At 37.0% G+C, this 144,179-nt stretch overlaps 1 protein-coding gene across 1 annotated transcript; it reads left to right on the top strand.

The window, feature by feature from the left end:
- Positions 1-26,733: 26,733 nt before the first annotated feature.
- On the top strand, positions 26,734-108,909 carry 2mit. The gene is made up of 3 exons (XM_067762088.1): positions 26,734-26,776; positions 86,571-89,841; positions 102,615-108,909. The coding sequence occupies exons 2-3, from the start codon at positions 88,417-88,419 to the stop codon at positions 107,910-107,912; spliced, it is 6,723 nt and encodes a 2,240-aa protein (XP_067618189.1). The 5' UTR covers positions 26,734-26,776; positions 86,571-88,416; the 3' UTR covers positions 107,913-108,909.
- The last annotated feature ends 35,270 nt before the right edge of the window (positions 108,910-144,179 follow it).

Raw genomic sequence — 144,179 nt, forward strand, 5'->3', positions numbered from 1 at the left:
GCTGCACTGTATGCCATACTGCACATTCAATCTGTATACCTGGTAGCAAAGAACATAGCTTTAACCAGTGCAATGAGGCTCAATGCCTCGGGAGGTGGATGGTTGGCGCAAGGGTGCTCAAACTGCGGTCGAGCCGATACATGTGTACACAGATGGTTCCAAAGTAGTGGAAGGGGTAGGGTCTGCTGTATACTGCGCTGATCCGGAAATAAACAGAACCTACAGGCCACGTAGAAACACTGGAAGAGCAATGCTTAAACTGCAGCCGTGTTATCTTTTATATTGACAGCGAAGCAGCAATTAAGGCAATCGTCTCTCTTTGCGCAGCATCTAAAAGTGTGTTAGAGTGTATGAAATCCCTGGAAAGAATCGGGACGGGGAGAAGTATACATCTATGTTGGGTCCCAGGGCACCTAACCAATAGGGCTATAGTTTTCTTACAGGGATCATTCTGCCCTTAGAATATATCCAATATATTTAAATACTGCAGCTGCAACTTTCCAGTCATCAAAAAAGTGCGGAACCATCGGATTGCGAAAACCTTTTGCTCAAGTTTCTCATATATTTGCTTCGATTTGGCTTACTTTTTTTTGGCATAGTCTGACATTCCGCTTCCAGTCCATTGCTTTGCATATTTATGGTATTTTCCATTTCCTACAAATATCGCACAGAGTTTTTCTTAACATGCTGACTTAGTTACTCAATACACGTTTGCGTCGCATATTTTTTGAATGTCCCTGCTACATGCATACATACTTTTGCACATGTGTACGTAACTACTACTAACAAGTAAGGAAGGTTAAGTTCGGGTGTAACCGAACATTACATACTCAGTTGAGAGCTATGGTGACAACATAAGGGAAAATAACCATGTAGAAAAATGAACCGAGGGAAACCCTGGAATGTGTTTGTATGACATGCGTATCAAATGAAAGGCATTAAAGAGTATTTTATGAGGGAGTGGGCCATAGTTCTATAGGTGGACGCCATTTAGGGATATAGCCATAAAGGTGGATCAGGGTTGACTCTAGAATGCGTTTGGACGATATGGGTATCAAATTAAAGGTATTAATGAGTATTTTAAAAGGGCGTGGACCTAAGTTCTATAGATGGACGCCTTTTTATCGTCGTAAAGATGGACCAGGGGTGACTCTAGAATGCGTTTGTACGATATGGGTATCAAATGAAAGGTGTTAATGAGCATTTTAAAAGGGAGTAATCCTTAGTTCCATAGGTGGACGCCGTTTCGAGATATCGCCATAAAGGTGGGCCAGGGGTGACCCTAGAATTTGTTTGCACAATATTGGCATCAAACGAAAGGTGTTAATGAGTATTTTAAAAGGGAGTGGGCCTTGGTTCTATAGGTGGACGCCGTTTCGAGATATCGCCATAAAGATGGGCCAGGGGTGACTCTAGAATTCGTTTGTGCAATATGGGTATCAAACGAAAGGAGTTAATGAGTATTTTAAGAGGGAGTGGGCCTTAGTTCTATAGGTGAACGCATTTTCGAGGTATCGCAATAAAGATGGACCAGGGGTGACTCTAGACTTTGTTTGTACGATATGGGTATCAAATGAAAGGTGTTAATGAGTATTTTAAGAGGGAGTGGGCCTTTCTGGGTATCAAATGAAAGGTGTTAATGAGTATTTTTAAAAGGCAGTGGGCCTTCGTTCTATAGGTGTTCGCCTTTTCGAAATATCGCCATAAAGGTGGACCAGGGGTGACTCTAGAATGAGTTTGTACGATATGGGTATCAAATTAAAGGTATTAATGAGAGTTTTAAAAGGAAGTGGTGGTAGTTGTATATGTGAAGGCGTTTTCCAGATATCGCCCAAAATGTGGACCAGGGTGACCCAGAACATCATCTGTTGGATACCGCTAATTTATTTATATATGTAATACCTGCCAAGATTCTAAGGGTTTTTTATTTCGCCCTTAATATGGTAGGTGTCACAACCATTTTATAAAGTTTTTTCTAAAGTTATATTTCGCGTCAATAAAACAATCCAATTACCTTACCATGTTTCATCCCTTTTTTCGTATTTGGTATAGAATTATGGCATTTTTTCATTTTTCGTAATTTTCGATATCGAAAAAGTGGGCGTGGTCATAGTCGGATTTCGTTCATTTTTCATACCAAGATAAAGTGAGTTCAGATAAGTACGTGAACCGAGTTTAGTAAAGATATATCGATTTTTGCTCAAGTTATCGTGTTAACGGCCATGCGGAAGGCCAGACGGAACTCTGTGTATAAAAACTGGGCGTGGCATCAACCGATTTCGCTCATTTTCACAGAAAACAGTTAACGCCATAAAATCTATTCCCCTACCAAATTTCAAAAGGATTGGTTAATTTGTGTGCGACTTATGGCGTTAAAAGTATCCCAGACAAATTAAATGAAAAAGGGCGGAGCCACGCCCATTTTTAAATTTTCTTTTATTTTTGTATTTTGTTGCACCATATCATTACTGGAGTTGAATCTTGACATAATTTACTTATATACTGTAAAGATATTAAATTTTTTGTTAAAATTTTACTTTAAAAAAATTTTTTTTTAAAAGTGGGCGTGGTCCTTCTCCGATTTTGCTAATTTTTATTAAGCGTACATATAGTAATAAGAGTAACGTTCCTGCCAAATTTCATCATGATATCTTCAACGACTGCCAAATTACAGCTTGCAAAAGTTTTAAATTACCTTCTTTTAAAAGTGGGCGGTGCCACGCCCATTGTCCAAAATTTTACTAATTTTCTATTTTGCGTCATAAGTTGAACTCATGTACCGAGTTTCGTCGCTTTATCGGTCTTTTGTAATGAATTATCGCACTTTTTCTGTTTTTCGAAATTTTCGATATCGAAAAAGTGGGCGTGGTTATAGTCCGATATCGTTCATTTTAAATAGCGATCTGAGATGAGTGCTCAGGAACCTACATACCAAATTTCATCAAGATACCTCAAAATTTACTCAAGTTATCGTGTTAACGGACGGACGGACGGACGGACGGACATGGCTCAATCAAATTTTTTTTCGATCCTGATTATTTTGATATATGGAAGTCTATATCTATCTCGATTCCTTTATATATGTACAACCAACCGTTATCCAATCAAACTTAATATACTCTGTGAGCTCTGCTCAACTGAGTATAAAAATGTGGAATAACGAGTTCGATTTTTCAAAAACGTTAAGATAACAAGCAACTAATATTAAGTTTGTGTAGTTGTTGCTATGGCAGAAGCGGTGCTTAAAAACTTATGTACAAATACTGGCATTCATAAACGTATATGCTAAGGTATTCCTTTTTTCAACAAATTTGTTTCACTTTCGCAGACGTCCTCCAATGTTTGAACTTAGTTAAACACCCAACCGAAAAAGACCTGCGGTTGCTGATTTTGAGCCAAAGAAGAACTTTCATATCTATTTTTTTTGTTTATAAAGGAGCTTTTCGGCCAACACTTCTGAAACAAAAGCTAATTTTTTCCTACTACTCGTTTCGATGCGTTTATTTGAACACAAAAAATAAAACCGAAGGGAACATTAGCATATACTTGAATTTTGACAACTGCATGTTAAAATAGGCTCCCGTTGCAATTTTCGTATAGAACTTCTAAGCAATTTAACAATGTTTACTTCTTTTCCCAAAGAAGCCCAAAACAGAACTGTACCTAAGGGTCTGATCTTCAGTACATTTATCGATTGGAAATTTCTTTTTCTCAGTTTAGTTCAACTTTGGAATAATGATTTCGGCAAGTGTCAAATTTAGGAGATTTTCTGTAGCTCAATTCTACAGATAATAAAATCACGTTGGGCATAACAGCGAGGATAAACTGTTATTGGAAATTACGGACACCCTAATACCCACATTCTAAGTCACTAACTGGTTGGTAATATGTATGGGGGAAAATCTTTATCGCTGGTGTCATATTGTAACTCAACTTTTATATGAAAACAGAGCACACGAACTGAAATATATACATACATGCATACACAGCCCAAAGCCCACCACAAAGTTATGTAAGTAATTATAAGAAAAAACATTATAAGCAAAGTTATGTGAAGTGATTCCCAAAAAGTTCAGCAAATCGTGGATTTAAAAATTGTTTACTTATGAAGTATATATGTGTGTGGTTGTGTTATGAGCGCAGTTTGTTTTAGTGCATATTCGCAGTGGATTTTACGATCCTTTTAGTAAGTTTTGATTTTTAGTTGGTTCGAAGACTCATTTCTATATGCCTCAATTAACCTCACACTCCCTATATAACACAAAAACCGCTCCCATTTTCGAACGTATGCAAGAAACCACCCCAGTTTTGAATACATATGAAAACAATATGAACGCACCTGCCTTCATAATATTTATTTTTATACTCACCGTGCTTTGCACACAGAATAAATTAACTTTGATTGGATAACGGTTGGTTGTACAGGTATAAAGGAATCGAGATAGATATAGACTTCCATATATATCAAAATCATCAGTATCGAAAAAAAAATTTGATTGAGCCATGTCCGTCCGTCCGTCCGTCCGTTAGCACGATAACTGGAGTAAATATTGAGATATCTTCACCAAATTTGGTACACTAGCTTACCTGGACCCAGAATAGATTGGTATTGAAAATGAGCGAAATCGGATGATAACCACGCCCACTTTTTATATATATAAAATTTTGGAAAAGACAAAAAACCTAGAATGTTGAAATTTGGCATGTGGACTGATGTTGAGACTCTACATAGAAATTTGGAAACATTTTTTAAAATGGGCGTGGCACCGCCCACTTGTGATAAAATCAATTTTACAAATATTAATAATCATAAATCAAAAACCGTTGAACCTATCGTAACAAAATTCGGCAGAGAGGTTGCCTTTACTATAAGAAAGGCTTTGAGGAAAAATTAACGAAATCGGTTAAGGACGACGTCCACTTTTATATAAAAGATTTTTAAGAGGGTCGTGGACGAATAAAATAAGCTACGTCTTTGCCAAAAAGGACTTTATATCAATGGTATTTCATTTTCCAAGTGGATTTATAACAATAAATAAGAAAAACTTTAAATTTAAAAGAATGGGCGTGGCACCGCCCCTTTTATAACTAAGCAATTTTCTATGTTTCGGGAACCATAACTCGAAGAAAAATTAACAGATCGTAATGAAATTGTGTCCACATATTTTCCTTATAGCAGAAAATATTTCTAGTAAAAATGGACGGGATCGGTTAAAGACCACGGCAACTTAGATATAAAACAAGTTTAAAAGTGTCGTAGACTAGAATAATAAGCTATATCTTAGCGAAAAAGAGCTTTGTATCAATAGAATTTTACTTTCTTAATTGAATTATAACATTAAATTGGAAAAGACAAAAAGTAATTTATCTGAAATGAAATGTACAATTGAAGCTTACACAGATTTTTGACAATACCTGCTCGTGTAACTACGAACTAGAACCACATTACAAACGATAATGGCACTGAAGATGGCACAAAATAGATACCAATAAAGCTTTAACTTTAAATCAATGAGACATCTGCAACTCGTCGAAACAAGCCGATAAGAAACCAATAAAAAGCTTATGACTCACGGATGACATGCCGATAACTCGACGACGCTTTTGGATATAAACCGCCAGTAAAAAAATAACTTGTCGAGAACGATTGTTACCGTTAGAACCAGACGAAGCTCATTTCAAATAGGCCGAATTTAATTACTTCAGATAAAGTTACCTCTGTTTTTTTATACCAAGCCTTGGACTAGATAGTTTATCCATTGTGTTTACACACCAAATTTCACGAGTACTTGCTATTTCATTCTTTTTTCTCTGCTTATTGATATTCAGCTATGAAATTGTCTAGTATTAATTTTTGCTTTATCTGCAATGGCTATCAAGAATTTACCTCAGCCTTATTGTTCGGCCTTTTCCTGGAGTAAGCGACAGTAACTCTGCCATAGGTTTCTCATAACACCGTTAGACTTATCTTAGGTCCAAGTTTGTTTTAACCGGAAACTTACTTCTGTAGCGCAGAGTTTCGCAAAGTAATGATCGCTGGAGTGATATCAAATAAATTTCTCCTGTTTAAGAATAACCGCTCTTTTACCTAACCATAGTAATGGAATGCTATAGCGGACGGTCCTTACAACTTTTAGGTCTGGTCTTGCCATTAAATCATATAAACTTTATACGATGATCAGATTTGTTTGCGGGTGTCTCTACAAAAGTGCATGTATGCGTAAATAAAGGTCCATGTATGAGAAAAATATGTCTAAAGGAAATTTTTATTACGTGCCACTCCAACACCTTAAGGCTGTTTTAAGAAATACCCAACAAAAAATGTGTAAGAAGTAAAAAGCAAGCAGTAGTTCATAAGGTAAGACCATAAACCACATCCTAAAGTTTGTTATATTATGTACATTCACATGGCGCCATAAACCGGAGTTTGTGGGCCATTTTGAAGTTTACCAGTCCCGTTCAATAACACTTTACACATTTTATGGCTTATGTTGTGAAGTTTTTAATCAATTCAAAAAAATCCTTATATAAGGCGTGAATTGTATGCACCTTTTTGTTGGAATTCGTTTACTCATTGAATTATTGTGAACGTACATACATACTACATACATATGTCCATGATAATGAAATACTCGTACAATCTCATTATATATCAGAAAAGTAGGGCACCCAGTGCACTAAAAACGCAAACATATACATACAAACAAGTTATACCAAAAGTTTGTGCAAGTGTAAGTTGATTTTACTGTGTTTTCTTCACAAACGTGTATTGTGTTGCTCATTTAGAAGCATTTGTAGTGGTGTTTGGTGTTATGCGTATGGCATGCCATGTTTTTGCCTGTAAATTGACAACGAAAGTTGAGCAACTGAACTAAAGTCGCCTGAGGTTTTACTGTGTTTGACATTTACATTAAAAATAAAAATAAAAACAAAAGCATATTCAAGAAAAATTAAATACTGAATACTGAGTTATATTAACGTAAAACATGATAAAAACAAAATACATTTTGCAAAACCAATCAAGTAAATAGATAAAAAAAAAGGTTTGAGTACCAAGTGCTCGTGAAGTTCGATGTGTAAACATCTATCTTGAAAACCAATATTTTTATGTGACTGTTAACTGAGGTACCTTTACCAGAAACAAATAATTTTTGGGCTTTTTCAGAAGAGCTTGGTCAGCTTCTTATCGCTAACAACCGACAGCGACAAGTTGTTGTTTGATTGTAAGTACTCGATAACTTTCCGACAGAAAATCGATATATTTTCTATAATTATTAGATTACTTTTCAATAAAACATCTATAATTCTTCGCGAATACGCCGACAACAAGTTTGGAACACTCCGATAACATGTCGATAAATGTTCAATAAAAAATGTTACAGTTTTAATAACATATCGATAACTTTTCGATAAACAATCGACCACTTTTCGATGGCTGCCACCGTTGTGTGGTGCAATGGTGCTTTACCTACCACCTGGGCAGAGCAACCTTAAAAATTCAGAAAGCAGTTTTATCAATTGGAAAGTTGTTTTCTAAGCGGCATCGCCCCGTTGCAATGGTTCGTGGGAAAAAGTAAAACATGACGCAAATTGGAAGAGAATTTCCTCGGAGGTAAGCATATACAAATTATTTATAACATTTCGATATTAGATCGATGAGTTTTCGATAGCAAACTCGTCGATGAAAAACTGATAACTCCTCTATAAACTTTGTTATCGTTAGCAAAATTTCTAAAGCTGAATTAACAAACAAGTAACTAGGCAAATTGATTACTTCTCATTAATTAATTGATAACATTTCAATGCCATGTTTATAATTTGTGTTTACTATCAAATTGGCAACACTGCGATATAAAATTGATGTATTTTAAACAATATATCGATAACATTACCATAACTAATCGATAGCTAATCAATCACTTTTCGACAGAAAAGTTATGATTTTTCTATAGTTAACGGACAACTTTCCGATAGAAAATTCGTCGATGAAATTATCAACATAAAACTTTTATCGATAGCATATTTCTAGCTTTTTAACAACAAATCTGTAATTTGGTTATACCTCGTCAATAACATACCAATTGTAGCAGTAGTATTTTATGCTGTTTGGTCATGTGGGTAATCTGGTTTTGTACTTGTAATATTTTTTTCTCCGCCGCCATTTCTTCTTTCTTTTTCTTTTCTTTTGTTTTGTTTTCTTTTCTTTTCTGTTCTTTTTTCTTTTCTTTCTCCCTTTTTGTTCTCTCTTCTTTTTCTTTTCTTTTCTTTCATTTTCCTTTCTTTTATTTTCTTTTTTTAGTTTTCTTTTCCGTCTCTTTCACAAGGATTTCGGTCGCCGGAGCCTCGGCTGCTAAAGAAACAGGATTTGCAACTAGTATATGAGGTTGACGATTGAGTTGGAGAAGTTAAAAATGGCGCTGTCATCCCCGCGAGAGGGTTAAGTTATCCAACCCTTGAATCATTTGGGTATTTAAGTCGCTTCTTATAACAGACATACTTGCCGTGGGTTTATTTTTCGACCTTTTATGATTTTCTTGGTCTATCATCCGCCTTCTTCTACGTACCTACCTCACTCGAATCGCACCATAAATCAAATTCTCTTGAAACATATCACTCACTGGTCTATTTTACAGAAAAAAGGCATTCTCAATATTCACCTAGGCAAAAACCTATCTTCATTCCAAAGTTTTGAGTCAATTGCATCATAAATAAAACTTTTCGAATAGACGGGTCCCTGTTCTTATTCGCAGAATGTTTCGTTTACCTACAAAGCATCACGAAGTATGCTAAGTCACCCGTCCTCTACTCTCTCGCGTTCTTCGCCTAGTTCTTCTTTCACTAACTGACTTTCTTTTCTCTTCTCACTTTACTCAATTCTTATTCTTCTAACTTTTCCTCTCGTTTTTGACTCAGCTTTTTCTGTGATTTGACTTTGCGCCTCTTTCTCCACATCTCTCTTTACCTTCCGTCACCCTCACCGATCCCCTTAGAACAGTAAATTGCATTATTTTCTAAGGGGTCGGTCTCTGACCTAGTTGAGAAAAAAAATATTCTAAATCATTTTAATAAACTCTTGTTTAATTGGAACTACGCCAGTGGTAGTTAATTAAAATTAATTTAGTTAACTTATTTTACAAACTTTTTTTTTGAACTTCTAACTAGATTTAATTAATTGATTTTAATTACAGAACTTATTGATTTTAAAATTGAATTTTATCCCAAACGATTTGCTTTTAAATTTGTTTGACAAAATTTAGTTAAATTTAATGTGGTGAACGATTTTACATAAATTAAACTGAATTTATTATGTTCTTAGTGTTGTAGCACCAAATAATTTGAATTGCAGCAAACCTTAAATAAAACTAACTTAATTAGTTGTGACGGCAAAGAAGTACATTTGTAAAATTTATAGTGCGAATAAATCATGTGTTGGATATATGGGTACGTATTAGTGATGTAACGCATAAATGATTTTAAACATCCGTGTATAGGGATGCGAATGCAGGGCCGTTCCACGATAGAGATTTGGCATTTATTGTTTACTTGAGTTAGCCCAGTGGTTGAATTTCATCCACTCATTCTCCTTTCCTCTTCTCTGTTCTACTCTCCTCTCCACGCCTCTCCTCTCTTCTCCTCACTATTCCCTTCCCTCTCTAGTTTCCTTTCCTTACCTTCCCTTTTTCCATCTTTTTCATCATATCCTTTACTTTCATTTGCATTATTTTCTATTCCTTTTGTTTCCTTTCCTTCTTTTCCTTTATTTGTTTTACTTTATTTTATCTTAATCTTTTTTTGTTTTATTATAAATCTGATTTTATGTTATTTTATTTTATTTCATTTTATTTTCTTTAATTTAATTTAATTTCCAATTTTTTTTTTAATTTTACCTAGTTTTAATTTATTATATTTTATTTGATTAACTTAGTGATTACAAAAACAAACGAGAATATTAAAGTTTAAGGTGGAGGTTTATTCGTTTTTTCTTACGGCATCAATTTTGTGTACTACTTTGTCACAAAATTGTTGCAATAAAAAAAAACGAATAAATACTCTACTTTAAACATTAATATTCTCGTTTGTTTTTTAATCACTTTAAATATCAGCAAACAAAATTACACATTTAATCGTATTTGCTTACTCTCGCGCTATATTTCAGACAAAGCAACTATGTGCACACTCTTCGGTCATTTGCTCGAACGATCAAATCTAATCTAAGTTCGTTGGCAAGAGGCCTGCCGCTTTTCGTAACACAACAACATCAAACACATGTTGCGTTTGTAGTGTGGAGTGTAAATATTTTCTTAGTTAAAATACTTGTGTGACATTGAAGTTTTAAATTAGTATTTTATCGCTATGTTTAAAATTTGTTTAATGACCTGTACTTCTCCTTGAGAAGACCTGTACAGTACCTCAACTATTTGATCACATGTTCGCGATGAACAATTATTTTTGTTGTTATGTTTTTAACAATTCACTATTTTCAAAAAGCCTAAGCTACCTTAGTAGTCCTAGAGAAATAAGCGTTACTGTTTGCTGAGTTACTGGAAATATAAAATTAAAAAATGTATTCAAGGCAGGTGATCAATTAGTCGAGAAATGGTGAGTACCTTACCCCAACGATATTTTGGTGTTCATCTTTTAGTGTTTACAAATTATCACTCAAATTATACTCACTTATTAAATTTTTGCTAAATTTGTGTAAGCCCTAGATGAAGAAACTCAATTCAACAAAATTGGAAGAAATAAAGAGGCTATTACAATTGAACACCAAACATCGCGAAATAGCAATGCGGTTGAGTGTGTCTGTAGGTATGGCATCAAAAGTGCGCAAAACTCTGAGTTAAATGGGTCCAAAAAACAAGCCTGGTCGCAAGCAAATTTTGGATGCCGCACTTGAAAGGCGTATTGTGAGACAAATAAAGTTCGGTTTACATGAAAATGCAGCCCAAATCATACGTGATCTCTTTCACAGTGAAGGAATTAGCGTAACAAATGAAGCTATTAGGAAAAAACTTCGTACACATGGCTTACACGAACGCGTCAAAGTGAAAGAACCCCTTTTTATCAAAACGACATAGAAAATTGAGACTCCAGTTCGCACAGAAATACAAAAGCTAGTCCCAAAATGACTGGGCGAGAGTAATTTTGTCAGACGAAACAAAAATTAATAGATTAGGGAAAGATGGACGCCAATGGACACCGCCTGAGCCGTTAACTAGCCGTATTGTTCAACCAACAGTAAAATATGGTGGAGGAAGCATAATGATGTGGAGAGGTATGAGGATGCAGGGGGTTGGAAAGTGTATCAGAATATCAGGTAGAATGGATGCGAAACAATATGTTGATATTTTTCGACAAGGTTTGCACGGTAACTTAGAAATGTGGGACCACAGTGTGTCGGACGTCATCTTCCAGCAAGATTATGATCCGAAACACACTTCCCGCGTGGCTCAGACTTGGCTCCAGGATCACGGCTTTGAAGTACTTGACTGGCCTCCTCAATATCCAGACCTCAACCCAATCGAACATGCATGGGTTGAGGTCAACCGCGCAATTTCTGATGCTCCCAGTGACAGCCCTAACTTCGACGATTTATGGCAAAACGCTCAAAACGATGGGCAGAACATTAGTACGGATTTTTGCAGAAATCTAGTGGAATCCATGCCAAGAAGAATTGCGGCGATTATAAGAGCAAAAGGAGGCCATTTTAAATACTAAATAAAAACCATGTTTTTATCAACAATTGATCACATGTTCTATGGTAGTTTTTTAACCAATATCTTCAAAATAAAAATTTAATTCAAAAAGTTGTATGTGTTTTCTATTCACTTTAGTATCACATATTTATAATCAACTCACTTCAACCAAAAGATAATTTCAAACAAAAACTAGTTCGTGATACGAAAATGTGATCAAAAAGTTGACGTACTGTATATTATAGTTACCTGAAAATTATAGTTTGGGCAAAAAGGGGGAGCGAAATTTTACACTCGCCTAATTTTAAAAAGATCGTGCAATAAATACAAAGTTGAAAGTACAAAACATTTATATAAAGGTAAAAATTTAGCAATAAGAGAATTAAATTTAAATTGATTAACCACCACCATTAATGAGCATCACTATTCACACACACTTAGCTATATTTATTAATTTAGGATATTGAAGGGAGGAAAATGCAGTTACACGCACAAGCGTTAATGAAGTAATGAATACTTACATACTAAATGGTAAGAGATATGATATTTAATGAAGTGCTATTGTTGAATTTCTCATTAACGAAAAACATTTCAATAGATACATGAAAACGTGTATTCAATTGGTTACAACAACAATAATACCAACATTTTTGAGCTTGGCACAATATCATTGAAAACAAAGAGTTCGCGGAAGGCAAATTAGATAGGTAAAGACGTTTTGTACTTGTTTTGATAATCATTTTTATACCTTTATATTAACAAAGTTCCGCTAGGTGGCGTGCTAAGTGAGATAACTACAAATTCCTGAAAAACGAGGGTAATCTTGCGATCGATTTTTGAGTAACTTTCCGGTGAGCTAGAGACTTGAAACTTGGGCCGTGGGTCGGAACCTGGTGACAATGCAATATTTTATCAAAAAAATTCCGCTAGGTGGTGCATGGATCGAGATATTGAGAAAACTAGTTTTATATTGGGAATCTTGCAATCGAGTTTTAACTAACTTCCTGGATATCTAGAGACTTGAAACCTGAAATATAGTTTAAAACACGGTGACAGTGCAATGTTTGATCAAAAAATTTGAGCTACGTAACGTACGAGTCGAACTATTTAGAAGATGAGGCCATACCTTCATGGCTAACCTCCTGAGTGTTGCAGGCGTTGTAGAATTCCACCTCGTTGAAGGCCCAACTCAGTGCACGTCCTTGCATACTTTTAGGCGTACGCGACTTTCACCACGATTCTTCTAGACTTTCATGCGTATGCGAATTTCACCACGATTTCCAGCTGTGTAAATTAAGTAGCTGACAAACGAGGTGGAATTCTCTTGTTATGATGCGAGGTGGAATTCTGTTGTTTTCGCCAGTGTTGTCAGCGAAACTTCCACTAATTCTATTAAATCTTGTTATTTTGAACAAATAAATAAAGATAAGAATTTTCACTTAGGAATTACTTAAATTACTAATCAAAGTTGCAATTGCCTTTTTGTAGGCAGTACTAAAAAATTTAAAATAAAAAGATGATACAAAAATTTTAAGGACTACCTTTATATAAATGGACCAAAAAATAGAAGGCAATTTTTCCTTTAATACAGATATAGTCTTGTTGAATCTTGAATAAAAGCTTTAACAATAGCTCTTGTAAGAATTTTGGGATTTAAAAGTATAAATATAGAGTGCGTGTTTAAATTTTAAATAATCAATTAGTTAATCCAAAATACATGGTTTGCCTTAAATTGAAAGATTGCGCTCCATCTTTATACTTTTAAATACCAAAATTCTTACAAGAGCTATTGTTAAAGTTTTTTAGTCAAAATTTAACAAGACTATGTCTGTATTAAAGGAAAAATTGCCTTATATTTTTTGGTCCATTTATATAAAGGTAGTCCTTAAAATTTTTCATCATCTTTTTATTTTTTAATTATTTTATAAAGCGCGTTTTAACTGTACATGTGCCTTTGATACTCACTGAATACAGCAAAAGTCATGATAAATTTATTGCTATTTCATCGACTGAGAGTTGAACAAATTTAATACTCTTCTTTAAAAACTCATTGAAATTACACTTTTTGGATTTACACTTTTATTGCATCGAAGTTTGCCATAGACTCACGATTTCCTCATAATAAAATTTATATTGAAAAAGCTTTCAGCCTATTCTCTCGCTCAATTTTTAACTTCATTGTTTTTTTTTTTTAAGTGATAAATTATCGAGACATTTTCTGAGCTACGAAGTAAAAATATTTTTTTTTAGATACGAATCCTTTTAAAATTTTTCCTCATGTTTTGATCTATTTTAGCTAGACCAATAGTGTTTAGCATTCAAGGCATATTTTTTGTGGTCTAAGTATTTTAAACAAGTTGACAGTACCAGCCTCTCCTTCCTCTCGCGGACTATTTGCGGAACTTTAGGGATCTCGTCTTGCCTGCTTCGAATCATTAAGAAATTTCTTTGAAATCTTGTTGTGGGAGCATTTGGGGACCACTTTCTTATTGTTTCGGAATTGCTTTCGGCATCAATTCGGCGCTATTTATGGAAAGTTTTGGAACACTTTGCGGACTATTTAGGGCAAGTTTTCGGGATCAATTAGGAATTATCTCAGAAAGGTATCGGAAGTATTTCGCGATCGCCCCTGAAATATTTTCCGAATAATTTGGTTACTATTTCGGGATAATTTCGGCACATATCGATGTTATTAAATACCGATTCCACCCATTTTAACTAAAAGCCTTAATCATACTAGAAAGAAGAATTATGCAAAATTCAATTTAAAGTCGTTGTCTAAAAGAAAGTTATTGCAAAAACACATGTCACGATAAGCCTTCGGAGGAAAAGGCCGACGGATAGTCGAACGGATGGATGAGATTTCGGAATTTTTTGGTCGAGGCTTCGGTTTTTTTTTTTTTTTGCAGGATTTTATGTACTTTCGTCAGACGCGTTATGCCAATCACGTCTTACTAAATAAAGGTAGGTACAAAAACTGCAGAGACAAAGAAGATAGCTCCTTATGAAAAAGCACAGCTTCTCTATAGAAAATTCGGGTCTATTGCTTTTATTGTGCAGTCGTCTGCGTAAGAAGCTATGGTGACTTCGTGGAAAAGAAAGTGGGGATATGCCGAAATTAAACTCCCACTTTTTTCGGCACTCTATGGAAGGCCCTTACTTTTAGAGGAGTGGTTAAAAATTTTGAAATGCTTAATTATAACTGTAAATTTCTCATAACCATAAATTTTTAAACCCAGATACTTTTTCAAATTGTTACCTTTTGGAGCCGGCTACTTTTATCAAACGGTTTCTCCTCGTATCTGGTTGATTTTTTAATGAAATAATTTTTCGTAAGTCTCTTTTTCGGAACGGGATACTTTTTGGGAACTGGCTACTTTTTTGCAGCTGATTACTCTTCTAAACGGTTACTTTTTGGAATGGACTACTTTTTCGAAAAGGGTTACTTTTCTGGAAGGAGTTGCTTTTCTGAAACAGGCAACTTTTTTGTAACGGTTTTTTAGAAACACGTTATTTTTTTGAAACGAGTTACTTTCATGAAACGGTTTACTTTTATAAGATGGGTTACTCGTCCGAAAAGTGCTGATATGCTTATGGAGTTTAGTTTTCTAAAAATGGTTATCTGCCCGAAACGGGTACATTTCTTAAACGGTTTGCGTTTATGAAGCGGGCCACTTTTATAAAACGGTTGACTTTTCTCAAACTGGTTACTTTTCTCAAACGGCCTACTTTTTTCAAACTTGTCACTGGTCTAGATGGCTTAGTTATCTGTTCTTATTCTATTTCTGTTTGAAACAGGTTACCTGTTAGAAACTGGTTACTTTTATGAAACGGGTTACATTTCTGAAACGGGTTACTTTTATTAAACGTGTTTCTTTTCAGGAACGGTTTGCTTCTATAAAATTGTTTACTTCTCTGGAAAGGGTTACCTGTATCGGACGTTTTTGAACCCGGTTCCTGTATTGCAAACGTTTTTTTTCTGAGACCGGTTCGTGTTTTGGAAATGGCTACTTTTTTAATCTAGTTACTGTTTTGGAAGTAATTACTTTTCACTAACCTATAACATTTTTAGAACTATTTACACTTTTAAACGTTAAATTTTTGATCACCATTTCCATGAGTGTTATCTTTGCGATGCTCAATGGAAAAGTCATAGCGTTATAGTCGGTCGGTCCACCTTGCCAACTGACCTTCTGAATTAAGGAACTTCAGGAGTCATTTCAACCTTGATGTACTTGTGAAAATATCGAATGCACTCTACCAATGCCAGCAGCTCCCTCCGTCTAACGCAATAGCTCCTTTCTGGTTTACCAATTCTTTTCCTTTAACAACTTGTGGCAAAACGGTTCCTATAGCATATTCAGTCTCATAAAATGTCAGTGCCGTGCACAATTCATTCTGTTGCCTAAAATTATGCAACGACCATCGCTACTAACTACCCCTGTCACCTTGTCTCTATATCAACCTTTTATTGCATATCCATTTTCATTTTCACTATTTCATAATTTTTCTTATTTTAAGGTTTCTGTTTATTCGCTTTAATGAGTTTAATTTAATTTAATTTAATTTAATTATTACTACGGCTGTTTAGGCCTAAAACTTAAACTACTAAGTACAATTCATTATTATATCACTTATTTCTATTGAATATGCTGTTGGAATGCCATGTGATTCCGATCAGCATATTTACTGCCGTGACAAACGGACGAGTCTGGGAGCCAGTCATTTAAGGAAGGTTGGAAAGGATGCGTTTCCAATCCTCCAGTGCTCCCAGCTTAAGGCAACAAAATTTGGAACTTATATTTTTCAATTATATTTGTATTTTAAGTTGTCGGAATGTATTGGTCTCCGATCAACACAGCTAAACATGTCTTTGGATGTTGGAAATTGAAAATAACGTGTACCCAATCACCCCTCAACTTTGCTTAGTAAAGACGCTGTCGGAATGCATGAAGATTTCGATCAGCACAGCTCAAAATATAACGGGAGGTTGAAAAGTACGTGTTTCCAATCCCCCTGCTCCAACATTTGTTTGACCTTATTTTTGTTACACATCATTTAATTTTATTGTTATATTAATGATGTCGGAATGCGAGTGATTCCGATCAGCAACAGTAAATGTAGGCTGAAAATACCGAATTCCAGCGAAATTAGTTGTTGCAACTGGTTGGAGTTACAGGTGGCGACTGATTTTCTTTTCCTTAGGGCCGGGTGCATTGTATTTTGCTGCTATCAATATTACCATTCCCTTCTCGCGCTCCAGTATCGGTATATCATGTAAAAAAATAAAAGAAAAAAAACTTTATCTTATTGGAAGGGTTTTACAATGCTCCAATAAACTTTTTTTAAAAGTATTGAAGTTATTACTACTTTTTATGTGATTAGGAAGTTCATTAAAATATTTCAGGCCCTTATAAAATATATTTTGCTTGTCCACTTCTGTTTTGAAAAGAGGTAATCTAAAATTATTGTTTTCTCTGATTAAGTATGAATGCGCATCATCTACATATATAAGCTTTTCGCTGAGGTATGTTGGTAATTTACCGTGCTTAATATTAAATACAAATTTCATACTGTGGTAGAATATGAGCTGTTTTATACTCAACCAGTTTAGTGCTTCTATCATATTATTAATGGGAGTATCATACCTCATGTTTAATATAAATCTCATAGATTTATTTTGCATAACTTGTAGCTTATCTACCTGAGATGAATGCTTTAGTAAAAAAATTACACAAAAGTTAAACGATGTTTTCAATTTTACAACAAACATAATATTAGGCCCTGTCAATTTTATTGTTCTTAAATGGTTTTATTTCAACATAAAATCAAAAACAAAACCGCCAACAAAACTTTTAACTACTTAAAAGCCATAGCAATTTCGGGCTACTTAAATACATTTAGGCGCATATTTACAATTCGCTTTTGAATTTTTTATTATTTTGCTATTGGCTATTATTATACCTTACTGGACTTGGCGCCGCGAACTATGCTATATTTTACGTGAGCTTAAAACTTTAGAAAAATTGTTTAACATAAATGATGATGATATTTACAACAACAACAACATGATATTTACTGTCAGGTACATCTTTTCAAGTGACGATGCTTATAAGAGTAGGAACAAAATGCTAATAAAAAAAAGTAAGGAAGGCTAAGTTCGGGTGTAACCGAACATTACATACTCAGCTGAGAGCTTTGGAGACAAAATAAGGGAAAATCACCATTTAGGAAAATGAACATAGGGTAATCCTGGAATGTGTATGACATATGTATCAAATGGAAGGTATTAATGAGTATTTTAAAAGGAAGTGGCCCTTAGTTGTATATGTGAAGGCGTTTTCGAGATATCGACCAAAATGTGGACCAGGGTGACCCAGAACATCATCTGTTGGGTACCGCTAATTTATTTATATATTTAGTACCACGAACAGTATTCCTGTCAAGATTCCAAGGGCTTTTGATTTCGCCCTGCAGAACTTTTTCATTTTCTTCTACTTAATATGGTAGGTGTCACAACCATTTTATAAAGTTTTTTCTAAAGTTATGTTTTGCGTCAACAAACCAATCCAATTACCATGTTTCATCCCTTTTTCATATTTGATATAGAAGTATGGCATTTTGTTTTAATTTTTCGTAATTTTCGATATCGGAAAAGTAGACGTGGTTATAGTCCGATTTCCCCCATTTTCAGATAAGTACGTGAAATAAGTTTAGTAAAGATATATCGATTTTTACTCAAGTTATCGTGTTAATGGCCAAGCGGAAGGACAGCCGGTCGACTGTGTATAAAAACTGGGCGTGGCTTCCACCCATTTCGTCCATTTTCACATAAAACAGTTACCGTCATAGAATCTATGCCACTACCAAATTTCAGAAGGATTGGTAAATTTTTGTTCTACTTATGGCATTAAAAGTATTCTAGACGAATTAAATGAAAAAGGGCGGAGCCACGCCCATTTTGAAATTTTCTTTTATTTTTGTATTTTGTTGCATTTCATTACTGGAGTTGAATGTTGATATACTTTACTTATATACTGTAAAGATATCAAATTTTTTGTTAAAATTTGATTTAAAAAAAACTTTTTTTTAAAAAGTGGGCGTGTTCGTCATCCGATTTTGCTAATTCTTATGTAGCACATATATAGTAATAGGAGTAACGTTCCTGACAAATTGCATCATGATACCTTTAGCGACTGCCAAATTACAGGTTGCAAAACTTTTAAATTACCCTCTTTTAAAAGTGGGTGCTGCCACGCCCAATGTCCAAAATTTTACTAATTTTCTATTCTGCGTCATGAGATCAACCCACCTACAAAGTTTCATCGCTTTATCCGTCTTTGGTAATGAATTATCGCACTTTTTCTGTTTTTCGAAATTTTCGATATCGAAAAAGTGGGCGTGGTTGCAGTCCGATTTCGTTCATTTTAAATAGCGATCTGAGATGAGCGCCCAGGAACCCATATACTAATTTTCATCAAGATGACCTCAAAATTTCCTCAAGTTATCGTGTTTACGGACGGACGGACGGACGGACATGGCTAAATGAATTTCTTTTTTCGCCCAGATCATTTTGATATATAGAAGTCTATATCTATCTCGATTAGTTTATGCCGTTATGGATTGCCGTTATGCGAACAAAGTTATTATACTCTGTGAGCTCTGCTCAGCTGAGTATAAAAATTACGAAATTTCTTTTCACCCTAAATTCACCCTAAATTTTGCTCGCTGCTATTACTTTGTTTATGCAGTATTTTTCTTGCGTTGACTCACTTTTGACGTTACTATTTGGTTTCGTTAATGTACAAAAGTCCAAAACTTTATTTCAAGTGATTTCCTTAGCAAGTCCCTCAATTCGGTAGCGCATATTGCATTTTATAGAACATCGTCAATACTTTTCCATTTCTTTCTCTTTAGCATACTTCTGTTTTATAAATAGTATCTGCAGGCAAGACAGGAATATCTAGCAAGAAGCTTGCATATTTCTAAAATTGTATGTGGACTTTTTTACTTAATATTTTAGCTTTTGAAATTTTAACAATAACATGTTACATATTTAATAAAAAAAAAATGTTTTCAAGTTTATTGTTCAGATAGTTGAAGTTTTAAGACTTTCTTGTCTCTCCTGTCGCCACTACACTTGAAGGCATCCTACTTCCTTAATTCACTGCCAACCTGTGGCTTGCCAATCAGCAGCATGGCTGTAGAACCACCACCGCACTAAACGCCATCAACACACACATAAATTGTAGAATGAATCAAGAACATCACCATAGAACAGTACTCGTAGCGCTATACTAGTCAAATGCCTTTGATACAGTCAATCACAGCACGTTACTGCATAGTCTAAAACGATGGACCGCTAAATATCGGTGAGATTATCAGGCATCGGTGTAGTTCAGGAGCGTTACATCAAACCCCAGAAGAATTTAACAAGGAGTGCCACAGATTGGTTTCTTATCCCCACTTTTGTTTAACTGTTACAAATCGAAGCTCCCATCCCCACGAGAAGCAGTTACTATTGTGTCCTACGCCGATGACTGCAAGATATTGGTAAAAGATCCCGGCCCATCCATCGATGATATATGTTTTAAAATCAATGGCAATCTCCCTAGTATTTCCAGTTTTTTTACCTCGCGTATGTGAAACTGTCCCCGACCAAATCCTCGACGACCTTATTTACAAAGTTCACAAAGCAAATATCGACCACATTTGACATCCACGTCGTTTGCTTTACGCTGCCGACTGTCGTACTTCCAAAAATACTGGGTGTGAGGTTCGATCAGAATCTACATTTTGGCGAGCATGCAGCCGCAATTGAAGCAAAAGTGCAGAGCCCTAACAAAATCCGCAAATTTCTTGTCGGCAGTGCCTGGGGCAGAGATAAAGTGACGCTCGTTACCACCTATAGAGTAATTGGTCGGCCGCGTGTATGCTATGCGTCCCCAATATGGTCACCGAACCTATAAGAAACACCTTGGATGAAACTGCAGTTCTGTCAAAACACCGCTCTCAAAACTGCTAGGGGATATCTTCATATGTCCCCAGCAGATAGTCACCACATAAAGGAGAGAAATGATGAATGCTGAACAAACCGTTCCTGCTGCATACACAGAAACCTGAGCATCCCAACAGACATCTCATTTAAGAGTGACCACCTATCAGGAACTTAAGTAGTTATATCCGTAAACACCATTAAAAATCCGGTACTAAAGAATTCATCCGTACGAAAACAAAAAGCTTAATAATACCATCAGGGATATCCATAAAAAGTCGTCGGACTAACATTTCAGGGATTGTCCGATGAACACCGTTTTTAAAGACAAAAATACTAAACTCGCAGTTGAGGAAAATAACTTCCCAAGGGATATGGATACAACTTCGATATGGATACAGTAATAGGTTAAACGACTTTCTGCATCTAAACAACCTAGCAGATTAAACGGCGTAGAAAACTGCCTATCTTAAGAAGCAACCTATATCCGGATTCCCCAAGTTTTAAGTAATACAAAAATTTTTTTTTCGAAGTAGTCGGGCTGATACTAAGTATAAGGTGCTAGTACTATAGCGTATAGGACTCAGTTCTGGCAAAATGCTGAGGACCGCCTTGAACCTTCGGGGAGTGTTTTGCTGTTACAACAAGCCCAAGTGCATTAAAGCAGGCTTCAAAGGAAAGGCTTGGGAGAACAATATTGCAGTTGAAAGTTTTCCTGCAGGAAAATCAGCTTACCTACTTTAGACATATTTCTTTACCTCACTCCAACTTCTATGCCCTCTTCCGCTTCTACGCTCACTCACTCTCCACTCCAATTCAATCTCTCATTACCAGTCCCAATTCTACTCAATTTCTATTTACCAATCCCAACTCTATTCACATCCCACGCCCACTCCCAGTACCACTTCCAATCCCAATCCCACTCTCACTCACACTTCTACTACCGCTTCCACTGCAATTCCTACTATATGTTCACCTTGTTACAGAAAACAAATTGTTTTTTCTCAAATCTACCACCGCCGTGAGAAAAATCCAATCCTATGCTGACAGAAAGTATTGACAGTCGGGAGTGCCCTCTGTACGTAATAACTGCTACAAGAAATAAAAACTTTGTTCAAATCAAATACAAATTGGAGTTAAGAGAAAATGGTTTTAGTATTTTCTAAATCAGATCCTCTCCAGCCTTCGAGGGCAATATTTTTAAGTCCTCTCACTTTCACCATGCCGAAAGCATTACATCCCTGTTAAGAATATAGTGCTGCCACATCTGTGCGAACCCCATATATGGCAAGCGCGAAATAGGCAAATATGGATACACACATACATACATATTAAGTTAAGGGAAGAAAGTTTTACACTCAATTTAATTGCCAAGACAACGAAACCGCTTAAAGACTTAAGGCATTATTGTGTCCAGAGTATTAGAAATGCAGCTACGGAAATTTCAAAACAAAAAATAAAAACTTTGATACGAAAAATACAGTAAGCACAATTTGAAATAGCTTCTTGATGTTAGAGGCATGAATGGACGATAGAATATTTCAGCGAAATTAGAGCAAAATGAGAATGGTAAAAGTACAGAAGACTGAACAAATATGAGAAAGATATATGTTATATAGTAAAAGATTAGAACTTGATATACTAATTGGGCTTAAACAATTAAGCAGTTGAGTTTTTGAGGAATTAGTAAATTTGTGGGGTACTTTTAGGCGCATATGCATTAGGCAATATGTAACTAATAAAAAGCGATAAAATTCTTGCAAATGGCGTAATTTTCTTTTCTTCAAAATTCAAGCATATTGAACGGCACTTTTTGTCTACTTTAATATAAATTGACTCAACCCATCAATAAATTTCGCTATCCACAATTCTTTACGAGCTTTATTGCCTTTGTAATGACTTAGTTAATATCTTTATGAATATTTTAAATTCAGTTTCCCGCTAGAAGTTAATTGCTATAATAAAATTTTGCTTTATTAAATTCAATAAAAAAAAATCTTAAAAATACTTAGCTGTGACGTGTGGAAGTGCGCTCTAATGCCTAGCAAGTACTGCTACATTGTTTTAAATTAAAAGCTGGCTTTTTACATACACATTTGCTTGAAAGCGTAATGGTATGTTTTGTATGTACATATATTATTTGCACTGTATCCATTCGTTTCACTAGCAGTCCCTCGCCTCTTGCTACACTAATTTAGGCCACTTGTCACTAATAAGCCTCATTTGCATTTACGCACATTTAACACTTTACAATTTAACGTCCCATTTGTGCATATTTTTAGGCGCACAAGCATACAAGCCGCAGCACAGTGTATTATTTTCATGTTCTAGAAAATATTATTTAAAAAAAGTATATCAATTATTTTGAAATTCTATTTAGAAATGCGTAATTAAGCGAAAAAAATAAAAAACTAGGAAATTTTAACTAAGTTGAATCGTCTAACGGAACTTTATTTGGAAGCATATCAATTGAGAAAAAGTTTTAACTCGAATTTTTGCCATTGAATGTGAAAGTTTAAATTGCTGGCCTGCTGTGAGTTATACTTCAATTGCTAAAATATTATATTGTTTTCATTTTCTGAGGTATGCTAATTTAGTAAATATACATGTTTGTGATTTTAATTGAACAGGAATTAGTTTTTCATGTTATAGTGGGATAATGTTAAATTAAGTAAAATTTTTGAAATGTTTTGAATTCATAAGACCAGCAATCTCGTTATCCGCGTTTATCCGCTTTAATTTTTATCTAAACTTATTTGCTACTATTCGTATAACTAAAATAGTACAACTTTAGTTGCAGGAAAATGCAGGTTTTCATGTAATACTTTGTTTTCAGGAAATATGGCAATTTCAAAGGACTAACTTTTCGAGCTTCGGTATAAGCAAAATAACGTAAAAGAAAAAAATGACAGCTCAAATTTGACTCCAATAGAAAAAGCCGTTTCAAAATTTGTGAGTGGAAAAGTCGCAGACATATTTTAAAGAAGAAGGGATTACCAGTGATATCTTTTTCGGAGACTAATCATCAGACCAAAAGGAAAAAGTTATCACATTTGATAAGAAACTATTCAAAAGAAGAGTTGGCTTTTACAACTGCTTCTAGCTTGAGGTTATCAGGTCAGCGGGATGCAGCATTAATGGTAGAAGCCATCACCAAAAATGCAGACGCAACTAAAATATAACATGCCCTTATTCGTCCAGCCTCAGTGATAGTTAAATATACTCCAGAAGGGGCAGTAGCTCTATACATTAATCGAAAGTTTACAGTTAAAACGAATTTAGAAATACGATCTGGGGCTAAATAAAGTTACGCTGACATTTACCCAGCATATGAATTCCTTAGAAAAGAAAAAATTGCATGCTATCCTCCAAAAGAATCCTTTCTTATAACTGATCTGTAAGCGGAAGTCCACCTGCAAGCGTTGGTGAACAAAACTCTTGAGGGAACGGAAAAAAAAGATTGTTGAATAGATAAAAAAAGATTTAAAGAAGACATGGGGTTATTAGTAGATCTTCCAAACCAAGGCTTTGGGACGACCAATGATGGCAACTCAGCCAGACGTTTTTCCAATGCCCTTCAAATGCTGCGGAAATAGCGGAAGTTGACGAAAATCTAATTAGGCAAATTGCTTTCATACTTCAAACAATGTCATATGGATTCGCCGTTAAGTCCGGAGCATTTCGAAAGTATGCCATTTTGACCAAAAAATTTTTGGTAGATTTGTAGCCATGGTATTACATGCCATCGAGCATTCACAAAATTTTGATTCGTGGGGCAGATATTATTAATAAAGCGTTACTTCCAACAGGAAAGCTCTCAGAGAAAGCACTGGAGAATAGAAATAAAGATTTTAAGAGCTACAGGCAAAACATTATAATAAAGATGTCTCGTAAATATACAATGGCAGATTTATTCAATATTTGTTTTTTGTCGCGAACCCCTAATTTACTCTATTTCAGAAAAGAATTCGAATGAATTTGAGGCAAATGAGGCATTCGACAAAGAAGTACTTAAACTATTGTCAAACCCAGAAGCAAATTTTGATCAAGGTTCCGACATCTCAGACCTAGATGAAGAGTTCGACTTAAGTTTCAGCGATTAACTTAACGTTATCGACTTAGGTTTTATTTATTTAAGTTTATTGCAATTACTTATTACTACATACAAAAATATGCTTTTCTTTACGATAATACGTTTTATCTAAAGAATTTTTTTAACTTCGGTATAACCTTTCTTAATTTAAATTTATTTAGCTCAATGAAAACTTAAAAAGTGGTGAAATAATAATAAATGTTTACAAAAAATGTATTTATTTTTATGTAAAAGCATCAGTTGGAGAGTCGAATGAGAAAAATTAATTATTTATTTCAACCGTGACTTTATATCAGCTAGGTTGACGATATATCACACTGTGCGTAGCCGGCAATACAATTTCACAATTGAGTGCTTTCGCTCGTAAACGTTAGAGGCTGAATGCGAAGCTTTGGTTGTGTTGTATTTTATGATTTTGTTTTTAACCAGCCAGGCGTAGTAGCAAATATTAAAATTTTACGACACATTCCTAGCAATATTCAAGTGGGACTTTGATTGGGAAAATGAACGAGTGGTGAATGAACGTTAGATAGCAAAGATTTTATACTCAGCTGAGCAGAGCTCACAGAGTATATTAATTTTGTTGGCATAGCGGTACCCCGTAACGGCATAAACTAATAGAGATAGAAAAACTGAAAAATTGCGATAGTTCATTACCAAAGACGGATAAAGCGATGAAACTTGGTAGGTGGATTGACTTTATGATGCAGAATAGAAAATTAGTAAAATTTTGGACAATGGGCGTGGCACCGCCCACTTTTAAAAGTAGGTAATTTAAAAGTTTTGTAAGCTGTAATTCGGCAGCTGAGTATGTAATGTTCGGTTACAACCGAACTTAGCCTTTTTTACTTGTTTTGAATATGTTTTTTTTTCATTTCCATCTGCTATCACTGACAAGACGTGATTTAAAAGTATTTGACGCCAGAAGGCAGTGTCCAATCAGAATACCTATCATGAGCCTGTAGGCTCTTCTTTTGAGTGATCTCGTTAATCAAAGGTTGGAAGACCTGCACATGATCTATGTTCTTCGGCGCCAAGTCTACAGGTGTAATGTGAGTAATGACATACAACGCCGTTCGAGGGATTTTGCAGGGCTCCCGTTATGCTAAGCATTGATAGGTTACTTTTCCACTCTAATTTTTTGAGGTATATTCTTTTTTGAGTGGTCGCCCACCAAACAAGGAAGCCATAGTATAGGATGAGCTTTACATTCGCTGTAAATATCCATGAGAGACCAAATAAACCCCAATATTCTTATGCATGCATAAAGTGCCGTCGATGCATTCTTCACTCTCTCCCCCACAACTCATTGTCATGAATTATTCCTAGATATTATTTACAAGGTTTCTATTGCAGCGTCACACCTCCTGGCTTAAGCATAGGCAAATTCGGCAACTTATACTTCCTAGTAAATAATACCATATCTGCCTTTTTCGCGTTGGCGCTCAACCCGACATAAAATACTCAGGTGTGTATGTATATCCCGAAGCGCCGTATGCAGAGCTAGTTGTTGGAGAGCACTTTCTACTTCTGACAACTGCAACGTCATTTGCGTAAAACGTATGTTTGATGGGTCCCACATAGAACCACATAAGCAGTTGGTTGTGGATCAGCGCCCACTGTAGGGGTGAAAATACCACGCCCTGCAGCGTGCCACTATTCACGGATTTTCTGATCTCACACAAGCAACTGCGAAGTAATCTTCCTGCAATTAAGCATGCAGCCGATCCATCTGGTTAGGGCTGGATGTACATGTAGTTAAGACCTTCATTATCGCCATCAGAGATATTGTTGAATGTCCCGGCAATTTTTAAGAAGACTTTTAAGGAGTACTCTTTATGTTACGTGCCTCCCATCAGACTAGCTAGAAATAATTGTTGTTTTTGTATTGTCAACTTATTAGATCTCCTTTTAACTAACTTAAATTAATTAAACAAAAATTTTTTTTCAGGATTCTTCAGATACAGCCCAAGTCGAATGCATCTTTATAAGGTAAGCAAAAATAAAAATTAAATAATTTTGAGCTCTGATTATTTGTGCTTATATACTATCGCTATGCGATTATTTGACCACCCATACATAATTTTTATTAGTCGCAACTTAATTACTCAATCGCTTAATACTCATTTTTGATTAATCAAACAGAAAGTTTACGTATGTGGTGAGCGTTTTAATTAACAAAAAATTTAAAATAAATAAATTAGTCGCAATCTCAATTAATCTAAGTTTGAACAAAGCGATTAATATCATTTTTTGTAACCATTGATTGTTTAACTGATTCAATTAAATCAATTTGTAAAAACCGATTCTCATTTCAAAATTTAAAGCCGTCAACATATAAAAAGTTGCAGGCAGGTAAGCGATCATCATGGCTGACAGTCTGTCAAACATAATTAGGGTACTAGATGAAAATGGCGTTGGAAGAAAGGTACCGCAGAGAACACGATAATAGAAGTGCCGGCGGCCTAGGTTTGCTGGTAGAAAATGTAGAAAAACTTGTTTCAATTACAAATAAGTATTTCTTAGCGGAGTCGTCCCTCGGCAGTGTTTTGCAAAGAACTCAGATTGTATGCCTGCCATGAAAAGCTTCTATGTGAAAACTCATCTGACTTGCAGTTCGGAGTCGGCACAAAACATGTAGATCTCGTCCCTCCAATTTGTAGGGAAAATTAAAAAAGAGTACGGCGTTAATTGGAAGTGAAGCACGGCCTTCTTCGGGGGTAACTCGCGCCAAATACTTATTTTTTGAGTTTTTAAGCGGATATTACCCTTATTGCTTTAAATGTATGAAAATATTTATTTGAAGCAATTTTTAATTTATAATTTACTAGAAGACTCGGCAGACGTTGTCCTGCCCTAAATTTGGCCTATCTGCATACATTTTAATAAGCTTTGTAAGTCTGACTCTGCCCCCCCCCCCCCTCTTCACTTTTTCCTAATCCTTTTATTCACTCTTCCCTCCGTCTTTTTCGCTTCATCTATCTCCATCTTCGTCTCATTCTATCCCCTTCTCAATCTCCTTCCCTCTCTTCTCTTCTCTCAATTTCTTCTCATTCTTCTGCATCCCTTATTGCCTGTCCCAGAGGGTGGTATGTATTTTATTCCAGTCCCAGTCCCACTCCAAGTCTCAGTCCCAGTCCTAGTCCCAATCCCAGTCCCAGTCCGTCTCTAGATAATATATTACTCTGTACTAAAGCACTCATCAAGAGCTTTCATTTGATATCCATATTGTATAAACACTGTCTAGGCATTCACTGGCCCACGTTTTGGCCTATATCTCGAGACCCTAGTCACCCAGGGGTATGAAAATTACCCTCTACTAAAGCACTCATCAACAGCATTCATTTGTTATCCATATTCTATAAACACATTCTAGGGGAACTCGGGGCCACGTTTCGGCCTATATCTCGAGACCCTGTACGTCGATCGTAACCAAACCTATGTAGGAACCACCGCGTGAGGTTTACGCAACTTGTGTGAAAGTCTGGACAAAATCGATAGACGCATCTCTTCAAACACCGGTGACCAACTAACACACATTTTAGCCTTTCTTTTTATATATATAAATTTTTGAATTTTTTTTGAAAACGGTTTTGAGATGGGTTTGGATAATGATTCAATTACCAGATGTTTGTTCTGTAATAATGGCAGAGCTTTAACACTCCCAAAGTAAAAAATCAGGACGGGTTGCTTTTACGAAGTACGGAAAACGGGGAATAATTCAATCCCCTACAACGATAATTGTAGTAGAAAACTACTTTTAGTTGTATATTAGTACTGATACTAATTTTGTTAATGCCAAAAGGTTTTGGGAAAACTATTTATTTTTTACTAAATATTCTTGAGAAATATTAAAGTTATATTGGCTTTGATCACTCTTTGAGAATTTGTTTGAAGAACGCCGAACTGCATAATTTTATGGTAAAATACACTATCTCAAATTTTTTTTCAAAAACTCCCTACCAAAGCATAAATTCAATACATTTTCAAATAAGATAGGCCATTTATGAAAAACATTCTGCGATATGGCATTCTTCAATATATTTCTGTTAAATTCTGAAATGAGAAACTTTTGAAAAATATTTTGAGATAGGGCAACCGACATAGGATACTTCACACAGCAGGTGCAAAGAACTCGCAAAAAAAAAATTTATTAAAATGGCTGATTGCCTTAGAACTTCATGTTTCTTCCTTGACAGAAGAGTTAACATATTTGCTGGGTTGCTACACAGGAATTGTTTAGCTATTTATTCTGAAACTTCGAAAAGCTCTTGAAAGCAAGCGTTACGGATAAACCGTTAATTTGGAATACTCAGAACATGTTCCTTTGATACTACGTCATGAGGTCCGAGTGTGCCAAATATAAAAACCATTCCATAAATACTTAAATACAGACGAATGTACCGAACATACGGTATGAATAAGTTAATACACTCAATGAGTAAAACATTTCGTTATAGCATTTCTAATTTTATTTTCAAATGAATCGGTTATCTTGTCCAATTTTTACCGTTCAACCATGAATTTAAATTTCTATTTAGGTTTCGTATGTTCGCAGGTTTAGTTTTCATATAAATTTCCTTTGTTCAGCCCCACAAATAGATGCAGGTATATTTAATAGATTTGCCAAAGAATCGAAAAAAGTAATACTATGGGATTTTGCAGTTCAGGCCAATTGAAAATTGGTTGCCTTCTATTTCTACTACTAACATTTTTCTTACATTTGCGAAGAAACAACATAGTTAATTGATAAGAACTGATTTGGGAGCAGAATGGCTGCAATTTTAAAAATTTCATCAGCTGAGCAAACCTCGTGTGATTGAATCAAGGTTTTGTACAGTTTCTGTTATAAAATAACAGAAATTTTTTCTTCACATTAACAGAAATAAAAAAAGAAGATTTATATGGCGAAATTTTATAAAAATTACCACTGCTATTTGACAAATTGATCTTTCAAAGTTATTCAGCTCATATGCAATTCCAAAAAAAAGTCTATAAAATTACTCCAAGATGGATCTATCATAACCTAAACTTCTTACACGCTGTAGGCTACCGTGGAATTAAAGCCACAAGGAGGAAGAATTTTCTACGTAAATGAAGCTTTCATAAAGGTCGACCACTCAGCGTCTTGATAATGTCCGCATAGCAATTACTTATTACACAATTTTGTTGGTAGTGGTATTCGTAATACTCTCCGTTAATTATGCATTACACAAATAAGTATGTATCATACGAATTTGTGTATTTCCCCCCATCAGCATTAAAATCATTACGAAATTTGTGATTGGCTCAACTTCTTTTTGCACAATTATCAAATTTATATACAGCCCAATTCTAAACGAAAATTCCGTGCAAGTTTTCTCCCTTCTCCCATTCCTCGTATTCTAAATAAAAATTCATTGTGAGTTTTTTCACTTCTCCCTTTCCTCCTATTTTGAACAAGGTTCGAAAAAGCGGAAAACGGTTATGGGAAAAGTAGGTATTATAAATGTGAGGGAGAGGGAGATTTCTCTGCCATTTCATAGGAGTTTTTTCACTTGTTAAATTAAAGGGAATGCATCAAAATAGTTAAAGGAAATTGGTTATTTTAAGAAAGAACACTTACTTGTACAAATTTGTGCTAAAAGATGTATTTATATTCTACCACAATATTCTCACTTCTAATACAACAACAACTACAACCACAATATTCTTTATTTTAAGTTGAAAAGTATATCATAAGCAACGGAAGAGCTCTTGGTATACAAATTTGATGCAGCCATCCAGAAATTGCGCAAGGATTTTTTAATAAGGCTTAAATAGATTTTGGCATATGATGAAGGACGAATTCAACTCAACTTGGCCGCCAGAAAATTGCTTTGCTGAATGAAAGCAGGCAACTCCGGCAGATTTGTGTTACGCGGCCGTCTTCTTCTTATGTTCCGCTGTTGATGTTGCTGTGACACCAATTCATTACTCATTTCAGTTAATACCACATGAAATGCAATAAATACTGTGCAATGTTTATATTTTATTTCTTAATTTCCAACAAATTTGCAACAATAATTAAACTTTTCAATTTTTTAAACAAAATAAGAAATGTGCAACGAAATTTCAATTGACAAAACAGCTGACTTCGAAAATTCGAAATTCCTATTCCCCAATTATTGTTCTCCCTAGGAGAACAGAATTGGAGGAATTTTTCCGCGGGAATAAAAAAATCCGCGAGAACAAAATTCCGCGAGAATATTTAGAGTTGGTCTGATAATGTTATTACTTACTTGTATGTCTGTATTATATAGTATTTCATAGACATATTTTAATTTTTTTTTTGTATCCCCTGCGTACCCTCAAAATCAAATATTGCTATTCTCTTAACTTCTGCCTTCCCCAAATATTTTTTTCAGATATGCTTATCTGACCCTCATCTACATTGCATAAATTTCCAGAGTCATATTAATTTATGTATATATGCATATAGTAAAAAAGTATGTGTGTAAATATGTACATATGTTTGTGAATCATCCCACCCTCTATAGACATACTTCAGAAACATTGCTATCGGTAAGGAGAGCAATTTTTCGATTTTATACTATGTAAATATGATATTGTTTTCGCATTCATGGCAATGCTTTGGTTTAATTTCATATACGATATCAGGAAGAAGTTATTTTTTTCATTGTTTTGTTATGTTTTTCAGATATGAGTATGTCAGGCAGTCAGAAAATTGCATGATTGATAGAGCAAAAGGTTGCGACAAATTTTTTGCTCAATTGCAAACTTTGTTTGGAAATTTTCGCAAATATTCTTTGTTGTTACGTACATATATATATAATATTAAGTAGTATGATATTGACAATGTTTTTTCGTTGGTAAGGGTCATATGCTAGCTTCATATGGCCCTTAATTAGACGGAATCTATCAATATACACAACATACTTCTCGCAATCAATCATCTGCTTTCGTTCACGATAACTGCCACGTTTAACTCCCGAAACCTCTTAGAAAACAAATAAACATGGTGACTTTACCGTAATATTGGAAGGGTCAAGCATGTTGGTCCGCGGTAGTCGGGTTAATAGCAGAAACTCAGGTATGTAATTCATATCCGGCAAAGGATCGCCCTCTTTGTTAACTAATGCATCGTGTAGTGTTTTGTTATGAATGCAGGAGATTTCTAATTCAAAACTCATCTTCCGAAAAGCTTGTTGATGAAGATGTGAAATTCAGAAAAATGTCCTAGTAACGATCGCCAAGTGCAAATTTTGTAATTTTTCACTAATATTAGTAACAATAAAGTTTTAAAAGCAATATGAGCCCGTCTCGCTAATAAAATACATATAAATGACATTGATAACTATAATAGTGAACAGAGGAAGCATTGCTAGAAAAGCCAGTGTCACTAATCAAGTTCTGTTGAACAAACCTAAAAATATTCCGACAATTTGGATAAAAAACACCAATAATACAAACATATGTACCTAATTGGGTATAAAATGAATAGCTACGAAAAAGGTAAGACTTGGAGACAACTGATGAAGCATGCAGCGAGGAATTCATATGGCTGAGTGGATAGAAGCAACCGGCTTAACACCAATATGAAGTAATCTAATATCAATAACAACAAGTAAAGGTGTCTAAGTTCGGCTGTAACCGAACATTATATACTCAGCGTGAGCTTCAACTGCACATTTCATTTCAGATAAATTACTTTTCTACATAATACGTGGCACCGCCCGTTTAAAAAAAATGTCTCCCCATTTCCTTTTACAATAAACCTTGATAAGTGAAATATCATTGACTCAAAACTATTTTTTGCTAAGTTATAGCTTATTATTCTAGTATACGACCCTCTTAAACCTTTTAAACTTGTTTTATATCTAAGTTGCCGTGGTCTTTAACCGATCTCGTCCATTTTTCTAGAAATATTTTCTTCTATAGGGAAAATCTGTGTAACCAATTTTATTACGATCCGTTAATTTTTCTTCGAATTATGGCGCCCGAAACATAGAAAATTGCTTAGTCATAAAAGGGGCGGTTCCACGCCCATTTTTTTAAATTTGACGTTTTTCCTATTTATTGTTATAAATACACTTGTGAAATGAAATACCGTTGATATAAAGCTCTTTTTTGCAAAGATATAGCTTATCTTATTCATCCATCACCCTTTTAAAAATCTCTTATATAAAAGTGGGCGTGGTCCTTAACCGATTTCGTATATTATTCTTCAAAGCGTTCCATTTAGTAAAGGCAACCTCTCTGTCGAATTTTGTTACGATAGGTTTAACGATTTTTTAATTATGAATAATATTTGTAAAATTGATTTTATCACAAGTGGGCGGTGCCACGGCCATTTTAAAAAATGTTTCCAAATTTTTATCAAGAGTCTCAATATCAGTCTACATGTCAAATTTCAATATTCTAGGTGTATTATTTACTAAATAATCAGGTTTTTTGTGTTTTCCAAAATGTTATATATATAAAAAGTGGGCGTGGTTATCATCCGATTTCGCTCATTTTCGAAACCAATCTATTATGGGTCCATATAAGCTCGTGTACCACATTTCGTGAAGATATCTCAATATTTAATCCAGTTTTCGTGTTAACGGACAGACCGACGGACGGACAGACGGACGGACGAACATGGCTCATTCAATTTTTTTTTCAATCCTGTTGATTTTGATATATGGAAGTCTATATCTAACTCTATTCCTTTATACCTGTACAACCAACCGAAATCCAATCAAAGTTAATATACTCTGTGTGCAAAGCACGCTGAATATAAAAAAGCAATAGTAGCCTGCCTCGCTAGTTAAATACAAAAACAGGCATACGTGTCCATTTTACCTCAAAAGACGTGTACCGGTGCGTAAATAAGAAATTTGTATATTATTTCGTACAAAAAAGGCGACGTGCACGCAAACAAGTGAAGCTAATCCTCGTAGTTTGCAACTAGTAAGGCTCTAGGTAAGTTTTTTGCTTTATTTTCTTCTTCGCACTTATTAGCGATACTTTGATATATTTTGATATCAAGAACAAAAAAAATTGTGTAAAATTTTTTTAACAAAAACCAAAAAAAATTTTCTTTTTGCAACTTACTAGCGTTAAGTTAGCGGCAACATACTACTGAGTTAAATTTCTATCGCTAAAGCACAAGTCAGCTTTTACGAGAGTGATTCCATAACTTCACGAGAACTTGGCGAAATACACAACAAAAGCACTTAGAAAAGTACGACACATTTTTTTCACTCCGCATTAGAGGAAAAATAGCGACCTAGAATTTTTTTACTCCACCGCAAGTGCTTCGCCAACTTCACGTTCACGTATTCTTTAGAATATTTGCGGGAGTCGTTATCAGAAAACAATCTAACTAAACTGCAGCTTTTTATTCGATGTTTCATTGGTAGTCTTTCATAGCTTATTTCAGTCCACAATCCAATCTATCAAATGGCCGTGACTACTTCAGAACAAACTACGACTTAGCGAGCAAAGAGCGCTTCTAAAAAGTCTGCAAAGCTGTTTTGTTGCCATTTGATAGGACATAACAATATTAAAAGTGCCAGATGAAAGCACTGCGAGGGGACAGAATCAGCACGAGTATAGTCTTTTAATAAACTATTTCTGCGCTAGTTCGAAACTAATGCGATTCGCTGCAGGGAACTTTTTTCAGTGCTTTCTTTGTCAACACAGCTGCGGTTGTTTTCGATGGCTTTTTTGTTAATTTTTACTCGCATTTACGGTTTTGTCCTTACAATAACAACCAATCTTTGCACAAGTGACACAATGATTTTCTAATAATTTACCAAATTGCCTACTGTCGGCTTACCATTAAGTATATGGGCTGATTAAACTGTAAGGGACAGAGTACTTGTTCATGCATACGTATGTATGTATGTGTGTGCGGTTTTACGGACAGGAATTTCATGGACGACACAAACATTAATCTCACAAGCAGAGTGTGGGTTTAAGCACACAAAAAAAGTATATATGTATATGTTTTGGCTCTTCTGTGACTTACTGCCAGGTCCGCACAATTGAGGCTCCCGGGCGGTGTTGTCACCTTTCGATAAAGGAATCCAAGAGAATTTCAAAACTATTTTCTTTAGTATTAGCACTTGGTGCACGTGAAAGGGTAGGAGGAAGTAATGGCGGAAACATATAATTCATATAATGTGCCAAAATGAAAATGTTGGGAAATCGAATTTCAAATTTTATTGCTACGTCCGAATACGCTATAAGAATTGGCCCAACTGGTCATGGTATGGCCTTAACTTCAAAACCCCCAAAAAAATTCCTGCAGGCCAATTCCGTTGGCGGATTCGGGTTCAGAGCATCACAATACTTGGGAAAAAATCCGTGGCTGTGACTCATAGAAAGTATGTAAATGAAAAAAGTTACACATTGAATTAAATTTCATATACTCTAATGTGTTTTATCTAAGATATTATTGCAAACTTAGAACTAGTTATCATTTTCGGAGTCAGAATCTTCTGAAATGTTGGGTTCGGGTAAAGCGTCACGAACCTCACTGTTGCCATTTAGCTTTTTATAAAAATAATGATATTCTTTTAGTATAACCAGTTTTTCGCATATTTTTCTCAAGCCTTTTAGTTTTGCCTCGGCGATAGGCAACTGCTTCGAATAAACCGGTTTGCCTTCCATTTAACAACGACGAACTTTTTTTCGAATAGCGTTGTTATAGCACAGTAATTATCAGCAAAGTAGTGCCAAACACCATTTTTATACCTTTCATGAACACGAAATAGTATATCAACTTTGGTCCGATGTTTGTAACGTTGAGAAATATAGAAGATAGACTACCATTAAGTATACCGAATTGATCAGGGCGACGAACTGAGTTGATATAGCCATGTCCGTCTGTCCGTCCGTCCGCCCGTCTGTCCTTCTGTCTGTTTGAACGCAAACTAGTCCCTCAAATTTTGAGATATATCAATGAAATTTGGCACAAGGATGTATTTTTGTATTATATTAGACATTTGTCGGATCCGGTAGGATCGGACCACTATAACATATATCTCCCATACAATCGATCGTTCAGATAAGACGATTTTGGTCATTCCTGCCGCAATTTAAAAAGAATAAACGTGAAACTCGGTGATATATATTCTAATATATCATAGAAGATATCCTGAAAAAATCATTTCGATCGGAGCTATATATAATATATATCCCATACAACCGATCGCTCAGATAGAAAGATTTTTGGCTATTTCTTCCTTAGATTCCAATATAAAAACGTAAAACTTGGTGATATATATTCTAATATATCATAGAAGATTTCCTGTAAAAATCATTTCGATCGGAGCTATATATAATATATATCCCATACAACGTTCAGATAAGGGGGTTCTTTGCCATTTTTTATTTTATATTTATCTTAAAAATCGTTAAGATATGCACATCTATTATATATTTCTTATCTTATACATCCGATTATTTGGAGATTACAAACGGGATAAAATTATTGTTCAGCCCCATTTATGAAAGGTATGAAGTCTTCGGCACAGCCGAAGACAGTCCCGTTCTTACTTGTTTTAATTATTATAGAAATAATTAAATATTTAAAATAATTAAAATTATTAGTAAATATCAGTACGAATGTGTGCTATTCTTACTGTTTTTCAAAAATTGTTGAGCCATATCAACGTATATGTCGTACAAACAGGAACAGCATTCCTTTCTTGCCAGCCAGAAACATGAATGTACCACATTAATTTTTCTGGCCCAACTTTATGTGATTGAATTATACATTCATGAAAACCGCATTGCAAATTATTGGGGTTACCATGTAAGGTAGGAAGCTGTAGATCTAAGAAGAACCTAAAAAATCAAAAGGGTAATCCAACGAAGCTTCTAACACAAAATCGGAAAATTTGCACATTCACGCTTCTGGCTAGCGCGCGTCGGTATAGAAAGATGTTTACCACCTCAGCAATTTCTGCATATCAGGATGAGTCAGATTTGAGTCATCCAAGATTTGTCGTATAAGCGTAACCCTCTTTAGTTCATCACGCCTACGAAAGTCTGGTAGCAAAACCGGCATAGTCATGTAATAAAACAATTCCTTACCTTAAATTAATGTTGAATCACTTCGCAAATTATCAGCAAAAGCTTTTTCAAATTTTCGCGCTATGTTCCGAACGCTTTTCGTATTGTTGTTCTACGCTTGAATTATATATGCAAATATATATAAAGTTATGTTTACAGCTTATATACATACATATTGAAAAACATTGCTTGCCTAAAAAATATTTTTTTTCATTACCGTTGCCATCCAATTTTCAACCAGCAGGTTAGCTCTTCATAAACATAATTGGCTTTTGACCTGCATTTTTTGTACACAATTCATATGCCAATAACTAAATATTGAACTTTGGCTCACTTTAGTAAAATAGCGGCGGCGGTTGGTCAACGACTTGGGTTCATGGCAAATGCGCACAGCATGAATTGTGACAAACTAAAATGGGTCGTTTGAAAAATATACGTACATTTAAATTTCAATATTTTTCTACTTATTTTATTAGAGAACACGGCTCATTGCGTTATACATTTTTTCTTTGTTATTTGTAATAGGGAAAGCTTATTAGGCCATATTTCTGAAATTCGCTTCTTCAGCTAGCTATTGCTGAGCTTTGAACTCGAGTACACCTGCATTCATCTGATGTTAAGATAGATAGATATTTAGGTATATCCACCCACCCAGCTGAATACAGCGCTGCTTTTTTACAATTTTTGTCTGTTTTTCTAACAGAAATTTTAGATTTTCTTTTAAGTTTTAGATCTTTTAAAAGTTGAAAAACTTCGAAATTTTCATAAAATTTTATGAAAGTTTCGAACTTTTTAGTCGGCGTTTTCGGAGTTTTTTTGAACCGTTTTTGAAAAAATTCGAAACAATTTCACAACAAATTTTAACTCTTTATTTGGAAATCTCTGAATTTTTGGAGTATTCAGTTTTATAGCCCAAAACATTGTAGTCTAACAAAATCAAATTTATAGGTGTTTCAAAATTCTCATTGATTTTTGAAAATTGTTTTCGAAAATTTCGAACTTTTTAGTCAGCGTTTTCCGAGTTTTTTAAAGCGTTTTTGAAAAAATTCGAAAAAATGTAACAAAAAATTTGACATTTTTATTTGGAAATCTCTGAATTTTTGGAGTATGCAGTTTTATAGCCCAAAACAGTGTAGTCTAACAAAATCCAATTTAAAGGTGTCTCAAAATTCGCGTTGATTTTTGAAAATTTTTTCGCAAGGGTGTTTCAGATTTTCTTTTATATAAAAAAAGCTGTGCGCCCTTCGTATGGAAGAAAATGTAGAGCAGTCTCCAAAAATAAATTGCCAAAAATCAATGCGAATTTTGACAGACCTATAACCCGTACTTTATTGGACTAAAATCTATTGGACAACAAAACTGAATACTCAAAAAAATTCGTAAAATTTTTATATAAAAAAGTTTGAAATCTTTATAAAATTTTCAAATCTTTACGAAAACGTTTTAAAGTTCAATTTTCGAAATTTCAGTTATAAAATTCGCGGAAGTTTTTCTCAAAACACTTTGCGCAAAGCGAGGAGTGCTGTAAATAACATAGATATCTGTTGAGGATCTATAAACGTGAAATCAGGTCAAAGAGAGAATTATCTATCGAAACGGCAAGACTGAAGGAAGTCCTATCTAAGGGAGATACAGTACAGGGACTGATAAAAAGGGACGACGGGAAATGGACATACAGTAGAGAAAAGTCCCTTGAGGTGCTACTTAGCACACACTTGCCATCCGGAGATGACGTGGAAGAATTGTGTAACAACGTCCACAGTTCAGATAAGGAGCGAGCAGTACCAGGATTAGTGACACATACAAGCATTTAATAGGCGATGAAAAATGTTTCCAAGTTCAAATCGCAGGGTCCAGATGAGGTATTTCCTACTATGTTGCATATAGCAAGTAAAAGGATTGTAAAATGACTTAGAATAATCTTTGAGGGTTGCATAAAACTGAACCACGTCCCGCAATCTTGGAGAGCGGCTCGGTATTCTTCATGCCGAAAGCAGGAAAAGCTAGTCATCTGCACCCGAAAGACAACAGGCCTATTACTTTGACATCTTTTCTGCTCAAATCCCTTGAGATATTAATAGATATATATATGAAATCGAATATGAATGAAGCTATACTCTCTTCAGCACAATATGCTTACACCAAAGGTAAGTAAGTTGATACTGGATTGCATAGCGTCTTCATGAAGATGGAGAGAGCACCGGAACGGAACACCGGGGATATGCTCTCGGTATTTTTATGACATTGCCGAGGCTTCCAACAATTTCATGAAACGAGAAATTATCGACAGTTTAAACTTTACTTTGGATGCTACTACGTATACCAAACAAAATTTGAGAGGGTGTGGTGATCATCAATGATTAGCGTAACGGGAGCAGTGAAAACTACCACCACAGCATCACTGCTGGCCTAATAGTTAATAAATTGCAAAGAGGCTTAAGGTCTCGGTGCTGCTGGGATGAATGCCGTATGGCCATAGCATTGTAGCGCCACTTAACATAGGACGAACGGAGTACATGGCCCCGCGCTGAGCTTCGGAACAGATCTTGGTGCCACAATAGAGCCGGAGGGTTGGCGCAAGGGTGCCGAATTGAGGGACCGCACTATACACGTAGTATAGTATACAGTTTAAACGGTTCCAAGTTAACGGAAGTGGTCAGTTTTACTGTTTACTGTATCGATCCAGAAATAAGCAGATTCTAAAGGCTGCCAGATCACTGTAATGTCTTTCAGGCGGAGGAGGATTGCTTAACTGTAGTCGATTCAGTATATATATATATATATATATACTAGAAGACCCGGCAGACGTTGCTCTGCTCTAAATTTGGCCTATCTGCGTACATTTTAATAAGCTTTTTCCGTCTGACTCCATTTACACGGAAGTATATCCGCACCACCTGAAAATATGAGTGCCGGTGCGTATACGTAACATATTATTATTACGTATAAACATATTAAAAAAATTGCAATAAAATAATATTGCGACTATAAACTGAGATATAACCTATCCTATATTCCAAGTTAGACCAAACTACACACAGGGTGCAAAACAAATTCCAAATCGGTTTAGTAGTTTAGGAGTCCATCGCGGTTAAACATAGTGACACGTGATTTTTTTATATAAAGATATATAGATATAAACAGTCAGGCGGAGATCAAGGCAATAATCTCAAACAATACTTCATCACAAAGTGCTCTGGAATCCAAAAAAGCATTACATATATCCATACTGGATTCTCGTTGATAAAAGGATAGCAGATAACGAGGAGGGCAATGAGTTTCCAAAGCAGGGTTCAGCAATCGATGAGTCGACGGTAGACGTCCCAATCGGTTTAGGAGAAATCAAAAGGAGGCTGGTGTTGCTTATGATCCATCAAGTAGGAAAGGTAGGGACAGAAGCACGAGGCTGCAAAACTGCTAAGATCTTGTGCAAACCCCCATGACGCTGGACTCATAAAGTTGCTCATATCTCTTAAGAGACAAAACTTGAGGCTCACTTTGGGCATAATAACAGGGCACTGCGTTTCGGCATCACAAGCTATAAGTAAGTTAGTCCATGTCTGTAACATTAGATGTATAAAGAGCGAGCTGCAGGAGGAAACGGTTGAGCATGTTCTGTGTTCATGTTCAGCGCTCGCGAGGTCAAGCCACCAGCTACGTGAGAATGTAGAGTTGCCACATCTCCAGGCAGCCATCAAGATAGGTTCTAGAAAACTTCTAATATTTGCCAAGAGGACAGAATTATTTTATAACATAGAAGTTTCTTTGTTTGGTCGTGAAATAAATTCTGGTAACACTATGGGAGGTCTTTACTGAACGCACAGTTCAACCTTACTTAACCTAACCTATATTTAATTTCAGTTTATTTTTTACTTATTTAATATTCGGGCGTCAATCGATAAGTTTTGGAGACTAAGGCATTATATTTATTTTTCGTCCTTGCTGTTCAATTTATTTCTTAATTGCCACAAAATTTGTGCAAATTTAAATATTTGTTTAGCAAATTTTCGCTTTTTCGGTTTATAACAATTTGTTTTTATTCTGCTAGCTTTTTTATTGGTGAAGTGACCATAAAAATTTGTTTGCCTAAAAATTTCTGAAAATTGTCAACAATGCAAACTTTTGGTACAAACTTTTACACGCACAAATTTATATACGCACAAACACACGAATAAAAGCATTGCATATATATTTGTGAAATATGTATGGTTGTATGTATGTATGCAAAAAGTAATAATGGAAAATTGTTAGGATTTGTTTGCATTTACTTTTGTGATCATCTGTCAATTGTCGCCTGCTTTCCGTTTTTCTCGTCGCTCCGTTGTTAGACCACCCCCCGCTTTCCTACTGGCCGTGCGCCGTTCGCCTACGCTGCTCTAACAAATCACATTCAAATTAAGCTTTGCCAAATTTTCACAAAACTTTCACACGCTTTCCTCCTGCATTTGCACTTACCACACACATCCCGCTTTCCACACGCCTTGCTAGCGCCATCTATAGCTCAAACAACGCTTGCAAATGCTGTGCTTGTGTAATTGTTTTGTCGGTTTCCTGCTCGTCGTCGGCTATCGAATGCAAAAGTTTTACAAGTCGCTTTGTTGATTTGATGTCAACAAATATAGCAAAGTGTTAGTGGATATATCAAATTAGATTTGTACGTTTTATTTGTGCATAGTTTTAGAAGTTTAAAATTGTCGCTTGCTACTGTCAATTCCACTTTATGTATCATCTCTGTCTCATTTCCTACTCTCATTGCCCTCCGTCCGGGCGCATAATCACGTACCATAGCAATTTTCCTGACAAATGTTTTGCTATTATTTTGTTTAATTGCGTTTCATAAAGTTGGACGGTTTGTTCTTGTTTTTTGAATATTTCAAATCTCAAAAATTAGTGGACTAATTTTATAAGGTTTAATTACGATAATTAGCGCTGTTTACATTTTGAAAATGATATGTGTTGGGCTGAGGTAAGCAAACAATATACTAAATCGAAGTAGGCTGGCAATATTTCTAGAAGCAGTGAAGGTTTAATGCCTGTGCTGGACTTGGTACATACAGCAGCGAACACGAAAACAACAGTGGTTAATTAACTCTGACATAACTTCGATAACTATTCAAACTTATCCCAGGCAGAGGCACTTACATGGGCCCCGTATCGTTGTCGATACGAAGAAATTTTAAATATGCACCAAGAAACCTCTTAACCAACTCCCTGCGATCAAAACGCTTTAAATCTTTCTCACTTACTTAGTTAATTGGCGCTTAACAGTTTAAACGATTATGGCCATTTAACAAGGCGCGTCAGTCGCTTCTTAACTGGGCTAACTGCCGCCTATTGGTCACACCAACCGAATTCAACTCGATGTCCACCTGGTCCTTCCAGCAGAGGACGACGTCCTCCCCCTTCCTTTGTTCCGTATGCGGGTTGCAATAAAATGCCTGCTTTGCAATAGTTTCATCTTCCATTGGCATAACATGACCAGCGTGCCCTCGTAGAGCATCTTCTTCCCTCGTAGAGCATGTGCGACCCAAGTTTCTCATAGATCTAGGGGTTTGAGGGCGGTATGGCTTTGAAGTTTTGGTCATACTAAATTGTACCCGGAGCTGGTGCCTTAATGATGCTTGTTACCGGAATGTACCGGATCTGCATCCGTCAAAGAACCATTTACACCGATAACACTCTCCAAGGCTTTCGGGGAGTGTCCTTATCGCTACAACAACACCAAAAACATAACCATAAAGCTTTTCCTTTATCAGTGCCTTGTGATTCTAGACGTTGTGTAGCGCAGGGTTCCAAGGGATTATGTAACGCAATGTTTAGCTCCTTCAACCAATTATAAGCCTCACCAACATATGGCGTGTCTCTTTATTTAGCAAATGAGGCTCTGATGATTACAAGTTCCTCATGGAAGGAGGTGGTTCAATGACCTAGAAATTTCAACGTGGCCATACAAAGTTGTTGCCGACATGTCTTGGGCTCGTAACTTAAAGGAGCTATTTTGCGAAAAGTACCGGATCGATATCCGGCAAAGGAGAATACAAAATCGTTACCGAAATATTTTGGCTAGTACATTAAAGCAGCTATTTTCCGAAAACTACCAACCAATATCGATAAAACACTCGAAAATTGTTGGGTTGTTTCCGTAACCATAGTTGTATCCATTACGGTTACCTTAAGCAAAGCCGTAGCACCTAACGTAGCCCTCAACGGAACCCTCGTCCGCAATTTAAATTTGGGATAACGTCGAATCAAACCTTGTTGGAAACAGATTCGTATTAATCAGTTCAATCAGAAAATCAAAATCTGATTTGAAGAATGTAATAAATTTACTAATGTTTGCAACTATCTTCAATGTAAACCATTGCAACAGATATTTGATTACAAATAAGTGAAAGTAGAAGAGGTCAGTGAAAAACACAAAACTAACTGCAAGCACAGCTGTGCAAATAGTTACGTTATTGAAAACTCAAAATGGAATTGTTTCACGAGAATCATTAAAAACGAACTTTATTACTATAAAAGCTTTAAAATGTTACGCAAAACTTATTGAACTTGTGTGCAAGCAATATACACAGTTAGTTAACAGCGCTTGAATGCCACTTCAACATGTTGCAGGAAACAAACATTTTAGTCTGTGAGTGTGTGTGTGTGTGTGTAAGAAAGGATAAAGTATACTTTTTTCCACATTAATTACGACACTTTAAGAACTTTAAGACCAATCAAGTGCACGTTGCAACAAGAAACACGTACACATGAAAATAGCGAAAAAAGGCAAAAGGAAATATAAAGAACATTGTATGCATTTTTTTGCGATTCAGTGCATGCTTGTAAGTGTGTAGGTTTTTATTTATGTTTTCCGACTTGAAAGCAAGCGCAATATGGCGAGGTGTAAGCACGCGAAGGTAATACGAATGACTGATTGCACAAGTGCACGACAAACACTGGAAATAATGTGGAGGGGCAAAAAATGCATAAAAAAGTAAAGAGCAGGAGAGAATGGTTTTCATAAAAAAAGTATTAAATTAAAAAATTTATTAAACTTTTAAGTTATACATATATTTAGTTAATAGTAGGGTATGCGACTAATCAATTAATCAAATATGATGATTATTCATGAATTGGCCTGTCATTTAATCAGAGAATAATTGCCAACGACTAAACCAAATATTTAATTGCATGATTAATCCTATTTTATTTTAATGTGTAAACATTTTTTTTAGAAGTATCACAAATTATTTCAAATTGCAGTATTTACATTCTGATTAATCAGTTATAATTAATTATAAGTATGATTATTTGTATTTTCTTAACAAACAAGGTGATATAAGTTCCTGATATTTAAGAATTTTGTATTTATTCTGGGTCGAATAACTCGAACTCTTATGAATGAATTATTGTTTATCAAAATTAGTCAGATTGTAAGACTTTATTTATGTAGCCAGCAACTACTCAGGATATAATAATTGTCCTTAAGAAATAACCATGATTAACTCTAAATGTGATTATTAACTTTCCAGCGATTAATTGTTCATACAAAAGACGCGAAAAAATCTTTTCAGTTTGAAACGCTTTTTTGTTGGTAGTAATCACTTAGGACTGCTTTGAGTGGTGATTATTTAAATTTGTTCAACGATTATTTAAGCATTTAAAATAATATTTGTTTGACGTAGCCAGCAATTGCTCAAGATCTGATAATTCTGCTTAATATATAATCAGGATTAATTGGACAAAAGATTATTTACATTTTTGTACGGTTAATCGAGCATTCAAATGAAAAGAAAAAAGTGCCATAGATTTAGATATTTTTTATATAATAAACAATTGCTCAGGATCTGATTATTCTGTTTAATAAATATTGATGATTATTTTAAAAGAGATTATTAAATTTTTTAACGATTTATTGGGCGTCCGGGAAATGTGAAAAAAAGATCTTCATATGTAAATACTTGTTCTTTTATTTGTAGCCTGCATTTATAATCACAAATAATTATAAAAGTGATTATTTAGTTTTTTTAAAGATAACTTATCGGACAACTAAAAGTTGTGAAAGCAAATATTCGAGTCTAAATACTTTTTAAGTATTTAGCAATTACTCAAGATCTGATAACTCTGATCGACAAATAGTCATGATTAATTTGTAAAATGATTACTTAATTTTTTTATCGATTAATCGGACATCCAAAAGAAGTGAAAAAACTCCACAGGTTTAAATATTTTTTATTTTGTGTCGCGAATTATATCATAACACATCGTATGCCATCATATCGTTCTATACCAAGCCATATCAAATCATAAGGTCACATACTTTTCGCATTTTATTACTTTTTACTTACAGATTTCTGAATTTTATTTGAGTATGCAGTATTGCAGCTCAATAAATTCAATTCATATTTTTTGTAAGGTGTATTGAATCACAGGAAAGACTAAGACTGAGCATTCATAATCTCTGGTTAATACTAACTGGCACTTTATTGGACAAAAATCGGTTGGTGAAACGGCCCTTAGTCATTTAGTGATGCACAAACACATCATATTGTAACACATCATTTGATTTAATTCCATATCATAATATCATATCAGGTCACTTTCCAACGACGGTAGAAGCGATTGAAGGAGCCGCATGAATATGAAGATCACTTTCTCGGTTCAAATATATCACAACATAGCATATCACGTATTATAGCGAACATTATTAGATATTTGCCTCAATACAAAGGGGGGAAAATTGTCAAAAATCAATGCGAATTTTGAGAGACCTATGGCTTGTACTTTGTCAGTTTTAAATTGATAGGGCTACAAAACTGCATACTTAAAAAAATTCTAAATAAAAAGTAATGAGTTGCTAAAAGTATGTGAAATTATGATTTGATACGGTTTGGCATACTACGATACGATAAGTGCGATGTCAATGTGTGGGAGGGACGCAACAAATTAAACGGGGTTACACTGAAATGACAGTCCTGGAAAATCCCTAGTCGCTCCGATACATAGAACAGACTTGCCTTGGGAAGCGACCATGGCACGTTACTGCAAGGCCGCAAATTATCTGGGTGGTCGGCAGGCGTCGGTGCCTGTCGGAACCGAAACATCAAAACGAAGAAGAATTAAACAAGGGGTGCCACAGGGTGGTGTCCTATCCCCACTTTTCTTTAATTTCTACATATCTAAGCTACCTTCGCCACCAGAAGGAATTACTATCGTTTCCTGCGCCGATGACTGCACAACAATGGCCACAGGCCCAGGCCGACAGATCGATGAGCTTTGCAGCAGAATAAACGGCTAGGTCCCTGACCTCTCCAGTTTTTTCGCTTCGCAATACCTGGCATTATCACCGACAAAATCCTCCGCGACCTTATTTACAACATGGCCGTCCCAAATGTCGACCATTTTGAACATCCACGTCGATGGCACTACGCTACCGACTGTCCTACACCCCAAAATCTTGGGTGTGACGTTTGATCAGGATCTAGATTTTGGTGAGCATGCAACCGCAATTGTACCGAAAATCCAGAGCCAGGAAATGACAAAGAAACGCTCATTACCACATACAAAGCAATTGGCCAGCCGATTGCGTGCTACGCGTCCCCTATATGGTAACCAAGCTTAAAAACTACTCACTGGAAGAAGCTACAGGCCTGCCAAAATACTGCTCTCAGAACCGCCACGGGCTGTCTTCTTATGTCCCCAGAACACCATCTACATAATGAGGCGAGAATACTCCCCATCAGTGAGAGAAATGAGATGCTAACCAAACAGTTCCTGTTGAATACCCAGAAACCTGGACATCCCAACAGACATCTGATTGATGAGCCAACACCGCCTAGGGGCTTAAGGGATCATCTCCGTAAGCATTATGAGGAACTACGGCACCTGAGAACTCAGCCGTATGAAGCAAGACAACACAAGTAGGTCTTCAGTGAACTCCACAAACAGGCGTCGGACCTTTATGCCAGGAATTGCCCGGTGAATCCAGTACTCAAAGAACAGTACCCAAAACTTGCGGAAGAGGAACGTATATTCCCCAGGGAAACGCGAATCACTCTAGCACTACTTCGTTCTGGATACTGTAACAGGTCAAACTCCTACTTATCCAGAATCAACCACGACATACAAAATGTATGCCCCGCTTGCAACGTGTCCCTACATGACACCAACCATCTCTTTAATTGTAATGTGGAACCAACACCTCTAACACCCCTTTCATTATGGACCACCCCTGTTGAAACAGCAAGTTTCCTTGGACTCCCGTTAGAGGAAATTGATGACAATTTGTGATCGGTCGCACCTATTAGGTGGGGCGAAGCACTGCTACAACAACAACATAGCGATGTGTTTTGATATAATTCGCGAAATATAGCTTATATATTAGGTCGATTTGTGGAGAGGCCAAAAAATTCGCCCATTGCTCTGTGAAAATCATATTCTAGGGATCAAAATAAGAAACTTTGCCGAAGGAACCATACCTCTAAAACGAATTCTGATGTCCCCCCCTATGGGTCGTAGGGGCAAATTTTGAAAAATCCCACTTTGAAATGCCTATGTTTTTTCTTTTTGGAGTTTATTTTTCTCTTTAGAAATTTATTTAGTCAGAACATATGTAAATGAAAAAATGAATTTAACTTAGTAATAGAAAAGAAATTAAAAAAAATTATTAGAAATTATCGTTTTTACAACCCCCTTTTAAAACCAAGGCATCACTGTGATGCATTTGCATGTCGTAAACATAGTTGTGTGGGTTTTTTATTCAACCGTTTTAAAAAATGAAGGTATCACTGTAACACAATTGCAGATCGTAAAATTGCTTGTGTTGTTTTTTTAAGCCACCACAAGACACAGCAGGTAGAATTGAAATTGCCCCTACCCAAAAGTTCGACCCAAAAAAAAAAGGGGGGGGGGGGGCATCAGAATTCGTTTTAGAGGTGTGGTTCCTTCGGCAAAGTTTCTTATTTTGATCCCTAGAATACGATTTTCACAGAGCAATGACCGATTTTTAAATCGACACGCCCTATTATATATGGATTGTCATATTTTTAAACTGAGAAAGTCATTTTCGCTTTCATGCGCCTCATTCAATCGCTACTACTGTCTTATTTGGAAAGTGATAGACATGATATGATATTACGATATGATATTAAGTCACATGATGTGTCGGCTCCAGCTTTCTATAAAAAATCAGAAAACTCTAAATAAACTTTCAAAAATTTCGTAAAGCGTTTTCAACTTTTTGCGAAATATCAGTTTTTTCTTAAATAATCTAAAAAGAAATGAAAAAAGAAGTTGATTGACCAAACCTGATAAAAATTGTTAATCCAATTTTCGTCTTCGCTGCTGTACGTAGGCAATATTAGACATTTTAAACTTAAGCAAGTTTAAAAATTAATGCTTAAAAAAAGTAATTAAAAAAAAATAAACAGAATTTTCAAGAAAAAGTACAAGCGTACATACATATATACAAAAACTATCCAAATTATCAATGCGCATAAGCAAGCGCACATCTTTGCTATTTGCTATTGCAACAACAACTTTTGCTACAATCGTAGCTCTATAAAGCTGTACAAACAAAAACAAAGATAGAGGCTTGATGTTGATGCCATATTGTAACTTATCTAAAAGTGAATTAATTTCCAAATTACATCAACTCCGCTTTGTTGCAGTTTTGTTCTACATTTACCTTTATTATGAAATGAAATGAAGGTAAAACATGTGTGCACCTTAAAATATGCAAACATGTTGCAGGGTTCACATTCTCACGTGCATGCTTATGGTCTAACAGCATATGTATGGGTAAACACCAACCAAAAAATGTACACCTTAGATAAGGCTTATGAAATTCGATGAGGACGCTTGAAGTTTCTAAGAGCAAGATTTAATGCAGCATTCCATTTAGTTTACCTATCAGCTTACCTAGTTAAGGGATATGATACATTCACACAGAGTTGTTGTTAATCACGTGTGTCTTGTATAGATACTGCAAATAACTAGGGTTATGTGGTTATCCAACCGCATTCCAGAAAATACAGCATCAAATACGAAAAGAGCAGTGGGAATTTCGATCATATTTCGACAATTATATTCTTTTGCTTCCTTTTTTATCGACCGTCGTGTGATGGTAGCGTGCTCCGCCTACCAGGGTTCACACCCCGGGCAAAACAACATCAAAATTTTAGAAATAAGGTTTTTCGATTAGATGAAAATTTTTCTAAGCGGGGTCGCCCCTCGGCAGTGTTTGGCAAACGCTCCGCGTATATTTTTGCCATGAAAACCTCACAGTCAAAACTCATCTGCCTTGCAGATGCCGTTCGGAGACGGCATAAAACATGTAGGTGCCGTCTGGCCAATTTGTAGGGAAAATCAAGAGGAGCACGACGCAAAGTGGAAGAGAAGCTCGGCCTTATATCTCTTCGGAGGTTATCGCGCCTTACATTTATTTTTTATTTTTTATTTAAGAAAAAAATTCTATGAATTTGCTAACTGAAACTATGAAAACCAGTGTCTTATAGCTCAATAAATTTTAGTCTAACAATGGCAAGTTAGAAGTCTCTCAAAACTCGAATTGATTTTAGAAAAATGTTTTCCCCCTAAGGTGTTTTAGGTTATCTTCCTTATAAATAATATATAATATAAAAAGACTAAAAACACGCGAATATGGTGTCATTTTATCAACAATCCACTTAGATATTTGATATTGATAGCACCGTAGCACAGAGATTCTTGTCTCCGCTACTAAGCACAAGTCGTTTTGTAGCCCGTTATTTAACCACTTTATTAATTAACGTTAGACTGGTCTAACTCTCATTTGCGCACCTAACCTAGAGCGTTAAAAACAAGCATATATTCAAGTGAAGCTAATATAAGTGTGTTAAAAATTAGGCTACATATGATATCTTCTTATAGAACAAATATGAAACACTCTTCGAAACAAAAATTGTCAAAAATCAATGCGAATTTTGAGAGACCTACGACTTGTACCTTGTTAGACTAGAATTTGTTAAGCTCTAAGACTGTAAAATGAAAAATTCATAAACTCTAAATAAAAATTCGAAATTTTCCAAAAAGTTCTCGAATTTACGAAATTTTTCGAACATGTTTTTGAGGTTGGTTTTCACAGTTTCATTTAAAAAAGTCATGGAAGTTTTTACTTAAATAACCGAAAATAAAAAAGAAATTAAACTTATAAAATTTGGTACTGTATTTGCAACTGTAGATACTTAAAGTCTCATAACCAGATTCGAACTTTTGATCACTTGAGCTGAGAGATTCCGCCAAATGCCTTATTGATTATAATCACTTACACAATTTTTTGCCATATGTGTTTAAGCTCAATGAAAATGCATATGTACGCTTGCACTTTCAACTAAATTGAAAATTTTTGTAATGAAGTGGAAGTGCAGGGCTACGTATTAGTATTAAATATTTAGTGACTTGATTGCATGCAACGTAATAAAACTGAAACAAATGTGCCTAAGAGGAATGAAACGTGTAGTATTTTTTGGTTTTTCTCTTAATTTTGAGATTCATGGTAATGCAGTTTTGTATCTTAAAACTTCGCACGTGGTTCGGGTCAAGAGCACTCAAGTTAAATTGCATTAAATTTTGTAAATTTAGCAAAATCTCTAACTGCGTATTTTAGATGCTTTTTAGTTTAAAAATTGTAAAACTCAGTCAAATATTTGGCATCAAAGCTCACACCCTTTAAGACACTCATCGTAGCTGCCCTTATATAAGGCTCAAAATAATGGACAGTGTCGAAAGAAGAGTTGATTGCCATTAGAGTATTAGGCAGACAATTTCTCCGGAATGGTGTTTTTGCAGTTCAACATAAAGGATCGGCGTAATTACCTAAAGAAATGGGTCACTCAAAAAAAAGTAAAATAAGCACCTTCAGGTGGAGCAGGTGTCGAGTTATTAAATTATCCAAACCTCTCTCTCTAATATTCGACCGTCGGTGTTCAAACGTCTGTATCGCCTTCTGTTTTGTTCCACTAGACAAGATATGCGAAAATTGATTTCGAAGTTACACACATGAGGTAAGCAAAGGTTCCAAATTGGGATAAGCCGGAAGGGTTGAATCTGTAGGAGCAACCCTGCACAACATATCTAGGAATCATAATAGATAGTAAGTTGTCAAGGAAGCTCAACGCTGAGGAGAAAGTAAAAGAACGATGGGGTGTACGTGGGGTCTTCGTTCTATCTCTCTTATTCGGTATTTACAGCATTACGGGAACCCTAAAAAATACCTTTGTAATTCTGCACATTCCTCTTGTAACAACTGCAACGAGGCTCAGTATCTCGGGGCGAAAGCCATACAGCTATAGTAGTATAAGGTCATTAACAGACTATCTGATTCCCTACCTGCGCTTAGAAGGTGCTCTTAAAACCACACAAGAGGTGGACGGTTGGGGAATGATGCCCAATAGGCAGACGAGGCGATACACGTGTACAAACAGTCCTGAATGAATCTGGATAGGGAGAAGCATACCGTGGGTCCCAAGACATAAGGGAATATATGTGAACGAAAAAGAGGATGAGCTTGCTAAAAAGGGCGCGTCCATCGAAGCTTGCCCCCTAGGCGATGAAATCAAATTGGGCGAGGTTAAGAAATGGCGAGGGCTGCACATGATCGACCAAGCGGGAAAGGCGTGAACCCAAGCGCTGGGCTGTAAAGTGTCAAAGATCATGTGGACGTTTTTTACTTTAAGACTATGTTACTATTGCCGCTAAAGAGATAGGATTGTAGGCCAATGACGGGTTTTCTGACTGAACATTACTTTTTGCCATCACACGCTTTTAAATTAGGCACAGTCAGTGATAGCAGAGAAAGGAAGTGCGGGTTGCGCTTACCAGGCTAAGACCCCAGCTATTAGAAGTGTTACAACTATCAGATCTAGAACGTGCAAGTGGCATGCGTTTTAAAATGGTGCTAGTATTTGCCAAGAGGACGGCGTTATTTTATAACATAGCTGCAACTTGGTCGTTGAACAAAATGCTGGTAATACTATAAACTCATTCAGTCTATGTGAGGTCCTCACGGGCCGGCCAGTTTAACCAAACCTAACCAGTTTAACCTAACTTAACCCTTGGCACTCAAAACGTATGTGCGATGTCGTCTTAACTAAAGAAGTTAATTTTTGTAACGCGTATGGAGCTCACTCTGGTATCTTAAAATTTCATTGGCGGCCGCGGTGGTGTGGTGATAGCTTGCTCCGATAACCCATCCCGAAGATTCTGCGTCCATTTACAAATAATGAAGTCTTTGAATATTTGCTTATCATATTTTTATTCAATTAATAAGTTTGAAACTTAGACTTGAGACTTAATAAATATGTAAGTACCTAATATCAAATACATAATTCGGCGCATTTCTTGTTCATTTCTACAATCTATTCATTGGCGGCCACCGTGGTGTGATGGTAGCGTGCTCCGCCTATCACACCGTATGCTCTGGGTTCGCACCCCGGACAAAGTAACATAAAAAATTTTAGAAATAAGGTTTTTCAATTAGAAGAAAATTTTTCTAAGCGGGGTAGCCCCTCGGCAGTGTTTGGCAAGCGCTCCGGGTATATTTTTGTCATGGAAAGCTCTCAGTGAAAACTCATCTGCCTTGCAGATGTCGTTCGGAGTCGGCATAAAACATGTAGGTCCCGTCCGGCTAATTTGTAGGGAAAATCAAGAGGAGCACGACGCAAATTGGAAGAGAAGCTCGGCCTTAGATCTCTTCGGAGCTAATCGGGCCTTACATTTATTTATTTTTTTTTTATTGAATTCATACAATCATACTTATTTTTTTGTGGCTCCTTTTTGATAGCTCAAGTATTATTTTACGAACAAAAAGAACTCATAAAAGAAAATCAAAGCTTCTATTTCTTTAGCAAAGTTTAAATTTTCTTATTTATTTAAAATTTATATATTTTCTTGTTAAACTTTCGATGCGTTTCTTATCGTTTTTGCAAAGTTTCGTAATCAAAAGTTTTATGTTTTTCTATCATAACTAACATTTCCAAACACCATGCATTTGTCATAACTCCCTTTTTGCTCTATGCTGTTGCAAGCACATGCACACATACATACAATCTAGTAGTAGCAGTGATTTGTGTATTAAAGAAAGAATGTTTCCATGATTTTTCTTGAGTTATGTTTGCTGCTTTTGTTATTGGTGTTGGACATTATACTACTCGCTACTCTATTTTGAAATATATACACATGTACAGTGATGTTGTATGAAATAGAACCAGGTACATTCAAAATCAAATAAAACAAGTAAAGGTGTCTAAGTTCGGGTGTAACCGAACATTATATACTCAGCGTGAGCTTCAATTGTACATTCCATTTCAGATAAATTACTTTTATACATAACACGTGGCACCGCCCGTTTAAAAAAAATGCCTCCCCATTTCCTCTTACAATAAAACTTGATAAGTGAAATATCATTGAGTCAAAACTATTTTTTGCTAAGTTATAGATTATTATCCTAGTCTATGACCCTTTTAAACTTGTTTTATGTCTAAGTTGCCGTGGTCTTTAACCGATCCCGTCCATCTTTACTAGAAATATTTTCTGCTATAAGGAAAATATGTGTACACGATTTCATTACGATACACACCTCTGTGTGCAAAGCACGCTGAGTATAAAAATCTTAGCAAACAGTAGCTTACATTTTTTTGTTGCCGTAGATAAGGTTCATTTATGTGTTAAATGTTGATACGTTTATTAAATAAAGCTTAAACCGTAGTTACGAGAATTCAAAATTCATTGAAGTGCCCTAATGTCGCCAGGGGCAACTGCTTAACTTAGGCAGCATCCTATGACATGAGTCTTTGAGTTTTGCTGAAAGGTCAATAAAGATGGATGATTTATAATGAATTTTAGCTCAACATATTGTGGCGAATATTAGCATCACTATGCTGTTAGTAAATAATCACAACAACAAAAACAGCAAGCAGCCACACCTATGTACATGTACACATACAAGGCGCTGTATTTCTCAAATATAACCAGCGGCTTAAAGCAAAGAAATTATCTCACATATACATATGTATGTATGTAGTCATCAGAAGAGCAGAATTTGTAACTCACACATTTACACGCATATAGCTAAATTACCAAGCAGGAGATACAACAGTTCTATAAGGTGAAACGTCTAGATATTAGCAGAAATATGCGGACGAGGCAACAGAGAGTATAAGAGCAGCGCAATCTGAGGAATGACCAATCAATTTGATTTAAACACGGTGTTAGTTGTGAAATGAATTATAATTGCGAAGTACTACTCGTAAAGTAGTCTAATGAAGACCATTTTGCAATACTGGATATTGGACTTATTTATTTGACAGTTCAGAGATTCGAATGTTAGTAGAAGGTGTATAATTATCAGCAATTCACACAATTCCTTACAATATGTTCTATTTTCCATTATTGTCGCTAGCTTCTGAGCAATTCTAGGACCTCCGATCCACTAGTTTTTGGTAGGTTTGCCAGGGAAACGTCCTATTCTGTCATCCCAGGTTACTGTTAATTCGCTGGATACCTGTCTATGCAAGCCACTTCACTCTCTGTTCGTATTGTGGTCCAAAACATCTACGACGCATTAGTTGCGCTATTACCCGGCACGTTTTGACTTGAGTTTTCATTTTTTATCCTGCTTCTATACCCAGCGACGCGATATACTAAACTCCGCGAATCACAATATGCTTTCACTCAAAGTCCTATCGCACTGTAAAGCATTCGGTATAACTTCGAAAAGCATTATGAGAGAAAAGTTTTTGTGAATAAAGGGTTATTATTTCCCTTTTATTAAGTCGGTTGGATGTTAGTCCGCATACTCAATACAAGTCTTGCAATCTATTTTTAAGTAACTTCACATTGAGCTACAAACGTGATACTTCACAGATAGGTCAAGACACCGTGACAAAGGAACAAAAGGGAAACAAATTCTGTTAGGTGGCGCACGGATCGAAATAATTAAATGAGAATTTGAAAATCTGATATTCACTTTTAGGTAACGTATGCGGCTTCATTTTCAATTCTATTTTATTTTCTAAATTTAGTGGTGTAAATGGTTTTAATGTAACAAGAAATTTGGTCCCATTTCTTGATTAAATTTTTCGTAGGTTTCGGCCTGAAATTCTTAGAGTAGACCCTCGGTTTCAAATTAGTCCGAAAGTCTTCAATTGGTCGTAACTGGGGGACTTTGGAGTGTTTTCCGTCTTACTTACGTAGGGTATCTGCAACGTAATCATAGCATCTAAGGTCTGTCTGGCATAGTGGCTTCTAAGTCGGACCAAAATATAACATTTACAAACAGTGGTCTGCATATCGGTTAGCATTGACAGCCAAGCCTGATCCCAAAAAAAACTGGATCCGACATGTCAAATGGACTGATGGCGAGCACCAATAGTACCTTTCTCGGAAACTTTGTGTGCTCTATATACTTCACTCTATAATCAGAAGGATTTTTTCCTTCAATATAATGGTTACCTTGCCATTCATTTCCATCTAGAGTGAATATGACGCATCATCCATGATACCAACGATAACATTTCTTAAAAAAAAAACGTTTTCAATCAAACTGGCTGCAAAGGAGTTGCAGAATTGTCCGAGCTTCGACTACAGCTAATTTCTTCTTTCTCGATTTCTTAGGTATTCTCATTGCATTGAGATACTTTTTAATGGATTTTCCGTCGCACTGAAGTTTTTCGCCCAGCTGTCTGTAAGACTTCGCGATTAACTCAGTAAGTCTCCTCAATTGAGCTCTATTGGAGGAATAGCTCAAGTTGCAATGCTTTCCAGACCCCGGTTTTCTTTCGGCAGTTTTTGTGTTCGCATACCTTGCTAGGATTTCGTAGATAGTTCTACAACTTTCACATAATTGGAAATAACTAAAGGGTAAGTTTCTCCTGGCTCTATTTAAACTCACACTCATAGCAGGACACTGCAACAAATTATTTTTGTGGAAATGGTTTAAACTTTGAGTTTAGTTGATGTATCAATGATGTAAATCCTACAGACATACCATTTCTGCCTATTCGTAAAAATTTTTGAATTCATAGATTCCCTAGATTCTCTATTTATACGATTTTGATAGCGCCTGGCTCAATTTCATGGAATATCAGTGTATTTCAAATGTTTTTTTTATTTATTTTTATTACGAAAAGTAAACTTTTATCGTTTTTGCAAAAATATGCCTAGTGATGGTGTAAATGGTAAATTCATGTGAAAGGGCTGAGGAAATATATATAAACTGCGTAAATGTTGACCTAAATAAAATATTTCTTTCTACATAGTAATGGAAAATAAGCAATAAAGTTGCAAACAGCACAAAAGTAGCATATCAAAAGGATGAGTAAGAAAAGATGAAAGCGAAATGCTATAAATAAAAATTACGCATGAAAAAAATAGTACATTGTGACATGTAAACTTTTGATTTAACTCTGATTTCACTGACATTGTAAAAGATGTAGAAATTTTTATGTATTTTCCCTGCTAACACAACAATTTGTTTAAGCGGTAGCTCGTGAGCATTTTCATATGCAAATGAACGAAATTTCACCTTATGCTAATGCATGTGTGTGCGTATGAGATACTGTTAGAAGATAACTGTAGCAAAAAATAATAAAAGTAAACATTTTATTGAAAAAGTTTTTCAATTTGTTAAGAAGCCACTATTCGTTTGTTTATGCATACGCGAGCACTCTACTAATACAACTATACTAGCTTGCTGTCGTCGACAATTCAAGCCTTTTTTACAATGCCCAAAGCAGCAGCAGCTTAGGGCGCCTAAATATAGGCTTTGCTAAAAAGTTAACTTTTATTAAATGCATACGCGTGTAGATGTAGTAGGTGTTTGTAAATGTGAGTAACCAGTTCGGTTGTAAGTAGATTTTAGTCAGTTTGAAGGCATACAATAAAATATTGTTTTTACATATCAAAATACTTAATAATAACATAGTAAAATAAAACTAGAACTGTTTTTGCTTCACCGATATCATGATTCTTTTTATACTCAGCTGAGCAGAGCTCACAGAGTATATTAACTTTGCTCGCATTACGGTAATCCGTAACGGCATAAATTAATCGAGATAGATATAGACTTCTATATATCAAAATGATCTGGGCAAAAAAAGAAATTTATTTAGCCATGTCCGTCCGTCCGTCCGTCCGTAAAAACGACAACTTGAGTAAATTTTGAGGTATCTTGATAAAATTTGGTATGTAGGTTCCTGGGCACTCATCTCAGAACGCTTTTTAAAATGAACGAAATCGGACCATAACCACGCCCACTTTTTCGATATCGAAAATTTCGAGAAACAGAAAAAGTGCGATAATTCATTTCCAAAGACGGCTAAAGCGATGAAACTTGGTAGGTGGGTTGACCTTATGACGCAGAATAGAAAATTAGTAAAATTTTGGACAATGGGCGTGGCACCGCCCACTTTTAAAAGAAGGTAATTTCAAAGTTTTGAAAGCTGTAATTTGGCAGGCCGTTACTGCTATTAATATATATGTGTTAAGTAAAAATTTGCAAAATCGGATTACGAAAACGCCCACTTTTAAAAAAATTTTTTTTTAAAAGTCAAATTTTAACAAAAGAATGAATATCTTTACAGTATATAAGTAAATTATGTCAACATTCAACTCCAGTAATGATATGGTGCAACAAAATACAAAAATAAAAGAAATTTTCAAAATGGGCGTGGCTCCGCCCTTTCTCATTTAATTCGTCTAGAATACTTTTAATGCCATAACTCGAACAAATTTCCTTGTGAAATTTGGTAGGGGAATAGATTTTATGACGTAAACTGTTTTCTGTGAAAATGGGCGAAATCGGTTGAAGCCACGCCCAGTTTTTATACACAGTCGAGCGTCTGTCCTTCCGCGCGACCGTTAACACGAAAACTTGAGCAAAAATCGATATATCTTTACTAAACTAAGTTCACGTACTTATCTGAACTCACTTTATCTTGGTATAAAAAATGGCCGAAATCCGACTATGACCACGGCCACTTTTTCGATATCGAAAATTACGAAAACTGAAAAAAATGCCATAATTCTATACCAAAAAATGGGATGAAACATGGTAAATGGATTGGTTTATTGACGCAAAATATAACTTAAGAAAAAACTTTGTAAAATGGGTGTGACACCTCCCATATTAAGTAGGAATCAAACGCCCTTGGAATCTTGGCAGGAATATTGTTCGTAGTATTACATATATAAATAAATTAGCGGTACCCGACATGTGATGTTCTGGGTCACCCTGGTCCACATTTTGGTCGATATCTCGAAAACGCCTTCACATATACCACTGACGGCCACTCCCTCTTAAAATACTCATTAACACCTTTCATTTGATACCCATATCGTACAACACACATTCTAGAGTCACCCCTTGTCAACCTTTATGTCATTATCTCGAATAGGCGTCCACCTATAGCACTAAGGCCCACTCCCTTTTAAAATACTCTTTAATACCTTCCATTTGGTACACATGTCATACAAACACATTCCAGGATTACCCTAGGTTAATTTTGCTAAATGGTGGTTTTCCCTTATTTTGTCTCCAAAGCTCTCAGCTGAGTATGTAATGTTCGGTTACACCCGAACTTAGCCTTCCTTACTTGTTTAAAAGAGAGCTTTGTACGGGGCATTTTAGGTGAACATACTTAACAACACGCCAATGAGCTTTGGTCAAAATATATAAAATCATTGAGTTTGCTTTTTGGTGTACAACAAAATACTGTTTCTTATTAAAAAAAAAGGTCAATTTGTAAACTTTGGACTAGGCCTAAGCTAGGACGGATGATCTTGCAGGAAGAACCATGCACAAAATATATAGGAATCTTTCTAGATAGTTAAGAGAAGCTCAACCTGGAGAAGAGAGTGAAGAGGGCCTCGAAGGCACTTTATAAATGTAAAAGTATGCTGGGGTATACGTGGGGTCTATCACTCTCTATCGCATCTGATATTTACATCGATTGTAAATCCTATCCTATACTATGGAGTCCTTTTTTGGTGAACAACGACACAAAAAAGATCCTACTTCAAAATATTAAACGGGAGTATTCAGGCCTTCAATGTTTAGTATTACCGATGGTTCTAAGAAGTGAAAGAAGGAGTAGAGTCTGTGGCATGCTACACAGTTCCCAAACAAACAAATACTACAAGCTGCCAGATCACTGCCGTGTTTATAAGGCTGAAGTAGCAGCCGTAAGCAATGCAGTAGAAACACTGGAAGAAAATAGCGTAAACTGCAGCTGCATCAGCTTTTATATTGAAAGCCAAGGCGTAATTAAGGCAAAAATCTTGCCTTGGGTCCCAGGGTATATGAGAATAAATATAAATGGAAAAGCGGATGAGCGCACCTCAAAGCTAGCTCTAGAGACGTTCCAATCAGATTGATCTTGGTTTTTGATAGGGTTTTTTCAGTTTGGTCATTGAGCAAGCTTATGGTAACATTATGGACTCATTCAGTCTATGTGTGGTCTTCACGGACCGGCCACTGGACTCATTCAGTCTATGTGAGGACTTCAGGGACGGGCCAGTTCAAACCAACCTAACCTAAACAGGTGTATGTTTAAATACCAATGTTTTCAAATTAACTAGATCTCACCCAGGGGTTGCAGTCACACTAAAACAGCGGTAACTTTAGGAGAATTAAATTTCAGGTTTTTTATCGATAACATCGTTAGTACGCCGGTAGCAAATTGGTAACACTCCGATAAGAAACCGATAAACCAAATCGATGGATTTTAATAATACATGAATATCTTTTCGATAAAAAGTCTTGAGCTTTTCGCTAACAAATAGATTTTCTATTATTGTTCCATAAAAAATCGATAAATAATCACGAACTTTCTGAAAATTAATCAATACCCTTTCATTAACCAGTCTACAACTTTTCGGTAACAAATTGTTAACTTTTTGGCAACATACCTAAACGCAAATTTATAACATATCGATAACAAATTGATAACTCGCCCATCTCGATGAGACAACTATAAAAAACCGATAAATCGTCGATTGGAAATGGATGACACGCATAAAACCAGTCGCTAACAAACTGATAACCCACCGTTAACCAATTGATATCATGCCGTTCGGTGCAGGTTGGGACAACCACACACTTTGAGGATATATAAGGGTCTGAACAGCCCACAGTCCTTGGTGCCGACCTTTGATATGCTACATATGACAACCTTCTTTGTCTCCACGTGCTCTAAGTTGCTTTCAGGGATAACGTTGCTGGACCATAGGACCTCTAAATGGACAAGATTAGTTCAATAAATACCTGAAGAGAAAAAAGGGCTATAACTGCGAAGACCACTGCGCTTAGTAACGAAGAATAGTAAAAAAGACACATGACGACCTTTACCCCAGCGTTTTCAGTCATAGAGTCGCCTTGGCGAAAGGATTATTCTGCTAAAGGAACGGGGAGATGATGGACTCCAGTAGTAAGCTTTGGTATCTTGAAGTACTGCTAAGCGTGAATCCAGCAGCGGGACTGAGAGACTCGTGTGGGGTTCGGTTTTATTAAGTAAATAACTAAATATATTTAGTCCTCTACTCGCGGAATCCGCTGACACAACAAAATAAATGAATGGAAAGTTATGATTTCTAAAATTTCTAAAGGTCCCAAAACGGTTAACGCTATTGAATTCAGAGAACCCAAACACGCTAGCGGAAAAACAGTGGTAAGAACTACTACAGTGTTATCTTAAAACGACATTTTTTGAACAGATTCGGTCACAAATTGTGTGTCAATATCTGAGTAAATAAATTACTTCCTTTTTGGTATTGACTTACTACATTTGAGTCATCAAGATTAGTTTGGCACTAAAATTCCTTGGACGCTGAATATGTCAAGGCTTTCGTCTATGAAAAAAATTCTCACTGATCACTGTTTGATAGAATGGGCTTTGAATCCTACTATTACTGCCGCAGCTGTAGATGTATTGATGAGAAGGAAAACGTGCAGCATCCTCTAAGATCATTAGCAGCACTAAGTAGAAGCAGGTTCGCTGCTCTCGGTTAACCATTTTTCAATGATCTTGCGGAAATATACAAGGTCGAACGAAATAAGGGCGCTAACTAAATTTATTTACTCCACGAAGTGATTTGATGCGCGGTAGCTCAGTAGTAAGGACGTATTACCGTTTAGAGTGCCACAATGGGCTCATAAGTCGTTTTAACCTAACCTCATTTAACCTAGTATTTGCCAAAGTGTAAAAGGTAAAATCGAAAGTAAGCCAAAGAAAGCGGAGAAGCCAGACTTAATTCGCTGTTTTGACAGGGTACTGATTCTTTTTTTTTTCAATTTGTTCAACTCCTCATAAGGTGGGTGCTCGAATGAGGGGGTACATATTCAAGTTTTTTGCTTGATACATCGTGATACGCTTTATTTCTAATATCTTTTGAATTTTCGGGGAGGGCTTTTTGCAAGTACAGCAACAACGTAAAGGATTTGTTACAAAATAATAAGGTTTCCAAATACACCAGAATCGCATCAGTCCAGTACCACATATTGATCCTACAGAGTATATACGTAACTACGTATATGAATAGGGGTACGTCTTTGTTAACACAAAAACATAAATTTATAGTTTTACCATAGGGGTATTCGCTTTGTTTTGAAAACGGTGAAGAGATTGCACGGAGTGCACGGATAGCACGGATTGCAAATTAACAACATCAAAATACACGAAAAAAGTTATATGCAATCCGTGCAAATTATAGCATGTTCAAACCTATTGAGACGAATGTTGACATCACTAGGCTGTTAGTAAATGTTCACGCAGCAACAAAAACATTAAAGCAAGCCACACTTGTGTACATTAACACATCAATTATCATACACACACATACATAGAAGACGATGAGAAGTACATGCACACACATAACCAGCAGCTCGAAGCAAAGAGATATCTCACACACACACATGTAGTAATCAGCCGAAGTAGTTACTCACAAATACACACGCATATGGCTACAAAACTACAAATATACATGAATATAGCTGGTAACCCAGCATGAGCTACAACTGTTCGTGAAATTACTAGATCTTAGAAGAAATGGGTGAACGAGGAAACCGAGAGTATAAAAGCATGCGCAAGCTGAGTAATAACTAATTAGTTTGATTTAAACGCCTATTAAATGCGAAGCCCAGTATAATTGTGAAGTATAATTGTACTACTACCAAAGCAGTCTAATAGAGACCATTTTGCAATACAGAATATTGGAGTTATTTATTCGACAGTTCAGCGATACGAACGCTTGCAGAAGGTTTGAAATAAGTGTAATTTCCCAAAAATCGTTACACTATGTATATTTTCGTGCAACGATTTGTTTGAAATGAATATCAACTCGGCTTTAACGGTACTCTTCTTACTGAGGTTTGCTCCAACTTCAAAATGGGATGCTCTCGTAGTCTTGCATATTTCGTCGTGAGATATAAACAATCGTGCACCTTGCAAAACTAAACTAGACTAGAGGGTAACTTATTGCATACATAGAAATGAAAGGTGGGTGTATTTGTATTACTAGAGCAACCTAAATCCTTTTCACGTAAACAAACATAAAATTCTAAGCAAATACGAAATACACAACTAACATTAAAACTCAACCAGAAGAAGGCAAAAAGAGAATAAGTAAAAGGAAAAGTAATTTAAACTGGACTTTTACTTAATAATATAGACAAAGATGAATACGAATCATAAACAAATAAACAATACAACCGCTAACTGGCCAGATGGCTTTTCGTTTGCTACAGAAAACAGCTAAAAGAAAAAAAAAGAATTTGTATAGTTTAAAAAAAATAAATAAAGTATGCGAAAATAGTTAGTGAAAGCATTGGGTAATGTAAATACGCAATCAGTCTGAAACATACAAACATACATAACTATATGCCTTTGAATTTTGTTTAGCATTTACATATGCAATGTTCTTGTTTTACAAACGGTTGTTTGCTAAAGGTACCGTTTGATGTTGTAGCTTTAGCGATGTATATTTGCAAGGTAAAAAGTTAGTAATTAAAATAGTTATTTATGTGTATGAAGAAAATAACGAAAAGCTAGAGCCATAGGGAAACAAATCTACATATTAACCAGCAATGCATATAATATTGGATGAAAAAATGGAGCGGGGACTTAAGGTCAATAACCAAAGAGTCAATTGCCCTTATGACCACTTTTAAAATCAATTGAAGAAGAAGAAGCATATGACAAGGTTACAAAGTCAAAGTTCAACTGGTTACAAGATCAACGTTGTTGATTCGAATACATATTACATAAATCTGTTTCGGAGAGTGTGAAATTTTTTCCTAAGTTTAATCAAAACTTGAAATAAAAAATCGTGCGTGGTCATAAGGTTAATTGATGTTATGGCCGTTGACTTTATTACACCCCTTCAAAAAAATCATACTCAACAAAAATTCTAGTCTCCATACAACAAAGCATGATTGTGTCCTTTTTCTGGAAATATATATAATGTCATACAGAATTTTCATAAATGTCCATAAATTTTAAAAAGGTCATGAAATGAATTGACCTTATGGCTATTTGAAGGTATATTGACCTTACTTGTTTATTTGACTACTAAAACGGTCAGTTACGAATCAACGATTTGTGCGCAGTTGATTCAACATCTTGTTGCGATAGATAAAAATTGACAGAAATTTCGGATGAATTGACCCGTATTTCGGTTGATTTTACCAGTCTTTTTCTTTCAGTGTGGCAAGTTATTGTTTCATAATCGGCTTATTAGTGAAGGCAAAATTATCGTGAAGTTATCGGTTTGTTAATGGATTTTTATCGCCGAGTCTTCGACTTCCTATTGGCTTTTCATCGACGAGTTACATATGTTTATGTCGTTGATTTTATACTAAGGTTTTGTATCGATAATACACCGATAACATTCGCATAACAAATCTATAACACGCCGATAACGCATCAATAACTTTTCGAAAAAAACCGATAACACGCTGGTAACAAAATTAAGAAGACTCCGATATCAAATCAAATCGATAACTTTTCGAAAACAAATAGATAACAAGCTGATTAAAAAATTGATCACACCCCGACAAGAAATCGATTACACTTCGATGACAAATTCATAGCCTTTTGATAACATGTTGAAAATTTTTCGATAGAAAATGGACAACTTTTCGATAGTAGATCCATAGCTTTTCGATAACAAACTGAAAACTCACCGAGATGAAATCGATAACTCATACTTAACAGCAAGTTTAAAACACTTCGATACCAAATCGATAAGAAATTGACACTTACCAGTGGCGAATCCTGTTTCTTTACAAGCCGAGTCTCTGGCGACCCCTAGTTCCTCATGGAATTAAGGACTGGGAAGAGGAATGGCCGAGAAGTTTCAAATTTGTTATATTAAAAAGCAGGGATGCACCTTAACGTTAAGCTATTTGTTTATCAAAAAATTTCCACCGTTTCCGCTGAAACACTTCGAAATATTATCGATAAAGAAATTATCAAGATAAATTAAATCTCATTTTTAACCGAAACGAAACGTGATACTTTATGTTTGAATTGTGCTGGCAATGCTATAGCCATGGTGAAGCCGTAAGGTGGTAGCAGCGAGCGAACATACACACAAACTCCATGTAATTTGTTTGTGTAATTCGTTGGTGGTAATATCAAAAATACTCTGAACAATGTTCGTACTGTCAAAATTCAAGAGAAAAGTTGCAATCAGTTTGGCTAATGCTTTCATCTTTAATGACTCCGCCATCAAAATGGATAATATAGCATTGCCAGCATAGTTTGAAATTAATAATCAACATAAACGATTTGATTTCGTTTTGATATGGCAGAAAACGAAACAAAATCATTTCGTTAATTTGACGTTCTTAACGTTAATAAACGAAACGAAATGACTTTGTTTCATTTATTAACATTAATTATCGTAACGAAATGATATCGGTTCGTTGGTTAAGCATGCCTGTTAAAAAGTTCCAAAGATGGTCGGGCCTATACCTTAAAGGTGTTTTTAACAGGATCTACCGCATCTCACTCCGGTAAAGGACAATCAACATAGACAACAAAACCTTTGGAGATTGTCTTTAGAACTACAACAACAACTACCTGATTCCGTATCTGCGCTTCGAAAGATCTTAGAACCGAGGTACTTCAAGGTGTCGAAGATCACGTGCAGGCCTTTAAACCTTAGAATAACAGTTACTCATATCATTTAAAAGCGAGAACTGTAGATTAATGACGAATATTCTGACAGGATACTGCCTTCTGGCGTCACGTGATTTTAAATTAGGCTTGGTCAGTAATGGCAGACGTAGGAAGTGCGGGTTGGAAGAGGAAACTGTCGAGCACGTTTTGTGCTCGGGCCCTATGCTCTCCACGCTAAGACTTCAGCTATTAGGAGTGAAACAGTTGTCAAATACAGAAACATCAAGTAGCATAGCTCCTAGAAAGCTTCTAGTAATCGCAAAGGGAACGAAGTTATTTTATTACATAGGTCCTGGTTTTTGATAGAGGTTTTCAGTTCGGGTAACACCATGAACTCATTCAGTCTATGTGAGGTCCTCGCGCAACGGCCACTTCAACCTAACCTAACCACACACAGTGAAAACTTTCTGCATTTTGTCTGTATTTTTCTATTTTATTAACCGATTCTTCTCATTTTGCTTCTTATATCTTATATTTTCGTTTTTTAGGTTTCCTTTGGTCGGGAATGCATTAAGGAAAATGCCAGGCAATAAGAAACAAATAAATCCACTTAGTTTTATTTCATTAATTCAACTAAACAATTCACAGTTTTCTTCTTCTATAAAAATTTGCTGTTGCATGAAAATAGTTTAAACTATTCTTTATATACTTTTATATGTCCCGTATTCTTTCATTACTTTACTTCTCTTCATTACTTTACTTCTCTTTTCTCCACCCTTTCCCCATTTGTCGGTATGCTGTCATTCTTATTTCAAGTTATTTTATTGTGTTACTTAAGTCTTCGAATATCCTTTCGGTGCCGTAAATTTAAATAACAAGGGAAATCGCGAGTACATTTTTCTCCCAGCAGCAATTTCTTGCATGGCTAAGCTTTTGTATTTACCCTTCATTTTGCATTTACATTGCCAAAGTGAAAAACGGAAAAAAAACTTGAGCTTTGCAGTGAAAAGTAATTCAAATGAAAAATAAGGTAAGATAACTAAAAAATGCAGCACAATTTCACAACATGAAAGTGGTGGTGATGCAGCTTTGCACTATGGCGTAGGTGACTTGCTTTGTTAGGCAGTTACATTGAATACACTAATGAATTTGAAATCTTAACTAATACATATTTATTTCTTCTGTACGTGTGTTGGTGACTGAAACCCTCCTAAACACCTGAACTGATTTCGAATGTTTTGGATTCATAATAGGGTTCGTTTTCTTTCTTATTTCATCGGGAGGTGTGATTCCTTAAAATTCACTACAGGGGTATTTCCACGACTATCTTATTATTTAGAAATGTTTTTTTTTGGGAAAGTGGACCAAGACTTATCTATTTAAAAAATCTTATTTAATTTCTTGAAATTTGGCACAGGGGTATCTCAATGACTAGCTTTATTATATTCTCCATATTGAAACGAATTTAGGGAAACTCCACTTATTTTACACCTTCTACTAACGTTCATATCGCTAAACTGTTGAATAAAACACTCCAGTATGCTGTATTTCAAAATGGTCCTTATTAGACTACTGTAAGAGTACTTCACAATTAAACTTCACTTCGCAACTGATAGCGTGCTTAAATCAAACTAATCCATGACTACTCTGCTTGTGCTGCTTTTATACTTTCTGCCCGAATGTCTAACCATATGCGTGTGTATATGGGAGTACTACTTCGATGATGATGACATGCGTTTGTATCTCTCTGCTGCTTGCATGTATGTGTGCACATGATGATTAATGTGTTTATATAGCTTGCTTTAAGGTTTGTGTTGTTGTGCATTTATTTAGTGATGTGAATATTCGTCACAATTGTAAAGAGATTCCAAATGTGAGGAAATTGAGGTGGGAGTGGAATTAGTGTTATTGGGAGTAGGAGTGAGTGTGGGAGTAGGAATGGGTACGAAAGTGGAAGTATCAGTGGGGGTGGTAGTGAGCTCGCTAATTGAAGTGCGAGGAAGATAAATGGAGTACGCGATGTAAAAGAATAGGAAGAGAATTTCAGATAAGGTAGAAGAGTAAGCGATAAAGAGTCGAAGGGAAGCGGGGATCATTTTAGAAGTAGGCACACCAATTTCCAGGACGATCAAAGTCTACCGGTTACTGTAGTAAAAGATACTAGCCGGACCCGTGCGCATCTTGCCAACCAATATAAAAGTCTCATATGAAATATCAACAGAAATCAGCTGTTCTATCAATCAATAAAAAATTACGTGCGCTTGCGCTGTCATCTGGCGAATGTTAGCAACTGCCGGTAATGCAGTGTTAGTTCTAATCAAATATTCACAATAGTGCCATAGTACAAATAGATTTCTTTGTGTGCTCACAATCGTTTATTTTTAACAAATTATTTTAATAAAATATAGCTAAACAAAAGCAGTACGACCAATAATGCCCAAAGCTCGCTTATAGCACGAATCTCCATCTTTACAACCAAAACTTTATTTATAGATTTGTATTCCAAATAAGAGGGAAATAGGGACCTGCACATAAAAACAGCAATTAGAAATAATATATAAGATTATAAATACTTGTTTAGCATTGATTCTGCTATTTTTCTTTTTTTTTTAATTGTACAACCTTTTGCAATGTTTATTGCTTTTTTATTCACAAAAGTAGGTTTTCGGCCCCATAGTGTTATGCTGGTATGCACCGTGTACCCACAGCAACGTAATGTTACGTATACGCCGTGTATGCATGCAAATTGCAGTTCATTGCATAGCTTTTCATTTGTCTTTCATTTCATTGCATGGATTGTAAGCTGTATATTTGATATTACCGTTGTAGGTTGCCAGCGGTATTTACGACCCTTTTCGTTGTGGTTGCTTTGTAAAGGCAGGCGAACAACAATAATAATAACAATAACAGTGCTCGCTATGCTTCACTGTGGCCCGCATGTTTATTTCCATATGCGGCAATTGCTTGATATTGCAATGGAGCAATTGTTGCTCGGCGGCTCATCTTAGGGCGAATATACAAAATTTATTGTGAGGGTGTACGTACATACATATGTACACATATCATGCACCTTTGGTGTAGAAAGCAAGACTCTCAGGTTAGGTTGGTTAATTTGAACTGGCTGGACCGTGAGAACCTTACATAAACTTTGTCCCCTTGGCAAATGCTAGAAGCTTCATGGGACCTATGCTATGTACTGCTTCCAGATTTGATAGTTATGCCACTCCTATTATTATAAAAGCTGGAGTTTTAGCCTTACAAGGGCTGGACACGAGCAAAAAGCATACCTCATTGTTTCCTCCTTCAACCCGCATTACCTACGTCTGCAAGAACCTTGACTTAGAATATTTTTACTTCTTTTATGTAAGGTAATTTTCTCTAGAGCAAACTACAAAACTTTGGAGTACAACGTGCCAAAACAAAAACGTCGACACAAGGCAGGAGGACTCCTCATTGAGGAGGTATGAGCCAAGCGTTTGCTTAGCATAAATTTCTCGCTTACACCTTAAGACGGCTTGCTGTCAAGTACATTCCCAAGGAACTTAACCCTGTCAGGCGGCACCAGCGGCACTCCCCCTATAGAAGATTGTCTTAATTTAGGAATCTTATACAACTGCGTAAACAAAACAAGCTCTGCTTTACGAGGATTGATAGCTAATTTATCTGCATGGTTCGGGCCACATGGTTACGACACCCATGCTACCTTGTAAAACGTCCCTCACTATATTCATATATTTGTCCCCGCCAAAAGTTGCCAGATCATCGGCATAAGTCACTATTTGGCAGTTCGTTGCTACAACCAAAGCGCAGAGGAGAAGGAAAACCCCTTAGTTGTGCCTCTTCCCATCGTGCCCTGAGGCTCCCTCACTCTGCAGCTACAGTTCTGCCACCTAATGATCTGCTGATGAATTCTACCAGATTCGTTCCGACTTCCGCTGTTGAAGAGGCCCTTTTTATTTCCGCTAGTAGGAAATTGTTGAAGACACCTTCTATGTTAAGAAAAGTTGTCTAGCACAAATTCTTTGCGATCGCGGGATACTTTGAGAACCGAATGACCTTCTACGTCGTATCTCAAATAAAAAATTAGCCACACCCTAGTTTAAAAACGTAAAATATATGTACTTATAATGACACTTGTACTGTGAAATAAGTTTGGCTTAACTCGCGCCAGTGCTCTGATAGCAAAGCATTTTCACACATGATCGCGCTTACTTACGCGTAACGTAGTTGCCGCTTCACTTTCTTTCATTTCGTGCAACTGGGTTTTGTGTACGGGTGTTTTGTTTCCGGTGGGGACATTGTGGTGAGTGTTGCGTTTGGTATTTTGACCGCTGGCTGGTACTCGTAACCATTGCGCGTCCCTACCGTCGTTTGCTTACTTATTTACATTCACATTCTTCAATGTCAGTTACAGTTATTTATTTGAATAAATTATGAATTTGCACTTTTCTTTTTCAATTGAAACTGTACAATTTTCTACTTCCACTAGAAGTCGTTGATAGGTCTGATTCAGGGCCAGACCATCATCTCAACAAACATTGTAGAACTCATCAGAAAACTATGTTCGAAACATGACATGAACTTTCTGCTAAAATACCCCAAGGCGAGCTGCTTACCTTTTGGGGCTTAACTTAAAACTTAAACGACTTCTTAGAACACAAATACCTGCTCGACGTAGACTTACATGCTTTGCAACCACAATGGTATAAAGCGATCAGCTCGTGGGGAATACCAAGAACTGATATGACATAACGTAAAGCTCTCTCTAGAAGATATATTTGGCAGTTTCCACTTCGTCAGATTTTTAACAATATATATCCACTTCTTCGGGCAATTAGCTTTTCCCTGCCAGAGAAAGTGTCGGGTAAAACACACTACCATCCACGGGTCTGCATTTCTCAATTTGACATACAACTCCAACACAAACTCATATTTTTTCTGCAAAATATCAACCTGGGCGCACATTTTTGAAATATTTTCCAATATTCAGCTAAAATTTTTCAAGCATCTAAAAGTATGTCAAGGAAACTGAGAGCAGTTTAAATGGAAGCCTTGCCTTATTCAATAGCGTTAAAATCTGCACTTCGGCCATACAAATTTTCCCACTTTTTTATCCTCGTTGGAAGGTCATGCGACTCATGCCTCTTTTTTAGATTATTACCGAAATATTTTTGGCTGGACAGCTTCTTCCTAACGACATACCACTGACAGCAAAAACTGGCGCTCTTAAAGCCAGACTAAATAAATAAATAAATGTAAGGCGCGATAACCTCCGAAGAGATTTTAGGCCGAGCTTCTCTTCAAATTTGCGTCGTGTTCTTTTTTAATTTTTTCTACAAATTGGCGGGACGGGACCTACTCGCTTTATGCCGACTCCGAACGGCATCTGTAAGGCAAATGAGTTTTCACTGAGAGCTTTTCATGGCAGAAATACACTCCAATTGCTTGCCAAACACTACCAAGGGGCGACCCAGCTTAGAAACATTTGTCTTCTAATTGAAAAACCTTGTTTCTAAAATTTTGATGTTGCTTTGCCTGGGGCGTTAACCCAGGATCTTCGGTGTGGTAGAGGGAGAACGCTACCATCACACCACGACGCCCGCCAAAAGCCAGACTAGGAGTGAAATAAAGGTGAAGGCAGCGAGGCTTAAGCAGAAAAAGCCTCATATGCAACTGAGCATGCCTTCGCTCTTCTTAAACCACTAAAATACTGATGCCTACGAAGCCATTCGTTGTCTCAAACGACCAAACTACTGAGGTTTACGGATATTACCTTAACAAAATACAGTGTTTCGCTTATGGTAAGGTGACAGAGGTTTTCTCAACATCTCCTAAAAGGGATATCATGGTTGCTGGTGGGAATAATGCTGCAATTTCTACAAAGCCGGAACTTATCTCAAAATATAGATCCATACATCGAACTCCCGTTGTACTCAGACTGGAACAATGCTCCTATTGGAGCGAAGGCTTCCCAGGGAAACAATATCACTGCCTAGGTGCCGATTAAGATACATTTTTAGGCGGCAAGTTCCTAGTCTGCGATCGAATTCAAATAAAAGCTACCCTCAATGTCAGGCGTATTGCGGCTACGATCTACTAATTGTCTTACCACCAAAGCTCTACAAGTATTTTGCCATGGGTGATACTGGTGCATATAATGCGCACGACAAAAGTCGGTTATCAGATCTTCAGCACTTCTAAGACAAAAATTTGCATGTGTTTTGAGACAACCTAACTTCTGATGATATTTCCAGTAAAATATTGAATAAGCAAGTATGATCAGTATCAAGGCACCACCTAGTTGAAGTTTATACTATGTACAAACACACACCAAATTAGCAATTTATACCATTTCGGCAATTTATTGCGCCATTTATCATATAATAAATTGTAATAATAAATTGCCAACTTAAAAAAAAATTGCGTAATAAATTGTTCAAACTGCAAATGCAACCTTGTAAAGTGTGTTTATTGAGTACATTTAAACGTCACTTACGTATGGCTCAATAATTTGGTTGGCTCATCTCATCAGCTGATTTTATTTTTTCCATTTCACTGGAGTAGGAATTGTCAAAAGAAGATGGCAAACTCAAAATGAAACCAAAACACTGAACACATTTTCTTACAACACACAAAAATTTAAAATTTTTATGTTTTCATTCCATTCCATTCGCCCAATACCAACGCGCACATTTTGACAGTCTGCCCAAAAGGTATGTTGTTGCTGTAGAGATGAGCCAACCAGCTATCAAATTATTATTGTCTAACCTAAATTGAGTTGTATGAACACCATTCAATTTAAGTCGAAATTGCCTCAATTTATTTTTCTGTTTGAACATAGTGTTACTCGGTGATGAAAAAAGTACAATTTGCGCCCTAAAGTATGCAGTAGTTTTGTGTGCCTTAGTAAGTTGCATTGGCTGTAAAAACGAGCATTTTTGGTACATTTATAAAACGCATACCTAATAATTAATAAACCTTTTTAGGCAACAAGAGGTCAATACGAGGATAACTAAAATAGGTTGCATATTTTGCGAGGCAAGTTTTTCCTGTTTTATGCTCGCTGTCCTTTCGCTCTCTTGGTACAAGGATTTCATCCGAGTGCGCCCTTTTAGACAATAAAAGGTCAATACGAGGATAATTAAAAATAGGTTGCATATTTTGCGGCGCAAATTTCTCCTATTTTATACACGTTGTCTATTCGAGCTCTTGGAACAAGGATTTCATCCGAGTGCACCCTTAAAGGTTGGAAAAAATGCATGAAAGATAGTCGCTCAACGTTATTTGGCAAACACTAAGTAACGTTTAAGGGAACTTAAGTTCATACTAGAGCCTACTATTTCTCGAACATGTTCGAGAAGAGATTTCTCGCGATTCTCGCCTTCACTCGATATTCTCGAATCTCGAATTACTCGTAAGGCTCGCGAGCTTCTCGACATTCCACTTAATCGATTCATTGGCTGTTTTATATAGAGCTTACGATTTCTTCTCAAGCACAACCCAAAATGTCCGCAAAACCGCAAGTAAAAACCCCCGAAATGTATAGAATATTGCCAATGCAGCGACTGAATTGAAAGTCGAGAAGATCGCGAGTATTATGAGTAATTCGAGATTTGAGCATCTCGCGAGCCTTACGAGTAATTGCAGATTCGAGAATCTCGCGAGAAGCCGTGTTCTTGGTGACTGGTTGAAAAATAAAATATAGAGAACAAAATTATATGTATAATAAATATGTTTTGAGTTAAATGTCATAGGAAGCAATATAATCAACAAAAAATCACAAGTAAAAAAACCAAGTGTATAAATACTGTCCATACAGCGATTAAGTAAGAATGTGGAGAAGCTCGCGAGATTTACGAGTACTTCGAGAGACGAGAATCTCGCGAGAAGTCGAGTTCTATATTTCTCGGGTCTCGGAAATCTCGCTTGTGTTCGAGAAGAAATCGTAAGCTCTAGTTCATACAAAGAAGCATACAAGCAACTCATTTTCCAGTTGTCGAAAGGCTCAAACTCTTCGGAGATGAAAAAAACATATTTTGCGCCTTGAGATATGCAAAAAAAAAAATTGTTTACACAAAAACATTGCTGGTATATTAGTTTAGGCATATCAAATAATTAATACACTTTTTAGGAAACGAAACGTCAACACGAACTTGATTATAAAATATGTTGCATATTTTAAGGCGCAATAATAATAAGGAGTTCGTCTAAGTGCACCCTTTTTGAAATCTTTTGGAGAATATTTTTGTGGAACATTTCAGTCCGGTGGCGCCACCAAAATATCAATCAATTCGTACTGCGAAAAAGGAGTCAAAAACAACCTTTCAGAGAGCGCGAGGGTTAGAATACTCTACAGTAATATTGCTCGGGAAATTAACTTAAACATTTAAAAAAAAAAAACAATTTTTTTTAATCAACCCATGGAAAATACTGAAAATTTAAAATGATCATGGCAAAGGCATATTCTATAGTAGAAATCATACCACCCAGCTGGAAGTTCTTTGAAGCTCGATTACTATTCTCAAAACAGTTTGTACACCGAGGTTTAACACTGATTTTTAGCTCAATATGGATCAATGTATTACAGCACCCTAGAGATATATCAACACAACTTTCAGCAAATGGCAAACATATTTCAAATACATAAATTGTAGGTATTTACGTACGTCAACCATTAAGAATACTTCGAAAACAAGAAAAAAACACCAATTCATAAATATAAATCAGCTGCCGCGCATAGAAGTGTACCTACCTATAGCGCCTAAAAGCATGCCACAACAGTTAGTAGACAAATCCCTTTTAAGTGTAATAAAATGTAGGACATTTTAAACATTAAAACATACAAAAGTAATAAAAAGGGGTTTAAAAGAAAATAAAAATATTTATATGCAATACATTCAAAGGCTTAGTTAGCCAACTCAGCAGATGTTGATGACAAAAACATATTTTTAGGTCAATACAGCAAACGCTGCAACAACAACAACGATACATTTTCTGCATGTTAGGCAGCACAAGAAAAGCAAAAAACCAGAACAACAAGTTGCTCGAAGTCAAATACACTTTGAATAAGTAGTAGCTCAATTTTATTGAGTCATAATAGCTATAAGATTTATGCATGTTTGTATGTGTGTGTATGTGTTACGAATGCGCATACATAAATAAATAAGTACATATAAATATGTGTCATGTTTATGTAAACCAGGTTAAAATGTCATTTATTGAGGCAAAACAACTTTTGCACACAAAATGTCACACAGCCGTTAAGGCGCTTTTTTTGAAGCGAATAGCTACAGTTAGTTGTACGCAAAATGGGACTGAAAAAACTTGCATAATTTTTTTCGGCATAAATCGATACACAAAGATCTGACCAAAACAAATGTTTCACTTCAATTAAAACGCTATCGACAAATCTATACTGATAAAGATAGAGCGCAGCGACAGGTTCGGAAAAATTGGCGTGACTGAGTGACTGTGAAGCATCTGTTCCTCTATCGATAATATAAACTAATGAGCATGTGATTTATGCTGCGACTTAGTGGAAATGGATGTCGCTCTAAGCTTCTACTGCGACATATACCGCTACAAAGTTGGCATGCTGCGACATCTAGCAGTATATTCCAGCATAACTCACGGACTCATTAATTCGTATTGGCGCAGCTGATGGTTTCATTGCAACGACAGCAGTAATTTTGTCCATACTTGCGATTCAATGTAAACTTGTTTCTGAACACTGATTTAAGTAATCATATGCATCATTATTCAGTCACAGTCACGGAAATCAGAAATAGCTGCGACCAAGAAGTCACTGTAATAAGTCACGTTGTTACAAAAAACCCAGAATCTGCCAATTCTAGTACAGCACATGGTAAGCTAGAATAGGTTAGCTACAACCTGACTAGCAAGCAAAAGAAACTTACTACCTAATTGTCGAAGATGTTAACAAGAAACGACTGATGACCCATAATTTCTATATCTATTTTTTCCGCTATTGACCCCTACGTCATCCTGCTGTTGATGTCTATTGGCCTGTAGCTAAAATAATATTTTTTTGCTCCGTAGTTGTCGCTCATCAACTGGCTTGCGTGCATTACTGCCGCCCTCTTCAACTATTGGCACCGGATTGTACCGCCACACCTTTTGTTTGTTTGTCAGGTCTTCTATATTCGCGTCACCGAGCTGCAGTTGAAACAATACTATCAGTGTAATTTTCTGAAATTCATTCCCCCTTTCTAAACTTCATTTGCCACATCTAAAATTCATTTCATCAGAAATCCTTTATCGGAGATGGCCCAACAGACCATACTCCTTTTGTTGGGGGAACTAGGTTAAAGTCGAACATTAGAACTAACTTACTATACAGGATTGTCAGGATATTGAGGAAGACAGAAATACAAGAGGGTGAGAGGCAAAAAGGGAAATCGAAGACAAAAACGAAAAAGAAACATATAAAGCAAATGAATACGGCATAGGAAGAGGAAACGAAGAAAAGCAGAACACGAAAAAAGCTTATTTTCGGGAAAGACAAAGCATCGTCGGCGAACACGGAGGAAAGGAAAGTAAAAAAAGAGGTTGAGAAGGGAGTTGGTTTGCTGTTGTTGTAGCGACAAAAATACTCCCAGGAGGTTTTTGTGAGTGTTATCGACGTTTGTGGCCGGAACATCTCGGGAACCGTCTAATATGACCACATTGAACCTTCTAGGCCATTTTTTTGGTAGAATTAGAGAAATTTCGAGGGAAGTTTGCTGGCGCATTTCGTAATCGAAGTGAATTTTCGTTTGAAAATTTTAGGGGATAAAAACATATGGAGATTTCTGCCGAATGTCGGATACGAATTTCAGCCAATTTCTGAAGGAAATTAAAATTCTCGATAATTTTGGGGTAGACGAAATTTTGTTCATGAATTTCGCTGAAGGAATATTATTTGGACTAAGGGAATTTTTTTTTTTTTTTTTTTTTTTAAGGGAATTTGATGACGAATTTCGCTATAGAAAGCTAATTTTACAAAAGAAAGGATATGAAATTTGATTTCTCAAGAAGGATAAAATTCGCTACAAAATTTCGCTGATAAACTCTAAGGGCAAACTAAATTTCGCTGTAAAATAGCTCGCTTGGAAACATTTATTTTTCGAGTTTTTTATAACAGGGAAAATAACATTTGTTTTTCGAATTAGCAAGTATCTAGCAAATGGCGTTAAGCAACACGACCGTGATGGTACAGTCTATTATAAGAGTGTACAATTGCTGGTGAATGCTGATGAAACTGATATTATTGCCCTTACCCAATACATCGTGAGCTCTGCCTTCTCTGGATTAGATATAAAGGCAAAAAAGTGGGTGTTGTGATAAAGGAGGACAAGACGAAATACTTTCTGTTACCAAGAATCATTGCATTCGCACCTTTTCTGCCACGTCACTGTTGACGGACATTAATTCCAGACTGTGAAGAACTCCGTCTAATCTGGGAATCAGCATTAAGACAGAATAACAACAAGTGCTAATTTGTACTGAGAAAGCAATTGAAAAGTAAAGTCCTCTCTCGATGAAGGAAAATCACGCTCTACAAGTCGCTCATCATACCTGGCCTGATGTATGGCTCGAAACCATTTACGGTGTCTAGAGAAGATGGGAATGCTGCTCGGAAAATGTATGGTCCTGTGTTGATAAGCTTTACGCAGATATGAAGATGGTGCAACGAATAAAAACTCAAAATCTTCACTGGCGAGGTCATGTCGGATCGGATGGACGAAGACGCTCCGGCCCAGAAAGTATTCCAGTTGGTCAGAGATAGCTAGTTACGAAACCGCCAAAATCGCTTAGGCCGATAAGTGCCAATTACTGACGGTGACAACAAGCTTGCGTATTAAAAATTTAATTTGTTCCATTTCCAACCTCAACTACTGTGTATCCTTATATCTACGAAGTATGAGACACAAAGATTTATTGTTGTATTTGCGTACTTTTACAAGTCAGGTTCTTCATATCGCCTTTGACTGCAGCTTTGATTTTCTTTTCGGCTTGCTTTGGTTAAGTTTTTGTATACTTCATTATACATCATGCCTGACTGTTCATTTCTATGGCGCATTGCTTTTCGATAAATATCTTTTAGCATATGTATGAGTGCGATTGTGTATGTACGTGTGTTAGTGCTGAATAATGGCCTGAATTTATTATCATTTTGTTTATGTTGAATTTGTAAAGATGCAAACGCAAAATAAATAGCAGAATGCGCAACATTCATAGTTAGCAAACATGTGCATACATACATGAGGGCATATAGAAGTGTGTGTGTGTATATGTGCGTGCGTGCTTTAACTATGTATATTTGTGTGTACAAGCATTACTTATCTGCCATCTAAAATAAAGTGAGGCCATACGTGACCTTTGCCTATCGCACTAACTCATCCAAACGACTTACATGTGCGCAACTCTCTCTCTTCATTTCTTGTTGGAGCAAAACGAAAAAAATCCTCCTCCAGCACCACTAAACCTTCATCTGTTCTTTCCTTGCACACATATGGTTATAAATATTTTATAACCATCTACCTCACTCACGTATTCTAACATCAAAGCAAATTTACTTTTTCGAAGTTGAATCGCGCTCTATGTGGAATCCTCTTTGTTTACTTTGGTCGCTATTTTATTATTTATTTACGAGATTCTTACCTTTATTTAATATGTTTACTTACATGTGAACGTATGTATGTATGTACGTACGTATGTATGTTTATTTATACAAGTAATGGCAGGCGTATGTAAATGGCTCTTTTGCAAATAAAATGCACGTACCTGTAACAAAAATGACAGAAAGACATGGAATTATTAAATGTTTTACTTTCGAAATATGCATTTAATTTAGAACATATTTATTTGTTTAATTCAAATTATGTATTTAGATATGTATGTATGTAAGCATTGAGTTGTCTCCCGCTGGAAAACTTTTTGTATATCTTTGAAAGTATTTGTGTTCCAATACCGAATTACGGTAAAGAAACATTTGAGGTTTACCCCTGATACACCAGCAAAATTAGAGATGTTGGTTAGGGGGGCGTGTAGATGATATTTTTAATACCACACATTGCTGGAAGTATTCAAAATGGGGTATGAGAGTAGAAGTGGGAATGGGAGTTGGAGTGAGAGTTGAAGTGGGATAGGGATTGGGAGTGAGAATCGGAGTAGATGGAAGTGGGAGCGCGTGCTGGCATGGGATTGGGATTGGGGCCGGTTGTGGGAGTAATAGAAAGAGTGGAAATTACAGTGGAAGTGTGAGTAGGGTTGGCAAAAAGCGTGGGTTAGGATGAGAAGTGGAAGTGCTAATGTAGTGAGGGTCGGATTGAGAGCGGAATTGGGAGTGCGAGTGGAAGTGGGAGTGGGAATAGAAGTAATATCGTGATGTGCTTTGGTGACGGGGATGAGGAAAGTGAGATAGAGAGGGAAATGTGAAAAGGGCAGGAAGGAGATTTGGTAGATATAAAAGTAGAGAGCGATAATATGGGGAGTTGGAAACATTTTAAAAATGCAGGCGATCCGATTTTCATGCCGAATAAGGTATTATCAATATGAGATTATGAATATTAAGTCGAAATTACGCTCAGTAGTCATCGATTCGTCGGGTAAAGAGATGGACCAATTTCAAACTTTTAATCGTAGAAATACCGCTGATGAGTATGGTTTTCATGAAAAGGGTATCCGTAGATGGCGCTGCTATCGAGACATTGCTAAAAGGTACTCGATGGGGGCCGCTGAGGGCAAAATTTTTTTATTTTTATCATAGAAACCAATTTGAGCATTTTAAAGGATTGAGAGGAAAAGAGAGAGTAAAGAGATAGTTTTCAAGAAGGTGGAAGCAACGCAACAGAAAGGGATGAATGAGACTCGAGAAGCGAAGAAAACAGTCATGCAGTGAAGGACAAACAGAGGAAAGAAGGAAAGGGAAACAGGGACTGAAAGAGGAAGAGGAAACAGATACTAAAACGCGCTCACTGAATAGTTGAGCCGCATAAGTATGAATTCGACCGGAAGTTTAAGAACGGTCGAAGTACGATTAGTAAATCCAAGCCGTAGTTGTGATCTTATAATTATAATTATATATAAATAGAATGCACCTCTTCAATTTACAGTAGGATCTCCATAAACGCTCTAGAAGTATATTGCCTAAGAAAAACTGAAAAGCCTTTTGGTACGACAAAAGTGATCAGAAAAATGTTTATGTTTTGCTTGTACTAATAGCGATAAAGGCATTCCTTATAGATTTAGAGTACTGTTATCGATGTTGACAATTCTCGCTATCTTATTCGAAAGAGATTGAGGTTGTTACAATGACTTTATTCGACTAGCGCTAGAACGAGATTACTTATAATCTGAAGCTTCCCGTTGAACTAACATATAAGGACCACTTAGAGTATTTATGGTTTTATATACCGCTGGTAAATTTTGCTAAATTCCCTTAAATGCATAACTTCAAACCAATCTACAAAAAATAAATGTACCCAAATGTAGACCAAAACGGGTCTTTATCTCCCTTGTTATAAATGTGGCTGATTTTTGCACATACAACTTTCACGCTTCTCCTACCATCAACCTCTTTACCCTTTCGACTTTGCCTGGCATACAGCATGATGATGAAAAGATTAAGATAAATTATGCATTGCGCATAATTGAAAGTGGTAGCGTTTGTCTTTATCTTTTTTTCGTTTGTCAGCTGGCTGCTGCGGCCAATATTGATGTTATGCTAAAGCGTTGCATACTTAAAGGCGCTTGGTGAGCATTAATTTAAAATTTGAAGCATTTTGTTTTTATGCTGATTTGATTTTTATATTTTTTATTTTGTTCAGGAAATCTGTGAGGGTTTGAATTTTAAAGACAGTGACATAAATTAAGATTTCATAAAATATGTCGGAGGATAGTAATCATTTGTATTTGAGCTTTTTCTCATACCAAATCTTGATGGCTTAACTGTATTACTTTCAGCATCAGACCAAAGATTAAGTCCTTTGACAAGTTGAACTGATTATTCTACAAAGACTTCCCTTAGAGTGCACGTATCCATAGTTTTCATCTTCCTTTTTCTTGCAGCGATAAGGAGCCTTCCGCAAAATTTCGGGGAGTTTTATCGATGTTGATGGTCGTTATGGTACCAATGCGAGTAATATAGAATTTGATATGACCATCTAGGTTATCGAATCCGCTCCTTCCGTGAGAAAATCGAGGTCGCTGGGCCTCATCTGCTATTGGTCTCCTACCATCAACACTAAATTGGGATTTTGAAACCAGCAACTGATAAACTTCTATATTTCAACATCGAGGTTCTCGCAACAGCTCTCAAAATAAAAAGTTACATATTTGAATATATTTAGCAGTATAGTTATGTACCTTTTCTTCTTTTTGTAGCGATAAAGACACTTTCCGAAAGTTTCGAGGAGTGTTACTGATATTGTTTCGGTGACAATCACCATTCGGGTACTTGCCCGACCATGGCGGGAACGATAGAATATTATCACATTGAACCATCTAGGCCACCCCACCCCCTTTCATCTAGTTCCGTGAGGATCTTGGGGTTACCATAATCTCGCCTGCTATGTGTAGGATATATTTTTATTTGTAACGGGATTTCGCTCAGGTAGGCGTGGTTGGAAATTGGGTTGCGGCAGCTTTAATACTAAAGCTTTGTATTACGCTTAACGACCCATTGAATTCCTAGTAATACAATTGTAATGTACTTTCAAACAGAAGGCAGGATACCATCTCTTATGCTAGTTCCTCTGCTCGGAAGTTACTAGCTGAGTTTCGAAGACCAATAGAGAGGTTGACGTTTAGTTGTTCGAAGAAGACATAGACTCCGCAGTTACTTTTGAACCTAACTGTGTAATGTGAGTCAACCTGTGCGCTGTTCGGACGTGTTGCTAAGCGCTTGCTTGCATTTTTGCAAATATTAAAACATTATTGATTGTTTTTGTTTTGCTTGGACACCTGATCTAAAATACCGCATAATTGTGGAAATAGGGTCGATCGCGGTCAACCTAAAGTTCAATGCGCTAAGTGCAGTGAATTTTTTCTTTGCAATGGGCCGGTATTTTGCCTGCTGATATCGACTATTTAAGTGAAACCAATAGTGCTTGTTGCCAATAAATGCTACTTTGAACTAGGTAGGCAATTGAAAAGTAAAGTCCTCTCTCGGCGAACGAAAATCATACTCTACAAGTCACTTATAGTACCCGTCCTGCTATATGGGGCAGAAGCATGGACCATGACAACAGCAGATGAAGCGGCTTTGGGAGTGTTCGAGAGAAAAGTTCTTCGAAAGATTTATGCACCTCTACGCGTTGGCGATGGCGAGTACCGAAGAGGATTTAATGATGAGCTGTACGAGCTATACGCAGACATCAACATAGTCCAGCGAATTAAAACGCAGCGGCTGCGCTGGCTAGGCCTTGTTATGCGAATGAAAGATGATGCTCCGGCCAATAAAGGGTTTCTATCGGAACCCGCCTATGGAAGCAGAGGTCGAGGGCGGCCCCCACTCCGTTGGAAGGACCAGGTGGAAAACGATTTAAACTCCCTTGGTGTGACCAATTGGCGCCGGTTGGCGGAGCAAAGGAGCGACTGGCGCGCCTTGTTGGACGGCCATAACCGTTCAGACGGTTAAGTGCCAATTAAGTAAGTAAATAATAGTGCTTTCGGCGGCCACCGTGGTGTGATGGTAGCGTGCTCCGCCTATCACACCGTATGCCCGGGGTTCAACTCCCGGGCAAAGCAACATCAAAATTTCAGAAATAAGATTTTTCAATTAGAAGAAAATTTTTCTAAGCGGGGTTGCCCCTCGGCAGTGTCTGGCAAGCGCTCCGATCGTATTTCTGCCATGAAAAGCTCTCAGTGAAAACTCATCTGCCTTGCAGATGCCGTTCGGAGTCTGCATAAAACATGTAGGTCCCGTCCGGCCAATTTGTAGGGAAAAATCAAGAGGAGCACGACGCAAATTGGAAGAGAAGCTCGGCCTTAGATCTCTTCGGAGGTTATCGCGCCTTACATTTATTTTATTTATTTATTTAATAGTGCTTTTCACTGTAAGGTTTGTGCGTGTGAACGGCGTCGCTCTATTCGCTCGCCAACCCCCGCTGTCATCAATAAATACAACTGCAAATACAATAAGTGATTTGTCTTCGCTGGGAAGATTTCGCGAAGCTTCATGTTAAACAGCCATTGCCTTAGACCAGCTTTCGTTTTCGCTCTTTGTCTGACACTCATGTTCATGACGCTTCATCATCACCTTCAAACACCTTCTAATATACATAGTATATCATTAAATAATCTATATACATATACAAAATTCAAATTATGTATGTATGTATGTATGTACATATGTAGGTATAGATCGGGTTGCGTCCTAAACGGATCGACCGATCACAACCAAATTTGCACAACCCACTTGAAACCTTTCAGGGATGGTCGTAGGCTAAAAATAATTTCTATATATAAAAGGGGCGTGGCACCTGCCATACAAATGGAATCTTTGATACCGCATAACTCTGAAGGTATTCATGCTAGAACATTGAAATTCAGTAAGGAGTTATATGAGGTCAATCCCTAACACCACCAAGAAAATGTGGGGTGAGGGAGAAGGGGGCGTGGCACCTTCCATACAAATGGAATATGTCATACCTTATATCTCTGGATGTAGTAATGGTAGGATAATAAAAATTGGTAAGGAGCTATATGACGTTAAGTCCTAACATCTCCAGTAAAATGTGGAATTGGAGAAAAGCAGGCGTGGCACCTTCCCTACAAATGGGATGTTTGAGAACTATGGCTGCCGTACAAACTTAGGTTATTTTAACAGCTAAAGTTTAACTACAGACTTGAGTTTGGCTGTTATTTCGTTTGGATGTTTAGTAATCTTCCGCCGTTAAATTTCTTGGTGAGTTTATCCCCATCTTCTATCTATTCCATTGACACAGTCGTGGAAGAAGCGCAAGCTGTGCATTGTCCGTTTGAGTTTCTTAACTCCATGGAGCCACCAGGAATTCCTCCTCATCGATTGATCCTTAAAAAAGGGTCCATAATTTTATGCTTCGTAATTTGGATCCTCCGCACTTATGTAATGCGACAAGGCTTATCATCACAAAACTTCCAATGTCATTGAAGCAATGATTTGATCGGGACATTTCAAAAAGATATGCCTTTAAATTTCAAACGCCTCAAATTTCCTATTAGGTTTGCTTTCGCAATGTCTATCAATAAAGATCAAGGACAGTCATTAGCTGTAGTAGGAGTCAATCTTACCAACTCATCTTTGACCCATGGCCTCTTATAGGTAGCCTTCTCCAGAGTTAAATAAAATAAATAAATGTAAGGCGCGATAACGTCCGAAGAGATCTAAGGCCGAGCTTCTCTTCCAATTTGCGTCGTGCTCTTCCTGATTTTGCCTACAAATTGGCCGGACGGGACCTACATGTTTTATGCCGACTCCGAACGGCATCTGCAAGGCACTCTGACTGAGAGCTTTCCATGGCAGAAATACACCCGGAGCGCTTGCCAAACACTGTCGAGGGGCGACTCCGCTTGGACAAATTTTCTTCTAATTGAAAAACCTTATTTCTAAAATTTTGATGTTGCTTTGTCCGGCGTGTGAACCCAGGGCATACGGTGTGGTAATCCAGAGTTGGCTCATCGAAAAATCTTTTTATTTATACTCCGAATAATATTACAACAAATATTGTATATCCTATGGGTTTCAGCAATACCTAAATTCCCAAATACACAACCCTAAAATAAGTTTAAAATTTGTGTTATTTATTTTGCATATTTTTATAGAAACGTGCGGTAAAACCCACGGGCATAAGCTAGTAATGAGATAAAAACTGCTTCTGTGTCTAAAGCGTTGATCAACAGCGCTGGTGGTACTAAAGCCAGTACCTATGCTTCTTGCTTAGTTAATAACAATGACACGCACAACAAAACTACAAACAATACAACAACATCTAAAGCAAATAACACAAATTATGCTGTTGGGTCACAGTCTGTTTATGCGGGTAATAAAGCCAAACGTACAGGTATTAGCAAACGTCGTAAGAAGTTAAGCACAGTGGGTTCGTCAGCTGCATCTACTTCAACTTCTGCATCTACATCAACTACAACAACAATTTCTGCTTCCACAGTTTCTGTGGTGCAACCTGTTGGTCCTAGGGAAGTGACTGCCGTTCCGCCTCGCAGAGCAATTTTTGTTTCTCCGTTGCATGCTTCATTGACCGTTGATGATATTTCAAATAATTTATAACACCGTCCATCCATATTATATAGCCTCTCTATTCGATCCTCACCTAAATTTATATTAGTAAAAGGTATACTGTTAAGGTATAATGTCTGTCGTGCTGGGGTTAGCCTTAACCAACTCAAATCTCGCAGGATTTCACTTAACATATGGAAAAATGAGCTTACTACTGCTATAAAAACGCCGTATACATATAATAGATCTTAGAGGAGAGAACTCCGATCTGTGTTGCCTCTCTTTCTGTGTGTGTGTTCCTGTGTTGTCCCTTTTCACGGCCGTTTGTTTTCTATCCTGTTACTGCGTCACCATTTCAGGCCTGCTGTTTCGTGTGATCCAAGCTCCATGTTTCTGTTTCTGCTACTTCCCCTTTGAAACCCAGCTTCTTTAAAGTTGGGTATTGATCCGTTTAGCTACCAGCTGAACCTATTTGGCTGCTGTGCTTATGTTTTTGATGTACTAAGGATGGTACAGCCGTATACACTGGTACTCAAGCGTCTCTTTACAGGAGGTTTCTGGCCTTCGGGCGCCGTAACACTTGGCTGCGGCTGTCGAAGCTTTCGTTTATGTCTATGTAAGTGTTATGGGTATTGGATGGTACTTTCCCACCTATAAGCAGCTCAACTAGCCACCCTTTGATCATTCATCTGGATAGGCAATGCTGTTGCCGCTATCCCTAATCTTTAATATTTTCCTTAATTTTTAAGATTTTTTTTTTTCAAATTATCTAGAGCTGGAGCGCATACTACACGACCAAAGAAGTATAGCGTCGTCAAATATTCGACGGACAGACTACCTAGTTCCCTAACTGTTCTTCGATGGATCTCCTACAGCCAGATCCGGAAATGAACAAACTCTACAAGCTGCCAGATCACTGCAGTGTTTTCAGGCGAAAGTAGTAGCCATGCCTTAAGCAGTAGAAACAATGGAGGAAGAAAGCATAAGCTGCATCCACGCCAATTTTTACATTGGCAGGCCAGCAGCAATTGAGAGTGTGTTACATTGTAAACAATCTATGGAAAGAATCGGGATGGCCAGAAACACTCATCTATATTGGGTTCTTGGGCGCATGATAATAGATAGAAATGAAAGGCGGATGAGCAAGCACTGTAGGCAGATGGTGGGTATTATAACTTATGCTGTCAAATGCCTTTAAATAAGGCCTGGTCAGTGATAGCAGATAGCATGCTTTGTGCTCGTTCCATGCGCTCGCAAGGCTAAGACTCACATTACTAAGAGTGGAACAGCAAGTGGCATGGGTCCTACAAAGCTTCAAATATATGCCCAGAGGACGGAGTTATTTTATAAAATACTGTAACGAATTTACTGCAATTCCCCTTATTTGCAATCCTCTGCTAACGTTCGAATCACTAAACTGTTGAATAAATGACACCACCATTCAATAATGCAAAATGGGCTTTATTAAAGTACTTCACAATAACACTTATAACTCACAACTAATAGCTTGCTTAAATGAAACTGATAATACTGCTATTGCTCGCTAGATAGCGTCTTAAATCCAACTTATTGTCGCGCCTCTACTGTTGCTGCTTTTATACTGTGCGATTTCCTCGTTGCATCTTCTAGGCGCTTCCAGAATTTACTTAGTTACTGGTATATAATTATATCTACAGATGCACGTGTGTAGCTCTCAGATGTGCGTGTATTTGTGAGCGACACTTCCACAATTATAATTGCATACTTTAGTGAGCATCTCAGATAAATATCTGCATGTGTTTGTGCGTTGCTTCTCCGCTGCGTGTACGTACATATATGTAGACATAATGATTGAATTACTGATGTGCATACAAGTCACTGCTTGGCATCGGCTTAGAGATGACAGTACCCCTTAGCGTTGCTAATATTCGTAACAATACGTTCTGATTTTTTATGGGGTTTTTCAGTTTGGTAGTTAAACATAATTTTTGTGACACTTCGGACTCACTTCAGTCGATGTGGTGCAACTTCAGTTCAACTTAAATCAACTTAACCTAAGCTTTTCAATTATTTAAGTTTCTTTACTGAAACATTTGGGATTTCAAAAATCATAAAAAGAAATAAATAATTACTTAGCTTGAATTTTCGTAAAGCGCTAGCAAAGTTGAGAACTAATTTGTGAAGAGCATAAGTAACACAAATATTATTGCTCTCAAAGCAGACCGAGTGCAAAGCAGTCATGTAAAAAAAAATAGAAAAATACAAAACTTTGCGTCACTTTTAATTTAAACTTTTCACTTTAAAAACTCTGATACGTCAGGTGTGCACGCATCTGGCGAACTTTTCCCTTTTCACAACTGACGCTACTAATTACAACAATTTATTTCCCATTTCGTTACAGATTCAGCTAAAGTAATGACAAGCTACAGCTGCAAAAATAAAACAAGAAAAAGCCCATAAAACTCACAAAATGTGTGATGGTATTTCACAAACAAGCACACAAAAAATACGAAGCTACAACAAAAAAAGGCATTGTAACACGTCGTAATGATGCTGCATTATGCCAAAACAAACGCAGGCAAAAACAACAAAGCAACTAAAAACATAAATAACAGCAACTAAAATAGAAGCTATTAGAGAGATAACAAGCGACATTAAAAACCAGTAACAAGCACTTGACATTTTTAAAATGTAATCAAACGTCAACGAGCAGCAAAGCAAGCATTTTTTCATGGCATAAATTTAGGCGCGTAGACAAGAACATTTTTTTTTTGTGTTTCTTATGCGCATTTTACGAGCATTTGACATAAACAAATTAACAGTTAAAGAAAAGAAATAAAATTGAAATGAGAAAAAAGTGCAAACGAATATCTCCATGAAAACGGCTAGAACAAATAAAATTTCAATAGACAACAGCAATATCAGCGACATCTACAGCGTACGTGAGTAAAAGCGCCTGGAAGAAGATACGAATTAAAGCGAAAGGCGACCTAATTCAATTGTATGCGCCAAATGAGCGGCTGGGTTAACAAATAGATGTGACAGCTTCAATGGACAAGAGAAAGTAGGCGAAAAAAATTATGTAAAAATAAGTTACTGCGGAGCAGCAGGGGGATACGGAAATGAACGCATGTGGAACAACGTAGGAAAATGCCTGCGGATCAACAAATGAAAATTTCATATAAAAGAAGAAAAATTACCGCTGCTAAATAGAATATCGTACTAATAACAGAGAGGCAGGAGAATACAGCGAAAGAAAGTTTGAATATATATTTGGATAATTGTTTGACTTCATGTATTGTTGGTATGTGCAATGAAAGTGAAATAGTAAAACGTGACACACATTTTTAGAGCAGAAGAGTTTTCGTGTGTCTTTTCATGTAACTGCGAAGCTGAAAGAAAATAAATGTCAAAAGCGAAAAATAAAAAAAGAAAACTCAATACGGGAGTGTCTATTAAAAGCAGTTAAATGTGCCAAATTTACACAAAAATGCAGCATACTTTTAGGCTCTCAAAGTGACGAGGTTAAAAAATTAAAGACTCACTTGGAAAAAACATTAAGTAACTGCATAAAACTCAAAGACTAATAAAATATTTTACATAAAAATTTTAATTTATAAGATACTCAAAAGTTAGCATCAGTTTAGGAGCGCTGTTCGAGTGATGAAGAGCAATAAATAAAGAAAAAAACTGAGCTGAAAGTAAACACCAGTAACAAATACATAACAGTTGCCAAATTTAAAAATACAAACTACCAAAATTTGCATACTTTTAGGCCCAAGTATTAAAGTGAGCGCCAGGGTTATAATTTTTTTAGTAAACTGAAGAGTTTAAGAAAAGAAAAGTTGTGCTAAATCATTTTTTATTAATTTTCTGTGTTTAATAAACAAAATGCATTCCAAAGTAAACAAATACAAAATTGCATTAAGACATTGCATACACAAAGGCATAAGCAACAATTAAAGTTCGACCATAAACATATAATTTTTTTACAAGTGCGTACTATAATTAGTTAAAAAACTATATGTCAGCCAAAACAAGAGCGAAATATCTGAATTTAGTATAACATACTTTTAGGCGCTGGAAGCAAAAGAGATCTAAACGGTTATATTTTTATATAGCCAAATTTTTTAAAAGTTTTGATGGAAATAAAACATAATGATAAGAAACTACAGCTGTAGCCACATATATAAATAACAAAAAAAAAATGCATATAATTTTAGGCGCAGGTATGAAATGCATACTGAATGAATACTAAAGTGAAAACCTCCATTAGTAAAATAAAAATTGTTAAAATTTTCAGTAAAAGTAAAACTTTAAAGTTTAAAACAAAAGCGACAGAAACTTCTACTACAAACATAATGCGAACGAGTTATAAAATGCGCCGGAAAGTAGACCACTCTCCGCAACACTCTGCAATACGCTCCTACAAACCAAACACTCTGAGTATGATTTCGCTCTCAGTAGCATTTATATTCTTCCTCTGCGCTGCAAGCACGCACGCAGCTCCCAAATTGGATACACAACTCAAGCTGCTAATTAATGACGATGAACTGCTAATGCAACCGGAAAATCATGCGCAAGCTGTTAACGTCGTAACGCCACTTAATCATGCAACAGCAAACGATCCTATTGATCACCTAAAGTTATATCGCAGCCAATTGAAACGGCTATCTTACGAAACAATACACCGTATATTACGCGATGAGAACGAACCAAACTATAGACATGATAACGCACGTTACTATCAGAAACGTTCTTATAAACCAGTGCATGAAGTTGTAAGGAGAGCGGCACCAATGCTACAAGAACTAACTAACACCGCAACGACAACAGCAGTGACAGCAGAAAAACCAGCACAACACACGCTCACGCTCAACCACGTACAGTTACGCAGGTATGATGCTGAGCACGATTATCATGGTGATTGCAGTGCGATCTATGAGCTAGATTTGAGTAATAATCGTTTGCAAATGCTGAATTTGAGCGCTTTTACAGCGCTGCGGCATGTTGAACTTGCTAATAATGCACTAACAACAATACCATTGCATGGAAGAGAGAGCGCGGCGAGTACAATACAAATACTCAATCTTAATAACAATCAAATCACATATGCAATGAATATTAGCAGCACCACCTTGCATGAACTACATTTGAGCGGCAATCAAATCACTCAACTTTCTCATCTTAATCTCTCCATGCTGAGCGCGCTGGAGACGCTCGATCTCTCTTGTAATCACATTACAGAACTTGAGACGGCTTTCTTTCCGCAACGCATGCATAATTTGAAATATTTGAATTTGGCTAACAATCGCATTGGTACTATTTATCGTGAGACTTTCTACAATTTGCTCAGTTTAAATACATTACTCTTGAGTCATAATAATATTAGCGATATTGATTATGAAACATTTTTATCTTTACCAAATTTACAATATCTCGATTTGTCGTACAATCAACTGCATGGCGAGGCAATACGTGCATTGCAGGGTATACCCGATTTGGTGCGTCTCTCAATCGCTTACAATCCTGAAGTGGGTACAGCTATGCAGGAATTTGTTGCATCATGGAGCTTGAAGGAATTGGATGCAAGTGGCACGGGCTTATGTCAAATACCAGCAGCGTTGGCCCAATCTGTGAGGACACTCAAATTGACGGATAATTGGTTGAAGGTGAGTAGTTAGCACGAAGCAGTTTTCGTTTCTAGCATAATAGTTATTTTGGTTGAGCAAAGCGATTCAAACCTAGAATAAGAAGTAGGTATGGGTCACTCTAAGTCGGTTCTGTTGAATGCAGTATAGTCCGTTCGTTCATTTGCTGCTAAACTCGGTAGTCGATTGGAATACCTGTGGCGCCCCTGTGTCTTTATTCATTTACATAACAGGACGTAACAAACGAAATCGTTGGGCTTTATTTCACTACCACGCGCTCGAATATCCCTCAGATTACAGCGAAAACCATCGCGAAACTATCGTCTGACTATTTCGAAAATAATGCTGCAATTATCCAAAGATAGCTTTGAAATAGTCCAGAAAACAAAACTTAAATCTTCCGAAGAAACTCCAAAAAAAAACCTGAAATAACTAAGAAATACCCCCACAAAGAGTCCTTTCGAAATAATTTGGAAACAGTTAAGACATGATCCAGAACCAATCCCAGTTTGATCCATACAATGTCTTGAAATAAATTCGACACGATTCCAGAAACAAGAAAAAAGTTTGGAAATCATTCTGAAATTGTCCCAAAGCAGTTCTTAAGGGATTTTTAAATAATCCAAAATTTATCCGAAAGAGTGTTTTCGATTCAGAACCAATCCCTGTTTGATCCAAACACACTCTCGAAATAAAACCGACACGACCTAAGAAGTAGCACCAAAAACAATCTTAAAATTATTTTCAAATTGTCATAAAGCAGTTCTGAAAGGACCTCTTAAACTACCCCGAAATAGTTCAGAAGTGATCCCGAATATGCCCGAAGTAGTCCTAAAATAACACGTAAAGTAATTGCGAAAGTAATTTGCAAGTATGTACTTCCGTTATTATCCAGAAAACAATTTCGAATTGACAAAGAAAGTATTGCAGAAGCGTGTCCGATATGATCCTTTAAATAAACATCAAATAGACACGAAACTATTCAAAAATAAGTAGAAGCGAAATAATCGTTAGACAGTTCCAAAATAATACTGAGGCAGTTCCAAGAACAGTACTTAAATTATCCCAAAACAACTCTAAAATGATGCAAAAACACTCGGAAACTATATCGAAAACAAATTTTTCCCGAAACGGTACTGAAACAAAAATCCAGATTAATTCTATATTGATTAAATGATAGTATTCAAATGATCCTGAAATAGTTACGAAACGTTACCAAAAAAATACTAAAAGACGCTAAAAAAACTATTGCTTCGAAATGATACTCAAACAATTCCGAAAAAGTCTCGAAAATACCAAAGTAGTCCTATAACAATCCGTAAAATAGTCCCCAAAGAATACCGAAGTAATCCGGTGGTAGTTTCGAAATGGTATCGAACACAATGTTGAATTAGTCCCGTTATATTTATGAAAACAATCGTGAAATCATAAAGAAACCAAAAATTATCTGTTCCAAAATGATCTCTAAAATAAACTCAAAATAGTCTGGAGATAATCCCAAAATGATCTTGAACTCATCAAAAAATAGTCCTAGAACGATCCCCAAAATAGTCTGGAAATAATCCTTAAAACAATGCCAAATGGTTTTGAAACTACCCGAAAGTTGTACGAAATAATCCTACAGTGCTCGCGGCACAACAGCCGGAAAGAAAAAAGGTTTAGATCTTAATCAAATTGCCTAAAATCAATATCCTTCTTTTATTTTCCACATTTTAAGAAAAAACCTTGACAACTTTGCTTGCTGAAGCTTTGCAAAGCAGTCTCAAAAACCTTTTCGAAAAAATTTAAAAATTAGAGAAAATTTCAAACTTTTCATTTCGAGTTTTCTGAATTTTTTGATTATGTATTCAGCTTTTTGTCCCAATCAATTTTACTCCAATTCGCATTGATTTTTTTAAATTTTCTCTTAGGACTTATCAGATTTTCATCCATACGACGCATAGCATTATTTTTTATAGGGAAGAAAATCCGAAATAATTTTCGAAAAAAAAGTTTGTAATTTATCAGTCAAACCAAACACCGCTGAATAGCTAAATGGTTAGCGCAGCGTGCCTAAAGCGTACTGGCGATGAAGGCTTAGCACCCTTCGAAATGGATCTATCTGCGCAGCTATGACAGGTTGTCTGAAAAATTTTCTACCTACTATTCCAAAAACAAAATACAATTTTTCAATTATAGAAAAATTAAAAAACCAATAATCATTACAAAATTATTGTTCTGGCCTTGAGCTCGTTTCGAACCTTGAAAACAAGTTTGTCAAAAATCAATAGGTTGAGAAACCTATAACCTGTACTTTCTTAGGATAAAATTGATTGGGTTACAAAACTACATACTCAAAAAAATTGAGAAAATTGTTAATAAAAAATTTCAAATTCTGTCAAGAAAACTTTATCGATTATTCGAAAATTTTTGAATATTTTTTTGGGATTGCTTGCATAGATGTAGTTACCAAATTCATAAAAAAAATTCCTAAATTATCGAAAATAAAGAAGGATTCAATTACTACGAAGCTTTATAAAAATTACCACTGCTATTTTCGTGTTCGCAGCTGTATGTGAAAAGCTCTATATTGAGTGGGCGCAACCAAGGAAGCGCACATGTTTTAAGCTTTTACAGCATTTAAAACATAAAATGGGAGCACAAGCACAAGTGAGCTTTAAAAATAGAAATTTCAAAATATACTGTGAAACAACAATGGAAAATAGTACATAGCGGCGAATGTGCATATAAAATCGAACTTATAAAATTGGGGCAATTGAAGGCCACAATATTGGTTATGGAGCAAATATCGATGTTGCACGCATGAGTTCACACACGCACATTTCAGAAGTATAACGATTTATGTCAATACACTACTGTTCACATTATAAGGAACAAGATTTAAAATTGTTCCCTGGAATTACTTGAAACTTTTTTATTTGTGGCCTTTTGAAAAGTTTAGCTGAAAGCAGTCTTACCTAAAAAATAAAATAACGCAGGTTGCTTTTTCAAAAACCAACCGATTACACGCAAACATATCTGTACCATCTGGGAAGACGGGTACCGGTACGCATATGTATCATGTTTTCTTTATTATTCAATATAAAAAAGCAGAGTTACATACATAGAAGTAAAATTAATTTAAGCGTGTTAAAAAAGGCAAACTTACACAAACTACAGTTTTATGAATTTAGCAAAATTTCGGTGGATGCAATTCTGTATCGCAATCAATAAAATATAATGCCCAAATTTAATGTTATTCAAAACTTTTCATGAGTTTGTTGAGTTTTTTTGTTGCAGAAGTTTTTTAGCACTGTCCCAGCTTCACATTTTAATTTACGCTTTAACCCTTAAGGGAAAAGGATAAAATCTTGTTCGTTGTTGTACCTATAAATATGAGCAGTAGTGTACATACATCAATATGCTTAGCTGATTAATAGAGCGTAACTCATTTATAGAATACTTAAAAAAATTTGTGTAAATATTATGGACGATTGCTTTCACTGAAAATTTGTACAGATACGACCCACGCAAAAGTGGAAAAAAATTTAAGAACTATTTGCTCTTGCTTATCCAGTGTCTATCTGGCTTGATCCTGCCCTGAAGCGCCTTGTTTGCCGCCTTCCTGTCAAAGTCAATACCTACGAACGTGGGATTCTTTGATCAAATGAACTTCCTAGCTGTTGTTAGTGCTAAATGAATGACTTTGCATCCTGGTAGCTATATACTTAAAGAGAACATATGAGCCTTAGAGTAGATACCATTGCTCGCATTGCCATCAAGTTAAATAACCATTTATTCTAGGTATAGAATACAAATATTGTCCAGTTCGTGACGTGATCTTGGCTATGGAGTGGTTCACAGTTGTACAATCTGGTTCAAGTAAACAATTTCTATCCCGCTCAGAATACTGGTATGGCCATTTGATGGCACTCCAGTTCGGATGGCATTCAGTTTACCTGCACTACAACTCGCCCGGGGTCGAGAAACCCCATTAGCTTTTGTGAGTGTCGAGCGGAGTGCCCTTAGAGTATATATTTTTCGACCGACCACTGTACTCGGATTATCCTGCTGGCTATGCTGTCTCTACCGAGTTTTGGACACCAAACCGAATGCATCGATGTACAATCAGTTAATTATGAGTACCTTAGGGTCGTGAAGGGCAGTTATGGACTTTCAAGAACCCTGCTCGACTTGTCTGTTGCAATTCAATGGTGAATTTTCAATTTTCTGTGGTTTAAAAGTCCCCGTAGGTTTAACTTTGATTTCACTTTCTTTTACGATGATTAATGCTGTCTGTTCCACCTAGTCTACGAGTCTTAATATGTTTTCCGGTTGCGGTGAGAGCTATGCAATCTGCTAAGGTAATGACTTGACAATCAGCTTACTTTTGAAGAAACGTAAGGTCTTCAAAGTTAGGTCCTAAAATAATGCCACTGAATTCGTGGCAAGGAATGCGGGGTAACCAAGCCTTGATATGGTGGCTCTAAGCGGGCAGTGAGAAGCTAATTTGTTAGATTTTGAATTAATATTTTCGTCTCCTATTTATGTAAACTGCAGGAGTACGAAATTTCATAAGAAACAGAAATTTATATATCTGTGATCGGAGATGAAATTCTGGTACGATATAAGCCAGTTTTTGTTAGTACAGCGCTATATCTAGAGTTCGCTGACTGTTTATGGTAGCATTTCCGGTCAAATACAACTTTTTTCAAGTCTAATGAAACTCTTTCCACATCAAAAGAAGCCTTTTTAAGTCAAATTAAACTTTTTTAATCGAATGAAACTTTCTTCAAATCAAATGAAACTTGTTTTAAGTAAAATTTAGTTTTTTTCATTTCACATGTAACTTTTTTCAAGTCAAAAGAAACTTTTTTTTTTTTAACAAATGAAGCTTTTTCATATCGAAAGAAACTTTTTTTAAATAAAATGAAACTTTTGTTTTATTCGCAATGGCGAATATTGGCAATATCGACACCTCACTATGCTGCTAGTAAATAAATGGTGCACAAGCACAACAGCAATTGCATATGAGACAACTTGACTTGGACTTTATTACACACACAGTTACACAGCAACAAAGAGCGCAGATGACATTAGCCACACATAAAAGAACGCGAATATGACAAAAAACGAATGAAAGAAGTAAATAAACAACTAATCGAGAGAAGGGTGTTCGCGATAAGTTCGCACCCTGAGAAAAATGGCCGAACGAGGCAACTGAGAGTATGAAAGTGAATAATGCGAATACATTGCATTGCGAAGATATACTACCATAGTAGTGCTGTAAACAAAAACATTTTATATACAGAACATTTGCGTTTATTTGTTAGAAAGCTCAGTAGTTCGAATGGTAACAAAAGGCACAGAAAAATCACGAAATATTCGCTTAGAATTACATTTTTTTATACAATATTGCGCAGTTTTTTTTTTGGGATTTAAGCTGATGCCAAATTAGCCTACCGACAATGTGAAACATTTAAAATTTTATAAATTTTCTATATTAAATTTTACTGTCGGTATTCGCTCCTCCCGCATGACCTTTATATTTTCTGCTATTTTTTATAACTTGCTCAAATTATAGCGCTTAAATTATTCAAAAATGGCCTCCCTTTTTTTCGACCGAATGCACACTAAACCCACAGACAAAGTAAATACTTTCAAGAATCCTTATTTAAATATTTAATGAATATCGAGTTAAATGCGAAATAATTGCTTATATTTCGTTTAGGACTTAAAATCTTAACAAAACATTATGTTGCTCATTATTTTTACGCTTCATGGCTAGTAAAGACGAAGGGTTTGTAAGATATTAAGACATAAACTTTGGCGCCTCTATGACTAGAGTAGCTATTTGTTCAAAGTCAATACGATATACAAACAAAACAAATCCAAACGATTTCACTCAACAGAAAATTCATTAAACATGTAAAACAAATGATGAAAGCGAAAGGAAAAATTAAGTAAATGAAAGAAATTAGAATACAAGAAACTTGAAATTGAAAAATCAGCAAGTTTTCCTACTCACTCACTTTGCCCCTGGGCAATTAAAGCGGTATTTAACAAGTGGTGGGTTTTGCTTTTACTTTTTGCAGTGTATGCTTAGCTTGCAAAACTTGAATTAGCTTTGCCCAATCTCAGATTTTAGCTGCTCCCACCATAGGAAAAAAATTAGGGTTTGCGACTGTTATGTTACAGTGACTAGGGAGGGACTAGTTGGTAGCATAGAAGTATCAACCAAACCGGGTTTACGAGGTACAGACCTTAACGATCATGTGCTATGTGGCTTGCCTGCACTTGGGTTCTTAAGTATCCTTTTGCTAAGGTTGTTGTAACTTTTTTGATCGAGCTGTTAAAAATTATTATGTTTGGGAGCGAGATCGAGAAGGAAAAAGAGAGCACCCTCTCTACGAATACACAGAGAAGAAAAGGTATAAGAAATGTGAGAAATTGAAGTAGTGTAACAGAGTTGGGGCACAGAGAAAGAGGGCAAAATGGCGGAGAATAAAACGGTACCCCCATCGGGTTAAGGGACTTAGAATATAACCGCTCAGGTACGCATGTCGCAAGGCACGACTTAAATACCCAAATGATTCAAGGGGATGCCAGCGGAATTTATACCTTTTCTAACCAAACTAAAAACCTCAGCTACACGTGGCGAATCCTGTTTCTTTAGCAGTCGACCTCAAGTTCCTTATGAAAATAGGGTGTGGGGGCGGGATGGCCTACTAGGTTCAATATGGCCATATTAAATCTTTCCCGAGATGGTTGGGCTTGTTCTTTAAAGATGCTTTTTACCGGAACGTATCCAGCAAAGGGTCATCAACATAGATAGCACTCTCTAAAACCTTTGGCGAGTATCTTTATCGCTACAACAACAGGGACGTGAATAGGTAAAAAAAGGGGGAACGGCAGTGTTAGGAGGAGAGAGAGGAAAGGGGTGAGAAAGAATTACGTAGTGGAAGCGGGAGAAAATAAAAACGAATGAAAACCTAAGGGTGGACGACGACATAAAAATAAATCTTTTTCATAGTAATACGGCTGCAACGACTCTACTCAAACCAAGATAGAAGAAGAAGGCTAAAGGAGAGAGGCTGTTCCTAGAATATGTACACTCCAATGTAGTTTCGATGAAAAGCATTGCAAAACAGATTGATTGAGCCCTGTTAACCGTTATAAGACTTATTTAAAATAGAACAATGGAATTCTAACTTTTATTGCCCTTGTGCGGTCGGAGACGCAGATGAAGGCTACCATTTTATAACTCTCTCAGCTAATCCTAACAATATAATATTTGATTTTTGCACAATCTGCTTCAAGCAAAACATGAAAAAAATAGCTACTTAAATTTAAAACCACAGCATAATCATCTTAACCACGAATAAACAGCTCTGACATGTGCATAGCACCTTAACCATGGAGTCAACAATATTTTAAACAACAACAACAAATAATTTAGCTGCTACTAAGCCGCAAAGTGCAAACTTACTACAATAGCGAAAAATCTCAACGCAAGCCTGAAATAATAAGATCAGCAACAGCAATAAAAGCTTAAAGAAAGCGCAACAACAATTAATCGGGGAAAAATATGTTCAAGCAACGCTTGAAGAGCTTGAAGCTAAATGGAAGACACTGTACATGAGAAAATTTTTACACCCGTTGGTTGCCACTTAACTGCCTGACGCCTACCAAGCAGCACAATATTACATGTATGGGAGAGGGGGGTGCTGCTGCTAGTGCATAGGCGTCTGTATGGCTATAGCCAAAAGGCATTTATAATTCCATATAATTGGAATAAGGATAATAAGGATAACGCTGAAGCTGAAGCTGAAGAGTAAGTATGCAAACAAACCAGCCAAACGAAAAACAAACATACAAAAATGCCTGCTAGTATTTAAATAAGAGTCGCTATGTACAGCACCGAACAGGAAAATAGCAGTGGCAATTTTTTAAAATTTTGCTAGCAATCTCTTTTATTTTTTTCTATAATTTAGGAGACAATGTCTACGAATTTCGTAACTGATACTACGCATACCAACCTCAAAAACGTTTTCGAAAAAATTCAAACTTGTTATTTGCATTTTCTTCAGTTTGCTGTTTTGAAGCCGCATAGGCTTTAATCATTGACTTATAACTTGTACTTAAATAGGTCAATCAAAATTCGCATTGATTTAAAACAAGTTTTTTTCCAAATTCGAAGGGTGTTTTATATTTTCTTTCATACAAAAGTTTGATTTTAATACGGAACAGAATCTGAAACATCCTTGTGAAAAAAATTGTCAAAAATCAATGCTAATTTTAAGAGACCCTTAACTTATTCTTTGCTTGAATTAAATATATTGGGCTTTAAAAGTGCATATTCAGAAAATTTGAAATAAGAAGTTTTTCGTAGAATATTTTTTAAACCGTGTTTGAGATTGATTTGTATAGTTTTATTAACCAAATTCATAGAGGTTTCTTAAATTATCGAAAATAAAACTGAACGCACAAAAAATTTCCAAAAAAAAAATCTAAAATAAAGTTGATTTTTAATTTTAAATTTTCTTGAATTTTTAAATTTTTTCGAAATCGTTTTGGAGATGGGTTTGTATAGCTTCAGTTACAAAATTCATAGACGTTCTTTCAAACTTTCGAAAATAAAAATGTATGCCCAAAAAAAAAACTACAAAAAACCCCTAAATAAAAAGTTCGAAATTTTCGTAGGTTTACCTGGAGTTTTTTAATTTTTTGAATCTTGTCTGAAATCGGTTTACATAGTTTCATTTGCAAAATTTATAGAAGTTTTTTAAAATATCGAAAATAAAACTCTACGTTCAAATAAAATGCAAAAACTGTACATAAAATTTCGAAATTTTCGCAGTTTTCTCGAATTTTGGAATTAATCCGCTATTATTTTTGCGATTGGTTTGTAAAGTTTCAGTTAAAAAATTTCAAAAAGTTTTTTCTTAAACTATCGAAAATAAAACCAGAAGAAAACTTACATAAAGAGTTCGAAAATTTCGAACTTCTTCGAAAATGTTTTTGAGATTGGTTTGCAGGATTTAAAAAAAAATTTTAAACCAAATAAAATGTTGGAAATATTCGTAAAGTTTTCTCGAATTTTCGAAATATTTCGAAGACTTGTTCGAGATAGTTTCATAGTTTCAGCTGCCAAATTCGAAAACTTTTTTGAGAGTGGTTTGCATGATCTCAAAAAAATCGAAATCCAAATAAAATGTTCGAAGTTTTCGTAAAGTTGTCTTGAATTTTTGAAATTTTTCGAAAACTTGTTTACGATACTTTCATAGCTTAATTCAGGGAAGTATCTTTCTTAAATTATCGAAAATAAACCTGCACACTCGAAAAAATTCAAAAAAAACAATTCGCAGAATTTTTTAGAATTTTGAGTTTTCAAAATTTTATTTGAAATTTGTTTGCATAGTTTTTATAGTTTGCATAACAAAATTCGTTGACGTTCATTTCTTATATTATAGAAAATACAACTGCATACACAATAAGGTAAAAAAAAACTATAAATAGAAAGTTCAAAATTTTCGCAACATTTTCTCGAATTCTTTCGAAAACGTTTTTGAGATTCGTTTGCCTAGTTTACGGTCCTGAATTTGTTGACATTTTTTCAGTTACAAAATTCAAGAACAAAATAAGAATTTAATTGACGAAATTTAATAAAAATTGTCACTGCTATTTTCGTGTTCTCCACTGTATGTTCATGTGTATTCATAAAGCCGATTCAAAGAGTAACGCAAATAGAAAACATCGTAGAGAAAACAAAAACAAAGCCATCACAGGGATAATCGTCAAAACTCTAACAATAATAACAATGAAATGGTGGTGGCGGCGACGTCGGTTTCAAAGGCAGAGGCGACAATAAAGAGTCTGTTATTGTGACATGAAAACATTGTGCAATTTTTAGGATGAGTACTACATGGTATCTGTGTCTTAATGTAAAAGCAAACAAAATCATGTATAAACGGATATACCAAGAATCCTTCTACTTAGCTTTCGGAAGAGTTCAATGCATGGTTTAGGTGCGGTCTTGCTACACAAAGCTTGTTGAGTGTAAAGCGAAGATAAAAGTTTAGGTATACTTAAAGTCTGAGCAAAAGAATTCTGTGTAAATTGACTCTTAGAGAGCTTGCGAGGTGGCTAGACGACCCATGATTACAAGCAGTTTGAGCAGGGCAAATTGCCGTTGGCTTTGTTTCCGCTTCAACTCTTTTTGTGTATTATTTGTCTATGAATTGAGATATTTGTAGACTTTGCAGTGACTTTTTTGCCACACTTTCATTAACCACTTAAAATTCTATATAAAATTAAGCACACAAAAGCTTTTATCTCAGCACAAAAGTCCAGTATTCTTAGCCCAAAGCGAATTTCTTGGGGAAATTAATCATAATCAAAGAGGGGAGTGGAGCTCCGTTCCTTTGAAAAATATATAGTCGTAAAATCATTCAGTCTGTTGGCTATGTGTATGCAATATCATCACAATCCGTCGAGTCGTTATAGGATGAGTCAGTCACAAAGGCGGCTAAAATATGATATATTATTGCAAAGATTTTCCTTGACTCCTTGTTGAGCGAGACAATATAATCGCACTGAAGATGACACAACGCCGAAACCGGCTTGTATGCAAACCATATTTGTGAAGGGATGACGGCAAATAGATCTAATATATGTCAGCAAAACAAAATGATTAAAAAGTCAAGGCGTGGGACCCTTATGTAAGGTTAGGTTGAACTGGCCGGTAAATGAAGACCTCACATAGACTGAATGTGCCCATCGTGTTACCAGAAAGTGTTTGACGACCAAACGGAAGAGCCCCAATCAGGTACCAGGACTTATGTCATAGAATAACTTCGTCCTTTTGGCGAGTGCAGGACACACACACAGAACGTGCGCAACCGTTTTTTCCTGCAGCTAGCACTTCCTTCGCCTGTCGTTACTGAGGAGGACTAACTTATAAGCCTGTGAAGCCAGAAGGTAGTGTCCAGTTAGTATGCACATCGTGAGCCTTAAGTCTTCTCTCTTCAGAGATATCAGCAAGTTTGTGAGTCTAACATTGTAGGCTTTGCACATGATCTTGGATATTTTGCAGCCCGCGCTTTTGTCCACGCCTTTCCTGCTTGATGGATCATATGCAATTTCTGTCTCCTTTTAATTTCTCTCAAACGGATTGGGACGTATATTGTTGTTTCAGCGAGTGTTGCACCCTCCTTTGCCAACATATCGGCCTTAACGTTACACTCGAGGTGGTGGATTTTTGGCCCAAAGTAGAGGTGAGCGGAAAATCGTATGAAGACTTAAATTTTCAAATAAAAACATTTTGTACGATACTCCGGTCGGGACCTGGCTTTTCCGACGGCTTGAGGGTGACGCTGTCCACCTGAATAATGGTCGAAGCAAGCCGTGAGTACAAAAGTTATCTGGAAGTATTACCGAAGAGGTAGAGGAAAGCAAAGCGGAGCGCGAAGTCGTGTCATTGGGTTTGTTCGTACGATATGAAGTTTATCCCCTAGTACATGCCGCCTGAGACTACGGCTAGTTAGATGGAAATAATTTTAAGGGATATCATGTATGATATGTTATCACTGCCCCGCCCTAAAATCACAATAAGTCTTTCGACTTTAACCCCAAGGTGGACAAGATTGTTGGTCTTGTGGAAACAACAATTGAACTCACTACATTCTGCTGCTGCGAACATCGAATAATGCGCACCCTCGGAGTAGGATTTCGAAGTTCCATTGACCAAATGTGGTCTGCCGCTGTTCATGCGAATATCGAGACAATTAGGCAAGGCCCGTGTGCATACTAACTTTTGCAGGGTGGCGATATACCTCGGGCCGGAACTGGATGTTAGGCGGCCTGTTGAGTTTATTGGGTACACAAAGAGGCTCATGTATCAATGGTGTTTGCAGTACTGTCCACTGTCCATGCGGTGCCATTTAATATGCAACTTATCCAGCATGGAGGAAGATGAGGTGCAGTCATCGAATCAATTTAGTCTTGGCTATCCACATTTGCAAGAACTAAGTGAACGGTTTTCGGTAACGGCCCATTGAAGGATTTGTCCAGGGTAGAAATCAGTGTTATTTGCAACGATTTTCGAAGTAGCTACAGCTTTGTCACCGTTTTTTTATGTGGTGTAGACAGAGCTTCTTGGTATCCAAGTGTCGCCTACCGAGGTAGCTATCACTCACTCTAGCCTTTTTTAATCTAGATGGGGGACAGAAGGCGATTACAATACCACAATTTTGTGCGAAGTGAAAATTTCAAAATTGCAGCTAAAGACAACTTAGCGCAACATTATTGCAGAGGCGAAACTTATAGCCTTATCAAAATGTATCCTATATAGTGGTACAGAAATGTATCCGAGTGAGTATTTGGGAACCTAACCTACCTCAAGGGATGTAGAGGTAGACGTAGGAGTAGGAATAGCGTTTAAAATTCGTACTCCAGCGCTTTGTACCGCTCAGCTCCTACGTAAAAATGGTGACGTACTAGCAGACGCGGCAGTCATTGCTGTCATATTTTGGTTCCTCTCTATCACTCTACATCTTCCATCCCTTCTAACTTCTTTTATCCTTAAAACCATTTACTCACCAATAAGTTAATTTAAAAATTATCTTCGGAATTTTGCAGATGTCCGCGTAATCTTTCAGAGAAATAAAACTCGTTGTAAGCACTTTTGCTAATTGCTTTAGTTCGCCAAATATATTAAGAAATTCAGTTAACTTCTTTCTCACCAATTCAAACTAATCTTCTATTAATTACTGATTCCTTTTATACATTTACCATTCTTCCTCTTCTCTTTGCAGATTATCAATTGCGGTGATTTGGATAGTTATCCTCTCCTCCAATATCTTGACCTTTCACATAGCCGCATCGAAGATATTGAAGACGATGCACTTGGACGTTTGGAAATACTAGAAACCCTTTTTCTCGACCACAATCAACTGCATAAGGTGCCACTCAGCTTACCCACCTCACTGCAGCATCTCTTCTTGCAAAAAAATGAAATTATGGATATACACGAACAATCCTTTCAAGGACTTAACAATCTACAAACGCTCGATCTTTCAGGCAATAAACTATTATATTTGCCAGCATTGCCATTGCCCAAATTGCTGACACTCAATTTACGCGCTGCCGGATTACGAGGCGTTAGCCAAGCAATGGTACATACGCTGCCACGTTTGCGTGACCTGCTACTCGATGAGAATCCAATTAAGTGCAGTGATTTGCTGAGTATTGCCGAGTGGGCAAGTCCTTGTAGAATTGTGGAGCAGCGTGCTAGTAGCATCAGTAGTAATAGCAACAAAAGCACCACTGAAGTAGAGAGCTTAAATATTGAGGGCAACAGTATTATGGGCGATTTGGGAGTAGAGGAAGAGCAAGCAGAACACAAGCAGAAGGAGCAGCAACAAAGCAGAAGTAATCGCATTGGCTTTGGTAAGAAAGGAATCGAGCAAATAATTGCCATGAGTGGAGCGTTATCAGATAAACTAGGTCAACAGCACGCACAATTGCAATCGGCAGATGATGAGGGGGTGTCAGTAGTGAAGGAGGATGCGTCTGCAGAACAGTTAACATTTGGCACAGAGGCAGCAGCAGCAAACAACGAATTGAAGAAAAAGTTTGTGAGGATGCACAATTTTTTCGAAAAGTTCAAAAGTAATTGTGGCGCTAGAAAACAAATGACCGATAAGCGACTAGCAGAGGCTGCACCCACGCTAACGCCACCAGCTTGTGCCATAGAGCTCGAAAGTAGCAAAATGGACCACAAGACAAGCGAGGAGGCAACTTCACATTTGCCAAAGGATGATATGCGAAAGCAAAGTGAAAAATCAAATAGCAAAACAACAAAGGCACCGCCTGTAAGTATGCAACAATATATTATCAATGCTGGAGATATAAACAGCAGCGAGACGAAGAGCGAAGATAATGTAGTGGTGGAGGTAAGAGAGAAGAAGGAAATGAGGGATATGATAGTTGCTGAGGCAAAATTTCTGAAGTTTAATCAAAAGAATTTTACGCATGAAATAGCTGAAACTACAGCAGGAGCTAAATGGGGAGCAATTACAAAACTTGCACAGAAAGCAACAACAAAGACAAAAGAGAAAGTAGCAACAAATGCAAAAACCGAAGCAGCAAAAACTGCAGCAATAAACTTCGAAAACTATCGCACGGAAGCAGCATCTGATTACAGAGCAAATGCCAGCAAGGCGCAAGCAACAACGGCAATCATAGAGAAGGCAGCAGAAACAGAAAAAGCAATACAGCAAGAAGCGCAAACTTATCAAACAACAAAGAGTCAAATAACAAATAAATCGACAGCAACGCCACGTACTACGGCCACCAACTTGCCAACGGTAGTGGCGAAAAGTTCGTTGCAAGTTGCGGCAACTGTTGCAGAAACAGGAACTGGGCAGTCAACCAAAGTCAATTTATTGGGGCAAGATATTATAGCGAAAACAGCAATAACAACGGAGGCAATGATAAATCGATACAGCCAAAACGTAAACGATGAGGAAGTAGCAAATATGCGAACAACAAAAAAACTAGCAACAGAATCGGATGCAATGCAAGCAGATGCGCCTAAAAGTAATGTAGAAGGTGTAGAAGCGAAGAAAATTAATGGAGGGGTGAAACAAAAAAACCAAGAATTTGAACGAAAATACGATTTTGAAGCACGAATGGGAACAAAGATAACACAAAATGTTGATGCGCCTGAAAGTATGCTTGCAAAAGAAGTGAAAACTCAAAATATGAGTGACGCAAACGAGCGAAAGACGCAGATGCAACAAGAGTATGTCTTTGAAACAACAAAAGCTACAAAAATAACTGTAGCGGATAACATACAAACAGACGCGCCGAAAAGTATGCAAGTAAAAAGTGTAAGCGCTAACGATGAGAACAGTATGAAGATGCGGCATTTGCAACAAATGCGAGGAAAGCAGTTGGAAGAAGAAAACAATCGTACAAAATATGACTTTATCACAAAAACAACAGAAAAAATATCAACAAATGTTGATGCGCCTAAAAGTATGCGACAAAAAGTAAAAAATGTTAATGCAATGACAAGTATGAGGGGACGAACGTCGCAAGATGTGAAGAAAGTAGAGGAATATGAAGAAAAACACGATTTTGATAGAAAAGCAGAAAGGACCGCAGATTTGCAGCAAATAGATGCGTCTAAAAGTATAGCAGCGAATGACAGTTTGCAGCTGAAACAACCGCAACAACAAATTGAACAAAAACAGTACTTGAAACAAAACACAACAAAAACAACAATGTTAAATACTAATCCAGTAGCAACATCACCACTAAATCAACCCAAAGAAATTTACGCAAATCAGCAACGAGAGCCAAATGGATCAACAAAATACGCATTAGACGAAGGTATTACAACCAGAACAATCGCAACAACGCGCGATGGTTTTGTAAAATCATTGGAAATGGATAGAAGTAGCAACACAACAGTTATTTCAAACCTGAAAACTTTGGCCGTACCAGCAAATTTCCTGCAAATGAGTAGAGCTCAAATAATAGCAAGAGGAGCAGATGGCTTTGAAAGAACAAATGCGATACCAACTGCAAAAACTGATATGCAAATACCTGCAACAAATAATGATGTGCCAACAACAACAGCAACATCTAATGCACAAACGACAACAATAACAAATATACTTACAACGCGCCAGCTGCTGCATACAACAATTCCATCGCTATCGCTGACCGCCAAAATACCGAGCCAAGTTATGAATTTAACTCGTAATGACAGCGAAAACGACTATGACCGCTATAAAGTGCAACAAAATTTGACAACAAAACCAACAAGAATAACACAATTTTGGCAGCAACATAATTTTAAACGAGCAAATCCTTATCCAAACGACGATATTTCCGGCCAACGGCAGCTCAGTGAGGGGAGTGGCAGGTGGGAGAAAAGCAAAGATGAGCTAGAAATTGAGAATGTAACAAAATTAATAATGACAAAAACAACAACATCAACACATCTGCCACCACCACACAAGCATGAACCGTTACAATTGTACGTACGAGATCGGCATTTAATTGGTACACCATTGTTGCAACATCGGGGCGAGAATATGCTAGTGGAGGCGGCGACGGAATTACTTAAGCAAGCAACAGCAGCAAAAACAACAAAAAACACACAGAGTGTTGTGAACACAGCAACAACAACAGAACGACCCATGAGAGCAACAACAAAAGACGCTGTAGACAAGAGTGCAATGAGCGATAAAGCGTTGGCCACAAGCCAAGCGACAGAAGCAAATCCTCAACCAAAAGGCGAGGGAGAGCAAATGAGTGCAATGAATACACAGACAGACAATACAATAAATAGTAACGGAAAGAGCAACAACATTAACTCGCCTAACACAAAGCACTCTGAAGCGGAAGCTATAAACGTTGAGACAAATGTGACGCCAATGCAGAAAAGAATTGGCAGTGACGAGGCAGATAAGCAAATTTTGGCAGGCATTTTTGTTACACGAGCGACAACAGCAACAAAAATAGAAAATATGACTGCTAAAACCACAATGGACAGCATAAATAGTGAAGAACATAAAGCAACAAAAAGAACTGATGCAGTGAGTACATTAAACGCCTCAATTCGTAGAGCGCACACAAAGAAACACGATGAAATCGCAGGTATCGGAAATGGCAGAAGTAAATCCACGTTGATTATGAGAAAAATGACTATACAAACAAAACATGCCACACATGAGCCGCAGCAGCCGATAACAACGCACTACACACTCAATACACCACGCGAAAATGAAGCGGTGTTGCATGAACGCGCTTCGTTTATGCAAGCTGATGCGTTCCTAGCTGGAAAGCATGCAATGAACGAAAACAACATTGCGCACGAATGGGAAACAGAGGAAGCGGACATGTCTGAACATGCTGAGGAAGCGCCACGCGCAACACCACACCACAAACACAGCACTGTGAATACACCAATTATAAGACGCAGTCATGAGCGCTTGTTAGCAACAATACACAATGCGCGCTTAGATGATGCGGAGGAGGAACGCACAGTTGTGGGACAAGAGCGCAATGCGCACCACTCATTCAGTTCGGTTAGTAATCAGCAACGCGCGAGCGTGCATGCACAAGAGCGCGAGCCACACGCGCAGCAAGGCGCTGCAGCTACACATTTACAAACGCAAAAATTGTTAGATGTACGCAAGATGGGCACAAGCGCCGCACATCCTGGCTTAGTAATACTTATATCTTGTTCATTATTTTTTGTGCTACTGATTGGTTTGATGCATGTGTATCGTTGTGATATATTACCATGGCGGCGTCCGCAACAACGTCGACCGCATCATCAGCTACAATTTAATGTAGGTGCGGGCGACGATGATGCACATAGCTTTTTACATTATCACAACAATGGCGGTGGACAACAAATTGAAGCGCGCCAGCAGCAGCAGCAGTGGCTACAACAACCACCACCGCGTTGGCATCATGGAACCCGTGAGCGTGCACCATATAGTTCACCACTACACAATTTGCATGTGCGTGAATTGCAAAAGACTTCAGCGGTGGAGCTGCAAGCAACAAAGCGCGTGACGCGAAGCAACTTTGATATAGGCGCGTACGCAAAGAATTCAACGGCCGCGAAAGTGCACCACAACAGCAGCACAACAAGTAATGGTAGCGCCGGTGTTGATTGCAGCTCATGCAATAGCAGCAGTAGTTTAAGCAGCACACGCTCCTCATCGACTGCAGGTATAATGGATGCTGATGATAGCGCCTTCTATGTGGAAATGGTAAGTGAGTGTGGTGGTGTGGCAAGTGATATGATTCATAGTGATATGCTGCCAATGGAGTTATTGGCGGTGGCGTCAGCGAGCAACCGAAACTTGGAAGAAGACGCATCTGCAGTTACAGTAAAAGAGACGGGGAGTATTAGATTGGGTGGTAATGAGGCAAGTGCGTGCAGTGAACGAAATATTAAGCCGCGCGATAACAAAGGTAGTAGTGCCCTGCTAAGTGCTGGGCGCAAGTGCAAAAAGGGTGCAGGCGGTAGAGCGCTTACGTCGGCATCGTCATCATCGGCGCGTAAATTTGATCTTTGGTGACAATCGATGTTTCAGCGACAATATGCGCCATTCACATAAAGGCCAAACTGCATATGAGAAAGATAAAAGATGTACAGCAATATTGGTGTTGAGGGCTTAAACAAATTGTGTAAAAATTTTTATGACAGCTGACAATTAACCTTAAGGCAGTTTAACTTTGGTCGTTGACATTTGGCTGTTTATAGTTTACAGAATATAGATGATAAATGTAAGCTATTAGTTGAAAAACAAAAGGCATTGGCGGCTTGAAAACTGACAGTTGACAATTGTAAACTGACAGTTGACAATTGTAAACTGACAGTTGACAATTGTAAACTGACAGTTGACAATTGTAAACTGACAGTTGACAGGTGTGACAGTTGTAAACAGACAGTTGACAGGGGTAAACTGACAGTTGGTAGTTGTAAACTGACAGCTGACAGTTATAGTCTTAGAATTGACACCAGCTATAGATGTAAACTGATAGTTGATAGTTTTAAACTGACAATTGTAAGTTGCTTACTGTTGTTTACTGATAATACAAGTAAGTGAAATGTTGAAACTGAGGTCGGAGGTAATAACAAATGAAGCAAATAATATTTAATTGTGTTAAAAATTTAAGATAACATTTATAATTAAGCAAATATGTACGAAAGTAAGTAAAGTTAGTAGCAATTGTGTTAGCGATAGGAAATGCATAAAAAATTATAATTAGATATAGAAAGCAGTTTAAGATTATTTATTATTGAACAGAAATGGAGAAAGCCAAAAATATGTTTACACAACCTTATACAATATATGTGATGCTGTGTGTAAGATTGAAGAAGATAAAGTTAAATTAAATTAAGAAACATCTTCCGAATTAAAAAAGAATAATATGTAAATTAGAAAAACAAAAAACAATAATAGTAATTTTCAATTTAATTTAGAATAAATAATTAAATAAAGATAAAAAAAAAACTAAAAAATTAAGTAAATAAAACAAATGTAAAAAATATTTTAATCAAATAAATTACAAATAAACTATATACTAAAAAATAATATATTTGTTTATAAAGCATTGGAACACCTAAGCATTATAAAATTGGTAAGTCTGAAAGAACTGTTGGCCAACCTTTTTAAGAGAACTTGTTTTCAGGGGGAACCCGAGAGATCTTTTGAGTTTGTAGACAACTCTTAACATAAGAACAAAACTCTTCAGAAGCGAAATAATATCAATCAATCAATCATGTAAATCATAATCAAGAGGGCCAACAATGATCATACTTTGTATGGAATGGTTTGATTGGGTGAACAATTCGACTACTTTTTCCCTTCGTCTGTCACACCCACCTTCAGGTGCTTTCAGCAAACACAACTATTGATCAGTCGTTGAGTGATCACTTTCTGAACGCGCACTCCACATTTTTTTGCCACTCAACGGTTGGAGTTTTACGTCAAATTACTGAGCACACATTTTTTCGCCACATACGTGCTTATTCGACTGTCTGGCAGTTCTTTGACTATTTAAAGTATTGGTTATGAATACAATTTTTCCTCATAAATAAATAGTTTTAAAAAACCTTTTCCTTCAAATTTATAAACAACTATTTAGTTTGATGGTTGGCTCAACTCGCAGTTCGTAAACAAAATTTCTATGATTGAAACTGGCGGAAACATGTTTACAACGTCACCATAAAAATTGTGCTCGCTGAAGGCGCCTATTATCGTTCGCTCAGCAACAGTGATGCCAATGTGTCTGTTTTACCAGAGACAATATTAACATAGAGACATTGCAGGGACGAATAATAGTGTGAAGCAAGCTTCACAAAACTTTTAGTAGGTCACATTCACCACTTACCACAGCAGAATTTATTAAACTACCACTGTCTGTATTTATTATTTAACAATTATTTGTACACTTTTTATTCAGCTAATGTGTTCAGAATTCACATTTTTAAACTCCAAAGCTACAATCGGTGTATTTTGTGTGCTTAAAATATGTTAAAAATCGTGTTAAAATTTGTGGTGTGGTGGAAGTGACCTACTAGAATTTTGTGAAGCTCCGCTGCTTTCCACTGAAGTTCGCGCATGCAACATCTTTATCTTCAAAAATTTTTGGTTTTACTGCGATCATGGCCCAATTTTCGTCCGCCATCATTACATTATTGTTTAATAGCCAATGCAAGGCACGATGGCAAAATTTTGTTAAAAACCGTTGCGGTAAGTGGGTCAAATTTTAAGGGCGGGTAGTTAAAAGATTATCTTGTATTTTAACTCTTAAAAAGGCAGGCATGCTTAACCAACGAACCGATATCATTTCGTTACGATAATTAACGTTAATAAACGAAACAAAGTCATTTCGTTTCGTTTATTAACGTTAAGAACGTCAAATTAACGAAATGATTTCGTTTCGTTTTCTGCCATATCAAAACGAAATCAAATCGTTTATGTTGATTATTAATTTCAAACTATGCTGGCAAAGCTGATTGATGGCGGAGTCATTAAAGGTGAAAGTATTAGCCAAGCTGATTGCAACTTTTCTCATGAATTTTGACAGTACGAACATTTCTCAGAGTATTTTTGACATTACCACCAACGAATTACACAAACAAATTACATGGAGTTTGTGTGTGTATGTGCGCTCGTTGTTACCACCTTACGGCTTCACCATGGCTATAGCATTGCCAGCACAATTCAAACATAAAGTATCACGTTTTTGTTAACGTTTTTAACGTTAACGAAAGCTTTTCGTTTCGGTTAAAAACGAGATACAATTTATCTTGATATTTTCTTTATCGATAATATTTCGAAGTGTTTCAACGGAAACGGTGGAAATTTTTTGATAAACGATTAGCTTAACGTTAAGGTGCATCCCTGTAAAAAGGTATGTATATAAATCCGGGCAACAAAAAAGTCAACCTATATAACTTTTAATGAATAATCTATTTTTCACTATCCATGTTATATATTTGACATTTTGCGATTTAAAATTTAACTTTTCCTCTTACTGCTAGCAGTTCGGTTTAAAGTCCCCATTCCTTTGGGCTCAAATAAGTAGGCAACACTATTTTCAGTAGTCTCGTAAATAAATGCCGAAAACACATTCGACTTTTGCGTCGCTTTGGCGCTGTCGTCACTTTGAAATAAGGCACGTCGAAAGTTTGCCTGCCACAATGAAAGGAAAAGAAAAAATTTTTTTTTTTAATTGATGTCGCCAACCAGTTTCTAAATTCAGCTCGCGTTACTTGGGCGTTACTGCTACGTTGTTTATAGATTGCGTAGATACATACCTAGCTATGAAGACGTGTGTGTTCAAAGTCAGCTGTTGACTCAATATAAGCGTGAAACGACGCAAACATCGAACGTGTTTGTGACTTAACTTTTTCTTTTCAATATCCCATCGCAAACCCCGTTATGTGATAACTTGGGTTTTAGTAAGAACAGTGAACAAAGATTTAAGTATGCATTGCTGAATGACTTGTGCTGCTGGGGTGTAGACGAAGGAAAAAAAATGTCAGCGAAGTCATTAAAGTCTTTTGGACAAGAATGCTTCAGTCAGCTAGTGGTGAGCTTTGCTTCCAACCCAAAAGCGGCCCAAATGAGACTCATAATTGTTTTCTAACTGCCTCAACTAACCACACAAAGTGATCGGTAAAAGCCAACCCTCATTTCTGAATGTATACATAAACCTCCCTTATATATGAATAAACACAAAGCTACCCCCTTTCCGAATGTACACAACAATAAATCACCCCATTAAGGTATATACGTGAAAACAAACTGAATGCAGGTGCCTACATATTAGATAATTTCATAAGGAACCCAAGCATATAGCTCCATTCATGGCAATTCCTACTCATATGTACCTACGAACTATTAGCACAAGACTCACGATAAAAAAGGTCAGAAGCAGAAAGTGCTTTGAAGATGATAAGTGGCACTGAAGATGGCGAAACTCCGAAACCGGTTTGTCTTAAAACAAACTTGACGAGAGATGACGAAAAATCCCGTGTTCGCAACATACAGATATTCATATATTTATAATGCTGAGCTAACAGTGCTCTTACCTTGGAGGGCCTCGGTGCGAAGACCCCAAGTGCCAGCAACAAACTTCGTCTATGATGGGCAGGGTCTTCACTGGTTTAGAAGTATATATACAATGTGGTTTTGCCTGTTTTAGCTCTGGATATTAGTCTACGAATAATTTCAGCACTCGAAGCTTTTATAGCTAACTTTCATGGGGAACACTTCTAGCAAAGCGCTAAAATTTTCCAGGTCACGACATCAAAACTTTCTGCCTACTATTTCCTCTGTTCGAGTGCTTTACCGAGCTTTTGCGGTAAGCGCTGTGTAACCAGGGGTTATTCAAACATTTGCCACTGAATGCTGCCAAACTATGACTGACAGTGCTGTAATGAGACTTCGCAAATTTATGCCCTAACTGCAGGCGCTGTTTCAAGCACGAAAACGTAGCACATTTCACTTTCCGGCACTGCAATGAGTCAATACCAGGAAAGAGGATAGGTTAGTTAGGGAGCTAACATTTCTGGGTGAAGTCTTGTTGATGTTGTTTTTGTTGTGGCGATAAGGACACTCCCCGTAGGCTTTGGGTAATGTTATCGATGTTGATGGTCCTTCGCCGTATGCAGATCCGGTACGTTCCGGTTACAAGCACCAGTAAGGTACTGGCCGATCATCTCGGGAACACTTTATTGTGACCAAATGAAGCCTTCAAGGTGTCGTATAAACCTTTGAACGAAAAACTCCTTATGTGAAAATTCAAATTTAAATTACATAAATAGAAAAAATAAGTAGGAACGACTTTTGGTAAGGCGCATCCCATGAACTCTCATTCTGACTGTCAAATCTAGACCTAGTATCTTCGAGGTTGTTGATTCAGCTAAAAAAAAATTTATATTTACCTATAGTCGAATAATAAAATAAACTGATAAGCACTCTCATGGTATACAGCATATGTAAATGGATATAGCCAAAGACGTTACAGGAGATGCAAAACCGGTAGCGGCCAGAAGACAATGAAGCAACTTGCAGTCATTAGCATTCCTGCATTCAACGCCTTCCTTGATAATACATGCCATGAGTTTTAATACGCTCTTCATCAAAATCAGATATAAGTTAAGGATTCTTTTATTAAGAATTCCAAAAAAATATATTTTTAGGGTCTTTACGACCTTTATTGAGTCACATCAAAAGTGGAACTAACTTTACAAAAATCATTAACTTATAACTACGCTTAATTAATTGGCCGACTCCGCTGGCGTTGCTGCTGCGTTTTGCTATTCCGCGAATTAGCCAACTTTAGTTGCGCATGTTGGGCTTCCTGTTTAAATGAATTGGAGCTTTAATTTGCTGACGTCGCGTCTGGCAATTTTGTGGGAAAGTATTGAACTTCCGCTCTAAATAAATTCAAGCTAATTTTGCTGACATTGCTTCTTGAGCTTTTATGTGAAATATTGTGCAACAAGAGTTGCATATCCGCTTTACCTGTATTTATTATTGCTTATTAATCATTTATTGTTGTAGCAACTGTTAACATATGCCATGTTAACACTTCCCCTCTTAAAAACGTTCGTCCCGAGCGTTGTCAAAAATAAGGTAAGTTATTAAAATTTATGTATGTGGGCTGCTCGTTTGAAAAATCTTTGATCTCACCTAGAGTGATGCTTGGTGCAGGTATCTGGTTAATGTCAAGATTTGATGAAATTACTATCTTGTTTTTGGACTTCTTCCAGAATTTGCAAAAAATTATTATGATGATTAAAGTAGTCACAACTGCTCCAAGTGAAAGTGAGCTGTTGGATATAGTTGCTACTTTAAGAAGATTTATTCTGTGTATATTCCCTATGTGTAACTCTTTTAGAGCCTTGAGGGAGAGTAACTCAATTCGATTCTTTTCGATTGGTGCAGGTTGCAAGACTGCTGGGATAGCGGGAAATGGTACTATGTCATAGTTAATGTACGTTTGACTATTAATTTTCAGCGTTGAATTATGAAAGTTGATAAGTTGTGTTCCTGATATATTCTTAAGCTCGCCATCTGTGAATATCTGTCCTTTAAAGCCATTAAGGAGTAATATACCGGATTTTATTTCTTCGATTTGGGGAATGTGGTGGCCGTTGCTTTTAGTGCAAGTTGAATTAAGACTACTTATTATCCTAGGCATACAAGTTTTATTACTTATGTCAACTAAATGATTCTGTCTACAAATTTCTATTTTCTTATAGCTATCGCAAAGTTTTTTTATTCCGTAAATTTCTTTTTTTCCTCTTAATATTTTTTCGAATTCTATATCAATTATAGTGTTGTCTGCTTTTACAACAGGTCTTAAAATAATTTTTTGAAAATTTTCTTTAATAACTAGTGGTATTTTTACCAAGTAAAAAATTGTCATATTTTGACTAATAACATTTATATTGGCAATCTCTAGTGCCTCTTCCGCATTTTTAAACGGTATTTTCTCATCTTCGAGTTTTTCCATAGCAATTTCAATTTCAATTTTATTTAACAATAGTGTATTCAATATGTCTTTTTTCGCCCACTGTATGGCGTATTTAATATTCGTCAATTCTTCCTTAATTAATCTTATTCTATTTTGCAAGTTGGTTATTGTTTCGTTTTCTACATAAATATCTTTCCTTATGTTATTAAAGAGATTATTTACTATATTTGTAATATTATTAATTTTTTCATTGAAAAGTTCATTTATAATTACTTGTTTATTATTATTATTGTTAATTTCGTTAAGATTATTTGTTATTACTTCAAGGTCTTCATGATCTGGGCTTCCGGCGATGCATTTCCATGCCGTCCCTAAAATGTTTATAGATCTCTTTTGTTTCTTTTCAATTGGTTTGATCGTGTCTAATATCTGGAGGGATTGGGTTAGCTCGTGCATTAAGGTGGGATACAGGATGTTATCCTTAGGTATGTCCGATGAAATAAATTTGTACATGTCTGTCAAAAATTGTTCGTACTTGTTGAGGTCAATTATATGTATAAGCCTAAAAGCACCGTTCTGTATTTTTACTAGTCCGTCATTAATCGTCACTAGTTGCGAGTTCGTATAGTCGTAAATGTCTACTGTCGCAGTGGCACAGTAAATTAACAGGAGTCTGAAAATGAAAGGGTAAATTTTTAATTTCTAATATTGCTTTTATGGACTACTTTTCCTGTTTCTGTTAAAATGGTTGAGTTTCTGTCTTCCTTTACTACTTCTTTTCTAAACTTGGGGGAAATTTTCGTACCTAACCGTTTATTGATTTTCACATATACGGTTTCTCCTGGGTGAAAAATCTTTATGGGATGCCGGGTTTTATTATGATAAGAAAGATCTTTAAGCTGTTTATTTCTTAACTCGGAGATGTTTTCTTCCCTCGCTCTTTCGAATTGGCTTGGGTCAGTAGAGACTGTTCTCCCGAAAAACACCTCTATTGGTTTCTTTTTTGTTGTTGAGTGAATTGTATAATTATATTCGTAGACAGAGTTGTCGAGAAGTTCGGCGAATGAAGAGAAGGTGCGTTCTGCTTTTAAGCAACGCATTATTTCTGTGAGGGTCGAGTGGAATCGTTCCACTTGACCGTTAACGGAACTGGTATAAGGCGGTATTTTGAAAACTTGTATGTTTAAAGTGTCCTCCATTAAAAATCTTATGGAAGCTGAGTTCAGGGATGTTTCGTTATCTATTATGACATATTCGGGTACGCCAAATTGAAAAAGTATTTCACGGAGAGGTTCTTTAACGTGTTCCATTGCTCTGGATTTAAGTATTTTGGTTTGAGCATATTTTGAAAATTTGTCTATTGCTGTCAGGACTATGTTTCGGTCGGTCATGTAAATGTCGATGTGCAAAATTTGTCCTGGGAATTGAGGTATGGGAGTTTCTCCTAATTTTGGTTTACTGGGGTGTCTATCATATTTATTTTCTTTACAGGTTGAACATTGTTGAATTATTCTTTTAATTTTTGTAGTCATAGATGGGAAGTAGAAATTTTCGAGAATTTGAATTTTATTTTCTCGACAATTCCTGTGATTATGATTTCTTCCTGTTCTTGTTCGTCTGTCACGTCCTGGACTTGCAGTTGTGTAAACCTGATCTTTTTCTTGCTAAAGTGGATTGGGTATATTTCCTGAATTTTTCCAATAATTCGTTCTTCTGTTTTAATACAGTTAACTACGGAGGGGTTGAGGTATCTTTTAAGGCGGTCTATCAAAATTTCTGGGCTATAGTCGGGTTCCTCTAAAATGTGCCTGTGGTAAGTGGGAAATATTATTTTAAATTGGTACGTTGAAGTTTCAGCTACTTTCAGAAATAGCTGATTTTTGAAAACATTTATTGGGATTTCCACGTGAGGAATTAAATTATCCGATGAACTCTCGTCACTATGTTGAGTTGAGGATAAAGAATTAATTGGTTCAGGTGGCATTCTTGAAAGGGCGTCAGCTACAACGTTAGTTGTGCCAGGTTTGAAGTGGAGTTCGTGATTATATTCCTCTAAAATGGATTTCCAGCGTTTCATTTTAGAGTTGTTGTTTTTATTGCTAAGAGCCTGAGTGAGGGGTTGATGATCTGTAAATATTTTTACTTTTGCTGAGCCGTAAAGATAGTTCCTGAAATTGTTTAGGGCCCATATTATAGCCAAAAACTCTTTCTCGTTTGTAGCATAGGCTTCTTCTGTTTTTTTGAGTGTTCTTGAAATGAATGCGATAGGTTTTTTATCCTGAGAAAGGACTGCACCAATCGCATAATTAGAGGCATCGGTTGTTAAATGGAAATCTTTGCTGAAGTCGGGGTATGCGAGTATAACATCGTCAGACATAAGGGATTTTTTTATTTTATTGAAAGCATCTTTTCCTTCTTCATTTAGTTCGATATTTATTTTAGCTGATTTGTTTTTGGATATACGTCCTTCTTCCCCTCTTAAGAGTATCGTTAGGGGTTTAGCCAACATGGCGTAATCTTTAATGAAGCGGCGGTAGTAGCCGGAAAGGCCTAAGAATGAGCGAAGTTGCTTAATGGTTTTTGGGTAAGGTATTTTTGATATTGCTTCAACCTTTGCGGGGTTTTTTGTAATTCCTCTTGAGGAAATAATGAATCCTAGGAACTCTACAGAGTCCTTGAAAAAATGGCATTTATCGAGTTGGATCTTCATGTTAGAGTCTTCTAGAGTTTTAAAAATTTGCTGTAAGTGGAGAGCGTGCTCTTCTTCAGAGTTGCTGAAGACGACTATGTCATCGATATAGACGTAGCATAGTTTGCCGATGTGATAACGAAGAATGTCATCTAGGGTTCGCTGGAATATTGACGGGGCACTTTTGAGTCCGAATGGCAATCTCGTGAACTCGTACTTGCCATTATTGATTGAGAAAGCCGTTTTCTCAATATCGGATTCCTTGAGCGGGATTTGATGAAATCCGCTTTTTAGGTTTAACACGGAAAAAAATTTATTTTTCCCGAGCTGAGACAATACTTCATTTATCTGAGGTATTGGGTAGCGGTCTGCTACAGTAATCGCGTTAAGCTTGCGATAGTCGATAACGACTCGATACTGCTTGTTGCCTTGGGAGTCAGGCTTTTTCGCTACCACCCAAACGGGTGAGTTGTAAGGTGACCTTGATGGTCGAATAATGCCGTCGTCTAGCATTTTGTTTATTTGGGATTCAACTTCGCTTTTAAGCGACATGGGGTAGGGATAGTATCGTGTATAAACAGGAGTATCTTTATTGGTTCTGATTTCGCCTACGACTTTAGTGGTGTATGTAAGTTTATCGTTGGGTTCCGCGAAGAGACTAGAAAATTTTTCTACTAGATTATTGATTTTACTTTTCTGACTTGGTGACATGTTGTCTTCCTTAGGGTCAATTTTGTTAATTGATCCCGAAGCTAACTGTTTTATCCTAATTCGTGTGCTTCCTTTTATTTCCATAAAGTCATCCTTGACGTGGATCACAGCTTCGAGTTCCTTGAGGCTGTCGTTTCCGAGGATCCCATGGAAGGATTTTAATGTGGGGAGGAGGTAAAATTTCAATTTGTTATCGGCGTTAAAAAGATTGAGATAGGTGTGTTCTTTGATTTCGATGTCTCCCGCTATTGATTTTGCAAAAAAAATTTTGTCGTTTCTGATTGGATTGGGAACAATGGAGGGCTGTATATAGTTTTTTGTAGATCCTGTATCTATTAAAAATTTTACAGTTTCTCCACTCTTCAGTTTGCACTGGAAGTAAGGCAGCGAAGAGTGGTTCATCCTAAAAAATGTAAGTCTGTTGTGTCTAGGTAATTGTCCTTGTGTTGTTCCTCGCAGTTGTCAGGAGTGGTATAAGTTTCGTCGTTGTAATAATCTGCATTTGTCTGATCGTCATTTGTCATGGTAGGGGAATATTCCTCAGGTTGGTCGGCATCTATATGGAAGTTCCTTTGGATTTTGTTTAGGGGAACTGGTGCTGGAGGGTTTCCGGTAGGGGGTCTTTTGTTAGTTGGGTCATTAGGACGCGGCCTATTCATATAATTTATGTTGCGCGTTCTCAGCGACTGGTCTATATCCATGGGTTCTGGACGGGGCTGAGGCTTCTGAAAGGGCCTCGGTGGTGGATAGTTTGGTTGCTGACCATAATGATTAGCTGGTTGTGGACGTTGGCCTTGACCACTTACCTGTGGTGGTTGGTATGGTTGGTTCCGTACAACCTGGGTTGGGGCATGTATGCCAATTCTGGGTAGAATTCATTATTTAGCCTTCTAGGAGGCAAAGGTGGTCGAAATTCCTGCGGCTTTCTACCTTGGCCATTATTGCTTAGAGCATAATGTGACCTGAAATTCTGATTTTCTAGTTTAAGGCACAGGTGGAGTGCCTGAGGGAGGTCCGCCGGTTCTCTCATTCCTAGGAGTCTGGGGAGATCTCCTTTGAGGCCACGGACAAAAGTGTCTAGGGCTTTATCCCTATAAGTGCGGGTTAGTAGGTGCATGGCTTCTGTGCCGACTTCCATGCAGCCTAGTTTATTTAATATTAAGGCCAATGAGAGTATACCCGTTGGTAAAACTCTTGGATCGTAAGGTTACCCTGTACGAGTGAAGTCATTTGGTACTCGAGGGTACCAAGGTCGCGCTTGTCCGCGTAATGGAGTGTCAGGCATTTTGATATGCCCTGCCAGTCTAATGGAGTGTTGTACGACTCCAGGGCGACATCGGCGTTGCCCACAATTTTATTTCGTATGACATTAAGTATCCCATAGTATTTGGGAGTTCCTCTTTGAGGCTCGTATATTTGGAGGATTCTGTCCACACTTTTCCTCCAAGATGTGAATTCTCCTGGGTTTCCAGAGAATTCCCGAAGACATCTTACGACATCCGGAATTTTGTCAAGTTCGGAAACATTACCGGTTAAATTTGTATCGATTGTAATGTCCGTAAAGTTCGAAAAATTCGCGTTAGGATTTAGGGCGGCTTGAACTAGGTTCCGCCCCTCGGTCTTCAGGATGTTGGTGACAAGTCCTGAGACAATATTTGTAAGTTCTTCCATTGAAAACGCATTGGGGTTACGAGGAGCTTGCTGACCAGAAGGTGCAGCTGGAGCTTGGGGTGCGTTCAAGATTGGTGGACGAACGAGGTTGTTTGGATTCATTTCAACTGTTAAATTTATTTGATATAATTAATTTCTTTTATTAATAGTAAAATTCAATGAACCGTACCAATTGAAAATCTAAAGTATAAAACCTTTCTTTAAGTTTTTCACAAGAAGTGATAAATTTAGTTATTTAAATTTTGGAAATTGATTCACTTTTATCATAAAATTTTCTCGGTGTTGTCACTAATTATTCACATAAGGTTAATTCTACACTCTTTTTATTTTACTTTTTATCAATCTAGCTCTCAATAGAGGCTTGTTACTATTCCTAAAATTTTAATTCTAAGGCGAATACTTTTTTCGCAGATTTTGCTTTGCAATTTTTCGTTTATCCAATAAAATTTCTCAAATTAATTTTTCATTTTACTTTTAACTTCAAAATAAGATTTTTTTCAACTTCACTTTTCAAACGATTTCCTTAGTAATCTACTAACTATTCATTTACTTAAAAATTTTTATTTCACAAATTTCTTTCACTTACTTATTTCTAAACTTAACTTACATTGCTAGCTTCTCCATTTTTTTGGGGAAGGTCCTTCGCGTACCGGCTGACGACTGGGCGTCTCCTTTTTGTCCTTGGTCGGTCTACTGGGGGGCCGATATACGCTGCTTCTATTCTCTGGCCTCGGTTGCTGCTTTCGTTGCTTCTTTCGCTTTTCCTTTTCTTAAAGTATTCCACTCGAATATTGCACGCTTTCTTAATCGCGCGATTTTACACGGTTTTTTTTTCGGTGTTTTTCGGAACGGAATCTAAAGGATTTAACCACTACTTTTTTGCAACCCGCGAACAACCGTAGGCCCCACGTTGGGCGCCAGTTAAGGATTCTTTTATTAAGAATTCCAAAAAAATATATTTTTAGGGTCTTTACGACCTTTATTGAGTCACATCAAAAGTGGAACTAACTTTACAAAAATCATTAACTTATAACTACGCTTAATTAATTGGCCGACTCCGCTGGCGTTGCTGCTGCGTTTTGCTATTCCGCGAATTAGCCAACTTTAGTTGCGCATGTTGGGCTTCCTGTTTAAATGAATTGGAGCTTTAATTTGCTGACGTCGCGTCTGGCAATTTTGTGGGAAAGTATTGAACTTCCGCTCTAAATAAATTCAAGCTAATTTTGCTCACATTGCTTCTTGAGCTTTTATGTGAAATATTGTGCAACAAGAGTTGCATATCCGCTTTACCTGTATTTATTATTGCTTATTAATCATTTATTGTTGTAGCAATTGTTAACATATGCCATGTTAACATATACATACATGTAGAGTCTACCAACAGTTAAAATATTCTTGGCGCGCTAAGTAACGCCAATTTAATTTATTGATTGAATCGGCAGTCCCATATATGAAACTGCGATATTCCAGCTATAAGGCTCACAAAGCCTGGCAGCAGTAGCATTTAAAAAAATCGCCCAGTGGAATCGAAAACGCCTGCGGATTATTATTAGAAAGCTGAGCAAGAGGATGCGAGTTGAATCGAAACCAATTGCATTGACAGTTCATCATAAAATATCCGAACTCTGAGTTTCACACGAAACACATTTCGCTATTACCGCAACTAGCCAATAACGCATAAACAATTGCGCTATTACCCATTCCCCCTCATTTCAAGTGCATATTCAGTAGCATACATATAGGCGCACCTAACTCGTAAGGAAACAAAAATTAGTGTGTATCAAACGGGCAAAAGCAAACTAAAATTAAAGAGAAAGAAATAAAATGCAAGTAAATACCAAACAAATAGTAGGTATATTCTTGCAATAGTAGCTTGAAGCGAAAACTTACTAATTCATGTATACTAGGGTGGTGCATAAATAAAGGTAGAGAATTCCAATTCAAAATTTTAATTATTTGTCTTCATTTAATACTCAAAATACCTAGTCGAGTCGAAGAAGAAAGAAATTTATTTATTCGACCATAATTTTATCGATTTTAGATACTTGATAAAAAATGCGTGAGCAGAATACCAAGTACTCGTGGAGAGACGTAACTATACCCGAAATAAATAATTTCGGACTTTTTGAAAAGACCTTAGTCGGCCTCTTATCGGTAACAAACCGATACCGAAAAGTTATTGTTTTGTTATCGGTTTATTAAAGATAACGAATTATTTATTTCGATTTATCTATTTGGTATCACCGGGTCATCGGCTGCTAATAGGTTTCTTATCGGCTTATTATCAAGCAGTTTCAGATGTATTATCGATTTTATATTTAAGTTGCTTCATAATAAAGCGATGAGTCACCGATAGCAAATCGATAAGACGCACAACAATAGCAAACAACAAGTTTTAACATACCGATAAGAAATAAAACTGTTTTATATTAAATCGATTACTATTTTTAAAAAACTCAAAAATAAATTGATAAAATACCGATTAGTTTTCGACCAATAAGCAATGCATTTTCGATAACAAATCAACAACTGTTCAATAACATATGGACCACTTTTTTATATAATATCGATAAAATTTCGATATACATTTTTGATAACAAACCGATTAATATTCGATAACAAATCGAAAACTTTTCGATACCAAATTAACAACTTAATTAATAATTAATATTAAATGGATAACTTTTCGATAACAAACCGATTAATTTTCGACACTTAATCAGTAAATTTTCGATACCATATGAAAGACTTTGTTCTAAGATATCGAAAAGTTCTTGATAACAGACGATAACTTTTCAGTAATTTTCTGATAAAATATCGATAACTTTTCGATAAAAATTTATATACAAAAAAATTATAGAAATTGTTATCGATAGCATATTTAAAATACATTAATAACCAATCGATAGCTATGTATACCTTGTCAATAACAAACCTATAACAAGCCGATACATCGTCGATTAATAATGGATAACATGCCCAGAGCCGTCTATAACAAACCTATAGTTAAGACTTTGTAACAGGCCGTTCGATTTCAGTTCCGGCTTCGGTTTGGCTACGGGTTGAACTTCTAATCTTACCTTTCCTCTTCTCGCCTTTTATTTTTTTCTTTTCTTTCCTTTTTATACCTTTCATGCACATGAAATGGTATATTAACTTTGGTACGATGTTTGTAACGTTGAGAAATATATAAGATAGACTCACCATTAAGTATACCGAATTGATCAGGGCGACGAACTGAGTTGATATAGCCATGTCCGCCTGTTCGTCCATCCGTCTGTCTGTTTGAACGCAAACTAGTCCCTCAAATTTTGAGATATCTCAATGAAATTTAGCACAAGGATGTATTTTTGTGTTATATTAGACATTTGCCGGATCCGGTAGGACCGGACCACTATAACATATATCTCCCATACAGCCGATCGTTCAGATAAGACGATTTTGGTCATTCCTGCCGCAATTTAGAAATTATAAACATGAAACTCGGTGATATATATTCGAATATATCATAGAAGATGTCCTGAAAAAATCACTTTGATCGGAGCTGTATATAGTTATATCCCATACAACCGATCGTTCAGATAGAAAGATTTTTGGTCAATTCTCCCTTAATTTAGAAAGTATAAACATGAAACTCGGTGATATATTCTAATACATCATAGGAGATTTTCTGAAAAAATAATTTTGATCGGAGCTATATATAGTATATATCCCATACAACCGATCGTTCAGATAGAAAGATTTTTGGCAACTTCTCCCTTAATGTCCAATATAAAAACGTTAAACTTGGTGATATTTATTCTAATATATCATAGAAGATTTCCTGAAAAAAAATCACTTTGATCGGAGCTATATGTATTTAGTATATACCAGACCTGTAAAGAAAAGTACCAGTACAAGTACAAGTATCAGTACCTCAGTACTTCAGTATAAGTACCGGAGTACTTAGACTTGTATTGGTGAAGTACAAGTAAAGTACTTGTAAGTACTTTGGAAGTACTTTGATAAGTATTGAACGGTTTTGAATCGGATCAACCAGCACCCCTTATGAAGAACCTATCACTCAAAATTAATACTCTCTCAGCTTCCTCCGACCCAGTAGAGCGTTTATTTTCCTTAGCAGGCTTTGTTTGTAGTCCTAGAAGGCAATCAATGACGGACTTTTCGTTTGAAAAGCTAGTACTAATGAAGGCAAACACAAAACTACTTTAATATTGTTAGCTGTTGTACAATTTATTCTTATTTAATATGTTGAATTTTACTCATATTTTGATTTTCCATTTATGAATCAAACTGACATATATTTTATCAGAAAAAGTACTTTCGTTTACTTGCAAGTATTTCGTAAGTATAACTACTTGTACTTTCGTATTCGAAGTACAAGTACTTATACTTTGTACTTACATTTGAAGTACTTGAGTACTTGTATTTATTTGGTACTAGTACAAGTATGTACTCAGTACTTTACAGGTCTGGTATATACCTATCCCATACAACCGATCGTTTAGTAAGCGATGGTAAAAATGGCCATTAAATAAATAAAATATGTACAAGAAAATTAAATGTATTGCTGAGTAGATTGAACATACACATTGTTTAAATTTCCACGTATTCACGAAAGGTATAAAGCCTTCGGCACAGCCGAAGACAGTCCCGTTCTTTCTTGTTTTTCTTGATTTCGCTCATATCAACTCAACCACGTATATTGTTCTCACATCACGCTACTGTGCGGTGACTATACTCACGCTTTCATTCTGTATACCCCCATACAACGTACCATTTCCAAAAGCTACGCTTACAACTGTCGCGACCAAAGCTGATATCTAACAGTTAGTTTATTTGGTAGTTTAAGTGCCACCCTAATGTGCATACGCACTCTATGCATTTGGCCTCCTTTTTCACACAACTGATATCGCCACGTAAAGTGGCACATATGAAATAGTCACCAAACGCGTTTGACACATAAAATTGTTTACGGTGTTGGAATACTTTGGGTATTTGATTTATAGTTTGTTGGCATGCCTTTCACGTACACCAACAATTTGTCATATAATTTTTATTTTCTATTTGCTTGCCTTATTTTTCTACGTTTTTTTTTCTTGTGGTACTGTTACACTTTTCCTATTTTTAGCACATTTTTTCTGCATTTGCAGCTTAGTCTTTTATGGTTTACTTTTATGCTTTCTCTTGCAAACTACATATTTCATCATTAGTCTCCTCATAACTTTATGATTTCTTGTTTTAGAGATTTGCTTGCACACATACGGATTCGTATGTATTTCTTCAGATTTGTGTCGTAAGATTGTAGTGCCCGATTTGGCATTTATGGGTCATTTTGGTGAGCTTAGCCATAAATGATTCATTTTTGTAATTTATGTTGATCCTTTAAGTATTATGTTGGGATTTTGTTAGGACTTTGAGGATTGCTGGTCTTTATCAAATAATGTCTACGTAGTGGCAATTATTTTTATTATAACTACATGTCAGACATATGTATGTACATATTTTTGTGCTTACAAACATTGGTAATTTGTTTACTGAGGGGACGCGTGGAGTAAATAGATATTGTTTAGAATCGTATGGTTGTTCTTGAGGAACATAAACATAAAATAGGGGTCCAGCAAATTCGGCTTTAGGAATCACTGAATTCACCCGCCTGTATTTCGAACGCGCATTATAAACACATCAGAAAAAAAACATGTAGCGGTTTTATAAAATGGCAACAGATCACCCTGACGAAGGTACAAAATATCCTGAAACGCGTAGATTAATGAAGGGAAACATCGTTTTCGCTTTAACTAAAAAAAAAAAGTTAAAAAATCAATCAGAATATAATCAGGAGCGCAACAGCTGACATTACCGCCCCTCAAAAATTTGATGAACGAGGAGTACCAGAAAAGCTTTTGAGGCTTTTGATGACCACCATTATCTTCTAATTGTCCTAGGAAATCAGCAGCTGTATTTAAGCTGGAGCAAGGAAGAAGGTTTTTGTCAGAGGAGCACTAAAAATACAGTATACCGCGCATGGTTTGACAAAAGAATTTAACGGCGTTTAACTGAAGCCGCTGACGGCCTACTAATACCTACTGGAACTCATCGTAGAGCTTGCGTAGGTATCCGATTATTCACAAGGCAGATGTCAAGAAATTGTCCGCTTATGAATAATGCATGCGATTTTGCTCTAAACTCCTCTCTCGAGGGATAAAAATAAATAAACAAAAACACGGCACGATATACCTCCGAGGATATAAATGCCGAGCTTCTGTTCCGAATTACGTCGTGCTACTTTTTAATTCTCGCTGCAACACTGACGGGACGGGACCTATGTATATGTTTTATGCCGACTCCAAATGGCATCTGCAAGTAAATTAATTTTCGCTGAGAAGCATCTCATGAAATACACTCGTAGCATTTGTCAAACCACCTTCAAGTCAAGGCGTGACCACGAGTTGAACTCTGTTTATTGATAAATTGTTTCTACATATTTTATGCTGCCTCTTCCCTGCCTGGGACCCAGGACGTTTGTGTAGGCAGGACGTGCTCGCCCGTACCGCCACACGACGGTGGGCAACGTGTAAATTACACCCAGTGTAATTTTATTGGATCTGTTGGAAGGTAGAAGAGTGGATTTTATGCCTCTGTACAATGTCGGTATATACCTGCCTTACAAATAGTAAGCGCTATCTGACCAGTCTGCGATGACTACCGCCCTCTATTGCTCAGCCGATACGAAATGGTCATTAGTTAAATCCAACTTCCTCAGCAGTGTGTGTTCTAATAGATTAGGGAAGAAACGGCGGTGTGTTGGATTTAAGAAGTTGAGGGTCTGTGTGTGATAGGGTGTAGTCCGGATCATCCAGTTTTTGAACCCTTTTCAAGGTTATGTAATATCTGGCTTTGAAACTAGACTCAATAAATACGAGTATGAGTAGAAGCAGAGTAAGCAGCTGGGAATTTGCAACTGTCCGTTGTGGGAGTGGCACACAGTTGTGGTCGGAGAAAAATGCGCTCATATCCAATACGATAGTTGCTATCGTGATCAATTTTATTTCGGTTTTGAAATCAAAGGACAGGCGCGATGCTGTAACAAAGCAGGAGAAACAATCATAAAGGGAGAAAATTGATAAAAGACCGACTAAAGTGGGGGTTATAGCCAACTACAGTGCCAATTGGCACATTTATTGCTCACAAAGAGCATTTCTTATGCCGTGAAGTGATTAGCACTTGATATCACTGGTTCCCAGAGATATCATTTATTACAGAGCGGTCAGTTTCTGGCGTACACTGATATTATTGACATCGTTGGCCTTAATTAATTAAGCTTAGAATTTATCCGATAATGGATGAAAAAAACACAAATTGATACTTTGAAGTCACTAGAAAACACATTACGTGATTTTATGACGGTTTACGGATGTCCCAGGCAAATTGTTTCGGATAGAGGAACGGCATTTACTTCCAAAGAGTTTCAAAACTTTATCGAACGATACGACATCCGTCATACAAAAGTAGCAGTACGCACACCTCATGCCAACGGTCAGGCAGAACGTGTTAATAAAACTATTTTGGCATCGCTTAAATGCAGCACTAAATCCGACAAGGATTGGGACGAAGCACTGCCACAACTTCAGTGGTGCATCAACTCTCAAAGTAATGCAACGACCAAGCAGAGTCCAAATAGCCTCATTTTTACATATAAACTTCGTGACGTCACCACAAATCGATTGATTCAGGCCGTGCAAGATGAACGTGATGATACTAGTCGCCACGACGACTTTCGAATGGAATCAGTGGCTGAACGAATTAATTCTGAAAGGGCCAAATGGAAGCAACGGTTTGATGCGAACCATAAAACGCCAAAACCATACAACGAAGGAGATTTGATCATGGTTAACTATGTACCTCAACCCACTGGTACCTCGCACAAGCTTGATCCGTCGTACAAAGGACCGTATTTAAGTACGTTTGTCGTGATGGCCGTTCATCTACCAACTGCCTAGCTGCTCTTCGGCTCACTTCTTAAATTAAGTACGTTTGTCGTGATGGCCGTTCATCTACCAACTGCCTAGCTGCTCTTCGGCTCACTTCTTAGCTGTCGTCGTGATTTCGCTCTCTCTCATCTTTTTATTCTCCAGGCTTGCCATCTGACTTTGACAGCTTTCGTCTAGATGTAATACATCTCTGTCTATAACCATGTTATACCCATTATTTTGTAAGACATCCCGACCCAATAAAATTTCGTAGGGCAGCAGTCTATCCGCGACAACATAAAGAGTTATTTCTTGTTGTACGTCATTAATATTTGCGACGACGTTGACTTGCTTTGTCACTTGGACCTTGGACCCGCCGAATCCCGTAAAGCATCTGTTAGCCTCCAGTATCTCCACACCATCTGTAGCTGATTCGCGTATCAAGGAACAAACGCTTCCGGTGTCAATAAATGCTTCGAACTGTTTTCCATTTAACTCAACCGATTTCATGACCGGAGGAGCTTCGTTGCTTTCATTGTGGTTACCAATCTTTGTGACTGTTGGTTTCTTGTTGCAATTCTTAGCTTCGTGCCCTATTTTCGTACATACAGTACAACGTATCTTCCGTTGAGGTTGTGGACACTTGATTGCGATATGACCGTTCTCATTACAATTGAAGCACTTTATTTGCGTTGGCTTCGAATTAGATTTCGTTTCGGACTTCAATGCTTGCTGCGTTGGAACTGTGGATGTTGTTGAAATGCTACTTGTCATCGTTAAGTTCTTGAGTGCAAGTAATAATTGACTACATGTACCAAAGCTCATTGCTGCTAGTGCTTTTGTTAATGCACCGTCGTTGAGACCACTAATTATATGTGTATTGATGGAAACATCATCCACCAAACCCTGTCTACCTATAGTTAGCATAGAATAGTAATATTCTACATAGTCTTCACCATTTTTCCGCTTGCGTCTCATAAGCATTTTATGTGCCTCAGCTGCATTGTGTGTTGAAGGAAAATCGATTTTAAATGCGTTCACGAATTGCGACCATGACTGAAAAACAGGTTGTGCATCCAGCCAACGTTTGGCCATACCCTTCATTTTGTGCTGAACTGCAATCAACACCATTTCTTCATTCCAACCGTGGCATTTTTGCAACTGCTCAATTCGAATTAAAAACTGCGTTGGTGATGCTGACGTTTTGAGTGGGTCGAATTCGGGCATCACCCCGATCATATCTTGAATAGTTACTCTTGGATACGATACTCTACGTAAATCATCAGCCGACGACCAAACTGGTTCATTTACAACTGACTCAGCATCGTCGTTATCGTTAAATACTGGTTCAGGTGCGCTGTTGTTTGGTACCTGTGGTGGATTTAAATTGAATGTCCCAAGTGCTGACGTTAACCCAGCCATTGCTTCCCTCAAGCTGTTGAGTTGTGTTCTTAAATCATTTGTTGACTCGACACTCTCGTCTTCAAGTTCTGCCGGATCTATTTCATCCACGCCTAAAATTTCTTGAAGCTTCGATACTTTGGCTGCCTTAATACCAGTCGTTGGCAAACCATTAGCCCGCAGCAGTGTATTCAACTGAATTACCCTTAGCGTATTCAGTTTAATCATTGTGCATGTAAAATAAAATATTTTATTACTATAAAATAAAATTCGTTTATATTTTATTTCACCCTCCTTGTAAATTTTAGCATTTGCCGTTCGCTAAAATTATACTACCCGTTCTTATTTCTTTCCCTTCCGCTGTATTTTTGATTGTTCGTCGTTATATATTCCTATTCGTATTAATTTGCTTTGCTACAAATTATGTTACCGATTTTCAATGCTGTATACACACTAATACCTATGGCTGTGTGTGTTTCGCTCTTCAAATGGGTACGTTGGTTCTTTTCAGCAGTGACGATGAGTTGAAGTCGATTCGCTTCGTAGCTGCGCAGTCGAAAATGTATGCGCAGTGAAGTTAGCGCCTCTGTTGGTTTGCGACGTCAACTGCTCTGTCGTTTATCTGCTGGTCGTTGTTTGTGAACTTAAGCGTAAAAGTTCTACAAAATTTTACGTTTTCCGTATTTGCAATTCGTTGCAAAATTCGTGTATTAAATAATTTTCGTTATACAACGTTGACGATACGTTGTTGCGTTTTATTGCAGTACTAATACCTGACTGCGTCGTTGAGACTTCTCTGTCCAAAAGCTGCTGCCGTTTAGCAACCACTTGCAATTTGCGCTGCTTTTCACGTTGAAAGTTCTCGAAGAATTTTTCTTGTACGTACATATGTATATTTGTACAACGTTTCGTTTTGTTGTAGGCGTTTGGATATACAATCCCGCTGTCTGAGTTGTTAAGAAATGTTTAAAGACCGACAATTGTTTAATATGTAATATGGAATTTGATTTAATACAAGAATATAGAAAAAGTACAATACAAAGTTTAATTATTTATTATAACAAAATTAAGTACGTTTGTCGTGATGGCCGTTCATCTATAGTCCTATGGAACTCGCATCCGTATGCACCTCATGTGGCTTAGTTGCATCGTATATTGTTAGTACAGGCTTCGTGATTATCATCGTTTTTAGTTTTTCAAAAGCGTCGTTTTGTTCCTGATTCCAAACAAACTCTGCATTCTTTTTAAGCAACATCGTTAATGGACGAGCCAATATACAATAATTTTTAACAAATTTTCTGAAATAACCTGTCACTCCTAAAAACTGTCGCACCTCTTTGGTTGAAGATGGTTTTGAATATTCTTCGATGACCTTTGTCTTATTTTCGCCGGGGCGTATTCCCTCACTGTTGATATCGTGACCAAGAAACTGAACCTGTTTGGCCATAAACCTACACTTAGATGGTCTAAGCGTGAGACCTGCTACTTCGATAGCTTCCAAAAACTCTTTAAGTACCGTGACACCTTCGTCGACTGTCTTCGTGGCTATAATGACCTCATCAACATAGCTTACCACCTGTTCACGATGCTTAAGTGACTTGATTAAGTTTACAACTATTTCCTGAAAAACCATCGGCGCGTTGACTAAACCAAAAGGCATAACGTTATGCTCAAACAAACCCTCGTGAGTTAAAAATGCTGTATACTTTTTTGATTCTTCGTTCATCGGTACCTGGTAATAACCGGACGTCATGTCTAATGTCGTATAATATTTATTACCCGAAAGACGTGAGAGTTGTTCCTCCACTATTGGCATTACGTAGTTTTTCCTTACCGTAACTTCATTAAGTGCACGATAGTCGATACACATTCGATTTTCGCCATTGGATTTTTTTACTAGAAGTACTGAAGCTGCATGTGGTGAACTACTTGGACGTATAATATCGTTGTCCAACAGCTCTGACAAAATTCTCGATAGCTCTGGGCGTTGTGAAAAGGGAACTTGATATCGTTTACCAAGTATAGGACCTGATTTAGTTACCTCTATCGTCATTTGTGCGTTTTTGCATCTACCAATGCGGCTTATATCTTCCGCAAAACAATTTTGCTTAGCAATTAAAAGATTACGTACCTTGTTTTTCTCTTCTTCAGATAAGTCGCTGAATATATTAAAATTATTTGACTTAGCTTCGTCTAGATGTAATACATCTCTGTCTATAACCATGTTATACCCATTATTTTGTAAGACATCCCGACCCAATAAAATTTCGAAGGGCAGCAGTCTATCCGCGACAACATAAAGAGTTATTTCTTGTTGCACGTCATTAATATTTGCGACGACGTTGACTTGCTTTGTCACTTGGACCTTGGACCCGCCGAATCCCGTAAAGCATCTGTTAGCCTCCAGTATCTCCACACCATCTGTAGCTGATTCGCGTATCAAGGAACAAACGCTTCCGGTGTCAATAAATGCTTCGAACTGTTTTCCATTTAACTCAACCGATTTTATGACCGGAGGAGCTTCGTTGCTTTCATTGTGGTTACCAATCTTTGTGACTGTTGGTTTCTTGTTGCATTTCTTAGCTTCGTGCCCTATTTTCGTACATACAGTACAACGTATCTTTCGTTGAGGTTGTGGACACTTGATTGCGATATGACCGTTCTCATTACAATTGAAGCACTTTATTTGCGTTGGCTTCGAATTAGATTTCGTTTCGGACTTCAATGCTTGCTGCGTTGGAACTGTGGATGTTGTTGAAATACTACTTGTCATCGTTAAGTTCTTGAGTGCAAGTAATAATTGACTACATGTACCAAAGCTCATTGCTGCTAGTGCTTTTGTTAATGCACCGTCGTTGAGACCACTAATTATATGTGTATTGATGGAAACATCATCCACCAAACCCTGTCTACCTATAGTTAGCATAGAATAGTAATATTCTACATAGTCTTCACCATTTTTCCGCTTGCGTCTCATAAGCATTTTATGTGCCTCAGCTGCATTGTGTGTTGAAGGAAAATCGATTTTAAATGCGTTCACGAATTGCGACCATGACTGAAAAACAGGTTGTGCATCCAGCCAACGTTTGGCCATACCCTTCATTTTGTGCTGAACTGCAATCAACACCATTTCTTCATTCCAACCGTGGCATTTTTGCAACTGCTCAATTCGAATTAAAAACTGCGTTGGTGATGCTGACGTTTTGAGTGGGTCGAATTCGGGCATCACCCCGATCATATCTTGAATAGTTACTCTTGGATACGATACTCTACGTAAATCATCAGCCGACGACCAAACTGGTTCATTTACAACTGACTCAGCATCGTCGTTATCGTTAAATACTGGTTCAGGTGCGCTGTTGTTTGGTACCTGTGGTGGATTTAAATTGAATGTCCCAAGTGCTGACGTTAACCCAGCCATTGCTTCCCTCAAGCTGTTGAGTTGTGTTCTTAAATCATTTGTTGACTCGACACTCTCGTCTTCAAGTTCTGCCGGATCTATTTCATCCACGCCTAAAATTTCTTGAAGCTTCGATACTTTGGCTGCCTTAATACCAGTCGTTGGCAAACCATTGGCCCGCAGCAGTGTATTCAACTGAATTACCCTTAGCGTATTCAGTTTAATCATTGTGCATGTAAAATAAAATATTTTATTACTATAAAATAAAATTCGTTTATATTTTATTTCACCCTCCTTGTAAATTTTAGCATTTGCCGTTCGCTAAAATTATACTACCCGTTCTTATTTCTTTCCCTTCCGCTGTATTTTTGATTGTTCGTCGTTATATATTCCTATTCGTATTAATTTGCTTTGCTACAAATTATGTTACCGATTTTCAATGCTGTATACACACTAATACCTATGGCTGTGTGTGTTTCGCTCTTCAAATGGGTACGTTGGTTCTTTTCAGCAGTGACGATGAGTTGAAGTCGATTCGCTTCGTAGCTGCGCAGTCGAAAATGTATGCGCAGTGAAGTTAGCGCCTCTGTTGGTTTGCGACGTCAACTGCTCTGTCGTTTATCTGCTGGTCGTTGTTTGTGAACTTAAGCGTAAAAGTTCTACAAAATTTTACGTTTTCCGTATTTGCAATTCGTTGCAAAATTCGTGTATTAAATAATTTTCGTTATACAACGTTGAAGATACGTTGTTGCGTTTTATTGCAGTACTTTGTTAAGAAATGTTTAAAGACCGACAATTGTTTAATATGTAATATGGAATTTGATTTAATACAAGAATATAGAAAAAGTACAATACAAAGTTTAATTATTTATTATAACAAAATTAAGTACGTTTGTCGTGATGGCCGTTCATCTACCAACTGCCTAGCTGCTCTTCGGCTCACTTCTTAGCTGTCGTCGTGATTTCGCTCTCTCTCATCTTTTTATTCTCCAGGCTTGCCATCTGACTTTGACAGCTCGAGGGTTTTACCTGATTAAGAGTAAATCGTCGTAACGAGTGAAAAAAGTTGAATCAGACCGATTTTTTAATAGTTTCTATGAAAAAACGACTACATCCCACCCAGCATTTTTTGAAATTATTAATCATATTAGAGTCTCCAGCGTGATCAAAATAAGCATATATGCGCGCATTTTCTGATCAGAAAAGACTCCCTCGTCTTAACCCATATTTCTAATCAGTATTTAGTCTTTTTCGAGTCATATTTACCATCGTTTATGAGGCTTGTGGGAATAATTTTTAAGTGTGTTTTAAAGCTTTTGCGATCAATAGAAAACTCGAAATCGACTCCCTCTTATGTGTGAAATATGATTTATTGAAAAAGCAACAACAAAATGTAAAGCAGACAAAAATTGTTTACTCAATCATATTTCGATCCCCAATGTGATCAATTTGTGATCGCTTTACATTTTGTTGTTAAAATAAATAAATAAATGTAAGGCGCGATAACCTCCGAAGAGATCTAAGGCCGAGCTTCTCTTCCAATTTGCGTCGTGCTCCTCTTGATTTTCCCTACAAATTGGCCGGACGGGACCTACATGTTTTATGCCGACTCCGAACGGCATCTGCAAAGCAGATGAGTTTTCACTGAGAGCTTTTCATGGCAGAAATACACCCGGAGTGCTTGCCAAACACTGCCGAGGGGCGACCCCGCTTAGAAAAATTTTCTTCTAATTGAAAAATCTTATTTCTAAAATTTTGATGTTGCTTTGCCCGGGAGTTGAACCCAGGGCATACGGTGTGATAGGCGGAGCACGCTACCCATCACACCACGGTGGCCGCCAACATTTTGTTGTTGCTTTTTCAATAAATCATATTTCACTCATAAGAGGGAATCGATTTGGAATCTTCTTTTGATCGCAGAATTGATTAAACAGTTTTTAGTCGTCAAAAGGAGTCGAAAATGTCTCATTGTGGTGATTTATACTTTAATCAATCTTCCATATGCTATGTGGGATATGCCAAAACGACAGCAGTGCTCAAAAACACATTAGGAGGAATCTTAGAGCTTTTCAATACCAAAATAAAGCTACATCAATTTCAAAACTCAGATGTTATAATTAAAAAGGAATTCCAGTGTTATTTGCAGGAGGAGAACAAACATTTTTGCGTGAACTTCTTGTGACTAAAATTTAGGGACGGCGTTTCGCAATTTTTATACCTTTCATGAAAATGAAATGGTATATTAATTTCGTCACGAAACCCAAAATTGTAAGTCCTTAAAGGAAAATAGATAGACCCACCATTAAGTATACCGAAATAATCAGAATGAAGAGCTGAGTTGATTTAGCCATGTCCGTCTGTCTGTTTGTCTGTCTGTCCGTCTGGCCGTCTGTCTGTTTGTATGCAAACTAGTCCCTCAATTTTTGAGATATCTTGATAAAATTTGGTGAGCAGGTGTATTTGGGTGTCCGATTAGACATTTGTCCGGATCGGACCACTAGAGCATATATCCTCCATACAAACGATTTTTTAGAAAAAGAGGATTTTTGTAATATCTTACTCAATTTAACAGATTGAAGCTTCAAACTTCACCATATACTTTCGTATATTGCACATATTGTTGCCTGGAAAAATTGATGAGATCGGTCGTATATATAGTATATATCCCCCACAACCGATTGTTCAGATAAGAAACTTTTCGTAATTACTGCCCTATTTTAAGAGCTAGAGGCTTCAAATTTCAACGAATGCTTACGTATATAGCATATATAGTTGTCTGAAAAAAATCATAGAGATCGGTGGTATATATATTATATACTTCATACAAACTGTCATTTTTGTCCCTTTTTTACGGATAGAAGCTTCAAAATTCATCAAGTTTCATCAAATAGTTACGTTTACTTCATATATTTTTGAAACACGTGATTCGTAGTCGTAGTTTTTACATGCAGACCACAAAAAACGTGAAGCTTTGCATCCTCACACAATGTACCTACCTATTTTATATTTTATATTTATCTTAAAAATCGTTTAGGTATGTAGATCTGTTCACTAGATATTTCTTATCTTATACATCCGATTATTCGGAGATTACGAACGGGATAAGATTATTGTTCAGCCCCATTCATGAAAAGTATGAAGTCCCGTCCTTACTTGTTTTATTTCGCGATTGCAATAAACCGTTAAGTATTTACTTTTGTCTGCATTAAAAAAAGTTGATTACTTTATAATATAACCAAATTATTTTAACAAATATGACAGTTAAAAAAAATAACAGTTTGTGTGTTTGTTCGCTATGAACCAAACGTTCAAACACATACCACGTGGTTGAATTAGAACACATTTTGGAAAAACACCAGCTTTCGATAGCGAGCCTGTCTATGTATGTAGGTCTGTATGTATTTTCATATCATTTCATATTGACTTCGGTGTCTAAAAACCCGATTATAGCAGCAAACATTTTCTGAAATATCTTTTTCTGTTAAATATTTGGTGTCGCGAAGAAGTTAGGACTAGCACACTTTATTGGATTCGGCCAAAGTTTTCGAAATTGATAGGCAACAATTAAAAGAATTATAATTAACTAAAATGTCAGTATATTGCTTTTCCCTATTTCAGAGAGAAAAGTTTTTTTTGAATATCTTTTTATGAGTCAATATCAGTATGTCATGCCGAAGGCAAACAAAATTGTATTTGTATCAAGAAATATTTGTGTTTCCGACTTTATTCAGCCATAATGTTCATAAACTATTCCATTAAATAACGCTTAACTTCCACAACGGGCAATTCTTTGAATACTTTATTATAAGAAGCCAAGAAAAAGTAATACCAAATAAATTAAATTACATAACATTTTTTTCCTAAGCACATTATTACTCATAGAACAATTATCAAACCATTTACCCATTTAGTGAGCAAGGAAATACCAAGTTCAACCATAAAAATTCCAACTGCACACATATGAGAATTTGTATACCCAGTAGACAATGTTCTGACCCAATGGGTATTAAAGCTCTCTGTCGCTCTCAGCATTGCTTTGACTTTTTGATGCGTAACTGTGTTTTCTCAGGGCATGGGGGACCTAGGTTGGAAACGTAAGCTAAGTAGGAGTAGGCGTAGTCTTTGAAAGTGGTATGCTATATGGCGCAATATAGAATGAAGTGATATGAGCGAAGTCACACAGGAAATCAAGTCAAGCCAAGTCAAGTCACTTCAAGCCAAGTCAGCGCAAGTCAAGTCGAATTAAATCCATCAAGTCAAATCAAGTTTATTAGAGTCATTATGTATCAATTCAAGTCAAGTCAAGTTAAATCAAGTCCAATTAACTCAAGTCGGGGTGAGGAGAGGATCTCGCATCCTAAATACTATTATTATTTTAAATCATTTAGTGGGCCCATATCCGAAAAATTTTATGAGGAATAGCTACTACAGCTGGAAGTTTTAAAAAAAATCGGTTTAGCGGAATCGAAGGGCACGGATTTAATTTTGTCAAACTAATGCCTTTTCTGGATTAGATAGAGAAGCAAGAAAGTGGGTCTTCCGGTAACTGAGAACAAGACGAAATACTTGCTGTCATCCAACAAAGAATCGGCATATTCCCGCTTTGGCTGCCACGTCATTGTTAACGGATGTAAATTCGAGACTGTGAAGGACGTAGTCTATTTGAGAGCCAGCAACAACAATGTCAGCTCAGAAACCAAACGGCGAATAAATCTTGCAAAAGGTGTTACTTTGGAGAAGCAAAGTTCTCTCTCGACGAACAAAATAACGCTCTACAAGTCGCTAATCATAACTGTCCTGGTGTATGGCTTGGAATTATGGACAATGTCGGGAGGAAATGAGGTGCTTTTGAAGTGTTCGAGGGAAAAATTATCCGGAACATTTGTGGACCTGTTTGTGATACCGACGGCGAGTATCGAAGGAGGTATAATGATGAGCTTTGAAAATAAGAACCCAAAAGCTTCGCTGCCTAGGACATGCCAAGAAAGTTTTTCAGTCGACACCGCAGCGTGGAAACCGGGGAAGGAGGAGACCTCCACTGAGTTGGGAGAGGTAGAGGGGAAAGAGTTAACCTCCCTTACTTACTAACTTAATTGGCGCTTAACCGTCTAAATGGTTATGGCCGTCCAACAAGGCGCGCCAGTCGCTCCTTCGCTCCGCAAACCGGCGCCAATTGGTCACACCAAGGGAGTTTAAATCGTTTTCCACCTGGTCCTTCCAACGGAGTGGGGGCCGCCCTCTACCTCTGCTTCCATTGGCGGGTTCCGATAGAAACACTTTCTTGGCCGGAGCATCATCTTTCATTCGCATAACATGGCCTAGCCAGCGCAGCCGCTGCGTTTTAATTCGCTGGACTATGTTGATGTCTGCGTATAGCTCGTACAGCTCATCATTAAATCTTCTTCGGTACTCGCCATCGCCAACGCATAGAGGTCCATAAATCTTTCGAAGAACTTTTCTGTCGAACACTCCCAAAGCTACTTCATCTGCTCTTGTCATGGTCTATGCTTCTCCATATAGCATAGAGTATGATTTTCGTTCGCCGAGAGAGGACTTTACTTTTCAATTGCCTACATAATCCAAAGTAGCATTTATTGGCAAGATTAATTCTTCGCTGGATTTCAGTGCTGATGTTGTTGCTATTGTTGATGCTGGTTCCCAAATAAACGAAGTATTTTACTATTTCGAAATTACGGCTGCCAACAGTAGCGTAGTTGCCAAGGCGCGTATGCGCTGACTCTTTGCTCGATGACATCAGGTACTTCGTTTTGTCCTCATTCACCATCAAACCCATCTCTACCGCTACTTTTTCCAGTTTGGAGTAAGCAGAACTAACAGCGCGGGTGTTTAGGCCGATGATATCAATGTCATCAGCATATGCCAGTAATTGCACGCTTTTATAGTATATTGTTCCAGTGCGGTTAAGTTCTGCAGCTAGTATAATTTTCTCCAGCATCAAATTAAAGAAATGGCACGATAGGGGGTCACCCTGTCTAAAACTTCGTTTAGTTTCGAACGGCTCGGAGAGGTCCTTCCCAATTCTGGCTGAGCTGATGGTGTTGCTCAGCGTCATTCTGCACAGCCGTACAAGTTTTGAGAGGAGACCAAATTCAGACATAGCGGCATATAGGCAGCTCCTTTTCGTGCTGTCGAAGGCGGCTTTAAAGTCGACGAAGAGGTGATGTGTGTCGATTCTCTTTTCACGGGTTTTTTTTCAATATTTGGCGCATTGTGAAAATCTGGTCGATGGTAGATTTACCAAGTCTGAAGCCGCACTGATAAGGTCCAATCAGCCGGTTCACGGTGGGCTTCAATCTTTCGCACAATACACTTGAAAGGACCTTATATGCGATATTAAGAAGGCTGATTCCACGATAGTTGGTGCATTTTGCAGTATCCCCCTTCTTGTGGATTGGGCAAAGAACACTTAGATTCCAATCGTCGGGCATGCACTCGTCCGCCCATATTTTATTAAGAAGCTGCTGCATGCGCCTTACCAACTCCTCGCCGCCGTACCTGAATAGCTCCGCAAGCAATCCATCAGCGCCCATGGCCTTGTCGTTTTCCAATCTGGTTATTGCTATTCTAATTCCATCATCATCGATTGCGGGATCGGGTTCGTCATCTCTGCGCGGTGAATCGCTGCCTCAATTTAGGAGAGCAGAGAAGTGTTCCCTTCATAATCTAAGCACTCTCTGGACATCAGTTACAAGGTCGCCATTTTCGTTCCTACAGGAGTTTATAAGAAGTATTTAAAATAAATAAAAAAATAAATGTAAGGCACGATAACCTCCGAAGAGATCTAAGGCCGATCTTCTCTTCCAATTTGCGTCGTGCTCTTCCTGATTTTCCATACAAATTGGCCGGACGGGACCTACATGTTTTATGCCGACTCCGAACGGCATCTGCAAGGCAGATGAGTTTTGACTGAGAGCTTTTCATGGCAGAAATACACCCGGAGCGCTTGCCAAACACTGCCGAGGGGCGACCCCGCTTAGAAAAATTTTCTTCTAATTTAAAAACCTTATTTCTAAAATTTTGATTTTGCTTTGCCCGGGGTACGAACCCAGGGCATACGGTGTGGTTGGCGGAGCACGCTACCACCACACCACGGTGGCAAATCGGGCAAATAATGCGCCCAAACCACTGCAAATAGCTAACAGTTACTTTTTGACGCATACTAAAGTATAAGATATTGTAACGAATTTACTTGCAAATCCTCTTATTTGCCCTTCTGCTAAGTTCGAATCACTAAACTGTTGAATAAATAGCTCCAATATTGAATAATGGAAAAATGGCCTTTATTAAAGTACTTCACAATAACACTTATACTTTGCAACTAGCTGGCTTAATAACCAAACTGATTGATAGCTCAAATGAAACTGAATTCCAGCGCCTCTACATTTGTTGCCTTTTATACTCTCTGATTTCAACGTTCGCATCTTCTAGGCGCTTCCAGAATCTACTAGTCCATCAGTTCTCAAACTAACTTGGGAACAACTATCAGTTTCTTCTTGCATTTACCATCCTCACTCTCCCATACTCGATGAAGGCAAGCGGATATCAATTCTAAACTGTTCCACTGTGCCCAATATGACTTCGCAATGGGACTCTCTGCTGACATCTCTTCTCTGTTTGGTCTTTTGTTTCGTTCGAGCCCTTGCATAACACGTGACAGATCTGTATCTTCTAGCTGACACTTTCTTAGCTGTTCCTTGTCCCATTCATCTGTACATGTTATAGTCATTAGCCGGACATCTATAATGTCTTCTTTAGCCTCGGCTTTTGAACAGTGCTTGCATTCCAAACTACATGGTATTCGTGACATTGCATCGGCATTTCCATGGGTACTACCTTTTCGATGCTCAATGGAAAAGTCATAGCTTTGTAGTCGCTCGATCCACCGTGCCAATTGTCCTTCCGGATTACGGAACTGCAGAAGCCATTTCAACGTGCGTGATCTGTCCTGACACGGAATCGCTGGCCGTTGAGGTATTTGTAAAAATGTTTAATGCACTCTTCCAATGCCAACAGCTCTCTCCGCGTAACGCAGTAGTTCCTCTCTGGTTTTCCAATCGAACGGCTGTAATATGCAACTACCTTCTCCTGTCCATCGACCAGTTGTGATAAAACGCCTCCTATAGATATGCTAACATTGGGGCTGTGCACAAACGCTCCTTCAATGTTTGGAAAGTCACTTCTTGCTCCTTCTTCCATTCAAAAGCTTTATTTTTTCTTGTAAGCTCATGCAGGCTATGGGCTTCGCTGGAAAAATTTGGTACAAATCGGCGGTAATATGTGCACAGCCCAAGGAAACTTCTTAATTCATGTAGGTTCTGTGGTCTTGGCCAATCCTTTAGCCTCTATCTTCTCGTTCGCAGTGCAGATGCCCTCTGTCGTTACCTTGTGGTGACCCAAATAATTTACTTCCTTTTTAAACAGCGCACACTTTTTGGGACTTAACTTCAGACCAGCGCCAGCTATTCTTTGGAAAACTTCCTCCAAGTTCTTAAGATGTTCATCAAAATTCTTGCCCAATACGATGATGTCGTCCAGGTACACCAAGCATGTTTTCCAATGTAGTCCTTCCAGTACCTGGTCCATGAGTCTCTCAAAAGTAGCTGGTGCATTACAAAGTCCAAAAGGCATCACTGTAAATTGCCAAAGACCATCAGCGACACTGAAGGCTGTTTTCTCTTTATCTTCCTCCTTCACCTCCACTTGCCAGTAGCCGCTTTTCAAGTCCAGCGTGGAAAACCATTTCGTACCAGATAGCGAGTCCAGTGTCGTCAATTCTTGGCAATGGGTAGCTATCCTTTTTCGTTACGTCATTCAACTTCCGGTAGTCCATGCAAAACCTCATTTTTCCATCTTTACAAGTACTCTTTACAAGTACTACCGGTGAGCTCCATGGACTAGCTGATGGTTCGATGACGCCGCTGTCGCTCATTTCTTGTATGATTTGACTCACAACTTCCCGCTTCGCCAGTGGAACACTACGTGGAGCTTGACGGATCAGCCTCGCATCTCCAGTGTCAATTTGATGTTTCACAACATTGGTGCGGCCTGGTTTGGAACCATCCTGGTCAAATATGTTCGCATATATTAGGAGCAGTTATTTTGCCTTACTCTGATAGGCTTCCTCTAGCCCCTGCGTCCATGCCGTGATGTCATTTGAAGGATCAGTATTACAGATGAAACGTGTTCCTGGAGCTGTTCACAGTTAATAACTACTTCCGCCTCTTGGCATCTTCCCAAAATAGCTCCTTTAGTCAGTTTGAGTGGTGACTTGAACTCATTGAGTACTCTTACCGGAATACGTCCATCTTGTTTTGTCATAGCCAGGGTTTTTCCTACATATGTATGTTCAGTGCTGATTTGTTTGCTGCTTCGACAACCCACAATTTGTTTGTCCCACAATCTATCAACCTTTGCCCAGATGACTGCTTCGTATTTTGGTGGTATTTGCTGACTCTCTTCCACCAGCACTCGTTTACTGCTGTAGCTGTAGCCGAAATTAAGTAGTACATCCATGTTCTTATATCGCATCGTTTTGCTTTGCATGTCGATCTTGATGCCCTGGTCGATTAAGAAGTCCACTCCAATTATGATTTCATTTTAGTTTAACGATTGAGTGGACTTGGAGATTTGCTCATCTCCTTCAGCTCTGCGCTTACGGCCACCCACATTGTTGGAGCTATTGGGACCGGTGCTGCAATGTCGTGCCATATGACCTGGGTTGCCGCACTTGAAACATTTAATAACTCCGCCATTTTTCTGTTGTGATCCCTTCAGTGCTTCCAAAATTGTGTATACCCAATCTGGTCTTTCCACTTCCACACGACGAGCTTTGTATGCTGGTTTACACAATAGTGAGGCCGTTTCCTGAGTCAATGCATGTAATACCGTTTCAGCAAATGTCAGCTTTGGGTTTGCGTATGTAGCTCGGTTCGTTTCCACGTCCCGTATGCCATTTATAAAGCTCTGGATTTTTACCCTCTCGACAGCGGCCATCAATGCTTCAAAGTTGTTCCGCTCCCCTTCGGGAATCGTCTGTAGGATTTCAGCTGCTGGCCTCTTCAATGCTACGAATAGAGCAGCCACTTTATCTTCAGTATTCCATTTGTTCACTGCTGACGTCTTCTCTAATTGAAGCTTGAATACCTCGAAAGGAACAGAGCCGTCAAAAGATGGAGTTTTTACCTTCGGATTGCTTTCTGAAACAACTGGGCAATTTAGTTGTAACTGTTGCATAAGACCTTTCAACGCTTCTACCTCGGCGTCAATTTTTTCCTCGAGTTGTAAAATTTTTGCATCCTGCTCTTCCAGATATACGTGCCTCTTGCGCTTCCAGTTGAGATGACATATATGTCTTCTGTTCTTCCAATTGAGATGACATTTGGACGCCATTTCTGAAATGCGTGCCTCCTGTGACCCAGCTGAGATGCCATTGTCGATGTTTGTACAGATATTGTGCTCGTCACTGTCTGCGGTGTTTCGTTTTTTTCTTCCATTTTTGTTGTTGTTTTGTCGCTATCAATATGAAAGACATACTCCTCAGCATTGTAGATTCCTTCAAATACCATAGCTACACTCAGTCGTTTTTGTAGCTGGGATTTATCGCCAAAAGTAGCCAATCCACGGACTTCCAAATCCTCCTCCAGTTGCTGGATCGTCAATTCACTCAACTTTGCCATGTCCAAGTTGTATTTCCGATCTTCGGAATTTATTCAATAATTACTCTTCTGACACCAATTGTAACGAATTTATTTGCAAATCCTCTTATTTGCCCTTCTGCTAAGTTCGAATCACTAAACTGTTGAATAAATAACTCCAATATTGAATAATGGAAAAACGACCTTTATTAAAGTACTTCACAATAACACTTACACTTTGCAACTAGCTGGCTTAATAACCAAACTGATTGATAGCTCAAATAAAACTCTACTATTGCCCGCCAGATTGCGTGCTTAATCAATAACTGCTTGATAGCTGAACTCAAACTGAATTCCAGCGCCTCTACATTTGTTGCCTTTTATACTCTCTGATTTCAACGTTCACATCTTCTAGGCGCTTCCAGAATCTACTAGTCCATCAGCTCTCAAACTTCTCAGCTGTAACTACAATTGCACAATTTATAGCTTCTCTCATTGCATACTTTCAGGAGTATCTCAGATATATGCATGTGTTTGTGTATTGATTCTCCGCTGCTACGTATACGAGCATGGTACATATGTGTAGACGCAATTATTGTTTCGTTTCTGTAGATACATAATGATTGATCTATGGATGTGAATTCACGTCACTGCTTAGCTTCGGCTTAGATATGGCAGCACTCCTTAGTTTTGCTAATATTCGTAACAATATTAATGTTAATTGGGTATAATGTACATATGTACAAGTTGAAGTATAAGTAATGAATGTACATATGTATTTTATTATTATTGCTGGGCAAGGAAATTAAGACACAAGGAACTTGCCTAAGAATAAATATAAATTTGCAGTATATAAGTATATATGTATACAACAACAGTGGTTGAAATAAAGCAGCAAAGAATTCGGAGCAGTACGAAAGCATAAACACTTACACAGAACCAAAAAAAAAAAATAGAGAAAATTAAACGATTGGATTATCAAGTAATAATAAAACCAGTTGTATGTGGGTGGAAAAGCAAGTAGCAATTACAATTACATTAGTGTGGCTGATAAAAAGTTTACTCAACAACAACACTTCGAATAGTGATAAAAGCCAAAGGAGAAGTAAGTAAAAGTATATAAGTAGGTACTTGAGAAGGCATTTTGCAGCGAATGTGAAAAAAGTGCAAGAAAAATATTGAGAGCGTGCGGATGGGTATTTGTGGCAAAATAATAGACTTTTAGCTCGGACGCAATTCGCAAACGGCCAACGCGCCTGCAACTGCGGTTAAGCCATGGCATTTGCTATAGTTTTCTTTACTTCTCAAAATGTCTTACTTTGGGCTTTGTAATATAAATTTAAACACCA

The sequence above is a fragment of the Eurosta solidaginis genome, chromosome 1 (assembly GCF_040869045.1).
Source record: "Eurosta solidaginis isolate ZX-2024a chromosome 1, ASM4086904v1, whole genome shotgun sequence".
Taxonomy (NCBI): domain Eukaryota; kingdom Metazoa; phylum Arthropoda; class Insecta; order Diptera; family Tephritidae; genus Eurosta; species Eurosta solidaginis.

Bases quoted from the DNA above. Each gene is read 5' to 3' on its own strand.
- 2mit (XM_067762088.1), top strand. From the start codon at position 88,417: ATGAATACTAAAGTGAAAACCTCCATTAGTAAAATAAAAATTGTTAAA. The intron at 89,842-102,614 runs GTGAGTAGTTAG...TTCTCTTTGCAG, and splicing joins TGACGGATAATTGGTTGAAG to ATTATCAATTGCGGTGATTT.